We start from the raw sequence: 121,896 nt of genomic DNA on the forward strand, positions 1-121,896 counted from the left end.
ACTATCAATTACTTGCAGAACTGCATATGCAAACACTGCAGTAAAAGAAGCAGTGCACTCTCACTGCATATTTCAGCTTACATGCAGACTTTTATTCGATGCTCTAGGAAAGTTTTTTTTTTTATTGGCGAGAGGGAAAAATAAATAATAAATCTTTAAGCTAAATTTAGTACATTGCTTTAATTCCTTAAATGAAGTCACATTAGTAAACCTACTGCACACCATATCTGTCTATGAATATCTGGAATCTAGGACATAGTTACAGTCGTGCATGTATTTCTGTTAAAAAACAAGATTTTTGGCTTAAATGTTTTTCCTTCTTTGTTCCTCAGTGCTGTGTGCCACGATGCAGAAAAGCTACCAAAGTTGATTAATAGTGTCACATGGTGTTACTGAGAGATACATCTGCACCGTCACTTGACCTATCGATCCATGTTCACTGAAGCTTCGTCAGAAATGGTCTTAGTGGAAGCGTGGCCGTCGACAAAACATTGTTAAGGAAAGGAAACGTCTATATTGCCCAGGCAACCTCTTGCAGTTGTGTGAAATAACAACTCTGTTGTCAGTGTGACGTGTAAAACCCATTTTCAGGTATTTTTTTCAGCTTTTCCTCAACCTGTTGAGTAATTTTGGTGCTTGTTCGGATGTTGTTCCTGCTGGAGTCACGCGCCCAGTTTGGGGCTCAGTGAACTGAGTGCTCTGATTATCACGGGGACCACTTTACCTTCACCGTCTACATCTTCTCGAGCTCCTCTCTCAGCCCTTCTTATTCTCGACCTTCTCGTGTTCCTTCTTCCTGATGTTGCTGCCATTCGGTAGAGCTACTTCTGTCGCTACAGCTGTCCTCTGCTTGTCCACCACTACTATCTCCGGTTGGTTAGTCATCACCAGTTTGTCTCACTTTGTCCATATTTGGAAGTGCCACAGGATCTTAGCTCGGTCATCCTCTACCACCTTAGGGACTGTGTCCCACTTTGTCCCATTTAGCTATTCACTAAGCACACGTGCCCACACAGCTTGTCTCATCCTGGATAGTGGTTCTGACGCTCACCAGTGCTCGGCTTTCTTCCTTCTGTTCAGCACACAGTCTACACTTGGGGTGAAACCCTCCAAGCGTGGTGAGGAGCTTCCTCATTTTGAGGTCGGTGACTTCTATCTCCTCCTTTGGCCAGCTTATTATCCCAGCAGGGTTTCTGATTACTGGCATAGGTGCCCAGATCTTGTTCTTCCAATTCAGCTGACTCCTCAGGACTTACCTTACTTTGCAGGTATTTGCTGGTTGGGGCTTTCCTAGCGGCCTCTTGATGGTTCCCATTTGCTTTTGGTTTGCACAGGGATTCCAGTGTACTTGTAGCTGTCTTCGTTATCTGCAGCGTTGAATTTTTGTGGGTTTTTTGTTTGTTTGTGCAAAAACGGTAATTAGATCACCGTTACTTTCCCGTAGGAACGCTGCGTTACTGCGTTACTAAAACCGTGATTTTTTTGCGAGAATGTCTCATGACAGTGACGTAAGCGAGTGCGACGTTCGTGACAACAGCTGTGTGCAGATCAACAATGGATCATATATCGAGTGCAGAGAGAGTATGAGCGTGCAGCGTTTAAAGCGTGGAAGTACTGACCTTACTTTGAGTTTGATTCCATAAAAAGAGACAAAAACATTAGTGTCCGTTGTGCGTGGGAAGAAAACTTCTTTTTACAGCAAAAAACCCCTAAACTTCCAAACAAGCACCGAGTAGCTACGACGTAATGGGAAACTCACAGAGAAACTCGCGGATTCTTCCACTGACCGCTGCACACCTGCACCAGGGTAAACCTCCGCCTACCCCACTCCTGCTTTACAGGTGAAAATAGAGCAACAGGACCGCTAGTCTTTGACTTTATTTATTTTCTGCTGTGTTTTACTTGCATCTATTTGAAAGACTGAGTGTAAACACACAAAATATTTTATTTTATGTGCTGGAATGTGCAGAAAATAGGTTTAAATATTAAACTAATTTCTTCCAGTCAGAGAATGTTGCAGATAATTAAATGTTTGCTTGATGCATAAAGTTAAAAGATTAAAACTAATAAAACAAGTTTTAAAAAGAGACTTTTCCATTTGATTACATTTTGTATGATGGATTATGTAGAAAAAGTAGAATTGGGCTGAAAGATCTATCACTTTATCACCTATTCAGGTTGTAAATCGTGTTTTTAAAAAGTAACTAAGTAACTAAGTAATTAATTACTTTTGAAAATAAGTAATCAGCAAAGTAACGGGATTACTTTTGGGGGGAAGTAATCAGTAATTAGTTACTGATTACTTTTTTTAAGTAACTTGACCAACACTGCACACCACAGTCTCCTGAGTCACCACCACGGTGACTCATCCCACCACATACCCTCCATGTGAAGAATGCAAACATCTGTATTTCAGTAACAGCAGGATATAAGCCTCCACTGCCATTTAATGAGGTGATAACAGCCGAGTGCTTCTACCAGACAGCTCGATGGGCTGATAACACCTCATAATCGTCATTTAATGGGCTGATGGCATCCAAGCAGGTGGAAATTTTGCAACAATGTTTGCAGTAAAAAAAGAAAAAAATGGATGAAAGTTGATACAAGCTTGCAGCACAGTTTCAACATTAACAGTTTCAACATTAACAGTTTTAACATTGTCTGTCTGTCGAGTTCCTCTAACACGTCTTTAAAGCTTTACCATCTATCGTGTGTGTTATACAAACTGAACACAAAAAAGTATTTTCTTTGTTGCTAATTTTATTATGTTGTCAGTTTTAACTGCTTTTGAACTTTAGTCTGTTATTTTATCCGTGTTCTTCAATGAGGCTTTAAAAAGTCTAAAATAATTACACACAAATAATTGTGGCTTTTATTCATCATGTTAGCAAGTACTTTCAATTAGGGCTCAATGAGTAATAAAGCTCTCCCATGCTCTTTGTTTCTCATGAATGTACAATTGCTTCTAGCAGAGAAAATCTTTTTTTTTTGTTCTGTTTTGTTTTTTTCACATAACAGCACCGAGTAACAATAAGTGATGAAGCTCCAAAAACATCCTTTCCTACACAAGAAGTGCGCTTCTAAGTGTCAGTTAATTTCTTAATGTGACTGGTGTTTTGAAGCTAATCCATCTGTAAATTATAGATGCGCATGATTAAGCCTTAAGATGTGGTACTGCAAATTACTTGGCTCTCCTCTTTAAATTCTAATAATCTAAATGCTATTCTGCTGGTTGTTTAGATGCCTGTTTAGAGAGCGTCACAGCACAGCGTTGTGTATATGCAGGTTTGTGTCACGTTCGTGTCGTCCAAACCGTATGCTTGCTTTTGATGCCGAAACATTGGTTTATTGATACTGTAGCCTATATGTTGCATGTCTGTAAAAGAAAAGGCGTAATGGACAGGAAGAGCTCATCAATTTAATCTGATTCAATTGAATTTTTTTTATATGCCGCCAAATCAAGGTGCTTTATATTTTAAGGCAAAGATACGGTGGCCCTGAGAGGCCAAACGGACTTCAACTTCAGAAAACACCTGCAAAAAGAAAAATGCTGCAAAAAGAAAAACGCTGCAAAAAGAAAAACGTTGCAAAAGAAAAACGCTGCAAGAGAAAAACGCTGCAAAAAGAAAAACGCTGCAAGAGAAAAACGCTGCAAAAGAAAAACGCTGCAAAAAGAAAAACGTTGCAAAAAGAAAAACGCTGCAAGAGAAAAACGCTGCAAAAAGAAAAACGCTGCAAGAGAAAAACGCTGCAAAAGAAAAACGCTGCAAAAAGAAAAACGCTGCAAGAGAAAAACGCTGCAAAAGAAAAACGCTGCAAAAGAAAAACGCTGCAAGAGAAAAACGCTGCAAAAGAAAAACGCTGCAAGAGAAAAACGCTGCAAAAAGAAAAACGTTGCAAAAGAAAAACGCTGCAAGAGAAAAATGCTGCAAAAAGAAAAACGCTGCAAAAAGAAAAACGCTGCAAAAAGAAAAACGCTGCAAAAGAAAAACGCTGCAAAAAGAAAAACGCTGCAAAAAGAAAAACGTTGCAAAAAGAAAAACGCTGCAAGAGAAAAACGCTGCAAAAAGAAAAACGCTGCAAAAAGAAAAACGTTGCAAAAAGAAAAACGCTGCAAGAGAAAAACGCTGCAAAAAGAAAAACGTTGCAAAAAGAAAAACGCTGCAAGAGAAAAATGCTACAAAAAGAAAAACGCCGCAAAAAGAAAAACGCTGCAAAAGAAAAACGCTGCAAAAAGAAAAACGCTGCAAGAGAAAAATGCTGCAAAAAGAAAAACGCTGCAAAAAGAAAAACGTTGCAAAAAGAAAAACGCTGCAAGAGAAAAATGCTGCAAAAAGAAAAACGCTGCAAAAAGAAAAACGTTGCAAAAGAAAAACGCTGCAAGAGAAAAATGCTGCAAAAAGAAAAACGTTGCAAAAAGAAAAACGTTGCAAAAAGAAAAACGCTGCAAAAAGAAAAACGCTGCAAAAAGAAAAACGCTGCAAGAGAAAAACGCTGCAAAAAGAAAAACATTGCAAAAAGAAAAACGCTGCAAGAGAAAAATGCTGCAAAAAGAAAAACGCTGCAAAAAGAAAAACGCTGCAAAAGAAAAACGCTGCAAAAAGAAAAACGCTGCAAAAGCACACAAAACACGACGGAAATAGGAAAAAACACAATGCAAATGTTTCTGGGGAGACAATAACCCGACGGACCAGTTGAAACTGGTCAGCTCAGCTTTATCACTGTAAATCTGGCCATAAACATTCTGGAGATTTCCTGCAATGAGCCAACATTGGCAAACCTGCCCTGACATATTCAAGCGACTTATTTCCCACAAATCTGCTGCAAACACTTTGCTTTAAATGTGTCCACACGGGATACTGTTTGGTTATGAACTGAGAGTATCAGTCTAATTAACTTCTCGGGCACTGTGCTGCTTATCAAATAGGTTTTGATTAGAGTTTTAATGTGTTAAAACTGCAACTGTGACAACAACTGCTAATGAGTTTGACTGTACAGCACTGGGCCCGCTCTCCTCACAGGGAATAACGGGCTCGGACAGAGCACAAGCCCCAGCCAAGGAATGGCGTTACTAATTAATTTATACTGTAACTGCCCACGCTTCTGCGAGCCTTTTGATGGAGAGCATGGTTATTCCTTTTGCACTTTCTCTTCCAGTGGTCTCAGTTGCAGCACCCCTCTATCACTAAACGAATGACATTAAACAATGAATTCACAGAACACCTCTTGATACTGTGACTGGTGCTGTGTCACTTCTTCCATTTGGACGGGAACTCGTTTTGTTGGTTGGAGACACTCAGTAATATGCTCAGTCAGACACATCATAATTGCATTTTTATGATCGTGGCCTGCTGTTTGACAACCAAAACAGAGCAAACAAGAAAGAAAATATAGCAGAAACAAACAAACATACGTGCACACAAACAAACACGCTTTTGTGATTTTGTTTTGTTTGTTTTTCATGTCTCGTTCTGTCTCTCTGGTCAGCCTGAGAGAGGTGGAGTCAGCATGAACATCAGGACTACACTCACCCCGAAAACCTTCCGGTGCACCCCACTACATCCATCTGTTCAGACCTCTGGTGCTGGCCAGGCCCACAAAGTCTCCCCTCAGCCGTTGGAACAGTTGGAAACACACACCTTCCTGTCTGGCTGTGTGGTTGCTATGTCTCTCCTGTTCCCGCTCACACACACACCCACACACACTCATTTAGGGCCATACTATGAATATTTATGGTGCTGTGTTTTAGAAAAGAAGGCTGGATTGACACGTGTGAATGTGGACATATCATGATTAATATGAAGGATGAACACCATCCCATACATTTTTGAAATTATGGAAAGCTGCTCCCATAGAGAGGCCAAGTGTTACAGTGTTATATGATTCGTCCGCAGCAAATGAGCACTGAACCATAATTATTTCGAAATCCATAATACACACCCACACTGTAGCCCATTTATTTGTACATTATAATGGCCAGACGGACTGGAATGACCAGTCTGCTTTTACAAGCCCAAAAACCACCATTCATTCAAGCCAAGAGAAACGCCTGTAATGAGGTATTTTAAAGAAATAGCTCAATTGCAATATAAATACAGTTGTTAAATAAAGTAACACACACACAACCATACACAGTATGACATGGGGGTGAAATGCTTGTAGCTGTGCAATGCCCGACCATTAACCCTTTAAGACCTACCATAGAACCAAGTCCGCCAGAGCTTATATTATATGTTTACATGCTGTGGAGCCATTTTTGGGAGCATTTCAAGTTGCTATACATCAATACAACCATTACAGCCCATATTTTAATAATATGTCTGCATTAAGTGCATAGTGATTACATAAATTGAAAAAAAGTGCAATAAACTACAAAAAAATTGAAAATCGTTTTTGTTTTTTTAACATATATTTCTAGTTAGAGAAATTTAAGAGGCTTATCCCTCAAAACTGTAAATACAAAAAAGTTGCACAAAATAGTTTCCCACCACAGGAAATTTATTTTGAATGTCTTCATAGTTTTATTTTTGAAATACACCAATTTTTATATACTGCAGGAAAAACGAAAATAAATATTATAATGCAAATTTGCAAAAAAGCAGCAAATGCATCAAAATAAACTATTTCCAGCAGTGCAATATGAGTCCTAAGCATCCCAGAAACCACACAGAAAGTCATAAAGTCAAACATAACTTTTAAAAACACCAGTATAGGCTCATGAGGCCCTGATGGTAAAAAAACAAAAAACAAAAAAAAACAAACAAACCTACATTTCCGCGAAAATGACGTCACTTCCGGTTTCGGGCAGGTCATGGCGGACATGCAAAAGTTCGCGCTGACGTCTATTCCAAGTAGGAAGTGTTACAAACAGCTGATCGGATCGGCAAAGCGTGTTTCTGGAATATTATGTTTTTGTTGCTGCAAGTGCTTTTTATGCAGTTTTTGCAAAGCTATATGTGGAAGGAAACTGTGACCGAGGACAAGCTGATGGCATAAGATGTAAGTACAACTCCTCCGGTTTCATATGCAAAAAAAATTATTCCGGCTTTAAAGGGTTAAATGACAGTGGTTTTACAGTATTTACAATTTACAGGTTACTACAAATATTTACAAATTAACTTAGAAATTTACAGTAAAAAATGTGCAAATAGCAGAAAGAGATTATAAATTATAGGAAGTGTGCATAAAGAAAAACCAGAGTGCGTGTGGTGATGTGATGTGTGTGGGAGAGTCCAGTCCTGGTTCAGGGCCCAAATAGCCTCGGGGAAGAAGCTCCTCCTCATTCTCTCTGTTTTGTTTTTAGTTCAATACCAAACTGTACGTGAACTGCATAATCATTGGCAGCAGGTCTGGTATAGTGATGTTTCTTAAGAGAGCTCAGGCTGTGTTGAAGCATAAAGGTGGTCATAACAAATATTGAATTTCAAGTTAATAAAAAATATAAAAATTCTGTTTCTGCCTTTATTCTGTATTTCCATGTGTGTTTGCTTGTTTCAATGCTGCACCTAACCTGGAGAGGTTACACCTCTCAGCTGGCCTTGGAACGTCTTGGGGTTCCCTCGGATAAGCTGAAGGACGTGGCTAGGGAGAGGGAGGTCTGGTCTTCTCTGCTTGTGATCCGGCTCCAGATAAGCAGAAGGAGATGGATGGATGGAATCTAGTAGGGGTAGGGAAAAATGGATACTGTGTAGCATGGTGATATTTTGTTTGCTAATAATGTATGGATACAGGGACAGCAGAAATGGATATTTTGTTACAAAAAGGTTTTTGTGCTCTGACTTCAGAGCATGTTGATCCTTTTTCTGAGCAAGAATCCTGACATTCCTTCACTGTCCAAATGTGTTTCACTTGTTTATGGCAGCAATAAACATGACAGTTTACTTATTTTAATTTAAGACATGTTTTATTTTAATTAAGTTTAAAACTTTTTTATTTAATGTAAAATTATATTTTGTTTTAATTTACTTTCAAATTCTTCAGTTGCTGAAGGGGCTGCATAGTTTTCATAAACTGCATAGTTCAGAATAGCTATAATTGTACCAGATGGTTGATTCAGTTAAGTTGGACTAGACTGTAATACAAACCGTTCAGTTTGTCAACAATAAAACTGAAATGAGAGAAAGACTGAGTGTGAGACTTTGATATTAGAGAAAATGAATATTGATAAAGTTTACCTTTATGTACAGAATCTGAATATCGCAAAATATTTTTAAAAATTGCAATAATATCGTATTGTGGGATGTATGGTGATTCCCACCTCTAGAATCTAGTCTGTTTTCTCCTTAAAGTGTAACACATTTAAGGTGAGCCAAAGTGATGCATCAGAGCTTAAAGACTCACTGTGGTTTTACAAAATAGCCCCCACCCCCACCCCCCCAAAGAGAATCTTGCATAGGCCTCAGAAAAGGCAGAAACGGCCATGTGGACTTTTGTATTATACACTGAACTCTCGGATGCTGCTTGCTCGTATTGCTCGCATTGACTGTTCACAAACTCAAACAACAACAAGTGCAGTTCATTTACCAAAAAACAACACAGAGAACTTTTTATATGAGAAACACCAGCTTACACCAACAAGGCAGCGCTGTCTGAGAAGGCTGATCCAATATAAAACAGCTGGGTGCTGAAGTTGTCTTTGTATGGAAAACGGGATTGACGAGGCAAGAACGAGTGACCTGACCTGAAAGGTTAAAGTGATTCTTCTCTGCAAACGCACTAATTCATATAGATAGTTTTAAACTCCTCAACTTCTCCTAATTGCTTTCCTCCCCACAAGGCACATATAAATTTTGCAGCATTTTAAGAAAACAAAACAGCCTCCAGCCATGTTCGCGATCCTCAGAGGCTGTTTGCTCCTCAACACGACTGCCTTTTGAGCTACTCTCAGGGCAATCAAGTTTACAGTGCTCATTTCATTTTGGAGGATTTGCATCGTAACGTATTTTAATTAGCACTTAAACAATAGTTAAGATATGCTAAAGTAAATGTACTATGGTATTTAGTTATAAATCGAAAGACCAGATGAATTACATTTTTGTGTGATGATGGCAGTGATCAAACAGAAGTTTAAATTCTTGCAGACTGACTGTGATTCCTGCAGTCTTCCTCATTCATCAGTTCCACTTGTTCTTGTGTCTACCGTGATAATATTTCACATGTGAAAATCTTTAGTTTCTTGCAGCACTGACAGAAAATACAGGGGATTGCTAAAATGTGGTGGTTAGGCTCAGGTGTTAGAGCAGGTTGTCGCTGGACTGATCCCCTGCTCCTCCAGTCTGTATGTTAAAGTATCATTGTGTGTGTGTGTGTGTGTGGCAAGGTTTTTCTGTGCAGTGTACCAGGGGCACGGAGAAAAGCTGTCGTACCATATGCACGAGGAGTGAGTGTGTGTGCGTGTGACAAAGTGCTTAGTGACAGATAAAAGTGCTGCATGCATGTGTGTGTCTGGCTGAATGAGACTTATAGCAGAAAGTGCTCAACTTAAGTACAAAGGCGCTATATAATTACCAACCCATTTAGCATAAAGTCCAGATCCATCCTCTGAAACATGAATCTCAGACAGTGGAAATCCAGCTCGTTCTTCAGACATTGCTCTCCGTCTCATTTGCTGCTTCAGACTGTGAAGAGTACATATATTATCAACCAGGAGCTGTAACTATCACCTACTCAGATTATACACAGAACAGGTCCTTGGTACTATTTGTTCTTACTTGATGCCTCTCTTCAGACTTCAAATTTAAAAAACCAGCATCTCAAATATCATCTGAAATTCCTGACGTGTTCTGTAAACAGGGATCAAACTTGATCTTAGATCTGGATCCGTTCCAGAATCCTAATATTTTTCCAATGATCGAATCGAAGAGTTTAAACTCAAATCCAATGAATAGACTTCCTGTTAGCATTGAGACTGAGTCAGGCAGGTGCTCAGACGGTGTTGTGTCTGCAGATGCATCATCATCATCATCACTCTCCAATGGTCCTTGATGACAGATGCACTTTTTATTTAAAGGTTATTTATGAACAGTGTTGGTCAAGTTACTTGAAAAAAGTAATCAGTAACTAATTACTGATTACTTCCCCAAAAAAGTAATCCTGTTACTTTACTGATTACTTATTTTCAAAAGTAATTAATTACTTAGTTACTTAGTTACTTTTTAAAAACACGATTTACAACCTGAATAGGTGATAAAGTGATAGATCTTTCAGCCCAATTCTACTTTTTCTGCATAATCATCATACAAAATGTAATCAAATGGAAAAGTCTCTTTTTAAAACTTGTTTTATTAGTTTTAATCTTTTAACTTTATGCATCAAGCAAACATTAAATTATCTGCAACATTCTCTGACTGGAAGAAATTAGTTTAACATTTAAACCTATTTTCTGCACATTCCAGCACATAAAAGAAAATATATTTTGTGTTTACACTCAGTCTTTCAAATAGATGCAAGTAAAACACAGCAGAAAATAAATAAAGTCAAAGACTAGCGGTCCTGTTGCTCTATTTTCACCTGTAAAGCAGGAGTGGGGTAGGCGGAGGTTTACCCTGGTGCAGGTGTGCAGCGGTCAGTGGAAGAATCCGCGAGTTTCTCTGTGAGTTTCCCATTACGTCGTAGCTACTCGGTGCTTGCTCGGAAGTTTAGGGGTTTTTTTCGCTGTAAAAAGAAGTTTTCTTCCCACGCACAACGGACACTAATGTTTTTGTCACTTTTTATGGAATCAAACTCAAAGTAAGGTCAGTACTTCCACGCTTTAAACGCTGCACGCTCATACTCTCTCTGCACTCGATATATGATCCATTGTTGATCTGCACACAGCTGTTGTCACGAACGTCGCGCTCGCTTACGTCACTGTCATGAGACATTCTCGCAAAAAATCACGCTTTTAGTAACGCAGTAACGCAGCGTTCCTACGGGAAAGTAACAGTAATCTAATTACCGTTTTTGCAATAGTAATCCCTTACTTTACTCGTTACCTGAAAAAGTAATCTGATTACAGTGGGATTACATCTCTGCTGGAAATGCATTGGCTGAACACCATTATGACAGCAGCAGGGAGAATTTTGGCCTGACTCTCTGCAGGATCGTCCTGCTGAATATTTATCCACAAGTCGATGTGGTTTGAGCCTCATGGCCTTAACTAAATAATGTCATCTTTGTCTGATAACATGATTAGAGTGAGACACAGTTTCAAAGAAATACATGGTAAATGGACTGCATTTGTATAGCGCTTTACTCAGTCCCTAAGGACCCCAAAGCGCTTTACACTACATCCAGTCATCCACCCATTCACACACTGGTGATGGCAGCTATGTTGTAGCCACAGCTGCCCTGGGGCGCACTGACAGAGGCGAGGCTCTCCACCGGACCCTCTGACCGCCACCAGTAGGCAAACATGGGGTTAGTATCTTGCCCAAGGATATTTAGCATGCAGCCAGGAGGCAGCCTGGGATCGAACCACCGACCTTCTCATTAGTGGCTGACCTGCTCGGCCACCTGAGCTACAGCCACCCTTTGTATCACATCTTTTAATCTTAATTTGTGTCACGCCTGCAGCACGTATGAGGAACAGGCTACAGACGTCTAATAACAATAGTGTCATCCCATATGAATGCAAATACACAAAAACACTGACTCAGCCAGCTTTAAGTTGAGAGGAAAAATGTTTTCAGGGGATTTTATTTCCTGCAAAGAAAAAAATCGGCTTTTATTCATGCTAACAGTGCTCAGAAGCTCGGACTCTCTTGGAACATTTAAATAAGGCAACATAATTTGTTATTCTATCTAATAAATGATGAAACTGATGAGAAACTGCTATTAGATACAGTAGTGGATTCAGAGCGGGCGTCCCTGGTGCTCATGATGGGCAGTGATTAAGACGTAAACTACAAAATAATAGATCCATCGATCATGCATTCAGAACATTTCTGCTCCAGGACTCGTTTTGCGTCTTGTGTGCAGTTGTATTGCAGCCTTCACCTGTTTGAATACCGTGATACAGATGACTCACACTCCTTCACGCTTGTTTCTAGTTTACAAGCTCAGTTTCTCGCTGCAGCCAGCACGTGCACGACGAAGGACGCGGCAGCCTCATGCAGGTCGTATATATTGTGCAGCCAAGCTCATTAACTCCTAATGTTTGTTTGTTTGAGCTTGTTCCATTTGATCCCCATTAAAGCGCTGCTGTAGTCCAAATGGACCTTTGCGAGCTGCCAATATTAATGCACTGCACCGACTGTTGAGGAAAAAACCCAGAAAGGTTTGATTGTGAGAGGTTTTCATGTCACAAAACGCGATATCACAGGAAGAGTTCTGATACAGAATCTATTTCAGCCTCTTTTTGGTTCCATCCTCTTTTTATGTTTCTTTGATACTTTGCAAAGAAGGCTGATGCTCAACTTCCAATTTTTTTTAAGTGTCCTCAACTGACAAGTGTGGCGACCTTGTCACATTTTTTCACAGCTTTTAGACCACAGGCTGTAATTATTTCATGAGGGTGCCAGTGTACCCTGGCCTGACCCCACCCCACGCTTCTGTCGCACTCCTGCTACACGTGCACTAATATCAAAGCTTGAGTCCTCACTGTTCACGGTCTTTCACGGTGCTTTAACGCCTTGTATGACATACTGACTCCAGTATGGCTGATCCTAAACGGTTCTTTCAGTTTTTCATGCATTTAGTTCTCCCAGTGCAGGCTTATTGGCGAGCTCTCTCCCTGGTTATGTCATCGTTTATAAAGGCTTGCTTTTGTTAAGCTCAGTCCTGCCTCTCGTGGCATGTTGGTCCACACCACTATTTAACTCTGTCTGCAGCGTCAGACTGTGACACCAAGCCCAAACATACTGATGCTTGACACAGTTTACGAGAGCTCCTTCTCTTTGTGACTTGGACAACACACACAAGTCAAAGTTACTAAGCTCAATAGTCTAAAAGCTGCAAAATATGACACGTGAGCATGAAACTCTGCATTTATGTTTGACACACTGAGAGAAGTTGAACCTTTCCAGAGTGTCTCAGGTGCTGATGGCACTCTATTAGTAAATCTGTGAGGATAGATTGTTTTGAGACATGCAACTCAACATGAAATGAAGCACCGAGGAAACCTTGTCAGTCAGCCCTGATCTTATGGTGGCTCCTGTCAGGGAGTGCTTTATGAAAAATGATGAGTTTTTCCATAAACGATCTGCAGCTTATTTGCTAAATATCCAGTTTTTCTTTTTAATTTCCACCTTGAGAGAAAAACAGCTCAGCAGCTCCATAACTGTAAGACCGACAGGTAAGAGGCGCTTAGACAAAACGTGTATCCTCAGCAGAGATTTAAAGAACTCGGCCATTTTTACTTCTGCATAATAAAAACTGTAACTTCATGGCAACGACTGAAGCTCATTCGATATTTCTGTGCTACAAAACCCGATGAAACAGATGAAGCTCAGCGGTGCTACATCCTCGGCACGTTGTAGCGTCATGCCTCTTCTTTAAATGATTCTCGAATCATTAAGCAACACATAAATCACTCATTGAACAAAAACTGTTTGAGTGTCAAGTGAATAAAATCATCTCACACAACAATGGGACCATCTCAATTATGGGAAAAAAGAGGAGTAGTCGTGTCTGTTTATGAAGCATAAAGTAGGATGTCAAAGTGGGGAAAATGGATTTGCAGGTTCTTAACTATCATATTTTACAGCAGATGAGGTCCATTATGCTCAGTGTTAGATGTTAACACCACAATACCTGTGGATTACTCTCTCAGACCCCATTTCAAGAAATTTCAGATGTACTTTGATGATTTCCTGAGTTCTGCACAAACATTTACCCAAGACGCGCACAGACTACACGGAAACTCAGCTTCACTTTCTTCTCCCTGCACAAAGGTTGCATTTCCTGACTGCATCTTCATCTTAAAGAGTTTTGCAGAGCACAGGTGCTGCAAGTAGTTTACTGGTCAGAGGATTGATCAGCAGTTCAGGTCCAGGTCTAAAAGAGACGGTTATGCCGAGCAGTCAATAACTCATTATTACAGAAAAAATGATGGACGCCGGCTACAAACTCACGCACTCTGATCCTGGAAAGATTTGGGGCGTGTGGAGGTTATGATGGGCGCTGCTGCTTTGAGTAAGCATTTAGTGAGACTGCAGTGAATAAGACATTTGTTGAGAATTATCCTGCTTGCTGTGGATTGATGTGTATTCAGTGTTTTAGTCAGAATTTACACCAACTGCGCTTAAAGTGCAGCACCTGTGTCCACTTTTATTGGCAGAAGCTGTCAAAAAGATCTGTTTTGATTTTAAAGAAATTCCTGAAAATAAAAAAAGATAAAGAAAAGCAGCTGATGAACTCAGGAAATAATGTTGGAGCCACACAGTCAGCTGTGAAATCCACTACAAAGTGCTGAGCAACAATTTTAAGATACAGAAAATTAAAAATACAAAGGGCAGTACACAGAAAAAGTACTTAATCTGAACGGAGAATGGTTTCATAAACAGAGATGGGCAGTAACGCGTTACTTGTAATGCGTTACTGTAATCTGATTAGTTTTTCCAAGTAAGTAAGTAAGGGATTACTATTGCAAAAAGGTAATTAGATTACCGTTACTTTCCCGTAGGAACGCTGCGTTACTGCGTTACTAAAACTGTGATTTTTTTGCGAGAATGTCTCATGACAGTGACGTAAGCGAGTGCGACGTTCGTGACAACAGCTGTGTGCAGATCAACAATGGATCATATATCGAGTGCAGAGAGAGTATGAGCGTGCAGCGTTTAAAGCGTGGAAGTACTGACCTTACTTTGAGTTTGATTCCATAAAAAGTGACAAAAACATTAGTGTCCGTTGTGCGTGGGAAGAAAACTTCTTTTTACAGCGAAAAAACCCTAAACTTCCAAACAAGCACCGAGTAGCTACGACGTAATGGGAAACTCACAGAGAAACTCGCGGATTCTTCCACTGACCGCTGCGGCACACCTGCACCAGGGTAACCCTCCGCCTACCCCACTCCTGCTTTACAGGTGAAAATAGAGCAACAGGACCGCTAGTCTTTGACTTTATTTATTTTCTGCTGTGTTTTACTTGCATCTATTTGAAAGACTGAGTGTAAACACAAAAAAATATTTTATTTTATGTGCTGGAATGTGCAGAAAATAGGTTTAAATGTTAAACTAATTTCTTCCAGTCAGAGAATGTTGCAGATAATTTAATGTTTGCTTGATGCATAAAGTTAAAAGATTAAAACTAATAAAACAAGTTTTAAAAAGAGACTTTTCCATTTGATTACATTTTGTATGATGATTATGCAGAAAAAGTAGAATTGGGCTGAAAGATCTATCACTTTATCACCTATTCAGGTTGTAAATCGTGTTTTTAAAAAGTAACTAAGTAATTAATTACTCTTGAAAATAAGTAATCAGTAAAGTAACGGGATTACTTTTTTGGGGAAGTAATCAGTAATTAGTTACTGATTACTTTTATCAAGTAACTTGACCAACACTGATTGCCAGTCTTCCATCTTTTTATCCAGTGGTTCTTTCCTGAAAACATGTTTGAAATAAGAGAGTCATAGCTCCGTCATTTGTCCTTCCTGCGTCGTTGTTGACTTATTTCTTCTTGTTGCTCATCATGGTTGATAAGATGCATCTGCAGCAACACATTTCTTATTGTCCAACTACAGCTGACCATGGGGAACGTTGAACTATGTGTAAGCCTTCGATTGGTTGGCCTAGAAATGTACTTAGATTTGAAGACCTCATCACTGCTTTACCCATTCTCCTTGTCATTTCCACCTGCCCTCGTTATTAATCCCAGCAGATTCTTCACTATTTCATCCCCATCTATGTGAAACATGGTGCCTCTGCATTTTTCACTTTTCAGGATTTTGGTTTTAGACATTTTAAGTAGCAGTCCCGTGTTATGGCTTTCTCGTTTAACAGTCCTCAGCAGGATCTTCATGCCTTTGGAGATTCTTGTTGCCAAAGTGGTGTTGTCAGCAATTTGCTTTAACTGAGTAACTTGGGTCACCATGCTGACCTGGGTGGTGAGGTTTGGTAAACATATTTTCCTTTATTTGTCACTGAAATATTCAAACTATTTTAACACAGTATTGTTTAAAAATGCAGAAAACAGGAACAGGAAAGGTCCGGAAAGGCTTCTGTGATCTCACAATGAAGAATAATTATATTAAGCCTTAATTTGCCTCCTACAGAATAAGCTTGCCTGATTCTACATTTAGGAACTAAGACGTAAGACCAGCTGTTACCTACGTATGTGTGTGCCATAGTGGAAAAAACATACATGAACCCCTTCAGAGGAGATTCCTGATAGTCACAAATAACCAATGATGAACTTAAAATAATTTTTATTCACCAAGAACAATCGGACCCGATTAAAGCATGCCATCTTGTGCTGCCTGTCTGATATTGTTTTATATATACTGAAAGCCTCCTGCAGCTTGCTGCACTCTGCACATCTCCTTTCTGCACTTCTTTCTGGCTGTGGAATTAAAAAATATTATTGCTTCTATAATGATCAGTTACATTTACCACTGGCTAAAAATGATGAAGCATGCTACTTTTAGTAAGAGGAGCAATAAAACGTTATGAAAACATCTCACTGAAAATAAAACTGTGTTATTAGTAAATTCCACATAAAGTATCAAAAGTAAAAGTACTTACACTGCCAAAAATGTTCCCCATCACCATTAGATGGAATAATATTACTGCTGCAGATGTGGGCGGAGGTCGTTTTCAATGCTTTCTATTCTCTGTAATCTACAGCAAAGCATCATGTGAAGTTATATCGTTGTAGTGTCTGTCCTGTGAGGACAACACATTTCTAAACAGCTGTTAATGAGCACAGAAACAAAGGCCTACGTCTCGGTTTTTTTAAAAAGTATAACAAATACAGCACTGAATTTAAAACCAGAAAGCTGAACAGCTGAATTAAAAACCTTGAGTTCTGTGTGACATCGTTCAATCCAATTCAGTTTTATTTATATGCTGCCAAATCACAGCAACAGTTGTGTCGAGGTGCTTTATATTGCAAAACAGGAAAAACAAAGAAAACCCCACCAATCAGCTCATCTCCTAGGATCAAGCGCTTTGGCCACAGTGAGAAGGAAAAACTCCCTTTTAACAGGAAGAAACCTTCGGCGGAGCCAGGCTCAGGGAGCAACGGCCATCTGCCATGACTGGTTGGGGGTGAAGGGAGGGAAACAGGACAAAAGACATGCTGTGGAAGAGAGCCAGAGATTAACAGTGACCAGTGATTAAATGCAGAGAGGCCTATAAACACACAGAGTGATTGAAAAGGTGACTGAAATAAACAAAAAGGGAAAAAAACTTCCCATAGCCATATATGCTTTCTGTATTCTAGGATGCAGCAAGGTACTATAGATGTGCAAAGGTCTGTACGGGCTAGCAACTAGCAATGAAATGAATGTTTTCATTCTGCATGTTCTGAAAGCGGATAAAACCCTGTATTCTATTTAAAGGCCACCAGAGGGCGATAGCTTTGGTTGCAGAAACACCTCCAAGTCTATAGAAGTCTGTGGAACTTTGTGACTTTGCATTTGTAAAGTGCACTGCTGGGTTTTGGGGCTTGGGGATTTGTTTTGCGTCTTATCAAATTAAAGTAGCTGATTCTGAATTTTGACCAATCTGCAGCCTCAGCAGGAAATCAGACATGCAAACATTTTTGGTCTTTAACTGCACATTCAGTATCGCAGTTCCACTCCAGCCACAGACGTCTGGTCTCGTTCCACAGGAGTGGACCCTCTGTGGTTCCTTCTGAATCTGAGCCGATCATACTCCTCACCTCTAACCTCTGTCATCAACAAATTATTACTATTATTATTCATTTATTTTTCTTATTTTAAAGCATTCTAAGAAAAATTGTTCAAAACATTCTCCGCAAGTTAAACAAACAGACAAAGTCAAAATGACTGACATCAAATTTCCCCTATCCTATCCGGTCGTTAAGTCTGACGTCACTAGCCATGTCTGGGCCTAAACTCCGCTGCAGGTCCATATATCAAACGATCACTATGGCATTACTGAGAGTTAAAAAACTGTCTAAAGTCTTTCATCTTTAATAAAATGATCAGCGTTCTGCTCTACCAGGTGTAACAATTGAGTTTAACATCCAGGCATCCATGAAAACGGAATTTATGACATTTAACGGAGTTAGAAGTTAGCAGGAAGTTAGCTCGCTAGCTAGCTAGCTAGCTTCTATCTTAATACAATATAGCATGTCCTGACTGCGGGGTTTTGGAAACAAATTCAAACGTACAGCTCTGTTAGCACTTCCAACATAAATGAAAACAGAAAACTAAACAGTGACGTTTGTAGGGTTACTGAAGTTTGGCTAGCTGGTATATAATGATGTGCTACGTGACCGCTAGCGACACAGCTATGTTAGCATAATATAAACAAGCTAACTTTTTTTCCTCTCGATAAAAGTTAACGTGAGTGTTCTCGGTGGTCAGGAACAAATGTAATCGCATGGCAGGATGCTGTAAAAGGACCAAACTTCAGCCAGGAGAACAACTGAGATAATCCATCCACAATACGAGGTTAGTCATTCATATACTGCTGCATGGGCTGGGCTGTAGCTACATCCTAAGGTTTTAAAAACTGAGCTTAAATAAATAATTAGCGGTAATAAAAGCCGAGGGAGGTCAACAGTGATCACTGACTGTTTTAGGAGCTTTTTGAGATTAAATAGAAAAAAATACAAAACATTAAACATGTTAACAACACAAAAGCCATATTAAACACACACTACTTTAGGTCCGGAAGTAGGATTTATCACGTCATCACTTAACGACCGGATTGTTCGATGTGAATAATGCTTGCTGTGCCAGATGCACAGGTGTCTCTAATTATATCCTCACTCAGTTCTGGCTTTTGGCAGTTGGTTAAAATTCTTCAAGCGGCCACCATCAGTCCAACAACACACAATTAGCTCAGCTACCTCTAAATAAATAAACATAGAAAGCATCAGTTTACACGTGTAGCAACATCAGTAAAAACTGCCGACGTGTACATTTGAGCAATCACCCAAACGTAAAGTGGTTTTATGCTCAAATGATCCTCTGTGAGAATCAGACACGTGTTACTGCAAAGATGTTCAGTAGAAAACAGTTTCACGCCTCATTACAAACAGATTCTTTTAACCAAACTTTTTAAAACTCATAATTCTCTTTTTCTCTCAACAAATTACCAAATTTCCCCTTGTGGGACAATTAAAGGATTATTCTATTCTAACAAATCTGAAGGGAAGCTACAACTTAAAAATCATGCAACTGTGCTACACCAGTGTCAACTTAACAGCTCCTCTCCCCACTGCACGAGCGAAAAGTGTGAATAAAGGCCACGTTAGCATCCATGGCCAGTTTCAATTTGTACCAGATCAATACAGGCTTCACACCAACTATCTCGTTCTGGGTTTTTTCCATTTAATGGCTTTCTTTCTGTCCAGCACAATGCAAGATAAGAAACATCAAATTACATTCCTCCATCCTCTCCAAATCAGTTGTATTATACTGCTCGCTGTGTGTAGGTCTGCTAATCCAATCACAGAGTGTCAAAGCTCCTTTAACCCCCGCTCCAAGATAAAATGTACAAGTCAAATGATTTTATACACGGCGGATTTATGAATGAAGCAATCGTGGAACACTTCCTTATTGTTAGCAAGAAACACTCCCGAGCAACGTTGAGTGCAGTGGACAAGTTGTGAGGGTCTTTTCTATCGTAAGCTGCGACTTGATACCAAAGTGTGCACTTAAATCCAAGGACATGCCTGTAAAAGCAGCTGCTGTGGATACCAAGTGAGATGAAAAATCAATTTTTAATATTTTCTCGGGCTCAGCTCGGGTGCACGGCTTGTCTGCAAACTGAATAAGGTTAGTCGCATATATTGTTCCTTTTCATTCAAAGAAGATCAATCTTCTTTATGAAATAGTTGTTATTGTTCAGCAGCTTCGGCAAAAAGGAGGCTGAACAGCCATTTCCGTTTCACCTCACAGGTGACCGCTTCAAGCTATAAAGAAACAGGAATTAATGCTGCTGAGAGGTGATTGATTAAAGGAGGAACATGGGATTAAAATCAATAGCTGCACTGCAATGCTCAAGTAGATTTTTATTGTTTTGACTATTTTGACTGATTTATCGAGCAGAGTTTTGTGCACCAAAGGCAGATTTTGGAGAAACAGAAGGAAATATACATGAATGTTTAAGTGTTTCGGTGGCTCGGGGAGCAAGTCGCATTCAGAAAACCATTACTCGGAGGCTGGTTTCTAAATCCTGTGCAGATCTTTATGACAGCATTTATTGTGGCAGCTTAGGGTTGTAGATGCGATTCGCCATCCTCAGCAAGACACCGCTTTAATGGCCGACGTGGAAAACATCCATCCGGTTTAAAAGTTCAAATCGAAATGTAGTGTTGAGATGTTTTGGTGTTTTTAACACGAGACAAAAGTGACAGCTTGAAACCGAACAGAAGTTTGCAGTGTAATGCACAGTGACATAAGCAGAAGGCAGAGTATGAAGAAGAGACAGTGAACAAAATCAAAGTGAAAGTTTGACAGGAAGCCGAGGAGAAAATCGACTTCTGATACCACATTTGGAGAACTGGTGCGAAAAGGAGAAAAAAATTACAGCACTGAAATGAATTTCCGTACAAAGAAAATGGAAATGCTGAACCCCAGAGTGTGAGTAATACTGTGTTAAAAATAGGGAAACCATACTTTGAGCTTTTTTTCCTCGTCTCCACAGAGATGAGATCGGCTTTAGAAAGAGTAACTGCTGGCGTGTTTTTTGTTTTGCTCCACACTGACAAGAAGCAATAGACGAGGATAATAAGGTGCGGCAACGCTCCTCCTAATATAATAATTAATCAGTGTACTTTAACAAGAGTACAGTCCCCATTAGCGCCTCCTGAGCGGCACTGCGTCACCAGAGATTAATGTACACGCTTAGGGCGGTAAAGCTGCCTGACACGAGTGCACCGCTACAAAGCTTTTCTGCAGGCGGCTGCTTTGAAGAGCGCTGCTTCAAAAATGTTTTCCACTGTTTCAGAGAGACCGAGATGTCCTCCAGTGGAAGGCGGCGGTGGTGTGGGTGGGTGACAACTGGAAATGCATCCAGGGTCTGTGCTGTACGGCCACTGCAGCTCCTCTAGTGTCTGTTTGCAGACCAGCTGCGTGTCAACCGATAATCTTGACAAAATGCCAACAAATAGCCACGAGTCGCTGATGATAAATTGCCGTATTTAAATCGAGTTGCTTCCTCGCTCGTTTTTTTTTCTGCCTCATCAACAACACGTGTAAGTGTTTTATGTTCGACGCCCTACATGTTGCAATTTATGGAGCACATCATTAGAGCGTATGTCTGTGAGTGGGTTGAATTCTAATGTGTGTGTGTGTGTGTGTGTGTGTGTGTGTCCGTCTGGGCGCTGAATTGTAAACTAAATTCATAAATCCTAAAAACCATTCCTTACAGCTGCTGAATGTGATAAATAACACATCTAATAAAAACTCTTTCTAATAAAAATCGTCTCATAAAATGGAAATTAATGTGTGCAGCAGGCTCATGCACACATTCAGAATAGCCTTTAAACTTGCACAGGTACAGCTCGTGTACAGTTTCTGACAGCAGCGGTGATTTAAAATGAAACTATCCTTTGCCTTTCTTCTACTGCTTTAGTGCCAGACGGAGGGTTTCAGACATATGGATCCATATTCAGAAGTATAGACACATATACAAAACAATCTGGTGTGCATCTTTAATTGACACAGTGTTTCTGTAACTGAGTCCCGTTTCATCAAACAAATGTCGTAAATTATTTACTTCTTCACATGAGTTTGCTGTGAACTATCTTTAGCTCTACGACTGTATGATTCCTCAGGTGCATCGTTTCCCAGCTGCTGACCTGCAAACGACGCACATCCACTGCTCGACTTTCTATTTTTCCTCCTTCTGCAGCATGACGTGTCTGCTGATGTCCTGAAGCTTTGCTCTGAACTTATGCATGCATAAAACCTCTGAAGTACAAAATAAGAACCATCAAATGCAGAAACCTAATGTCACATAGCGGTTAATGCTAATGTTAAATTATTTACCCCCTACTCTTTATGTCCTTTCACGACCAGCCCTGTAGCACATTTGCAAATGACTGTCTGTTAGTTTATGAATGTTGGTAATGTTGTTGTGGTTGTAATTTGTGTTTCAGTATCTATAAAAAGATAAAGACAGCTTGGGTCCTCTACGAGAGGACTGCGCTCTTCAGGACAGACGTCTCAGATGTTGTTCGGGGGTCACTGCACCTGCTCCGATTACTACCTGGACCACCGTTACCTTCACCCTCCACATCTTCTCTAACTCCTCTCTCAGTTCTTGGTATTTCTCGAGCTTCTTGTGTTCTGTCTTCCTGATGTTGCTGTCACTTGGCATAAGTACGTCTATCACTATGTCTTCCTCTGCTTGTCCTATCATGGACTTCCAGGCCATACTCGGCACTGATGTTTCTGTATACTATGGCAGCCACTTGGTTATGGCTCCATTCCTAGTCTGTATCCGTAGCCAGTCTTATCAATGATCTCACTGAGGGAGTCCAGGCCTATCCAGAACAGAAGTGTTGGTAAATCCTGCACTTGATGCTGACTTGTGTTATTGGCTTGAAGTTGACTTCCAGTGTTGAGTTCCTGATGAAGGCTCTTAGGGTCCTGTTGATCTTGTACAGTTCTAGGTACTCGAGGATCCATGTGTGGGCCATCGAGTCATCGGCCTTCTTGTAGTCGATCCAGGCAGTGCACAGGTTGGTCAGTCTGGTCTTGCAATCTGCTCCGAACTGCTCTGTCTGTCAGTAGCTGGTGTTGAGCTTCTCTGGTATTCCTGCCAATTCCTTTCTGTGTCGTGGTTCATGTATTGAGCCATGTACCTGTACATCTTAGCTGCTATGATGCCTGACAGGAGCTTCCATGTGGTACTGAGGCAGGTTATTGGCTGGTAGTTGGATGGGAAGGTCGCTGCTGGGGATCATTAGGAGCCTTCAGTTACATATATATGTGGAAAGCCTAAGGGAGGCAAGTCAGCCTTCAGTTAGCCATTCCAGGTGCGTCTCTACTAGCTGCTGGTTCATATCATATATGGAATAAGTAACCACTGATTACATCCAGCCACATCCCTTTTAAGTCTTTTTTCCTCCTGCCTGCAGACAGCAGTTGGTAATACAACATCACTTCTTCTTTAAGTCTTTTATAGATTTTTCAGCACCTGAAGGATTGTCGGCAATCTTTCAGTCAGTTTATCTTTTCTAAATTGTGGCGCTGTTACAATGTGATGAATCAAAATTTGTGCTTTTCAAGTGTCTTGGCTGTTGCATATAACTTAATGAAGCCTGGACTTCACAATACTTCTGCATTTACATTAATGACCACTTAGCGTACATTTAACCCCTGACACAGAAAATAAGACCATGTGGATCACATTCAACACTGAAACCAAACACTGATGTAGTGTGACCCACGGATGCTAATCCAACAATATAGTAACTTTTTTATTTTATTTATTTTATTTTTATCAAGAATTTAGGCTAGTGGTATTCCAGTAGTGAGGGACAGCTTTTATGGAGCTGAGTAATTTGTTAATAGATGTTTTTTTTTCCTTTCCTTTATATTTTGTTTCTTTGATGGCGTGTACTGAAAGCTCCTCTCATACCTTATATCTGCATATTTTCTCTTTTAGCTCTTTTAGAAGTTATGTAAAGGAATCTGTATGCTATCTGTTAGTGGATACATGCCGTCCTTCTTTAACCACCTTTGAGCTCCAGTACATCTTCGTTCATTCATTTCATTTATTTATTCATTTCAGGCACAACAAAATACATATATTGAACATAAAGTGCACAAAACAAAAAACAAAAATTACCTGAAAAGGAGTGGGACGAAGAAAACTTATTAAATCCCACCCCTATACTCACTCATCAACAAAAAAGCAAGCAAGCATCTCAACGGCAGCTCGCAACAACAATTAGAACCATCATAACTAAATACAGAATATATAATAATTATAAATTGCGTTACCACAGGTAACAGGCAATAATAATTACATAGTGACAAACACACATACATACATATATACCTACACACACATATACATACATACGCACCAACTGTTTGTAGAGGAATTTAAATCTATGAATATTTTTGCATTGTTTCAGTTGTAAACTCAGACTGTTCCAGATTTTCACACCACATACAGACACACAAAAACCTTTACGGGTTGTTCGAGTTCTGGGTAATTTGAATTCCCCGAAGCCTCTCACATTATAAACCCTTTCTCGAATTTCAAATATAATTTGTAAATTTGTAGGTAGAAGTTTATTAAAGGCTTTGTATAAGATTATAGATGTATTGTAATTAACCAGATCCTGGAATTTAAGTAACTTTGCCTGAAGAAAGAGTTTGTGAGTATGATCTAGATAACCAGCCTTGTGAATAATACGCAGTGCTCGTTTCTGTACTGTGACTAATGGATTAGTTGTATTTTTATATGTGTTTCCCCACACTTCCACACAATATGGAAGATATGGAAGAACCAGGGTACAGTACAGAGTACGAAGTGCATCTTTATCAAGGTATGGTTTCACTTTGTTCAAAACTGCGAGGCTTCTGGAAATTTTGGTTTTTATGTGTCTGACGTGTGGTTTCCATGAAATTTTGTTATCAATTACGACTCCCAAAAATTTGTGTTCACTCACATTATCAATTGGTACACCTTCAATGATAATTGGTAATTCTATATTATATTTTAAATTACCGAAAAACATTGCTTTAGTTTTATTTATATTTAATGATAATTTATTTATGTCCATCCATTTTTTTATTAATTTTAGCTCCCTGTTTACGGTCATTACAAGATCAGTATAATCATTGCTACTGAAAAATATGTTGGTGTCATCTGCGAACAGTATGAGTTTAAGTACTTGAGAAACATCAAAAATATCATTTATGTATATATTGAAAAGTTTTGGTCCCAACACTGACCCTTGGGGAACACCACATGTAATACCAAGTTTCTCTGAATGGTAATGCCCTATGCTAACATATTGTTCCCGACCCGTTAGGTAACTTTTTAACCAGTTACCAGCTTTCCCTCGAATACCATATCTTTCCAATTTATCCAATAAAATTGAGTGATTGATTGTGTCGAAGGCCTTTTTGAGATCAACAAAAATACCAACTACATATTTATTTTTATCCAGTGCATTGGTAATTTCTTCTACTGCCTCAATTATCGCCATTGAAGTGGTTCTTTGCGTTCTGAAACCATACTGACCAACATTTATTATTTGATGTTTTTCAAGGAATTTTTCTAATCTGGAATTAAAAAGTTTTTCTAAAATTTTTGAGAATTGAGGCAGTAGAGAAATAGGCCTATAATTGGTAAAACTGTGTTTATCATTACTTTTGTATAGTGGTATTACCTTCGCAATTTTCATTTTTTTTGGAAAACAACCGGACTGAAATGATAAATTACAGACATATGTTAAGGGACTAGCAATATTCAGAATAACCTGTTTAACTACAGACATATTTATGTCATGATAATCCATTGAAGACTTACTTTTACATTTTAATGTGATATTTATTACTTCTTGCTCATTTGTAGCTGAGAGGAACAGTGAAAAGGGATTTGATTTTATATTACTGATATTTTCATTTTTTTGACACGGGATGTCCGCTGCTAGTTCAGGGCCAACATTTATAAAAAATTTATTGAACCCATCTACAATGTTACTCATATTATGATTTTTCTTAAATCTTAAATTTATATAGTTTTAGTTACTCAAAGTACGCCCAAATGAAGGCAATTTAAAAACATCTTGTGTTTAAACAAAATATAAGATGAGCTTTATTTACCACGACACATAATCACAGTGCGTAACAAGAACCGTGGGAGTTCTTTAACAAGACAAGTTGATGAGTCCCTGTCAGACATGATAGCTCATGCTCCAAAATAAATAATACCCAGTAACAGCATCCAAATATCGATATTAGTTCCTTTTAAACTTCATCAAAGGCCAAATTTGTTTGAGAAGAGAAGTCAGGCTCTCATTGGCTCAGTACTTTTCTACAGGATAACGCTCTTCCTCGCTGCACCTCTTAGTAAGCCAGAGTGTGGCGCAATGGTGCCCAAGTCAATTAAATATGAATGGGCACTCATCTCCTTATACACAACAACGATACAATATTTAGCGCACGATGATTTGTGTCAGGAGTACTCTCCTTTCCCTTGCATCTTACATCGAGAGCCTTGAAGAGCAATTAGGACCCTTTTTCACGAAGAGAAGAGACGGCTGGGACTTTAAAGAGCGGTGTTTTAGAAGTAGCAATACTCCAGATCAAAGCCAGCCCGTCAGAGCCTCTTAGAAACCATTTTTGGGCTCCAGCTTGTGTCTTGTCAATGAAACGTAGGCCACTGGTCTGTACTTATGTAGCAGCTGTACATCTCTATATTTGTTGATCTATTAGTGGAAATGAAGGAGCTGCAAAGTTGAGGAACAGAAAGACGCTCTGCTTTATTAGGGTGAAAATTAAAGGGACAAATATGCAGAGCCTTGCGTTCAGTTAAAACAGATTTTGTAAGGCAGAGGGATAGCACTTAAAAAATCCAGGATGGAAATCAGTGAAAGTATTCTGAAACATCGAAGAGAACTAGACTTGATGAATTGCAGAGAGAGCTCTACTGACTGGCTCTTTCCTGGTCCGTAGCCAAACCAGTTGCTGCTGCACTCTGTTTGCACATTAGAGATTTTCAGTGTTTCAACTGCTTGGTGGTGAGCATATGTACGTGTTATTGCAGAAAAACATTAGGTAGATGTGTACATATCATTTTAGTTCGCTTACTGTATCCAACAATTAATACATCATAATTACTATAATGAGCTTCCTCCAAAGGGTGGCTGGCCTCTTTCTTAGAGATAGGGTGAGAAGTCAAAGGAGCTTGCAAAGAAAAGCGTCTGGACTTCTTTAAGTTGCTTGAAGACGTTTCACCTCTCATCCGAGAAGCTTCTTCAGTTCTAAGGTCAAATGGTGGAGAGTCCCAGATTTAAACCCAGTGGGAGTTTCCCCCCACAGAGGGACAAAAGGACCCCCTGATGATCCTCTAATCGCCTGAGCCAAGGTGTGAAACTGGGTGTGGGTCCCAATCAGCCAGAGTTTCGGGTGAGCTCATTGTGAAACCTGGCCCCACCTTATCATGTGAATTCCTGAGGTCAGATGGCCCAGGATGTGAGTGGGCGTTAAGGCGTCTGGGGAGGGAACTCAAAACTGGATTATAGATGGCAGACAGTTGGTGTCGTAAGCCCCGCCTCTGTTCAAAGATGGTCGCTCACAGTGAACATAGATGCTTCTTTCACTCCTCTTTCAAACCATCTGTCCTCTCTGTCCAAAATGTGAACATTGGCATCCTCGAAAGAGTGACCTTTGACCTTAAGATGCAGATGGACATCTTGGACATCTTACTTGAACGTCTTCAAGTAACTTAAAGAAGTCCAGACGCTTTTCTTTGCAAGCTCCTTTGACTACGATGACCTGGATGACTGGTCATGACTGACATCAAAAGGAGTCAGTTGAGTTGGTTCAAGCATCTGACAAGGATGCCTCCTGGGTGTGGTGTTCTAGGCATGTCCCACCAGGAGGAGGCCACGGGGCAGACCCAGGACACGCTCGAGGGATTATATCTCTCGGCTGGCCCGGACAAGCTGGAGAAGAGAGGGAGGCCTGGGCCCCAGATAAGCAGAAGAAGATGATGGATGGATGGATGGATGAATGCATGGATGGATGAATGCATGGAAGGATGGATGGATGAATGCATGGATGGATGGATGGATGAATGCATGGGTGGATGGATGGATTATTACTATAATTACCCAGTCTTCCATCACTGTGGGCAGATGACTAATTGATGCCGATCGTGTTGTGGAGTTCTTGATGTCACTCGCTGGGTTTGGACTCCATTTGTGAAGACTTTTCAATACTATGTTGGATTTTGGAACCAGTAGTAACCGTGCTTGGATGAGACGGTGGAGCTCTAAGTTAACATGTTGCTAGCATGTTCAGCTAGCAACATGGAAGACTGTGGGGACAGACTCACTTCAAGCAACCGTTAGAAGAGCTGCAGGTTTTGTCATTTCAGCAAAGACTTAATTTTTAGCCTCAGCGGGTTAGTCGTTACTCTTAATTGAGTCGTTAATGAAGCCACAGCAACAGAAACTGAATATGCAGAAGTGTTTGGGTTTTTCATGAAGTTAAAAAAATTTTTTATAAACATTATTTTGTGGCAAAGTCACCAAATGTTTTCAACAGTGTTTATGAGACTGGACTGATGACTACAGATGCTGTTTTTATCTTTTTGGTGATCTTTGGAATTAAAAATATGATCTTGTCTCTTATTTCATTGGATAGGGCCACATCATTATTCAGCCTGCCATTGTGTTCATGTTTACCATTTGGATGAGAAAGTACTCACTGTCCCATTAGCATAAGTGTGTTTTTGTCAAACTGTTTAAAAAGGAAAAACTTATTGAATTGCTTTCTGAGGTTTTGGAGAGAAGCCTGAATCTGATGACTCATGTCACCTGTGGACTGAGGGAAGGGGAAGGAGGCCATCTATGGTCACTGTGCACAACCAACATCCCAGGAGAAAACGTCACTATGGGGAACACACCTGGGAAAAAAAATTTTCTGAACAGAGTCACCTAAATGAAGTTTAATTTATTGTAACAACCAAAAAATACAGGTTGATATTACAGACTGTATGACTTTTCTTTTTGCTAAAGGTTTCCAGTTATATCAAAATCTCAAAAAGTGGCCTTTGGATCCTTTACTCCTTTAGTCTTGACAACTGTATTGGCTCAGTCACTGGTTTTTGAACATATTGAGTTTGTTTTGGTAAATCATAGTAATACATTAAGAAAGGAGGATCATCATTCACTCATGACTCATTGACATATGATTAGCCTTAGAGCCTGAGGTGTCCTCTGGTTCTCAGCCAAATCCTCCTCTCGCTGTCTGTGTAGGTTCTCAGTCATCCAGGTCATAGTAAAATGGTAAATGGCCTGTATTTATAAAGCGCTTTACATATCCAGTCATCCACCCATTCACACACACATTTACACACTGGTGATGAAGCTACATTGTAGCCACAGCCACCCTGGGGCGCACTGACAGAGGCGAGGCTGCCGGACACTGGCGCCACTGGGCCTTCTGACCACCACCAGTAGGCAACGGGTGAAGTGTCTTGCCCAAGGACACAACGACCGAGACTGTCCAAGCCGGGGCTCAAACCGGCAACCTTCCGATTACAAGGCGAACTCCCAACTCTTGAGCGACGATCGCCCCAGTCTTAGTAGTCTAAGGAGATTGGACAGAAAGAGACTGGACTCGACCAAATGCTGGACAGTCCCAGGTATTTAAACCCTAGTGGGAGTGTCCCTCAACGAGGGTTGTCGACCCACTGTTGGTCATCTGCCTGATCACATGAGCCAAGGTATGAAAAAGGGATGGGTCATCATCACCAGAGGCTTCAGGTGAAACCATTGTGAGACCTTGTTTTAAACCGTCTTCTCTGTCCAAAATGCGAACACTTGCATCCTCAAAGAGTGACCTTTGACCCTTAGGTGCAGAAGCACACCTGTTCTGTCGAGGTGGCTCTTCTATGCTGTGCCGTGCATTTACGGAGCGGCTGTTTGGTTTCTCAAATGCAGAGGACTGAGCACTCCTTGCTGCATTATGTTGTTTAGCTTGTGTGTTGTGTTGCTTAGTAAGATAGTGAATGCTCCCCTCAGTGGTCACATCCAGTTTCAAAACAAAGACAGCAAAAACGCTTCACGACTGGCCTTCACTGAGTAATGGGTGAGGTCTTTGTGCACACGTCCACCTTTTATACTGTCCATACTTGATGTTATACTCTTCCAGCAGCATTTATAGCTGCTCTAATCTGGTGTCTCTATAGTGAATGCTTTCACAGGAACGTGAAGCCACTAGCAAAGCATAGAAACGGCTATCAGCGAGCAACAATACAACAGGACACAACGCGCAGCAGATGTGTGTAGCAGTCACAGCAGCGCTGGTTATGGAAAAATGTGCTGTCACTGCCATTGCTTGTATTGTTGTGGAGGCAGAAATCTCTGGAGGGGAGGAGGAGAGTGGGGAGGAGCAGGGGGAGGAGCGGGGGTCAAACAAGTGACCCTTCATTAAAAACTGTTATGTGGAACTCTTAGAGCGTTGTGCAGCGCATGCACTGACACAGAATAAGCCCATTTATAGAGGCTTTGCTGGATGATTAAATTCTATAGGTGTTCCACAGCGAGCTGCTGGACAATATGAAATCTGACGCATGGCGTTGTGCGTGAAATAACATGCCAGGTATGTGCTATTGCAGTGCATCGCTTACATCACAGAGCTGCGGGACTCGCGACCTTTACGATGAAACGAGAACGGTCTTCATACGAGTTCAAACCGGAGGAGATAAATAGAAGTGACAGGCTTATATACCTCACACCACTAACTCCAGCAGCCTGCGGAGGGGCTCGTAGCTTATTCAAAACGTCTTCCGGGCCAGTTTCTCCGTGAGCCTCGGCTTTCGCTTCAGGGAGTTCTCCGGCTCTCCGGAGACGGTGACAGGGAATATGTATTGTAGCCAAAACAATTTCCCATGTGACATTTTGATAACTGCTATTTTTCATGCACGATGAGGAGGCTGCCGTTTAATTTAGTAGCGGGATGCGGGCTACCAAGTCTAAAAGTAAGCTAACCGAGCCTGTTATTTCTGTGTCTAACAGAGAAGCAATACCGAGGAGGGAGAGAAGTGACAGAGCGCTCTTTAAAAAGTAAACAGTCAGGAGCAAAAGCAAAGCAGGACAAAAACAAAGCGATCTGAAATATGACAGCTAGATAGATCAACATTAGGGGACAGAGGGGAGGCGGAAAGCGAGAAACAGGAAAACACAAGCGAGCCGTCACGTCGTCAAAAGCAACAGAGACCGGTGAACGTTGCTAAGTGCATACAGTGTCAGAAAGCATGAGCATCCGGGCTGTCACCAGAAATGGGCATTTCGTGTTCTCCCTTTGGTCTCTCTGCAGCGGCTTGTGGCCGTTGACCTCCCCGTCAGATCCTGGGCTCTCATCCATCACCTCAGGCGGACATATTAATGTGGCAGCATGTTTTTAGCCCATCCGTACAACATCACATAGGCTGAATCCTACTTAGGTACGGGCCCAGTCTGCTGGAGTCACTCAGACCATTGATTAATCAGACCTGTGACTCCACGTGCGATATCGGAGCGTTTCCTGCCTTTTTGCGTTTTGAGTAGAAAACGTAACTGAAATATATTTAATGTTTTAATCATTTTTAAGGGTATTTTTTTAATTTTCACTAGTTTCCTCTTAGTTTAGTTGCTAGTGGACATCCAGGCTGCAGGTGCAAAGGTCACCCTGTGAGTCAGCAGCATCCCTCAGTGCCATCGCTCGACCCAAAGTTGAAAAAAGGTTGAAAAAAGGTTGAAAATGCAACCACTAATTATTATTATTAATATTATTATTATTATTATTATTATTATTATTATTATTAATAATAATAATAATAATAATAATAATAATAATAATAATAATAATAATAATTGGCATTCAGTGGTCTTTGGTGCATTGCATCAATTATTTTTCTGCTTTATTATGATTTACATTCACACACTCTCGGGTTATATCTTTGAGGGCGTTTCTGATTTAGTGTTGTGACCTTTAGTTCTTGTTTTGGATCAAAAGTAAATTCACAGGAATTTATTCTTGATCCGTCTTTCAGGCGACTTTCTGCGTTAATTTAAAGGTAAGTAGCTTCATGTGGACTTTTGTCCTCTTCCTTCTTCCTTATTGTGCTGATTGAGTTCACCTGTCTTACTCCTCGCTCTCTGCTGTGTCAGGTCACTGTCTAATCTCTGAGTTTCTGAGTCATTCTTTATGTTTAGCTGGCTCCCTGCTGATGGTTACTTCTCTATTTCTGGACTCTCCCCTTTAATTTGCCTGCATGTGTATAAAAACTTGACACCATTTAAAAACATTAAAATGTTGCCAAATGGATTTAAAGACCTCTTCCATGTTTCTTATGGAGCTACCTCACATACGGTGTGATAGAAGAGATGAAAATGATAAATAATGAACGGAATAACCTCACAGTCGCGTTCCTGCATTACAGTTATGCAACTCTGAACACAAAAATAAACAGCTGGGCTCCCACAATCAGAGTACGACTGGATTTCAGATGAGAGTCGTGTAAACAGAATCTGATGTCCGTGTGAAAACACCCACTGCTTTTTCTGCTCTCACTTAATGATGTATGTTAAACTTGATTTTTGATCTTTTTTGTCAAGGCTCCTCCAGATGATGTCATCGAGGGGCTGATGATGTGACCTTTTCAAGCACTACTGCCACATCTGTCTCCCGAGTATCCTCCCGGTGTGTGTGTGTGTGTGTGTGTGTGTGTGTGTGTGTGTGTGTGTGCTGCACCTCTTCACCTCTATTTCTTCAGTCTGCTGATGTGGGTCTCTGCATGTCCTTCAGCTGCACCTCCATGTGTGCCTGCGTGTCTCTTTCTTTGGACGGTTCTTGTCTTTGTCAGCTTGGAGTTCACTTCTAACGACACCTGCATGGAGGGACAGCGGCGTCACAGGAAGCAGTGGATTACAGATTTTACCCGTGTTCGGGTTGTTGCCCTATTTTCTTTGCCCATTTTCAAGAGGATTTGCTGGAGAAAAACGCGGATCACAACGGTCTGAGAAATGCAATCACCTTTTTTTTTGGTTTCTGTGTATCGCCCCCTCTGCTCACCTCCCCTACCTCCTCCGTATACGCTCCCTCATCTTCCTCATCCTCCCTTTTTAATAAATTACTACCTCGACTTCACAGGAAATGACAACTATCCTGCAGCAGCTTGAGCGAAATCAGGATGCGCATCATGTGCGAGCACATCAAAAGCACACTACGCCGGCATCCTGCTCCGCCGCCACACAGCAGACATTAAGGGCGCTCGGTTGTAGAGCTCTCCGATGGCTGATGTATCCAAATCAAATTTAAGCTAAATGGCAGATTTTCAGGCTCAAGATTAGAAATGATTTCTCATCTCCAAGTAGTGGAATACATGTGTTTGAGGAGATGTTGCTGTGTCGTCTGGCTTCTTTGCATGATGAAATGTGTCCAAGCAGTGCCCCCTTGTGGTCACATGTGACAGCATCGTCCTCTGAGAAATTATTAAAAAGCTTTAGATGTGTTTCTTTTTAAAAGGAGGGGAAAGAAATTCGTTCTCGTACCTTTAAATATCTCTATTTAAAATAGAGGGCAGATTTGCCTTTTATCATTTTGTCTTTTCTAAACTGATTAATACTTTTGAGTGAAAAATGTGAAATCACTGAATGTGGGGGTGTTTTGGAGGGTGAGGGCAGGGGTCACATCTGCTTCAGCTAAGCATGAATCATGCTCTGCGGAGCAGTTATTTTAGAGCTGTCTGCGTTGCAGGTGCAGCGTGTGGATTCAGTCAGGGCTCTGAATGCCAAAGTAAAAGTCTTTCCTTTCACCATCCCATCGCCTCAGGCTCGAGGAGGCTTTTTTCGATTGAGGTGAGTCTAGATTTTCCCAAAGAGAAATAACGCTATCGGCCACCTTTCTAAAAAGGTCAAATATGATTCAGTTCCTGCCTAGCTGAGGGCTAAAGAAGAGGCAGCACCTGAAAAAGCAATACTGGACTCTGAGGACTGCTTAGTTCTTTCTGCTGGCACAACCCCCGTGCACACCGAGGAGCACTTTCAGATGAGAGCTCTGTGTGCATCTTTTATCTGCACAGTGTGAACCCACTATTAGATCTGTTACCCGTGCTCCTCTTTCTCTCGCACACAAACACACACATGTCCACACAAACACATGCAGTCAGAGAGAGTACCGGATGCCCAGGGGAGACACTGCTGCTCAGGTGTGTAAGTGTGTTGGCGGTGGAGAGTTTACCTTCAGGTCATTTCCTGACATTCCAGAGAGTTTGCTCATTGGTCGATGCCAGCCGCATGCTCTGGCGTTCTCATTTGTTGGATTTTTTTGGGGTGGGTGTTAACTCAAGTTCTGTCAGATGTAGGGGAGGGCCGAGGTGCGGTGGAGAAACTAAACAAAACCAGAGGAGGTGTCTAAATGGCAGATTTGTACACCTGGAGAAGCACTGGAGAACGAACAGGGCCAAACAAGACGTGAATTCAATTAGGTTTGTTTAACCGTTCAAGTGCGAGCTCAGCAACGGTCGCTTGCAAAATGTCACTACTTCAAGCTATGGCAAACCACAAATGTCAACAAAAACAATCGACTATGGCAGCCAAAGGATAGAGGCAGCAGCTGAGCGTTTATCACTCTGTAAGCCAGCGACACATCCGATTGGCACGGTGGGTAAACTTGGCTCTGCTGCACCTCGACACAGCCGGGGAGAAGCAATCAGTGGCAAAATGGAGAAGACTGGGCAAGATTGGGAGACAGATGGAGAGCAGCGTATACGTCTGGTCGCAGTCTGATCAGAGTTTTATCTCTGGTTAGCTTAAGGTGCAGCTTCCTGCAGTCATGATTTCACTTTTTATGTCAACATGTTGCCAAAAGAAACATTTCAAAATAAATTAAATGTTTAAAATACATCGTGCTGTCAAAGCATCTGAAATATGACTGCAGTACAAAACCTGTTGACTGCAGGTAGACTGTATATAAAACATGAACACATTTACCATGTTGACACACATTTGTGGGGTACAGTGTACATTTTAGGACATCGTCAGGTCTCAAGAAAAAAGTTGTCAGGTATCAGAACACAAGGTACCAGGTGGGACATGACAACACCGCCACCTGCAGGAAGATTTAACTCTCTGTCTGGTACCTTGTGTTCTGATACCTGACAACATTTTTCCTGACAACTGAGACCTGACAATTTTTTGTCTGATACCTGACAACGTTTTTCCTGACAACTGATACCTGTCAACTTTTTTCTTGACAACTGAGACCTGACATTTTTGTGTCTGATACCTGACAACGTTTTTCCTGACAACTGAGACCTGACAATTTTTTTGTCTGATACCTGTCAACTTTTTTCCTGACAACTGAGACCTGACAATTTTTTTGTCTGATACCTGACAACGTTTTTCCTGACAACTGAGACCTGACAATTTTTTTGTCTGATACCTGACAACTTTTTTCCTGACAACTGAGACCTGACAATTTTTTGTCTGATACCTGACAACTTTTTTCCTGACAACTGAGACCTGACAATTTTTTTGTCTGATACCTGACAACTTTTTTCCTGACACCTGAGACCTGACAATTTTTTGTCTGATACCTGACAACTTTTTTCTTGGGAACTGAGACCTGACATTTTTTTTGTCTGATACCTGACAACTTTTTTCCTGACACCTGAGACCTGACAATTTTTTGTCTGATACCTGACAACTTTTTTCCTGACAACTGAGACCTGACAATTTTTTTGTCTGATACCTGACGACTTTTTTCCTGACACCTGAGACCTGACAATTTTTTGTCTGATACCTGAAAACTTTTTTCTTGAAACCTGACGATGTCCTAAAATGTACACCGTAGTGGAGTCATTGCCATCTTGGTTTTGGAGCCACTGATGACTATTTGTGTTCTATCATCAAGTCATCAACTAATGCTAACGTTTGGTTAGTAACCAGTGCAGTTCATCAGTGGTTACATATAAATACAAAAGCAGAATTTCTCTCACCAAAACTGAAACTGCTCACACAGTAGCAGTTTCTCATCGACAACATGGGCGTGTCCTAAACTATATCCTGCTTTATCCTCTTCTTTGACTCCTAATTGGACCACAGTTCCCAAAAATGAATGTCATGACATATTTACTCAAATTTGAGTGTATCGAGAGAATCCTGGGCTCTTTTCTGTTCTTCTCTCTAACCAGGTGGCCCCCTGCTGGCCGTTAGAAAGCATGGCTTCGGCTTTCTTACCCAGAATGCCCACACATCCTTTTTTTTGTACAGTCTGTGTGCACTTTTAGTTGTTGTGAAGAAGCGAAAGAGCAATGGAGACCAAACCATTTCTTTTTCTTTGCTTTTTTTTGCACCAGCAGGCTGTAAACATGTTTATTTCTGCTCTCGAGTTGGTCCTTTTAAAATGAGAGTCAGCATCAAGCTGAAAGTTTGCAACATGTAGTTTTGGCACGTCGGTGTTGGCTTCGTCTTTCTGACCCGGAGGAGGTCCTGACGTATCCAGGAGCTGCATTTCCAGACACTCGGGACATATGTCTGTTATTCTGTCTCTGGCTCAAGTTATTGTCATTCCTGCCAGAGAACATTGTTCCCAAAAATCCACCGCTGAGATGATGAGTAAAGTGTTATCATGACTGAAGGACGAGCAATGATGCGAACGGTGCAGGCTTCACATTTTAGGGTCATTTAAGGTAAAGTTTGAGATTTCCTGCTTTGGGCTGTAAATGAAATGAATTCAACTTGACTCAGATCCCCATTGAACAACATTATAATAACAGAAAAGTCCCTTTAAAGGAGGATCCTGAGAGTCCAGCTGTGACCTTTTGTGTCTGGCAGAGATCAGCAGCCTGTTTCCCTCCAGAGCAAACTGCCACGTTACTGTGTGCGTAGTGAAATAACCTTCCCTGTGATTGCACGTCAGTGTCACTGTGTTTGTGAGTGCGTGGACACTTGTAAGCTTCTTTGTTCACCTTTAGGTCCATCTCTGTCTGCTCCAGCCTCCTGTAGTCCTCCCCGGCCCTCTCGTGCTTACAACGACCGCCAGCCAGGCCTCCACGCCAACTTTGCAGCTGCCTCACCTCCTTCTCCAGCTGCTCCTTTAACTCGGTGTCTCTGGAGATTGAACAGACATGGAGGTCCAGCAAAAGCTGAATTTGGAAACACTATAATGGGAAAAGATGAAAAGCCAGCGTGCTTCACATCAGCTGTCTGTTATATGCTGTGATGGCCGGTACAGCACCATCCTGCTGGGACTCTTTACCTGACGGCGCTTTCTCTAAAGCAAAGTTTGGTTTATTTGTGCCGGCGTTCAGAAGTTAGTCATGTCCAAAGTAACATTTCCCGTATTGATTTTTGGCTTTTGTTTTGCAGAAAGCCCCGTGGCCCCTTCCTTTTATCTCCTTCCTGGAAAAACACAATGAAAGTGAGGGAAAATGGTTTCGTAGCTAGAGGTGAAAATATGAGCAGAAAATGTGACTGCGTGTCTGATTCACTGTATCTAACATGTAGTTGTGAAGTCAGGCTTCTGCCAGTGCGCTGTGATCATAAAAGGCCCAGAGACGAAAGCTTTGAAGCTTTTTCCTCCACAAACTTGCAGAGTCTGTGAAAATGCACAGCGTAACTCTTATTCTCACCTCGCTCTTTAGGTTTTCTGACTTTTGAATAAAGGGGAACTCTTGCCTCAAGGGATGCGACTCAAGTCGGCGTCAGCTGGTTCTGGGTGTCAAAAATGAGCGACGAAGCAACATTAGCGGCATTAAAGAACACAGAGCCATCCTGGATGTGAAGCAGAGGCAACACTTGATAAAGGCGAGGGGACGGTGACTAAACCAGGTGTGACGTCACGAGTCCAAACATGCATCAGTGCAAATTCATACAATCTCAGCCTCAATAACGTGAAACTGCAGCTGAAGTAGAGCATTAACATCATGGATTATGGAAATATCATTTCATTGATTTATTTTCACACTTGGTACAACAATTCAAACAAACCAACCACACTTTTTATCAAAAAGCACTACAACCATGTGTGAAAAGGCAGGAAGAAGAAAATATTCTTATTAAACCCCGCCCCCTATCTACAATCCAATTTATATTACAAGTGGGCACCAAAAATCAGGACAAACTAACATTAACATTTATCTCTGGTCCTAACCCAAACCAAACAACACATTTACAATCAGAATATACCGCTCCACATAGTAACAAGGAGAAAAATAAAATTAAAGTAAATAAAACAAAAAATTATAATGGATCCTTTTTCATCCATCTTCATCCGCTTTATCCGAGGCCGGGTTGCGGGGGCAGCAGCCTAAGCAGAGAGGCCCAGACCTCCCTCTCCCCAGCCACCTCCTCCCGCTTATCCGGGGGAACACCAAGGCGTTCCCAGGCCAGCCGAGAGATATAATCTCTCCAGCGTGTCCTGGGTCTGCCCCGGCGCCTCCTCCCGGTGGGACATGCCCGGAACACCTCACCCAGGAGGCGCCCAGGAGGCATCCTTATCAGATGCCAGAACCACCTCAGCTGCCTCCTTTCGATGTGGAGCAGCAGCAGCTCTACTCTGAGCCCCTCCCGGATGGCCGAACTTCTCACCCTATCTCTAAGGGAGAGGCCAGCCACCCTTCGGAGGAAGCTCATTTCTGCCGCTTGTATCCGCGATCTCGTTCTTTTGGTCACTACCCACAGCTCATGGCCATAGGTGAGGGTAGGGACGTAGATCGACCGGTAAATTGAGAGCTTCGCTTTTACACTCAGCTCCCTCTTCACCACGACGGACCGGTGCAGCGTCTGCATTACTGCAGCTGCAGCACCAATCCGTCTGTCGATCTCCGGCTCCCTTCTCCCATCACTCGCGAACAAGATCCCGAGATACTTGAACTCCTCCACTTGGGGCAGGAACTCATCCCCGACCCGGAGTGGGCACTCCACCCTTTTCCTGCTGAGAACTATGGCCTCATCCTTTTCCAATGAACTCCAATTTCATTCACATTCTTCATATTGAGTTTTTGTTTTAAGCATGTAACACTTTTTAAAACAATGTAAATTTATACAACTCTTTAAATTATAATGAAGTGAGTTCCACAGTCGCATACCTCTAACCATTGGACTCATTAATCTTTGTGTAGCTAACTGATGCTTAAAATAACATTTCCTTCTGCTATCTTCTCCCCCTGAACACAATAAAAATACTCTTTGTAACTTAAAGGGCAAAATATTATTTTTAGCCTTAAACATAATTAATAGTGTCCGTAGTTTCATTAAATCTCTTAATTGTAATAATTTTGATTTTATAAATAACTTATTTGTATATTCTCTATATTTAACATTATGAATCATTCGTATCACTTTCTTCTGTAATAAGTTTAGAGGTTTTATAGTTTTCTCATATATATTCCCCCAGACTTCAACACAGTAACTAAAATATGAGAAAAACAATAAAAAATATAAAATGCACATTGTTTTATAGTCTAATAAATCTGTTTTTAACCATCTTCTTTCTAATATACTCAATTTTCATCTACTATTACAGATGATCAAAAGCTTTTGTTAAACAGACTTTATTTTAAAAAATCTTAGAAATAAGAACCAGACGTGCAAACATCTCTTTTGTCATCTGGTGCCACTTTATTGCCTTTTTGTAAAGGTTCTCAAGTGTGATGCTAACCTTAGCTAGAGTCAGTGCTAACAGGCTCGGTCAGCATCTGTTAGTGTCACGTTTGAACCTGCTTGGAGTCCTTTTAGCATATTTGTTAGTCCAGTGGATTAGACGAACTTCAAACAGACCATCAGCATGTTCTCTGTTCTCTCATCCAGTCAGAAATCAAACTTTTCCTTCTGAAATCCAACCCCTGATCCTCGCTTCAAGTTTCATTCCCAAAGCAAAATTAGGCCAAAATTAAAAGTCGAACCATCATGAAACCATCCAGTCTTTCGTCCACACCATCTTTCTTCCGCCAGGCTTTCCTATTTACAGGAAACTGTTTAACAGGAACGACATCAAGCTTAAAGCAATGTTTAAACTGAAATCAGAAGCTGTTTTTTAGTATTTAGTCAACTTAAAAATTAAGCGATTGATCCATTTTCCTAACTCTTTATCCAACTCAAGGACGTAGGGCTGCTGGAGTCTGACGGACGCTCCGGTTAACGACTGCGATTCCTCGCTGCTGCTGAATAAGCTGCCCTATCAGACCACAGCACAGAAAACGGCACAGGCTCATAAAATATCCACAGCATGGTGTCACATTCATATAGACCCAGAGCTTCCGCTGAAAAGGAGCTGACCGTGGATCTTCAAGCAGAGTTTTACTGCCCGATGTTTAAATCCCTGTTCGGTTTCCACGGTGTTTCTCCTCGGGTGGAAAGAGAAATATTCAGGATCTGAATCTTCTGAAGGTCACCAAAAAGTCTTGTTTGATTGATTCTTGTTGAGCTGAACGTGGTTCTTTTTACATTCATCCACAACATTGTGCTTCCAGTTAGTAGATAAACAGCTGATCCACAGCGACACACAGTGTGGACGGTAACGTTAAAGCGTGACAGGACGGTCAGCTGGTGCTTTGACGTTGCTCACCGTGATCATCGTCTTCCTCGGCTGAGTGCTGCAGTCCAGTTCTGTAAGATTCAGACTGTTTTTACAACACAATAATTGCAAAAGCAGATGTATTGAGTGATTACAACCATCGTGATTTAGAATGAGCTGCTACTTTTTGTACTTGTGTCAGGGTCTTTTTGGAGGAAGCAGCTGGTGGCTTTGCACTTTTAAGCTGTTTCCACTTTCTCCTCAGCTTCAGGGCGAGGTAGTTGTGCCAGCAGGTGGTTCTTCTTCTTTGCCTGTAATCAACAGGACCAACAAAAGCACCTGTAGTAACAAATACTTTGTGTAAACTGTTATAACAGTAAGGGAGCCTCCATCCTTGTACGGTCAAGTACAGCACTTTTCCTCTCCTCTCAAACAAAACCCTTAAAGGACAACTATTTGGCAAGTTTCAGACTCCGCCAGTAAAAACACCTGCAGAGGCAATTAGACCTGCAGCAACTGTCACCTCCAGGCTCGGTAGAGTAAAAACCTCAACATATTAAAGAGAAGTCAAGTTGATTTATTTATAGAGCACATTTCCAAACAGTCCATGCTGCACAAAGTGCTTAACAATGTAAAATGCAACTAAAATAAATAATGCATAACAATGACGCAGTAAAATATAGAAAAACAAATCAACAATAAGGCTGTTAAAACCAAAATGTTTACATCAATGTGTGTTAAACATGTGTCTCATCGTGAGAGAAGCACGATGGGCAAACACTTAGCAACTGTGGGGAGGAAGAGCTGCCTTTTCAACAGGAAGACGTCTCCGGCAGAACCGGGCTCATGAAGGGGAGACGTCTAATAGGATTTGCTGAGGTTGACGGGAAAGAGAAGAGAAAACAGAAAGACTGAATATTAAACAGAACAAATGTTAACATCATGCAGCAGTCAGGCCTAACTGTAAACTTTGGTAAAGAAGGAAAGTTTCCCTTTCTACTTTTAGAAAGTTCATGAACCACACGCCTGCAGTCTGAGAGCCATCAGACACGATGGAGCCTCATCAACAGAGGTCCAAACGTGCAGCGTTTACTTCAGCAAAAACAGAAATGCAGTCATGTAAAAATACTACAAACTCCTGTTTAGATTTCAGTGAAGATCTTTACATCAGAGGGTCTTTACCTGACAGTATGAGGCACCTCGAGGCAAATGTTTCTGGGGATTTGGCTCTTTGTAAATGAAACTGATGTGATGTGAAGGTGCAGAGCTGCAAAATGTACTTTATGCATATCAGTGTTAACAGCTGACCTGACCTGGTGACCTCCCTGGACAATTATCCTTTCATTTATTTCTTTATTAAGTCATTCCTTTTTTTGCTAATACCCTTCTTGCACTTTTTTAAAAAAGCCACTTTAAAGTTGTGTTGTGCTTGGTGCTGACATACTATTGTACTAGATATGACTGTGCAATGACAATAGAGAGTTATCTTGTTATCTCTCGAATTGAATACTGTAACTCACTATTATTTGGCCTTACACAAAAATCCATCAACAAGCTCCAACGTGTCCAGAATTCTGCTGCCTGTATTATTACTAGGACTTCCTATAAGGCGCATTAAGCGAAACAAAACAGTCAGATAAGTCAAACTTTACTCAACTCCTTCTTCTTGCTTCCTCTACTTCTGTCATTGATTCATTGAATTCTCTGGCAGCTGCTCTGTTCGATGCTCTGGACCTGAAAACAGGGTTTGATCTTTGCCTTCATTCTATAATCCTGGACTTATTTTTCTACGAAGGTTTGAACTTTGAGAGTTTAACACGAGATAAAGTGTGAAAATGTTCGTGCCTGTCTGAGAAAAGTGTATAAAGTGTGTAGTGAGGGGTTTGACAGCCTTAAAACAAATATAATATTTTCAACTCTGTAATATCAATCGCCTCCGCCCTTTCCTCACTCCTCATGCCACTGCCATTCTCGTCCATAATCTTGTTATCTCTCGAATTGATTACTGTAACTCACTATTATTTGGCCTTACACAAAAATCCATCAACAAGCTCCAACGTGTCCAGAATTCTGCTGCCCGTATTATTACTAGGACGTCCTCTACCCACCACATCTCCCCAATCCTGAAGCAGCTACACTGGCTCCCGGTTAAATTTCGCATCCATTTTAAAATAATCCTTTATACATTTAAGGCTGTTCATCCTCTCTCTCCACCACACCTCTCTGATTTAGTACAGATGAACTTCCCATCCCGGTGCCTCAGATCTTCATCTTCTCTTTCTCTCTCTGTTCCTTCCGCTCGTCTTATTACAATGGGGGGCGGGGCTTTTAGCTGCTCCGCCCCTCGACTTTGGAATTCCTTACCCCCTGATCTCAGAAACATTACTTCATTCCCTCTTTTTAAGTCCACCCTCAAAACTCATCTGTTTAAAATTGCTTATGTTTAAACCACTGTATGCTCTTAACTTTTATCTGTTATTTTTATTATTGTGTATATTTCCAGTTTTTGTGTTTTTATCTGTTGTACAGTGTCCTTGGGTGCTTTGAAAGGCGCTATTTTTAAATAAAATGTATTATTATTATTATTATTATTATTACAAATAAAATGCCCCCCCTGATACAATATGATGCATTAATGTTAAAGCAATGCTGCTGTGGCTAACCAGGATGCTGAACTGTAATGTCAGGCAATTCAGGGGGTTCATTTAACATGAAAGTGAAAAAATGTGAAATGTTTGCTTTTGAAACAGTCATTAAAACTAAAGACATTTACAGGAGAAACTTCTCTTTGCTGGACCTGCTAACGACTCAGTAAACTCTAACAAGCAACTGACAACTGCACTGAGCTTTTTTAATGTGCAGGGGTTTACACAATCTGATTTTAAAAAGCTGCAGTGGAGTCAGATTGCATCTGAAATAGAGGAATATTGCACAAAATGGAAAACCTGAGGAGCAGCGTGTTCCCCAAGCAGATGAATATGTACGAAAAACTCTGTGGATAAAAGGAGTTTGCAGTTTTAACTTTAAAAGTTAAAAAAATTGGTAAAGGTCAAATAATTTATCGGAGGGCGGCGCTGGGTGTCAGTCTAATGAATCACTCCGCGTTTCTTTTTACTGTGAAGTTCTTCCACTAATCAGCCGAGCCAAACTGGAATCACTGACTCCCTCTGACCTCGCACTCCCTTGAATTCTTCTCTAATGATAATTAATGACACCGATCGGTTGTTTGATTGGGGCCGAAACACGTGAACTCCTGTTGGGGCTTTGGATCAAATCCGAGGATTGGAGCCTGGAAAGCAAAGCCAGGCTGTCATTGGCTCCTTTTGTTTTTTGCTGTTTGTTGTTGGTTTACACTAGAGGGCAGCTTGATACTGTCCATGCGCCGTAATAAGGCGCTCGCTGTGCACATGTGGTTTGCACTTATTCCATATTTTAGACGGACAGCAGAGGAGACTCTGCTAGGCCCACACACCTGCTCTTTTATTATTTTTCTATCATTTTCTTTCTTTTGTCGTCGCGCAAAATTCCCATTTTTATATAAGAACACTGACAGAATCGTGACAAATCCGGTTTTACTGAGAACCACAGAGCGTGTAGCATTTTAAATGCTTTACATGACAGCTTTTTCTTTTTTTATTAATATTAAAAACAAATAAAATGATCTGAGCACTTGTGGGGGTGGGGGGGGAGTTTGAGCTCGCTGAATAGGATTATTCAGCCGCTGATGACAAGCCAAAAGCTCCATTCAGGATTCAGATCATCTCCTCCTCCTCACCATCATCACCATCATCATCCTCAGCGCTGCCCCGCCGGCTCCACACACCTGTGCGCCTGCCGCCTCTTCCGCTTTGGTCGCCGGTGATGACCGGAGGACGTCGTTTAAACAATAAAACATCGTTTCTGTGCTCAACAAGCTGCCAGCATCAGTCCAACCGGCCGCGGTGAATTCCTGTCATGGGCAACAATGTTTCGGGCATCTCGACGCTGCACAGAGGTCAACAGCAGGGCTTCCACAGACTCCGCAACTCTCAGAAAGGTGAGTTACCTGAACACGCTTCGTAGTTGACGAGTTTACGTCACTGCACTGAAACTGTTGGTGAAGCTGATGGGAGAGTTTCTCCTGCTGCTCCGGGATCAGCTGCGCGGTGGTGCTGAAGAACAGCTCCCGGCTGCAGGAGGCGGGCCTGCTGCCTGTTCGGGTCGCGCTGGTTGATGCCGGGAGGTGCACGTGCACGTTTGTAGGGGCAGACACGTCAGCACTGAAAACATGAAGCTCGAGGAGTTCTTAATACTTCTGTAGCATTGCCCAGCCACGGATGCTCAGTATGCTTGCTGTATGAGAACCACGAGGCCAAGCAAACACTCGGGATGTTCGGATCTCAGCCGCGCGAAAGTCCGAGATTAGGAGTTGTTCCGCGTTTGATCTTAGCATTATGCTCTGGGACATGTTCTGATGTCACCTCTAAATTATAAAAACATCTCGTAAAGAAAAGTAAAGTCGGGATGAATTTATCACTGATGGATCGAGAGGTTACTTCCTCTGTCCTGGTCTGAGAACAGTCCTCGTGCTGCTCTCTGACGCCACAGAAACAGGAACTAAATAAAGAACTGAAACGTTGGCTGCTGTAAATTTCTCAAAGGTGAGAGCACTGTTACCAAAATGCAAACAAAGAAGTCATAGATCATAAATCGTGAGGGTGAATAATTTACAGCAGTCTAAAGGTTTGCAAACATTTAGTGTATTTAAGCTGAAATACAAAAGGCTTCATCTCCTGTACGAGTTTTTATTACTGTGCAATCCTTTAGTGAAGTGAAACCGCACAAACATCAGGATGTTTTTTCTGTTGGTGTCATTTCTTGTCATTTTAGCTATGTAAATGTTATCTATATTATATTTTATAGTATTTAAAGTAACAAAATAAATACTCTGTCATCCAGTTTCAGCTGCAGCATTTTAATTCTACTGTTTCCTAGTTTCATATATTTGGTTTTACAGCTTTACATTAAAATTAAAATATTTTTTGCATGACACTTTAGTAACTTTTTTAGGAAAGTTCACTTAAAGATGTGAGAAAGCTCACCTGTAGTCTGAAGCTAAGGCTTCTGCAGTGAAGGCTGAATATGTACGTAAACATGCAGCTGTACGGTTGCGTGTCTCATTACACTTCAGTGGCTCCATGTCTCTGCTGGTGTCTGGATTCAAACATGGCGAAGACGATACAATTTAGTTTTGGTGTTTTTTATTGGAATGCAAAAGTTATAAATGGATAGCATCTCTTTAGATTTGGTAAAGTATTCCACTCAGCGTCCCATCTCAGCTGAAACTGTCAGCGGTTCTTCTCTGCTTGCAGACCTTGTTAGCCAGCTTGTTAACTTGCAGGTGCGGCTGTTTAGTTTGGGCTGCACGTTGGTGTGCAGACCACAGCTTCAACCAGATTCAACAAAGTTTACTAGAAGCTGAAGCGATGTGTGGCTGGATTACAAGTTCAAAAGGCCCAGATTTGGCTCAGGAGCTTGAATATTGTCACATGCAGACAAGAAGCGTAATTATTTTTCAAGTTATCTTCATAGTTTCCTTTGTTGTGTTGAGTAAAGACAGAAATTGTATTTTTCGGTACATATTGTATGGTAACTGGTTTGCTTTGCATGTTTTATTCACAGTATTTCTAAGAACAGACCACAGGTCTTAATCTAAAGCTAAAGAATAAACTGTGTTTGGTGCAACCAAAATGATATTCCAGGACCCACTGGACTGCGTCCCACGTGTCCAATCATGCAAATTACCAAACGGCCCACCTCCACGTTGCTCGCCCTGATCTCGCTGCTACATCTGGATTGCAGAGGGGGAAGTGGTGGGCCTGGGGGAGCGGTTTAAAATGAAGCTGTCTGCAGGATAATCACCATAAGTACACACTTTGCCCTTCCACGTTCTCCCTCGATCCGCAGCACGCGTTATTTTCACATCACAGGAACGAGTGAGTCAGGCGAGGGGAGGCGAGGCGGCGCATCAGAGAAGAACAGGGACAATTATTCAGCCAGGTTGCCTTGACAACCACCCATAACATGTGCAATAGTTCCCATGGTGATGGATTCCAGAGTGCGTTATCAGCGGGAGTTGATGGCTGATTGGGATAAGAACCAGACGACGTCACCGGCAGCCGCTCGGTGATGAAAGGATGTGTTTGTGCTCTGCGTCCCGCTTTATTAGGCTGCTGCTGGGACGCAGTGATTAGTTGGATGTGGAACAGAGATATTCGCCGATCAGAGTCGGGCTGAGACGGTGTATATGTTGGCTGTTACCCCCCCCCACGTCCGCCGCCGCCCCACAGCCTGCACAACTCAAACACACACTCGCTTCTTCAGCAGAGACGTAAAATCATTGGTTTTAACTGATAAAGAGAGCTCTCAGAGAACTGCTGACTCAGCTTTGGAGCAGTGACCCATTTCTCAAGTACTACAAACACCGAGAGACCACAGAAGTACTTCATATCAAAATATTTGTTTAAATTTAAATTATTTGGCAGTTTTTTTTAGCCTATTTGCAGCCCGACACAAACATACTGTTAGAAAGTAGGAATGGCTGCATATTCACACTCATAGCGCACAAACAGCAAAGAAATCTGCAAACAGATGTAGCTGCAGGAGACAAGCAGTGCGATAATGTGTGCGTCTTTCTAGAAATCTAGTTCTGCTGCACAAAGACAGAGGCCGACGTGGGGAAATCGCATGCGCCAGAACAAGACGAGTTCTTTCTCGTGGTTAAACAACCGTTTAGTTCCTTTCTCTCTTTCTCATCTTTTTTTAGAGCCAAACTTTCAATTCAGTGTTATTTACACAGCGCCAAACCACAGGAACAGTCGCCTCAAGCTTCTTTATATTGCAAGGTAGACCCTACAATTATACATACAGAGAAAAACCCATATGACCCCCTATGAGCACTTTGGTGACAGTGGGAAGGAAAAACTCCCTTTTAACAGGAAGAAACCTCCAGCAGAACCAGGCTCAGGGAGGGTGGGATGACTGGTTGGAGTTCAGTGCAACTAACTGAATTTGCTTTCACAAGAGTGAATTAGTTTGTGTCCTTTTTACTCCGTAAGGACTCGTTATCAGTGAAAGAAGGCAGCAGAGCAAATCCTGCACTTTCAGTGTTATTAATTGGCAGCTACACAGTAAGATGTACAGAGGCCAAACACAGGTAATATGTGACAAAGTTATACTTTGCACTGTGTGTGCAAACAAGATACTGCAGCGTTTGCTGATCTCGGTCATATTAAATAAGACATAATGTTGACTTTGATAACTCGAAGGTATGCACACTGACAAATGAGCAGCTTCACAGTCACATCTCACCTCTCACATCCAGTTTCAAAATGATGATTCCTCATCGTAGGGCTTCGTATGCTTTGGGGTGGCTGTAGCTGAAGAGGTAAGGCAGGTTACCCTGCAGCCTAACACCAAGTGGCTCTCCCGTGCATCAATAGAGCGTGAATATTAGATAGAAAGAAAAAGGTGAACGAGGCCTGTATAAACCACTATAAGTGCTCGAGTAGAGTAGAAACGCTTTATAAAAACCAGTCTCTCATATCAGTGATGATCCTCTACATCAGTTTGACAAAGAAGTTGATGTTTACACCCTCAGGAAGTTGGAGGTCCAAGGAGAAATCATAGATCTACAGAAACAAGTAGTCACAACGACACTTTGAAGGACTGTGAGCAGGCCAGAGGTGCTAAACTTTCATATTTTTATGCACAAAGTCACAAAAATGCATCCTTCTCTCGTGCACACAGATTAGACGTTTGTAAGCTCAGTGTGATGAAATGTGTCCTCTTTATAGATTTTTCTTCTTTGGCTTCTGCAGAACGTTCAGAGTGCTGCAGCTGCTTTTCACTTAGAACTTTGGGGCAACAATAACACAAAATGCGTTTGCAGACAGTTTTATTGGCTGTTGTGTTTATTGGGTTGCGACACGGCCCGTGTAGAGACAGGAGGGAGGAGCTAAACAGTCTGAGCTGTACATCATCACTTTTTCATTAGCACAGGCTGATTTAGTTTCCACCACATGATATTACTGCGAGGGCACCGCAAGGGCATGTTGCTACCTCACACACACACTGACCAACACAAACACACAGATGACTGGTTCACATAGTACTTTTCTGTTGTTATAGTGTGTACTGCTGATAGTGGACGTTGTGGTTATCTCAAACCTAAGCTGAAGTCTGGGCTGATCATTTTTATCTGTGCAGCATTCGACACGTTGCATCCTCGGCTTCTCCGCCTGGTCAGGAGTGGAAACTTATTCATGGGTTAGGGCTGTTTTGGCCATGAAAGGTGGTTATAATGTTATGCCTGATCAGCATCAGTTCAGTTAGGGAGTGTTTCTGTGGAGCTCCATGATGGTTACCAGACCAGGAAGACTGTTTTACCTGAAGTCTTTTGAGCAATATTTATTTTAGCAACAACATGTGCGTCAAGAATCAAGAATTGAGCTACTTGAGTTAAGGGTGGGCGATAGAAACGATATAAATTTGGCCAACGATAGAGATTTTAACTATATCGCTCTATCGCAATAGCGCATGTTGATGATGTCATCAAGCTGCGCCTGTTTTGGTCGAAAGCATCCCAGCGGCTACAACCATTATGGCGGGCGACAGTCATAGCAAAGAGATGAAGCACTTTTAAAATATGGGGAAAGCCAAAAACTGTGTTTCCTCCACTTCCGTAACATTGATTCATTAATGTTAAATTCTCTCGCAGCTGCTGTGTTCCCATGTTGTTGCAGTATATTAATAACTAACCTCGTATTGTGGATGAATGATCTCAGTTGTTCTCCTGACTGAAGTTTGGCCCGTGTATAGCATCCTGCTATGTGATTGCATTTGTCCCTGACCACCAGAATCCCTCACGGTAACTTTTATCGAGTGGAAAAACAGTTGGCGTTCACCCTCCAGCTTCACTGTGCTAATGTTATGCTAACATAGCTGTGCTAGCAATCACGTAGCACAACATTATATACCAGCTAGCCCAACTTCAGTAACCCTGCAAACGCCACTGCTGTTTAGTTTTCTGTCTTCATTTATGTTGGAAGTGGTAGCAGAGCTGTACGTTTTAATTAGCTTCAAAAATCTATCAGTCAGAATATGGTATGAAATGTTTAGGTGGAAGCTAGCGAGCTAACTTCCTGCTAACTTCTAACTCCGTTAAATTTAATAACTTCTGTTTTCATGGATGCATGAATATTAAACTTAATTGTTACACCTGGTAAAGCAGCAACGCTGATGATTTTATTAAAGATGAAAGAATTTAGACCGTTTTTAACTCTTAGTGTTCGTTTGACTTTGGGACCTGAAACTGACGGAGTTTAGGACCCAGATTACTCCGTGAAGCTCCTCACTACGGCAGCCGTAATGCTCTGACGATCCATCAACCAGTGCGGCTTACCAAAGTTGTACTAAAACATTTTTTACAGATTTCTGCAGCCAAAATCGGTTCGAGGTCAGTAAGAACAACCAGAATTCAAACATAAGGCACACTCTCGATTTTTGAGAAAATTAAAGGATTTTAAGTCCTTATAGTGAGGAAAATATGTTATACAGAAGAAAATAATATATCGTGATATATATCATTACCACACATGCTTCAAATTATATCGCGATATGGATTTTAGGCCATATCACCCAGCCCTAACTTGAGTCGTACATTAGTGTTAACATAGTAAAACAGCAAAAACTACACAGAAATGTAGCTAAACTACTACTTTTGCACGTAGGTCACAGCACCTGAAGGGCAAATTCTGTGTTTTTTGTAGCACAAGATCAATAACCGAGTAACCAAAGCAGATGATCCACTAACTTGTTAACAGTTATCCTCCATAATGTTGGCAGGCCTGTTTTGAAATAGAACGAGCAGCAAACTGCCCTCCAGCTGGATTCTTTCATACCCACTGGAGACCATAAAGCATCATCATGTGATGTTTTTATGGCTTTTATAACTGCTCCGGGGTTTTTCTCTTGCTATTATCTGGCTTTAGTTGTTTTGTGCCTGATTGTGGGCTTGATTTTCTGAAAAGGAATGCTTTGTGGTCTGAAGGCTCTCCGGGGAAAAGAAACCCTTTTACTGTCTAAATGAAAGTGCCTGATTAAATAAAATGTATAATTAGCTTTGTGCTAAATACCTTCTGTTTGCTGATATGTGCTACAGGTGCTACAGAAGTAGAACATGTTGTAACTCCTAGTTTGGTGGTATTTTTTTGACATATTGGAAATTAATGAGCTCCAGAGTTTGTGTGTAATAGGAAACTGTTAGTCATCTGAACTTAGGACAAAGCCTAATCAGAATTAAGTGCACTTGGTCTCTCGGGAGTGGTCATTAAATGAAATGATCCTGTGTGAGTTTTGAAATTAGTGAACCATATTTCACACGGGGCACAGTTGAGTGGAGTCATAAGACACTAATAATATAGCCGAGGAAATATTCAGGAAGCAGTTTTCTCCGTTTCTTTTTGCAGCCGTGACCTCTCTGCTGCCTTTTTGGTGATGTTTGACCTTTCTTATGCAACGCGGCGTCTCGCCTGGAGTGTTTCTGAACATCCTTAACACCTGCCTAAATAAGAAGCGCGGCTACGGAGAGGTGATACGGGCGCTTGACTCCTGGGAGGACTGGAGCTCCTCGGGCGCTGTAATGCAGCTTTCACACTTAGTAAACAAAACAACAAAAAATCCGACAGCCAACCCAGACAGTTGGCTGTGCTGGATGAGCTCATCAGGTTAGACCATGTGTCATACTTATATAAGACAAGCAGCTATTTCAAGATAGTTATTAATGCATTTTGTAATGGTGATGCATCGGTTTACTCTTGAAAAATGCAACAATCTGTTATGTTGCAATGCGCCCGTGTCATTGACGGTCACAAATATGAGGTGAAATTGATAAAATGCTCAATTCTTTATTTCTAGCACAGTGAATCTGTGATGAATGTATTCGTCTAATGGCTTTGTGGTTACTTTATTTTGCAAACAGGACCGTCTCTGTTAATCACAGATACCGGAAATGTGTCGAAAGCGTGCAAATGCATCATTTTGTCCCCCGTTATGATGGGAATACTTCCTGCTTGTGAGCACAGTAACAGATTTATGTTTTAATGGATCTTTACGGTGGAGAAGAGCAGCTCGCCGAGCTCCGCAGACTCCAAATGAAATAATTACGCCTGCTTCATCTGTGCTCGTGTACATGTACAGTGTGTTCTCCGAGAGCCTGTTAAATCATGTAGCGCTCAGAATAGTGTGTTTTTCTGATGCAGGAAACAGTATGTTAAATTTAGGTCAGTGATTCATACGTTAGTGTTAGTTAACCCTTTCCAAGCACAAAAGATCCTGCAGCCGGACCAGACTGTGGGCGAGCGCAGCTCACTTAGTGAAGAGCTCATCTGTTTTGTTTAAAACTGATGCAGATTTAATTCTGATGCATCAGAGATGCAGTCGAAAGCGTTCAGAACAGCCTAAATAAACGCCGAGCTACCCAGTTATGTCTGAGGAGCTATTAAAAAAAATTGTTATAAAATAAAATTTATTTTATAAATATTATAAAATATTATTATATATTATTATAATTATTATAAATATTATTAAATATTATTAAATATTATTATAAATATTATTAAATATTATTAAATATTATTATAATTATTATAAATATTATAAATATTATTAAATATTATTATATTAAGTAAGTAAGTAAAATTTATTTATATAGCGCTTTTCACAGATAAAAATCACAAAGTGCTTTACAACACAGGAAATGGGAATATAAAAACAATAAAACAGTAAATAAAACAATGTAAAACAATAAAACTATAAAAACAGCATAAGATATTATTAATATTATTATAATAATTTGTTTTATTTTATTTTATTTGTTTTTATTTATTTTTATAAATAAAATAAAATTTTATTTTATAAATAAAATAAAATTTTATTTATAAAATTTTATTTTATTTTATAAATAAAATAAATTTTTATTTATAAAGTTTTAAAAAATTAAATTTAAATTAAATTTAAAAAAATAAAATCTATTTATTCTTATACATGCAGTTCTGATTGGAGGGAAATATAAACGGATTTCATTTCATATTGTGGCCTGGTCAGGAGGGGAGCGGCACCTTCAGCAGAGTTCTGACAAAAACCAAACCAAGAAGTCACTGCGACGATGTTTACTATAATAATAGTCAGCACTAGCTGGGTAGCCAAATGTATTTCTTAGACTTAGATGTGGAATGCTGTTGTTAATGATAATCACAATTTTCCATCAGTGTAAGAAAAGAAACGATGTAACAAACCTCCTGGGTGACAAGTAGATCTTTGATTAGCATCTTCAGCACTAACAGCCCAGAGACTGTGTATAAACGATGGACAGAACCACCATGACTTTGATTATGGTTTCTGTAATCCATCAGGTTGGTTAGCATTCATAAGACACCTGTCTACTAAAGCAACAGATTTGGATAGCACAGACTTCGACAGTCTGCAGCTCAGAGTGCTCTAAAATGGGCCAACGCTGCAAACCAAAGCGATCCAAGAGGGTTAGCAAACTGAATTAGCAGGGAGCTGCTGCAGCTCATGCACAGCACTGCCAATTTTAAGCCTTGTCCTCCTCCTGTTCCTACAACATTTCAAACGAATGTTCTCAGAAGCCTAAATAATAATTTCCTCCCACACATGAGTGCTTTATTAAGACTTGTGTCTTCCAGCACTAACCTTCGTGTGCCACCTTTCTTCTTGCTTTGTTGTAGCTCCTACATGACATCAACACTTACTGCACTGACTCTCTTTCACGACACATTACAATAGCCAATCAGATGTTTCCCCATAATAAAGTATAAACTGTTTAAACTAGTGCTTTCCTAGCAGCACCCCTGCGTTACTACAAGTAAATGTCTACTTTTTAGTTCCCCATTCAATATTATTGAGTGAAATAAATCACACTGTGATTTTCCCCAGTCAGTCCTGTCACATACAGGATAATGGTCACTTCAAAGTGTCCCTATAATGGTCCATGTGGTGAAATAGATCCAGTGCAGCTTATTTAATGGTATTGATGTTTATCTTTGTGCTCCTGGCATCAATTATAAAACCCTCTGACTCCAGTCCAGCGGTTCTTCCTGCCTGGCTAACATAGTTGGCTTCGTCACTTCCCCATAAGGTCTCATGTGCATCGTGTCCCCGCAGAAAACACAGCTTTCTGCATTTCTGCTTCTAGTTCCACCAGTTTATTGATTTGCATCATAGAAATTTATGATAGCCAGCTTTTCCTTGCACACACGCTTTACCAAAGGTGGCACAACCACCTCCCACCCCACCTTCCCTGTCCCGTCTCATTGCCACAAACCCACTCATGATTAAATTTAAACAGGGTGTTAGCCGTCACTCCTGCATACATATTAGGTCCGATCTCTCCTTTTGACTGTAAATGAACCACTTGAAGTACCGACCAATGACAATCAAGTGTGTTGTGTTCCAGTGTAGGATTAACAATATTATTACTACAATTAACACCTTCTTTGAATTCCCCTCACCTCACCCGTCTGCTAAGAAGGGTCAGGTAGGTAGAAGTCATGGATTTGTATGCTTTCCGTCTTGGACTTGGAATTAGCATTCATGTCTCCTGCTATGAAGGTCACTATCCCTCTTTTCTCTTTCAGCAGCTTAAAGCAGCTTTCATGACACTTGCAGTTGTTTGTCCTTCCCCACACCCCTTTCTCCCGTCCAGCCCTCCAGACAACCTCAGCACAGCCTTGCTGCACTGAATCCTGGCAGACAACATTGTGTTGACCTCCAGAGTTACAGAATTTGTGTTTCCACATTTTCTGTGTTCGTGTCATCCAGCACATCTTGTTCATGTTCTCTTGCCTTTCACGAGTTAGCAGTGTGCACAAATCCCCTGCAACTAAAGCATCTTTGTGGTGAACAGATTTCGTCACAATGAACCTTTTAAATCTCTCAAAAAGGTTATTTTGGAGTTTTCTCCCTCAGCACTGTTTCTGTAGATTTCTTTCTTGGGCCTTTTTGTTATTCCTTTTGCACTCCTGCTGGTTTTCAACCAGCTCCATCATGCTAATGCTAAAGGGCACTCCTGTAATCACCCCTTTACTGCCACTGGGTCTCTGTACTCTAGCTTTTACAGCTCTTCAGATTTTGTCTTTTTACACACTTGTAATATTTCCTGCCTTTTCCACCTGGGTATCTGTGTTACACCCAATCAGCGGGTTTCCATCCCCTAACACACTAGCATGCTTGTGTTGTGAGTCGCTTTCTTTATTCCACCATCACTCTCAAATATCACCACCACGTGAAGGGAATTCATCGTAGACCTCGTTACCTCACCCTCACAGTCTTGCTCCTTTCACCATCTGCTGCCTTTCATTGCGTTTTTGCATCCATCCTCATCAACATCTCTCTCCACCACGTAGCATATTACTACCAGACTGTTCGCCGACACTTCCACGTTAAACTCAATCCAAAGTCTGTTAATCCTTTCAAACAAACTCTCACAAAAATCTCTCTTTTATACTTTACCCTTAGCAGTATGATCATCTTTGTATCAGTTAACATGGGAATCTATGGGGCCTTAGGTGTGAAGCCAGCCCCAAGAGGCCATTAGAGGAACTGCATTTTTTGGCTCTTGACACATGGCTGCAGCTTTGGTACAACATGATCGACAGCTGTGAGCATGACCAAGAAAAAAAATTAAAAAGGAAGGATTAAGTTTTTAATTAAACAAACAAGAATCAGATGGAAACAAAAGTAAATGGCCAATAAAATAAAAGGTAAAGACTCTATTATTGTAGGGGCTTTATCCTACAATATAATTAAGTGGTTTTTGCAATAAAAGTAACATTTTAGGATAATTGTGCATTCTCATGCATCACTGATAATGGTGTGTTGGATCAAATATTGTCATTGAAACAACACAAATTAATTCTGTGATGAGGCTCTGCAGTGTGGAGCCACATGGCCTAATGTGACCTAATGTAAAATGTCAAAAAAAGAATTGTTTTCCTCTCCGAGACCACCAAGCCAATTCCAAATTACTTTCCTCCATGGCAATGGATCAAAAAGAAGCATATTAGCTACACAAATAGTTTTGATTGCACAATTTAAAAAAAGAAGAAGAAGAAGTTGGGATGGAAGTCATAAATGTGGAAGTAAATGCCGGCAAAACGCCAAGTCAATCAGCATGTGAAGTGATGCTTTGCTTTTTCTTGCATGCTAGCAGTGAGAACATTGTGACAGGAAGGTGATTATTTTCAAATTAAAACGGGCGAACAACACCTCATTTAAAATTCATTTCACACATTGTAGCATGCAGGGAAACACCAATATGCATATACAGTCTGATCACTGTAATAAGAAAAATGAGTGCAATTCAGTAAAAATAACATCTGACTCAATGTTTGCAGCCACTTTTTATAGTGTGTATGCAATTAAGATACAATTACCTTGAGGTATTTGTTCACTGCATGAGAAAAGGATCTGGTGCCGGATCACGACATGTTTAACTGAAACGACCTCGTCGTTTTTCTGAGAAGCCGTTGATACGACGTAGTGCACTTTAACTTAGCATCAAAGTCCTGTTAGCATAAATGTGATTAGTCTGTACCATTAAAACTTCATCTAGATAATCACAATCTTAGAAGCTCCAAATACATGTATGCTCACATATTTGTTTGGCTGAGAAATTCACAGGCCTACTTCATAACCCACTTTATAGCTAACAGACTTCCGTAGCTAGTCCCTAGGCTAATGGCTAGCATTCCTGGGTTAAAATCATGCGTCATCAGGCAGGGATGTTGTACTACTCCCCTGTGGGAGAGGGCGGTATCATTTCTTTTCCAACACTAATTATATCTTTATCCACGACAGTCTTTATTAGATGCTGTGAATATGTGGTACGTGTTTGCCGCGTATGTGTGCGCACTGCTAATGCTAGCATGAACAGATGAGTCTTGCTAGCTTGGAGGCTGTAGTGGGTTGAGCTAACTCTCATCCCAACTGTTTATATTTGGTTATAGGAGCTGGAGCGGGCAAGTTATTTACTTATTTATATTATTAACGTCGGAACACAACAGTTACACTTACCAGCCAAAGACTTGGCAGTCACAAGTTTTTACCCAAGCATGCTGTAATCCTCCTTCTGAGGTACACTTCAGACTGACCGCAGTGACTCTCAGACAGACTGACAAAGGTTTGCAAACAACTGCCATTCTAATTTATAAATGCAGGCAGACTGTCAACATTTTAACAACATTATGAGTTTAAATACCTGAAATTAACCATCCAGAGCAGCAAATATTGAAAATGAGGCACGATCTGATATCGTCGTGTTGGTGCTGTTCCAGGATCAACATTGCAAGTGACCAATCAGAATGTTGTGACGTCATACTTTTACGATTTCGGGAAAAACCAAAAAATTGTACTTAAGCTGTGAGAAACCACCTCTGTCCGCCAATCAACGGACCCTGACCCTAACCCTTTAATAAACGCTAAGCAGAATTGATATTGTCCTTGCAACATTGGAATTTCATAAATGCACAAATGGCTTGGCGCGCCAAAGAATAACGTCACAACAATGTGATTGGTCACTTGCAATGTTGACACCAACACGACGATATCAGATCATCCGAAAATGAGAGTGCATGAAGGGTGGGTTGGGTGGAAACGAAGGTTATTTGTGACAGAAGGAGAGCAGCAGGAGTTAGAGGAAATATGAGAGTGAAACCTGCAGTGATGTATGCTTTGGAGACGATAACACTAACAAAAAGATGACCTTTTCACTGGGAGTAACTAAACTGGATAGAATTAGAAACGAGTACATCAGACGAACAGCTCAAAGTCGGAGGGACAAGGCTGAGATGATTTGGACCTGCTGGACATGCTAGACACGGGGTGAGATGGAGGAAGATGATCTGCTGTGGCGAACAAGAAGACAACGCATCAGACTGAGCTGGTCTGTGCCGACAAACACAAGTCTGCGACCCGTCGGTAGGTGACGAAGTTCAGCTTGTGACGAACGGCCGTTCTGGTAACGCGGTCTAGAAATCTTTGGAAAAGGAAAAATGCCCAGGACAATTTGATTTCTTCTTCTTACACTTTTGTGTGCTTACTGTTGGGTCTTTTTTCATTCGTAGGTGTTTAAACTTCAGCTTCAGCTAAACTGCATTTAGAAAAATAACCATTTATCAGTCAATATCAAATTTATTTCTATAGCACATTTAAAAGCACACAGGGAGGTAATAACTTATTCAAAGTTAGGGGCATGACTTCCAAAAACAATAACTTATTTTCGTTATGGTGAGAATATTCAGTGTTAACAGTCTTTAACATCATGTAGACAGTTAAACAGAGGCTGCAGTGAGACAGGGAGATCCAGGTTCAAGGGGAAGTAAATTTGGATGTCATCAGCATAACACTTAAAGGGGATGTTGTATTCCCTGAAAATAGATCCCAAAGGCAGCATGTTCAAGGAGAACAGAGTTGGACCCAAAACAGCCCCCTGTGGAACACAACAGGAAGAGTATTTGTCATTAGGTACAGAAAAAGACCTCTCTGATAAATATGATTTAAACCATGATAAAACTGAGCCTTTAAGACCAACAATGTGTTCAAGTCTCAATGAAAGTATTTTATGATCAACTGTGTCAAAGGCTGCAGTCAAATCTAAAAGGACTAAAACAACCGAACAACCTGAGTCGACCATTGGAAACTCTTAAAAGTGCCGTCTCAGCACAGTGACGAGATTTAAAACCAGACTGGAACTCCTCACAGACGTGTGTCTAAAAAGGTGCTTGAAAGCAACTTTTTCCAAAATGTTAGACATAAACCATTTTTATTGATAAACACGCTTCAAACCTCACATATATTCATATAATAATTGTAACATATTTGGATATTTGTGGCTTTTACTCAGCTTCCCCTTTTATAAACTCTGTGGAGTTGCTGAACACGCACAGTGGGCTGTTTGTTCCCATATCACAGAACGACGCCATTAAAACGCATCTGCTAGTGTGTGTAAAAGCAGGCGATGTTCCTGTATTTATGGAGACGACTCATATTTTGTGCCTGGACAATAGTTACAAGCCATGTGACTATAAACGTAATTGTATCCCGCTTGTAATTCACGTGGGAAAATTCAGGTGTTTTCTTGCTTTCGGTGCCAAAAGGATGTCTGTAAATCTGCTGTAAATAACTGAAATGAATACATCTTTAATGTTATTGCTGTGCGAATGGCGAGATGGGAGCACTTTATTCCACTGATGGTGGCGATATAAGTAAGTACTCATATGTGAATACATTTCATTCAAGTCTGAAGTGGCGCACGTGACTTCATCTGCCGTTCATCGCCTCTTTAACGGCGTGCGCTGCTATTAAAACACGCACACGCAGATGCTGCGTTCCAATCATTTTATATGCGTGCACAAAGAGGGATCTCCCCACGGCCTGCTGCTCTGCAGAGCTGCTCTAGTGTATCTGATGGGATAATCTGCGTGTTGTGCTGCGGCCCATGTGAGGGAGGGATTACATATTTATTTGGGGAGTTTTCATCCCGCCTTTACCATCTGTCACCAGTAGTGTGGCCGTGGGACATTTACCACAGCTTTATAGTGGAATGATAGGATAAGAGTGGGAGAGATTGTGCACGGGTGTGTGACTCAGAGAGAAAGGGAGGAAGTAACCACCTGCACATTCAGAAGCACCAAAATCCCCCGTGTCATCTAAAAAAGGAAAAGTTGGGGGCTTTTCAGTGAAGTCCAGCAGCAGCACTGGGACTTTTTCCCATGCTCTGAAGGGCGGTCTCCTCATAGTTCCTCTTTTAGTCCCAGGGTGATTAAGAGCCAACTCAGTGCTGATGTCATAATCCACGTCCTGTCACATACATTACAGCTGGATGGGTGGTCAGTTCACTTGGCCAGTGTGTGTGTGTTACACCGCGTTTGATTCATGAGATGAGATCCTGAAATAGTCAGCTTATAGTTCAGTAATCAACCTGAGACTGACTTCAGGAGGATGGGCACAGACCTGGCCCCCCCTGCATCAACAGTGACCGTGTGCAGAGGGTCCCAGCCTGCAGACTCCTGAGCACTTTCACCTCTCGTGACCAATCCTGGACTGCAAACACCTCAGTGGTCACCAAGCAGGCGTAGTAGCAGCTTCACTTCCTGGGAGAATAGCCTGGGTCAAAAGCTGCAGGTGCCCTTTTACCGCTCGTCCATAGAGAGCGTGCTGACACATCGTATCACGGTGTGGTGCAGGAGCTGCACTGAAGCAGAGAGGAGGAGGCAGCAGGTCATCGGCACGGCTCAGACCATCGTCGGCTGCTCTCCGGCCTCCCCGCAGGACTCATTCGCCTCACGTTTCCTCAACGTGGCCACAAACACTGACAGGGATGTGCACAAAAAGACTCACAAACACTCGCTCTACCACCTCCTCTTCCTCTGCCTGCACAGCCAAGTGCATGTATTTAGCAGTTTTTATATATAGTACTTTTTAAAAGCTCTGCATACTTTCACATAGGAAATATTTTTCTGACCGTTTCCTTATTTGCATATCTGACGGTACAAAATCAACATTTACTTCAGCTTTTACAACCAAAAACTGCAACTTCTCAAGTATTTTTATTGAAGGTTTGAGTTTTGGTCATTTGTTTGATGTACTTGCCTTTTTCTTATGTTCCTGATGTTCCTGATGTGTGTCTTTGTCTCTGTCTGCTCCATTTTTTGTTTTGCTGTATCTGCAAGAAATTAATTTATCTATAAATCCAAAACAATGAGCTGAAACATAACTGTTTCCCACCTGAGGACATGATGCCTGCAGTTCCTCTCACACAGCATCTCTCTGTACGTGTCACCGCTCATATTCAGTCCTGACCAACAGCTTCCCCTTGGGTCCAATGTGCAGCTTGGTTTCCTGTAAGGACGAGCTGCAGGAAAGCAATAAATAAATAAATACCATAAGACTGCTGGAACAGCCAAAAACCAAGTGCATCGCTCAGGGATCTGCACTGGTGTATCAACACTTTGTCTTAATGAGACAAAAACAACAACAAAGTTCTTCCTGGTTTTCAGAGTTTCTCTGATTTCAGACTTGTGTTTGTATTTCATTAACTGCTCTTTCACATGTTGTGTCTAATTACCTGCTGAATGGTGATTACGTTAATCAGTTGTTGAATATCAGGAAGAAGTCCATTTCATTAATTTTTCTGTTATCACTTTAAAGAAACTGTTTTTTTTCCTGCTACAAGTGTGCAGTGTCTTTGTTCTCCACACTTCTCCTTCTGTTGATATTAAGGAACTTTATGTCTCTGCTGCACATTTTGAAGATGGCTTGAGGCTTGTTTTTGTCTTAAAGAAGGAAATCGTTGGATTCAGGACACAGAAACTTTTTATTTTTAAGATTCAAACTTTCCTTTAACAGAGCTTATCATCAGGGTTGGATCAGGTGACCCTGAAGCATCCTTTAGTTATGCTGCTAAAAGCTCCTCTGGGCCTTCTTCTTCTCTGCTCACCTCTTTTCACTACTTCACTGCTGCATGACGTTAAATTGTATCTCATCTCAGCTTCATAGTCTGAATTTCGTCCTGTCTCCCTGTGCTCTCCTTGCACTCCTCTCTCTCCCCTCACCCCGAGGCCGTCCCTTCCCGAGTCGGCTTCTGCCGAAAGTTTCTTCCTGTTAAAAGAGAGTTCTTTCCTTGTCATGGTCCCTTGGTTTGGGGCCAGGGTTTCTCTAGTTTGGATAAGTCTTTCTATCCTATATTGTTTGTTTGTAGTCTTGCCTTTAGTTCTTAGTTTAGCTCTTTGACTATGTTAGTTGTTAGGTTGTGTATTTTCTGCTTCCTGGTGTTTCTCTGTCTGTTTCACTTTGATAGCCCTTCATCCCGTGTGTGTTTTGTTCAGTTTTGCTTCCCCTGTCTCCTGTCACCTGTGTGCATATATTGTCCGTGTTCATGAGTTCCTGGTTGAGTTCTGTCTATGTGAGTTTTCAGTCCTGCACTTGGGTCGTGACACCTACGCCTTCCTACCATTGCCTGGCTCTTTTAGTCGTCTGCATCGTATGTTACACTAAAAGCCCCTCCAGGTGACTGTTGCTGTGATTTGGTGTAAATCAAAATAAGCTGAACTGATCTGATCTGCATGCTGAACATTGCAGTGGTTTTTCATTTCCACCTTTTATTGTTTTCTGTGACTAAAGATAATTCACAGGTAGAATTATGTAACTGGTTATTTGGTTGTGTAATGATAATAATAATAATTTTTAAATAAATGTCTCTTCTTCTTCCTTGTTTGTAATCACAGAAATGCTCTTTGATTAGGACTGGCATGTAATTTAAGTCACGCTCAGACCTCACCGGCGAGGGCTGGCCCGGTGCGTGACCCCTTGAGAAGAAACAGGCCCCCAGATTGTGTTTTTAATGACTTCAGCTTTAAAACTAAATGCTGTAATAATACCTCTGGTTTGCAGCTGTTACTGAAGCTCGATTTATCCAAATGATAAAAAAAATAAAGTATTCTGGTTTATTTCGAGTATTATGCAGGTAGTTTTGCTTTTGCATACTCGTCTTGCTTGTACTGTGACAACAGGGAAACAGAAAGGCGCTCATAACTCAGCTGTTCTGGGAAAATTTGTATAATAGCAAAGAGAAAGCCGCAGTAACGTTCTTAACCAGCCTGCAGGGTTTCTTTACTCATTTATCTTTATTGTAATGCAGTTGAATGACTCATGAAATTGTTGATATTAAAAACCACACAGTGAAGAATCTTTAAAAGAATTCTGGCTTTCATTTTTGTTATTGCAGAAATTTTCTATAATTATTGGTTTTGTCGCCGGGCTAAAGACTTCCAGCTGCTCAAATTAAACGTCTAGAGGAATATCAAAGCATAAATTCAGTTCTGAGAAATCAAGCGCTGACTCAGTACCCAGGCTGGGCTCAGTCCATGTTTTAGTTTGTTCTCTGTAAAATTCTGTGTATTCGCTGGCCGTAGCATCTCGTTTCATTACCACAGGTCCAAACACAGAGAGTGCGCTGGTATCGTTTGCTCGCAACTTTAACAGCCTGTAAATTCGTCTCATTTGTTTTAAATAATCTTACTTTACATTTGTTTCAAATCATTTTTACAGCAATACTATTAGTGTTATTACTAGCAATAATATGAGCTACTGCTGGTGCTCTTTCAGATTCTTCGTTATGTATCAAACGGTGCATAATGTTATACCTACTCAGTGATTGTAATCATAATTGTTATTAATATTAATACGGTGAATTATTAAGTATTTTTTCAAATGCTGTCATTATTAAATCTTGTTGTAAACCTGTGGTGCTCACACAGGCGGCAGCTGCAATATGCTAACAAATTAGCATGTTAGCATCGATGCTAGCTCTTGGCTTGATTGTTCTGGTGAGGCTGTCAACACTGTGCATAATGCAGAATTATAAAAGGAGAAGTTGAGCATAATTGTAATTAATATTAATACTGTGAATTATTAAATATTTTTTCAAATGCTGTCATTATTAAATCTTGTTGTAAACCTGTGGCGCTCACACAGGCGGCAGCTGCAATATGCTAACAAATTAGCATGTTAGCATCGATGTTAGCTCTTGGCTTGATTGTTCTGGTGAGGCTGTCAACACTGTGCATACTCAGAATTATAAAAGGAGAAGTTGAGCAATGCTTTTATTAAAACAGGAACTCCTTGAAACAAATTATAGCTTTATGCATATTTTTAATAAGTTCACAAATAATCACAGCTATGATTTGCAGCTTATTATCGCTCACACTGCTGCTACATATATACTGCAGCTGTCTTCAGAAACCCACCCAAGCACATTTTAATATGACTAAATTATCAGTGCATAGCTATAACCTCCCTCTCATCTTCAGCATGTATGTTTTCAGCATTGCTTACTTTCTAAAAAGGATTTTTTTTCATGTGCTGGTAATTAAATCTTTTCCGTGAACATTTCCCACTCCCTGTGAATCCTCCACAGGTCATATTTGAAACCTGAGCATGTTTTCCTCAGACTCACTGTAGCATATCCACTTCCGTTTTTCCATGACTTTGAGATTCTTCTCTACCCTCAAGCTTCCAAATCTTGCCTGGATCCTGTGACTCCTCTTTCCATCCAGGCTCAAGCAAAGCATGAGATATCTTCATGCATTTTTCTTTCTTCCTGGAAAGAAAGTGATACTCAGGTCTGAGCTGTGGGAACAAGATGAAAACATGGCCTTAAAAAAAAAGGAGCTCAATCTGCTTATCTGTGTTATGGTCCCACATGAGAAGAGGAACAGATTAGCCCCAGGTAATATCTTTGGTGGCCTCTCCAGTGTCTAATTAAAAGGCTATCGTTTTAGTGAGTACATATAAAGCAGTGATTGAGGTGATTTTCCCTCAGAGCTGTGTCTGCTCTGTGGGACGGTCACAACACTTTCAACAACTCGGTTTTCTTTTGATCTGATTTCTGCTTAGCCCAGCTGCTGGAGGATCTAAAGAGCAGAAGAAAAACCTAGAGAGAGCATACTTACGCAGGTTATAAATGTGGCAAATGAGAGGAATGATAAAGCGGGAGCAACGTAAATGGATAAAAGAAAGCCCCCGTAATCTGTCTCATTGTCAGGAAGTATAATTTTCCAAACATGACATGAGCCAGCGAATGCCAAGGGGGATACACTGTGCTGATTCACAGAGGGTATGGTTTGGGAAACCACAAAACCAGCAGGCGCACTGATTGATGGCGCCGAAAATCCATGCAAACGGATTCATATGTTTCCTTATGCGGCAGCTGCCCCGTATTAATCTAATGTAATTAACAATAAACACCCCGTCATGATCGGAATTGCAATTTAAAAGTCTCGGGGATCTGCTCTGCGAGGAATTACAACCACATGTCCTCCTGCCTGTAAGCAAGCTGCAGGAAACACAGACTCATAAAGTCTTATCATTTTGTTTTTTAGGGGAGGAGCTTTAGCCTTAGTATAGAAATGAGATTAGTGCATCACATGTTGCCTTTCCATTTTTTACTTTCATGCAGAATAATGGCTACTGGGAGAAAGGACAACCCTCACATTGGGAAATTCCAGCTTTCTCTATGTCGCTCAGTCCAGGAAGTCAAATATGAAGCGTGTGATCTGCACAGATGTTCTGAAAGACTCTCAGTTTTAACGCAGGATAAGGAGGCATTCCAGCGTTACCGAGCTTCCTTCAGGCCTTTTTCCTTTAATTTGTCAGATGTCCATAAGTAGTACTGTACAAAACAAGTTATATTGCATTAAATTAAATTACCGGATTATTAATAATTCAGCTCTTTTGAGAGCTTCAGCAATGCCCCACTGAAATCCATCACTCCTCACCAGCACATTCTGGGGCAGCGTTATCAGGCAAAGTATTTTCAGATCCTCGGCACATGAGACAATAAGGCATTTCTCTGCAACCATCCAGCCCAAGGCCGAGCAGCTCTGACAGATATTAAAGCAGAGTGACAGATCTAATTATCACCTCCCCACTTCTTCTGCTCCAACTCTGATGAAAAGTACTACATTACAGCAGACACCCTATGCCCTCAAACTAACTTTCACCTTTGTTAATAACTAAGAGTGTAGTTATCTGGAATACCTGCTGAGGGCATGTCTCAGAATAGAGAGAAAGAGATTTGCAACAAGGCTGAATTTATGAAAGGAAGACTCATTATTCCAGCTCTTGCTGCAGTGACTGTGCAAATGCCCCCTACCCACCATCTCTCACCTTTCCCCCCCGTCTGCTTTCGCATTTCTCATTTTGTCTTTTCACAGAGATTTAGACGGTGTCACAGCTCTGTGAAGTTTCCACTCCTCTCTTTTATCGTATCCTGTTCCTGAACGCTCTAAGGGCTCCGCTGATATCCCATATGAGACTGCGCTGAATGGGAGGTTTTGTTTGCACACACGTGCCGTGCAGCAGACAATGCCGGCTGCAGGAGAGCCACTCTGCTGACCTCTCTGCTTCTTGGCATCTGCTGCCAGATTCCCTTTCAGTCCCGTACAAATCACTTAGAAAGAGGCAGCGAGCTCTGTTTTGCTGGCAGGATGTTATGGTGCACAGCTCGCACCACTAAACTGCTGTTTTGTTTTGTTGTCTCCCCACACCGCTACTGTTGATGGAAACTGTGTCGAGCTGGGCTAATGGGCTGTGGGTGTGTTTGTGTGTGTCCCCGTGCACTTACTTATGCATTCCCGGTAAGAAATACGCAATTCCTTTCGAGTAGTGGTTGCCGTGGAAACCTTGGTCAGGTCTGGTCTCCAGCTGCCATTAAACAGTGAAGCGTGCTGGGACATGTGGCAATGGGGGTTGGTTAATCATCAGCCACTATATCAGATCTGTGGCCACGTTAGTGCTGATGGTTGCACCACGAACACTTAATTAAAAAAAAGAAATACATTTGCTTCAGATGTCAGAATTAAAATGGTGCCCGGTGCCACACACCATCACCTAAATGCTTAACTAAATAAGAAACTATTAATGATTATAACAATGATTTAAAAAACCCTGTTATGAATAGTCAAAATTTACTCCTATAACAAAAAGTTTCTTCTGAAACGGCAGTTTTCAAGTGACCACGTGAGGTCACTGGATAGCTGATGGATGGATGGATGGATGGATGGATGGGAGGATTATGGATGATGGATGGATGGATGGATGGATGGATGATATATGGATAGCTGATGGATGGATGGATGGATGGATGGATGGATGGATGGATGGATGGATGGATGGGAGGATTATGGATGGATGGATGGATGATATATGATGGATGGATGGATGATTGATGGATGGATGATGGATGGATGGATGGATGATGGATGGATGGATGATGGATGGATGGATGGATGGATGATATATGGATAGTTGATGGATGGATGGATGGATGGATGGGAGGATTATGGATGGATGGATGGATGATATATGATGGATGGATGGATGATTGATGGATGGATGATGGATGGATGGATGGATGATGGATGGATGGATGATGGATGGATGGATGGATGGATGGATGGATGGATGGATGATTGATGGATGGAAGGATGGATGATGGATGATTGATGGATGGATGGATGGATGGATGATGGATGGATGGATGATGGATGGATGGATGGATGGATGGATCATGGCTGGATGATGGATGGATGATGGATGGATGGATGATGGATGGATGGATGGATGGATGATTGATGATGGAAGGATGGATGGATGGATGATGGATGGATGGATGATGGCTGGATGATGGATGGATGGATGATGGATGGATGGATGATGGATGGATGGATGGATGGATGGATGGATGGATGATTGATGGATGGATGGATGGAAGGATGGATGGATGGATGATGGATGGATGGATGGCTGGATGGATGATGGATGGATGGATGGATGTTTGATGGATGGATGGATGGATGGATGGATGGATGGATGGATGGATGGATGATGGCTGGATGGATGATTGATGGATGGACGATGGATGGATGGATGGATGATGGATGGATGATTGATGGATGGATGGATGATGGATGGATGGATGGATTTTGGTAAAGGTTAAAGTTAGATCACGCCCTGCTTGGCCTCACTTCTGTAAAAATCAGTCATTAAACTAAAAGGTTTTGTGGTCTTTGTGCCTTTTGGAGCATTTTTAATGAAACTATTGAGAAATAATGTTTGCGCTGCTGCCTCTGCTTCAGGAAACGTTCTGGTATTTTAATAGACTAATAAGTACATTTGTGTGTTTGCATGGTATCCCTACACTTTATGGATCTTTAAAACGGCACCAGTCCCCGGTGCACTTAGTTAATCTAACTACAGCAGGTAGCTTGAGCCAACTATGCTGAAGAACGTGAATACATGCAGAGCTTGTGCATGTATTTGTGCTATCTCAGTTTGACTGCATGATGTTCAGATCAGGGCTGTATTCACAAACATTCAGAGAGCTCTTGGGGAGTTCTCTTAACGTAGCCTAAACATTTATAGAAATGAGTCCTCACTTAAGAGTTATTTAGGAAGCTCTCAGAGTAACTCTGAGCAAGAAGTGAACAAAACCTTTTACCTCAGCGAGGCGATGCGGCTGACCCGATTAACAAGAATACATTTTTGCCAGTTTTCAAGTAATTCAGCCTCGTAATCACATTCATTTCTGGCATCATTGCATTGGATGGGAGATGCAAGCGTATCTTTAATGAGATCGGCTACAAACATTATCCCCGCACCATCTAATCTGCTGTTTCATTAACTCACTGTCATTCAGAGGTATTTCCTCTACCTTTTTGTCTCTCCACTATTTTCTCCTACTTAATAAAGCAAAGGAAACTCTTAAGCCTCTAAAAAGGCACTCCTTCCTACTGATAGCAGTTTTTCCACAATCTAGTATAAACTTCAAATGTTAATTCTTATAAAACATCATAAATCTAAAGCTGCATACACAACGCAAATAATTTGCATTGATGTGGCAACCAGAGACCACGCAAAGTTGATAGCATTCTGCAGTTTCAAGCAACTACACCTGAAATATCCACCAGCAACAGGAAGTGGGCGGGGCCCAAGATAAACTTTTCTCAACTTCCAGGTGAGCGACTGAAGCAGTGACCCATGCGACTGAAAAGTACAAGTGATAGACATTTGACCTGGTAGTAAATACATTAAAAAGTTACCTAGGCCGGACCGGAGCAAACGACCAGTGAATCATTTCCAGTCTGCTTAAGACTTTTTTCCAGATTCTGCCCCAAGCAGCAGCTCTTTGTAATGGGAAGCTTTAAGAATGTGGCCCCAGGGCTCTGAGCGGGCCACACCATCTGTCACAGGACTCCTCGCTCTTTGTAACTCGGGCTGGATGTTTGAATTTGATACAACCTCCAAACAAATGAACACCCACAAACAACGTCTATATGCATGCCAGTCTGTTAATAACAGACACAGCACTACCATCAATGAAGCCCTTTGTTGGGGAGCTATGACCTTTCCACAGCTGTCCTTGAATTTCACATGTGAGGCTTCCACAATGTATTCAATATCATATGTAGATTTTAGGGCGATAGCTGTCAAATAGCTGTCAGCAGGTTATAGTTCTCCCAACTCTTTTTGGCTAGAACTTGGACGTGGGAGTCCTTCCTGTATTTATTGGAAGGAAGTCATTAGTACATTAACCAGAAATCCTTTAATTTCTGGTTAATGTACGCAGAAAAAAGGCGAAAAGCAAGAAACTAGAGAAAGAGACATTAATTCGGGTCCATCCTGCTCTTGATTATCTCAGCAGTGTGTTTCAGTGTAGCTAAAGTCATAATGATGCTGCTCTTTACATATTTTTCTGTTTTTGTTATGAGAGAAACAAACAAAATCAATCGAGGCTATTTTCACTCCATTTAATCCCGTTGAGGTGCAGAGTAAAAAATAACAAACCTTTATTTTATATCTACCATTTCTTCAAAAAACAATAACCAAAAAGCATATTAGTCAGTGTGGACATCTAACATTTAAAATGAGTGATCATCTGAACATTTGAAGCAACAAACATAATGCCATAAAGCAGCTGTTACGCATCCAAAGCTGAAATATGGGCAGCCATAAAACATCTAGGATTATTACCCCAAACCTGATGAGATCTGGATCTGATTTAGAAATGAAGGACGTTGGTTTCTGGTCTTTTATCCTCTAAATGGGACCAGAATTAACCAGTTCAGTATCTCGTTATATTAAATAAAACCTGAAACTAGAAAGAGAGACCATAAACATATGTGATAAGTGTTTACTGAGGCGTCAAATCAAGTGAGAGATTCGGTTGTTTTCTCATGAATTTACATCTAATTGTACTTTTTTTGGCAACCAGAGGAGCTGCCCCCTGCTGGTCATAAGACAGAATGCAGGTTTAAAACGCTTTAATTTTAAACCATCTGTGGTATTAATGTTCATAAACAATGTTGGTGGCTTCTGAAGATGCTGACTCTGCACTTCTAAAAGTGAAAACATCCACCACAGAATCAGGAACACATGAGGACGAGTAATCCATCCAAGTACCCGTTTTCTTGTTAGTTAGAGTTTCACTTTAGAATTATCCTGTTTCTGAGTTATTTAAAAAACAGACCTAAACAGAACAGAAGTGTTAATAAGGCCCGAAGAATTCATGAGGGTCCCATAAAACATGCCTCTCATCAGATAGGCCGTATATATCAGCTGTAGCTGTACGCACACACCCATCTGATGCCGACTAAAGTGCCACATTGTCCAAGTTATGTAATGCACGTTTATGTACAGACTCAAAGATGCACCTCGACCCTGTTGCAGACAGGACTGTGGGCCAAAGGAGACTTTCTTTCTAAAGGTTAAGGCTGACAGAGCAGTGACTGCAGGAAGAAAGAGTTACTGTACAAAGGAAGGATGTTCTAGCGATGCATTCGTGTCAAACAAGGTGAGGAAGTGCACTTTTCTGCAGCCTTTCCTCTGGTGTGTATCTGCGAGGTTACACGAAGCGCTGGTCTGACGGTTCTTCCTGAAACTCATCTGGCCAGCTTCCAGTCCCCGCTCTTTTCACAGCCACGTCCCTTGCGTGACAAATAGCTGTTATACCTTAGCGCGATGATGTCATCCCTTGGGACTTTTAAAACTCAGCAGACTTGTGGGTGTTACTTTTATTGCTGGGTTTGCAGGGATATTTGTAAGATAGAGGAAATGTGTTTTCTCTTAACTTGCTGTCCTGAGCCACAGACACCACTTATCTGAGTGAAATCCAGTAATTTTCTGTCCCCTGATCTGTTTTATAACTATCGATTTAGCTCGGAGATTTTTTTTTCTCTGTTGAAAGAAGTCTTTCTTTAGCTGAGCTCTTCTTTAAAATCCAGATTTTTGCAATTGTCAGCAGAGGTGATACTTGAAACCAAATGTGGTTGGCCTCTCATTGTGCTGCGAATACTCTCCAGCAACTGTCTTTACCTCAAATGTGCACACCATGTGTGCGTCTCCAGCATCTCATTTAGAAAACTAAACCTTGAGGTTGAGGTCCTGATTTTATTTTGATGAACCGCCCAGGCAGGCCTTAGTATTTGTTATGGTTACGTGGTGGTAATCATTAAAAATGATGGGGAAACGAGGACATGTAAATATTATTACCTGCGTGATTTAGAGAGTAATCTTTAAACATAAACAACAACGTACAGCATTTTGCTGACAGTTGTTTTATGCTCAGCGAGCCAAAAGGATCGTCTGTGTCATGTCTTTGCAATTTACTGGGAAAAGTTGGTTTAAACGTTTTTCTTGATAAAATTATATATTTTTCACAAAGAACAGTGTCGAATAAATGCTGCTTACAAACTCCAGCAATGTTTTAACACAGTTCATTTACATATAAACTGCTTATGTATTTAAAAAGTGTTTCTTCTAACTCAGACTGGAAACGAGGTTTCCTCCACTGTCCTTAATTCTGACATTGAGCTCGAGCATTTAAAAGGAGAATAAATCTTCATATTTAATTAAACTCCAAATCCACAATGATAATTGTGACATTAAGCATAGCGAGTGCTTAATGAGTGTATATTTCACTCATTAAGCTATACAACTAGTACCTGAATGCATCACTTAATGTAATTTAATATTTCACAGAGAAATAAAATGTTTTAATTAATGTTTAACATGATGGAAATTCACTGATTCTGTACAGGTATAAAGGAAGTAAATACTCTTCTGGTTCTTTTGATTAATACCAAACTTCACCGTTCTGAGGAAGCTTGTTTCCTCTGAAGAGCAGAGCAACAACTCCCCCAAATCCAGTGGTTCTTAACCTTGTTGGAGGTACCGAACCCCACCAGTTTCATACGCGCATTCACTGAACCCCTCTTCTGTGAAAAATAAAATATGATTTTTTTTAATGGTGCACAAAATGAGCCGTGCATGTCATGGCGGAGGCTCTGCCGAACCCCTGAGACCAACTCACCGAACCCCTAGGGTTCGATTGAACCCAGGTTAAGAACCACTGCCCAAATCAAAGGGGACCAGTTAAGGTATGGGCTTCTGACTAGAGTGCCTCCTGGATATCTGAGTGAGGGGTTTTGGACATGTCACACCCAGGACAGGCTGGAGAGATTACAACTCTCGACTGACCTGCAAACACCTTGTTGTTCCTCCAGAAGAGCAGGTAGAAGAGGCTGGGAGCGGGAAGGTCTAAGCATCTCTCCCTACACTGCCTCCCGTGTGACCCAGGCATAGACATGCAATAGAAAAATGGATGGACAGGCAGCGTGTTTGAGTTAATCAGGGCCAAATTATTTTGATGACGAATACAAACAGCTGATACCGGTGGTCTGTATACTAAAGGTGTTGTTGGAGCTTGGACCGTCGTTATTTCCATCTCAGAACCTTCCTCGATTTCAGTCAGCTCTGCAAATACGAGGCCAACCCGAGCAGCTCTGTGGATCAGAAGGCTGGCTGAAGTTTTCACTGCCGTGCTAAAAATGGCAAATGGTTGTCTTTTAATTACAGATACAGCCGCCTCCGGGGTGGAAAGTGTTAATGAAAAATATCCAAGATACCCTTGAATGATGAATTCCTGGCATTCACCTATTAGACTCCGGTTCATATATCTCATTTCCCTCACCCTGTCCTGCCGTTATCTAAACGCCTGCAGCTTCAGGCCCAGAGTAAACACTGGTGTCTGGGACTGAGGGCTGCGAGGTCACCGTGGATAGGTGATGACAGCTGAAGTCAGAGGACTGACTCTTGAGGGGTCACCCAGTCTGTCTGCCAGGGGCCTGAGGCACATAAGGAAGCATGGAAGGTGAAAGACTGAGTGCTGAGAGTAAAGAATGCGGCCACTTGCTCTGTGAGCCTCTGGACCCAAACTTAGCCTCAGACGTGTATCTCTTTCTTATTTTTAAACTATGAAATGTGGAACGATAGGCCATAGGCTACTCCTCTTATCTAGTTCATTTATTTAATTACTAAACCTGTCAGACAGTACCGTCTTGCAGTGCATGGCCTAATATGGTGAATTAAGGGTGGAGATTATATAATTTAATAGGAAGGCACAGCACACCCTCTTAGAGGTTGGGACTGCAAACTTTATCTCAGATTTAGCCAAAGAACATATGCTGCATAATTCACTACACACCAATCAGGCATAACATTATGACCACCTGCCTAGTATTGTGTTGGCCCCCGTTTTGTTGCCATAACAGTCCTGACCCATCAAAGCTTGGACGAGACCCCTGAAGGTGTGCTGTGGTATCTGCAACAAGATGTTACCAACGGATCCTTCAAGTCCTCTAAATTGTGAGGTGAGGCCAGCACATCCCAGCACATCCCAGCACATCCCAGAACATCCCAGAACATCCCACAGATGCTCGATTGGACTGAACTCATTGCTGTGCTCCTCAAACCATTCCTGAACCATTCCTGCTGAACGAGGCCACAGCCATTAGGGAGTACCATTTCCATGAAGGAGCCTACATGGTCTGGAACAATGCCTAGGCAGATGGTACGTGTCATTGTAACGCCCACATGTGTGGCAGGACCCAGCAGAACATTGCGTAACACAACTTCCCCGATCATCGTTAGAAATCCAGACTTCCTGCATTTCTGCTAAACATTGTTAATCAATGTATGAAGTCTCTCCAGAATTCCTAAACATGAATAGAAACTTCTGTTCTTTAGTCTCACATCAACTCTCTTACTGGTAGCTGAGGACTATCGTGGCACCTGAGCGGAGACTACATTCACCATCTGGGAAGTGACCCAGTCTGATGTGTAGTACCTCCAGGTGTGTGGGTTTGGTGGATCGTGGGTCAAAGAGGGTTAGGATTACTAATATGTTCCTCATACAGCACATGAAGACTTTGTGGCTGATTAGATGTCTGCACACACAAGCAGGAGCAGGTGCTGGACCCAAACAGTCCAAAAACGAGCTTTTCCCAGAGGTGAACACGTGGTCTGACATCATTAACGGTTTATGCAAAATATTACCTGACATTTTTTAACCTTATCACATACACAATAGCTCAGCCTGTGTTTGTCAGGGTCTACTTCCGGTTTAATCCTTGCCCCACCCACACGTTCCTCGTCACACCAATGGGGATGTGTAAATGTCATTATGCGGTTAAGATGGATTTCTTTTCATTATTTGTTTGTTTGTTTTTAAAGGAAACTTTTCTCCTTTATCAGCTGAGGAAATAAACCCTGTGTGGTCACACGGTGCCCTCGCGCCTTACCTCCCACTCACCCCTATTTCCCCACATGTTTTATTCCAGCCTCGTGGCCCATAAATGGCAGCTCTGCGCGGCAGTGACAGCGTTAAAATCGCTCGTGCCCGAGTCTCCACCTTCTATGTAAATGACAGCGTGAGTGAGTGGGACCCGAGGCGGAGAGCTCTTACTGAATGAGGCTGACGGGGGGAGTTGCCTTCACGGACGTGTGTGTGTGCGCTCACAATAATAAGGAGGTGTGGGTCCGCTCTCTGCTGTTTGCATGTACCCGGAGCAGAGCAGCGATAGGCTACCTTTTGGATGCAATCATGTCACGAGCGCTGGGCTGTGCCACGAGAGCATCTGAATAATCCACACCGGCGATACGCGCACGGCAGAAGACTGAAGCGATGGGTGGCCAGATAACGCGAAATGCCTTTTACGGTAAGGAGCAAACATTTGTCATATGTGAGATGTTTCGGCGCCTTTGTTCAGGTTTTGGCTGTGAGCTGCTCTGTTATCAGGTACCAGCCTATTCTTTGCTCACAGTTACGTCACTCCTGTAATTAGAATAGGGGTCTCGAGACGCGCAGCTGTGTCTTCTGATTACGACGTAACAACCAGGATGTCCCCGGCTCCTCGCGCATTGACCTGCGCCCTGTATAGCAGTAAATTGCAGGGAGGTGTTTGCACTGGGAGCAGCTTAGCTGGAGGGGAGGAAAGTTGTGGGGTTTCCCCTCATTACTAAACAGAGCGTGCAGCTGTGCCTCGAGAAATCAATGAATTGATTTTTTTTCTATTGTATTGTCCTGTATGCCATCACTAAGGTCCCACCAGGGGCGTGTCCAAAGGATGGGGCATGGGGTGGCACCAGGCCCCATAGATGGTATTTCTATAGGGGGGCAAATTTGGCAAATATTGTAGCTTGTGCTCCATACTGTCCACTTAAAGCTTTGCTTCTTAGCTTCCAGATTGTAAAACATAATTCTGCATTATTTTGAATTCTGTGTACTGTTACCAGTGCCTTAAGTACTTTAGTAAAAGTACAAACGTATCCAAATACACTCGAAGCAGGTGTGCAAATACTTGTTTTCTGCACACTGTTTGTATCTGATCAGATATTTGGGTGTCTCCACGTGTTACGCTATTCCAAATATCCTGCACAGACCCCCCCCGGGGGCAAAGCATCCATCAGACAGAGCGGTTGCTGGCTATAAGCAAAACGCACAGGCCGGCTGAATTTCAAAGATGTTTTGGTGGTGTAGAGTTCTCTCCACGAGACCCCAGGGATCTTTTGTTCTGTTAATAAACAGTGGAGCTTCTGTATAGGTTCATACTCTGAATGTAGGCCAGCTTCAGTCCTTGTGTGGTGTCAGGCAGAGTTTTTAACAACAATAAGATGACAGTAACCCACCCGTCCACGTCCCCACACCCCCTCCTTTCTACAACAGCAAAAAACAAAACAAAAAATGAGGAAGTGAGCCGAGCCAGCAGTGTGATGAGGAATTTGTTCCTCGTCTTTGCACAATTATTATTAGCATGGTGCGTCGTGTTTGGGTGCATGTGTGTATATATACCTATGTGTTACTATGGGGGTTAAGCTGTGTCCCTGATCCTGCAGCCTCTTCTGGTTTTGACCACCTGATCGTTCTAATTAAAGCCCTGAGATTAATCCAATTACTTAAAGAGGGACAAGCTAAGACAGCAGGAAGAGCTCCTTTTCTCTGGGATCAAGGTCAAACACCTCCGAAAATTAGAACACGGCGTTTTTCTTGTTGTGCGATCAGCATGCAGTCTTACCTGGTAGTGGTGTTAGTCTGTAGCAAGGCCCAACTTATTATAGAGTGAAGTATTTTTACTAACGCAGCCTGTTAAAGGAAAACACGTCATTATATTTGTCCATAAAATTCAGTTTTGTGAATTTTAAATCACTTATTGAAAAGTTTTGTGTATTTCTTCAGTGTGAAGTTTGAATGCAAAATTAAATCTCTCGACATTTTTTACTAATAAATCGGACTCAGAGCATGGCTGCTCTTTTGTGCATTACAACATTGTTCTGTGTGTTGACGGCAACAAAATATACAAAATGGTAATCAACTGTAAATTAGAATATGGGAGAGGTTTGTTTTTGATAGGGTGGCTTTTCTTTGCTTTAGGCTTTATCATGCACCAGGTTTGCATAACATTTTGGTAAAAACCACGTCTAACCCAAATTTACAGATATAGTCGTGGAATTTGGAATCTGAATATAGTTATTATCAAATATGTAAGTCGAATAAATGTTCTGCTGTAAACATAAGGCTGTTTCGTGGGCTAAGTCACGTCTTATAAAGCTCGCAGTGTATCTCTACATGTCTCGTCTTCATGGTTGATGTTAGAAAATTCTTCAACAGAACTTTTCCATAGCAAACGCTTGGACGCATGGAAAGCGTTTATGTGTGATTTCATGTCCCAGGGCTCTGGGACTATTCAGTGTTTGAACTTTACTCAGAACTCGTTTGACATTACGTCTAGTTTTCTTTTGATCAAAGATGCCTGTACAGATCAAAACTGTTCTTAACAATCAATACTGAATTCTCTGATGTTTTAAGAAGGATACTGAGTGATTTTATTCCTGGTAGGAGTTGGCGATATAAACGATATACGATAGAAACGATATAAATTTGGCCAACAATAGAGATTTTGACTATATCGCTCTATCGCGATAGCGCATGTTGATGATGTCATCAAGCTGCGCCTGTTTTGGTCGAAAGCATAGCAGCGGCTAAAACCATTATCATCTGCAAATTATGGCGGGCGACAGTCATAGCAAAGAGATGAAGCACTTTTGAAATATGGGGAAAGCCAAAAACTGCTCTTCCTCCACTTCTGTAACATTGATTCATTAATGTTAAATTCTCTCGCAGCTGCGCTATTCCCATGTTGTTTCAGTATATTAATAACTAACCTCGTATTGTGGATGAATAATCTCAGTTGTTCTCCTGACTGACGTTTGCCCGTGTATAGCATCCTGCTATGCGGTTGCATTTGTCCCTGACCACCAGAATCCGTCACGTTCAAGTTGGCGTTCATCCTCCAGCTTCACTATGCTAATGTTATGCTAACATAGCTGTGTCGCTAGCAATCACGTAGCACAACATTATATACCAGGTAGCCCAACTTCAGTAACCCTGCAAACGTCACTGCTGTTTAGTTTTCTGTCTTCATTTATGTTGGAAGTGTTAGCAGAGCTGTACGTTTGAATTAGTTTCAGAAATCTCTCAGTCAGAACATGGTATATCATGTTTAGGTGGAAGCTAGCGAGCTAACTTCCTGTTAACTTCTAACTCCGTTAAATTTAATAAATTCTGTTTTCATGGATGCCTGGATGTAAAACTTAATTGTTACACCTGGTAAAGCAGCAACGCTGATGATTTTATTAAAGATGAAAGAATTTAGACCGTTTTTAACTCTTAGTGTTCGTTTGACTTTGGGACCTGAAGCAGACGGAGTTTTGGACCCAGATTACTCCGCGAAGCTCCTCACTACAGCAGCCGTAATGCTCTGACGATCCATCAAGCAGTGCGGCTTACCAAAGTTGTACTAAAACATTTTTTAACAGATTTCAGCACGCCCAAATTGGTTAGAGGTCAGTAAGCACAACCAGAATTTATACATAAGGCACAATTTTTGAGAAAATTAAAGGATTTTAAGTGTGCCTTATAGTGTGGAAAATACGTTATACAGAAGAAAAGAATATATCGTGATATATATCGTTACCGCACATGCTTCAAATTATATCGCGATATGGATTTTAGGCCATATCGCCCAGCCCTAATTCCTGGATCTCATCACTTTAAACAAACATGGAGCAGTTCTGACAGTTATGCAGAGTCCTGCACAGAAACTGCTTTCACAGTGCATCTGAAATAATTTAACTGTAATAATGACCAAAGCTGTTCAGTATTTTATGGTCTTACCTTCAACTGCAGACTTTAGTTTTGTCATCTTTTTTCACTGTAACTGCTTTTTCTCGTCTGCAGTCACGCCTGCCTTTGTTTTGCCAACAGCGACGATGTTTGCTGTCCTCGATGTTCCTCATAGTTGAGTTAAAACTGCAAATTGCTTGCTAGTAAGAACCTGCAGGTACAGCAGTGTTTGAGTGAGTACAGAAAGCAAGCGTATGATAACTGGGAGGGATTTACTGTGTGTTCATAACCTCAGCTTTAATCACAGACTGTACAGAAAAAGGTTGCCATCATAGCCACTGCGACATCCTGTTTCAAGACCTCCATTTCAGCTCTTTTGCCACCACCATCTTGGTTTTTGGAGGTAGAAGTCTCCACGTGTGAAGGAGCAGCTAATGCTAGCTTTCATCCACACAAACACAGGTTACACCTTACAAATAACAATAAAAAATTGAGTTTTACTCACCAGAACCACATAGAAAGCCATCATTTTGTCTGATAACTCAGTTAAAATGCTGTAAAATGCACAAACGTGGTCCTGAAGTGCATAGCAGTGAGTTTTTGAAGTGTCTGTGAGGCCCAACAGAGCTCGCAGCTACAGCTGTGTGTGTGTGTCAGCGTTCCTCTGTTGAGAGGGGGGGAAATTAGCTAAAGTTAGAATTTTAATGTGGGAGTCTTTGTGGTGGCTTCATCTTTCAGCCTCAGAGGCCGACACTTAGTCATGACAGGCAAGTTAAGGCCGGTCCAAAGCATTATGGGTACCCCCCCCAATCAAAGTACAACTGTTTCCATGACAACCCACAGCCATTGATAGAAAGTGCTTCTTTCTAAATTTAAAAAAGCAGGCATTAATTTCTGCACCGTTGCAGTGATGTTTTCTTCTGCATGTGAGCCTTTTTGGAAAATGTGCCTGTTTAAAAGAGAAAGTTAAAATCGTCGCTCTGCGTCTCTCGCTGTTCACACGTTTGCACGAGCACAGCGAGAGCTGCTGGGGAACAGATTCTGCTTTCTAAAATTGAATCTCTGCAGGCTGCTGTTCTCAGGTGTGAAGCACCAGAGCACATCCAAACAGCGTTTGCCGAGTCGGTTGCGTAATTGAGTCTGCCGAGTGTGTGGGAGCTCCACTTCTGTGCTCCCGATTGACTGAAAGTGGGCCACTGTCTGCGGCGGATTCGACGCAGCGTCTGGTTGCATTCGAGCTGAATTGGATTCTGTATTTGAATGCAAAGTCGACGGAGAAGCTGTATCGCAAAGTAAAGATTCGTAACTTTGTCGAGTTGGACTGGGGCTCGGTAATGTCACGGGGTATGCCTCAGGTTATTGAACGCACCAGCAGCCTCTGTTTGTAGGAGAGGGAGTATGTGTGTAGTGGCAGGAACGTATGTCTCTGGGTCAAGTGGCGTTGTTGAGAGCGTGCATCAGTGTTGCTTCCTCTAACTTAAAGCATCAGCTCTCGTGACAGGTCACCTTCAAGGCAGCGCCCACACAATGACTTCCAGTCAGTACTGAATAGCATCTCGCATGCTTCAGTCAATACACGCTGCATGTCATTACGCCTCTCCACCAGCCTGCTTTCTTTCTCTCAGAGAGAGGCATCGTGGGACAGCATTGTGCGCAGCCTTGTGATATTATTATTTATTGATTACTGTTGTGTAATCCCTTCCGTGAAGAGAATGTGGTAAGACTAGTGGGCCGTAGTGGATGACGTCAGTCAGACTTCATCGTATCCACGTCTCACCTTTCACTACCAGGTCGTCCCAGTGTGAATTATTTAGGCGTCGCTCTGCAGCAGGTTAAGCTCTGAGCAGGGCTGTTGAGCACATTTCATTTGGTAGTTAGTTATGTTATGATCATTTGACTTTATTCCGTTTAATGTAATTTCAAATTGAATCCGTTTTGTTTCTGTCCAATCTGCCGGCTGGCCATTATAAAGACATGACTGTGGACTCGGTGGGGAATGAATATTTCATATAGTTTTTGTTCGCTCGCTCTTTCTTTTATGAAACCTGTCAATTCAGTTCAGTTTTATTTATACATTTATACAAATCACAAGGGGTCCAGTAGTTGCACTTTCTATTTCCTCCAGTGGAAACCAGTTTGGATGCACATTTTTTTGTTTAAAAACGTCGTTATTTGCTTCACGTTGGCTTTCTAAGTGGACCAGTTGTAAACTGTTTCAGTGGTGGTTGCACATATTAAACATGGGCTAAGTTTCAAATAATGAGATAAGAGTCTGAACTGTAGAAGTAATCCCTGTGGCCCAAGAGCTCAAAACTCTGGTTTCAGGCCTTTTTAAAACCCGTGGTTCTTTATGATGTCAGTAAGAGCATGCGGTCGTCTAAAGCACCGACTGCTGGCTATGAGAGCAGAAGACCTGTCTGTTACTTCTGTTTGCAAGGGGGAGCTAATCTTTCTTTCAAAGGTCTTTTTATTAGACAAAGGTTCCAATTGTATACAATAACACAAAATGCTTCAGAATATTCCAAAATTTCAATCTTGTTCCCATCCTAACCCTTAAAACAACTAATAATTGGCAGCCTGCTGCCCAACTAAACCAAAAAACAAACAGAAAAAAACAGGGGGAGCTAATTAGAAGAAAGTTAGCTTAAAGCCAGGGGGAAGGTCTTCTTTCAGAGAGTGTAACATGTGAAGGGGTCATGGAAAGCTACCTTTGCACAAGGTTGAAAACATGGAGTTCCTCTGTAGCATAAAAATCTGCCAAACTGATACTGAAGCCAAACAGTTAAAAAGGAGAACTGGTGGTGAGTTACATCATTGTATTACAGTTTGTTGAGCCGCTTGGAAAGCAAGTAAGCTGTTAGAAATGTGCTTGGACTTTATGAGTGACCAACATTTTTTGATTGGTGCTATAAAACTCGGGCAATATTTGACAGGATTAGTATTATGGGGCTTTCAGACATAATGCAGCAAGTTCTCAGAAAGGCATTATTTCCAAACTCCTTCGAATGAGGTCTCTCTCCCACTTTGTCCTGAACATTCGTCAGGAACCCTCGGCGTTACTTTTTAACCCTCTGTGCTTCTCTTGGTCGTCGTCAATGTCAAAGGTAGGCTGGTGGACTCAGTGGACGTCCCTCAGAGAAAGACCCTGGGAGCAAAGTCAACGTCATCATCTTTGCAGGAGTTGTTGATGAAAATAAACTTCTAGCATGCGGTTTGTGTCGGGAAAGGGTGTATTTCACCCAAACCTAGATCGTTTTTTCTTGTAATCTAGCAGTGTTTGTGCCTAAACCTTATAAAACATCAGCTTAAAAAAAGAGACGTGGAAAAATAGCAGTCCAGCCTGGTGTGGTGTGTTGTTTTATCAGCTTCTTCTGATACTTGTTTCTTAATTTGATGAGAATCAAGTTGTTATTTGTAGACTTCATTAATATAAAAGTTTTGTTCTCTAACAAAAGTGAAAATACGATTGCCACTGTTGGTAATCATTGCTGAGTGTTTAGCGGTTAGCAGTATAGCTAAAGGAGGAAAAAAAGCCTACCTGAGCTAATCCAGAGTAAATTGTTTTTTGGACGGGATCAGCTGACACTGATCACAGACCAACAGATCTCTCACGATGTTCCTTAACAACATTTCTGATCTTTTGGTCGCCACCAGCGATGCAGTGACTTCCTGGTACCTGCCCTCAGGTAGAGTAGCAGCCACAGCTACCGTAGCAGTCGGTGCCTGTTGAGTAGAGATGGGTATCGTTTAGGTTTTATCCGATACCGGTGCCAAACCGGTACTTTTGAAACGGTGCCGGTGCTTAAACGGTGCTCAAACCGGTGCTTAAAGAATGGAGAACACAAACTTTGTCCAAAAACCTCTCATGTTCAGCTGTTTTTTTGTAAAAAGATAACAATGTTAGCCTTTTCTGCAGCTATGGGGCATATATGGTATCACTCTTGGCTGGAAGCAGCTTAAACAATGGAAAAAACACAAACTTTGTCCAAAAACCTCTCATGTTTAACTGTTTTCCACTTTTTCTTTGGTCATTTTAGCCTTTTTGTCCAGGGTGAAGGGAGTATCTGCCATCAAACAAGAAGACAGCCGCATGTAGCTATGATGGTGTTTGCTAGTTCACCTTACATGCATTAATGTAATAACGTGGTTAGCCTACTCAACGTAAATTACACACGAACAACATTAAGCTACTCACGCAGAGAAGAACGGCTGCTGCTGCATCATCATCCTCATCATTTCTGCTACACTGGCAGGGCTAGGGGCCAGGACTCTCCTCTTCGGGTTTTTGGGGGATGTTGCTAACTCCGGGTCCGATAACAGGCACCACACCCGCAGTAGATGTGCTCGGTGTGAGGTCTCGCAGCAAGCTATCAAATACGGCCCATTTCTCGGCTTTAAAAAAAAAACGCTATGCGTCGCCAGGTGTTTCATCAGATTTGAGGTGTTACCTCCTTTGACAGCATCACAGTATCAGCTTAAAGCACTTGTTGCAGCTGCTGAGTTTGCATCTTTTGCTGTGAAGTACAGCCAGACTTTGACCGCTTCGCCTTGGGCATTTTTAATCTGTAGCTCTGCTCTAAAAGAACATACGTACCTGGACCCGCCTACTATCCTCGGAAACGTAAAATGATTGGCTAGAATCTAAAGTGTATCACAGCTCAGGAAAATAAAGCACCGAAATGTGCGCTGCTTTTCGGTCTGGTTACTACCGTTTATGACAGATACCGGTGCCATCATGGCAAACTGTTGAGTTTTATATGATCTGCCTGCATCTGTCACACATGTGTGCAACTTTGGAGATGAGTAATAAGAGGAAACGTAACACTCTGTAAGAGGCACAGCACGTGAGCTTGTTCTTGTACCTGTACTGTAACGCGTAAAGCCTACTTCTTGCCGAAATGATAATGCATGTGATTAATTGTCGCCGTTATCGTGTGATTCATTTCACTGTTGCAGTTACTTTAGACTGAAATGGCATTTTGTCATGAGTCAGTGGGATTAAATGCATCATCCAGACACTGCTATGTAAACATCATTAAGAAGTTGTTTGTCATTGCCTTCCAGGCTTGTTGGCAGTGTTTTAAATGACACTGTCAGCACATCTACAGAGAGAAACATCTGAAAAAGAAGCAAAGGAGAAACGTTTTCCACTGGTGAAGTTTTGGTAAAGATGGATTTTATTTATCCGCCCTATGTTGGTAATGTTTGCAGTTATCCCGAGAGAACGAGCTGAAGCTAAACAGTCCGCTTTGTGTTTTCTTAACAAATGATCCTGATGAGTGATCCAAAGTACACCAGTGCATTAATGCTCATTTACTTCTAATAGGTGCATAAATAAACTGTGATAAGCTTGAGTGGCAATGTAAACCTGTAAGGATCTGGTGTTTGACGTTACACCCTACACCAGTCTGCATGTTTGTTATTCCCGTGTTCCCACATGATGTGCTGTCGTAAAGTCACAAAAGTAACTCTGTGTGCGAGGTTGTGTTTTCTCTAATGTTTCCCAGGATGAGCTTCAAGCTGGACTTCACATGGCAACAAGTGCAGAGAGTGGGTTGGTATGTGGGCTACCTGTGCTTTGAATGATACAGCCTCATCGTGTTTCCATGGTGCTAAAATTAGGCCTATCAGTGGAGATCTGGGTCAATGACATGTGCAAACACCGGTCAAGGTTTGTTTTAGTCCCCCTTGGAGATGGGTCTGAGGCTTTGGACACAAAGTGTGATTCTGCACACACTGCTAATGCAATATGTTGCAATATGAAGCAGTATAGCCTGGATATTAGTCTTCATCGTTTTATGCAGTGCATGGTTCAAAATCTCTGCACAGCTGAATGAACGGCCGAGGTTCCAGCGAGTGTGGGGGGTTATATAGCACAATACAGGAACATTTCATTTGAAGAACAGCTTTTGCAGGTGTTCCACAGAACAAGGAAGTGATGTACCCACTAGACACGGAGCAAATATTTGAATAGTGTTCTGGACACATAAAATTCGATTAGCATGGGAAACTGCTTGAGTTGAACAAAAAAACCTCTCATCATCCACCTGAATGAAACGATGAGACCGCAGAGATGCTCATTGCAGTATGACGGTATTATCTGTCTGTCACACATGTGCTGTCATTAGTGGGATAAAAAACCCTCTGCACTCCCGGGCAGAGGAATACAAGCGTTTCACCCTGTTTGTTCATACTAAGACATCCTTGACCTTTGGCAAAATGGCTCCTATGAGGCTTTTAAAACAGCCTCTTCACTGATAACAGAAGCATAAAGCTGTGTGCACAAGAACAGGTTTAGCGGAGGCAGCTGTTAGGCTGTAGTCAACAGGAGTCATTTACATTGAGGGGTCACATCTCGGGCTCTGAGGACACGAGCGTACTCCAGGATTTGTGTTCCTGAGGTAATTGGATGACTGAGACGGGCTGCTCGAGGCAGCTTTGTTTTTCTGATAGCTTCAACAAACAGCAAGCCTTAAACAAAGCCCACTAAGTGGGGAAATAGTCGATAGTTGGTCAAAAGTAAATTCAAAGCTTAAGTCTGAGTGCAGTGGCCAATGTTAGGGGGGGCTTCTGCAAAGAAGCTCTCTGAACAGCAGGTAACTGGTATCCAAATCAAGTAGCAGTAGCAGTAAGTTATCATGCATTTCAGCATTTTCAAGTGGAGCTGGTACTTTCTATAGTGAAGGCAATATTTATTGTTGCTGCTGTGTTTAAAGCAGTGCCATCACTGTGATCTAAGAATTGCATTAAAGTACATATCCTGAGTATGTTGACCCACGCACACATCCATCCATGCTTCGTTCATTTCAGGATTACAGGGGGCTGGGAACCTGCTGCCATAGGGCAGGAGGGAGGATATACCCTGGACAGGTTATCAGTGTCTTGCAGGGCTAGCACTCACAGACAGACAACCATTTGCTTTCACATTCACACCTATGGGCAGTTTAGGGTCACCAGTTAACCTTGCTGCACCGACTGCATGTCTTTGGACTGTGGGAGGAAGCCAGAGTACCTGCAGAGAACCCACAAACATGGGTGTGCAAGCTCAGAAATACTGGCCAGGTGCTGGATTTAAACGCAGGACCTTCTTGCTGTGAAGCAACAGTGTTAACCACCGCAACACTTTTCTGCAGCAGCAGGCAGAAGCAGCTTAAATACTGTGGCCTGTATGGGATTTGCCAATTGGATGTATAGACGTTTATCAGCTGATGTGGGCTGGCACTGAGATGAGCTGATCTGCCAGGATTACAGCTGAGCTTGACTTCATGATGCTGCCTAAACGAACGCTGCGCATGTTACTTGGATACCGTGTAGTCTTGATATTCGCTCGAAGTTTGAATTCAGCGTTTCCAAAACGTAACCGTTGACCCACAGATACCTGAAATAAATGCTTTTTTCCTGTGTTCACTAGTACTCCTGTTTGTTTGACTGGAAAAACACAACCAAGCAAGACTATAAATATAACTTTATTGTGTCTCAATAAACAAAAGGCATCTGTTCGCTCACTGATGGCTGCCGAGTGAGCCGATCGAGACCTTTAGATACCACGGGTTGCTAAGGAACATGAATTCACACGTAGCCCCTTCTCTCTGCAGCAGCTGTGCCTCTTTAGAGCCCGCTAATGCATTCAGCTCAAACTGCCCAGGACCACGTGAACCACATTCAACAGCCGCTCTTCTGTAGCGCTGCCTAAGACAAAAGGCCTCAGCCGTCTTCTTAAGTTCGGGGCCAGATAGATTGGTAGACATGCTGCGTACAACTGTAGTGTTATTACAAGATAAACACAGACAAACACAAAGACGGACCACAAAGCGTGCTGTTGTCTTTGACTAAATATGTGGACTTATCAGGACTCTGCAGGACATCTGCTGCTGCCCTTGAGTTGGCTTTCATTGTTTCAGGGTCTGGTCAAATCAGGCAGGACTCTGTAAAACTGACTGTTAATCATATAATTCCAGCAATTTTTGTAATGAAGCACCTGCCACAGTTTCTTTTCATATTCAAACGCTGTAATAGAGGCAGGGTGTTGGCCCTGCGACAGACTGGCGACCTGTCCAGGGTGTACCCTGCCTCTCGCCCTATGACAGCTGGGATAGGCTCCAGCGCCCCCCGCGACCCTGAAAAGGATAAGCGGAAGCGAATGGATGGATGGATGGATGTAATAGAGGCAGAATCACACTGTACATGTAATGTAGTGGACTGATGGGCTACAGTTTCTTTTTCCTGTCAATATGTAGCCAGGCATTGGTGACTGGAGTGTGGTGGGGAAAACTGAAACCTTCAGCGTAAACATCAGGATTTGCTGATGTTTATTGCGATGTATCAATCGCTCAGACCAGAGGAGATGGAATTTCTTTCTAGATGGCAAATCATACCCGGAAAATCTATGAAAGAAGAGACAGCCAGACCAATTTCTCTGCTGACAGTAGCTCGAGGAGTCCATAATGCAACACTGCTATGAAATAAGTAGTGCTTTGAGTCTGCAACAGGACTCGCAATAGATCTCTTATCTTACAATCACAGTTGGTATTGCTTTGAATTATTGCTGTGAGAGGATACAAGTGCAGTCTTTGTAGATACAACTGGTCAGGTGAGGAAAACGCTAATCGCTAACTGATGTAAGCCTGACAAGCCGAGGGAAAGCGGGTACATCAGGAAGATGGATTATACCCCATAACCACAAAATACTGGAATGTTTAAACACAAATACAGAAACTTCTGGAAGGCATTTAGCATCTCAGTAACGTATTGAATATCAGATCAGTCGAATTTCGAGGATTCTCTCCTTCAAAGCTAAAAACTTCCTCTCAGCTCGGCTGCAGAATACTAATTTAGTCGTTCTAACCTGGCGGTTAGTGGCCGTGGAAAATCTGTGAAAATTGCTCAAGTGCATGTTTCTAGTAGCTGCTCAAGTGCTGCGGTCACACTCCTCTCACTCAGACTCCATTCAGGCACTTCTGCTGCCCATGCATTTAATTATCAAGTCAGTCATGCCTTCCTCTGCGAGTCTTCTTCACTGCCGGAAAGCAGCCATCGAATTTAGTCTTATTTAGTCTTGCTAGAAACTTGCAATTGACCTGTTTGGTTGGTTATTGGACTGCAAGAATTATACCTTAACGTCAGTGTTAATTGGGTCGAATAATGTATATGCAATATGTTCAAACAGCATCATACTTCACACGGCTTCTACTGAGAATTTGTGGTCACAGATGTCCAACAGAGCGTCTCACGGCCAACGCGGACCATGTAATACAGCCATTAGATTTCAGAATGGCTGTTTGTCTGGGAACAGTTCGTTTTGTGAGTAACTGAACAGCATCATTTGTCTTGGACATGTGTTTTTGAAAGTTTTCAGCCTGCAGGCCCAGTGTGATTATTGCTGATTAGCTTATTACTCTTCTACTCACAGATAATCAACAAAGAACCAAATCCTAGATGATATTTCCTTATCTGATGCTAACTGCATTGCTGGAACCTAACCTCCTGCTCCTAATTAGGACGTTTTTTTTGGTTTGTTTTCAATAAAATTCATGTTCTGCTCTTTTGTCTCTCGTTGCCTTAGACTCCCTTGGTGGCCCATTCCCGTCCACGTCACATCGATGTCACCACAAACCCAAGAGGTGCCTGCCTATCCACTGCGGCAGTGTCGGTGGGCCTCTCCCCATCAGCCCACTTCTATTCCATCCAAATGCCAAGGGGTCCCAAATTGTCATGGACCTCGCCCAGAAGACAGCAAAGAGGCAGGCCAGCTTCTGCAATGCCATCACCTTCAGCAACCGGCCCATTGCGCTCTATGAGCAAGTCCGCCTCAAGGTACATTTTTCCCAGAGTGGAGCACTTTTCCTCTCGAGTGTCCGAGAGCTTTTAAACTGTCAAAACTGTTGTCTTAGTTTTATCTTAGCTTGACAGTTAAAAGGTTTTGTCCCCCAGTGTAAACTCAAATTCGCTGTGTTTGATAGACGTGATGCAGTTATTGATTTAAAGCCTCGTGTCAAAAAGCGGACGTTTCTATTTATGGCAACATTTTTATAATTTGATATTTTTCACGTACCAACGAGTTTTCTTCTTTGCAGATTACCAAAAAGCAGTGCTGCTGGAGTGGGGCTCTGCGTCTGGGCTTCACCGCTAAAGACCCCTCCAGAATAAACCCAGACAACCTTCCCAAGTACGCTTGTCCTGACCTGGTGTCTCAGAGTGGCTTCTGGGCCAAGGCGCTGCCCGAGGAATTTGCCAACGAGGGCAACGTCATCGCCTTTTGGGTGGACAAGAAAGGGAGAGTCTTCTACCGCATTAACGAGTCCAGTCCCATGCTGTTCTTCAGCGGGGTCCGCACGGCCGAGCCCCTCTGGGCCCTCATCGATGTTTACGGCCTGACCCGCGGTGTGCAGCTGCTAGGTAAGAACATGGTGGAGGGAATGAGGCGATGCCAGCCAACCCAAAGTTACCAGATGATGAGTTAAAATGAAAATGCAGATTAGAGTGTAACAGGGCGTGTGACAAGTTATGTCTAGAGTCACTGGTTTGGTAAAGAAACACTTGTAAAATCTCAACTTTATTTTTTCACACTGCTTATGAAATTGGTTTAATAATACTTACAATCAGGCACATTTTGTTACCTTTGCCCCAATTATTTGTGATGCTAATTAGATGTGTCTCGATGGGCTTGGTGTGCAAGTAAATAACTGTTTATAAAAGGTCAAACTACTTTGCTTAACACCCTGCCATGTAGAAGGGCTCTGTGTCAGAATATTTAAATATAGTTAATAGAATTCAAACATGGCGTTTTTACCTTAGTTCATCTTTATTTAGTCAAGATTTACCAAACTAATTGGAAAATGGTGGGTGTTCAATAAGAGCGCCCAGCTCCCTTTGTCCACCGGTCCCCACAGGCAACTTAATCCAGCCCCAGTGCTGCGTTTCATGAGTAATTAGCTTTTGTCCTTCTAGAATAACCTTGAAGCAAAGTCCTTTCACAGCTGATCACCAGAAATTTTCAATTCAGAGTCTTTAATTTGTACATCTTAGCCCTGCATGCATCAACATCCAAGATAAGGATTGGAGAATGGTACCAATACATATTGCTTTAGATGTCATACACAGTTAGGTGAATGTGTTGGGAGCAATATGGAGACCCACCAACCTTCTGACTGGTGGATGACACACCTGTATCTACTAGGGGTGCAACGATACACAAAATTCACGGTTCGGTTCGATACTTTGGTGTCACGGTTCGATATTTTTTCGATACAAAAAAATGTTCATGCCTTTTTAATTTGTCATTTATTAAAATTATAAATATATATTTTAACTCAAAAGTACAGTTTTTAAATTTAATGTTGCTGAAACAACAAAGTAATAAAAAAAATAACTCTCTCTGATCGAGAAATCACTCATCTTTGGAAAAGAGAGTTTATTACAGAGAAATGGCTCTTTCCAAAATAAAAGCTATACTATACGCTTCTTCTGGGCTATATTCTCAGCAGCATATTAAACATATCAGGTCCCTATAAGGAGAATCATGTGCTAACGGCTGTCTAAATGACTCGGGTAAAGTTTGTAGATGCGTGCTTGTTGTTTTTGTCTGCTTCCACTTGTCTTTGCACTAGGATGATGTCGGAGTAAATGTGCAGTCATATTCGTTGTGTTCCCACTAGTGCTGTCAGCGTTAATCTGAAATGACGTTAACGCCACAACACGGCAAATCTCCGTTAACGAGCTACCGCGGATCGCCCCGTGCGTGGGGCTGGACGGCCAACACGTTAACGAGCTAACTGCGCTAACGAGCTAACTGCGCTAACTGCGCTAACACACTAGTTCCCACCAATGTAATTGAGCATTGCGTGGCACATCCAACATACTGTTTTACTTTAGTCCATGACGCGCTTACCTTCAGGGTCATACGTCACATGAAAACCAAAATAGTTCCAAAGGCCAGATCTGAATGAGGGTGGGGGAGGTTCAATTTGCCATGTTGCAAGGAGAGCTTAGCTTCTGTCTTGCTAGCTTGGCCTGCGCTCAGTGAATCAGCGTTCGACTACTCCGCCTAGGCTGCACTGTCAAACGCAGGTCCACTGAGCGCTCAACACAGACAGCATCGTCAGAAGAAAAGTACCGAACCGAAAGCACTGTATCGAACGGTTCAATATCGATACGAGTATCGTTGCACCCCTAATATCTACCTTAGCCACCGTCACCTATTCTTCTTTTCTTGTCACTTTGAAAAACCTCTAAAGTGAAAAAAGGTGATAGAAAGTCACCAGGTGTAAAGACAACCTTTCATGTTGGTGTTTTTACTTTTAGCATCACTGCTGTTGAAAAAGTGAGTTCTCCTTTTGTTTACTGTAAGTCAGGTTACTCACCCCGCTGCTGTGTGCAGTAAAGCTCTCGGCCAGCCTCAGAAATATTTGGCCCACATGTTTACACCAGAGCAGCGGGGGCAAGAAAAGTCACACTGTTGTGCATTAGCCAGCTATGCTACGTAGCTTAGCATGCATACCCTGCGTACATAGCACAGGGTAGTATGGCCGTGGCTTTGATGTGAGAACTTGTGTGCTCGTTCTTGTTTTCCCCTTCAGAGCTGATGCTGTTGTAAAAATACACCAGGGGTCACATGTCCCATGTTTGATTGTATTTGTGCTGGTTGACAATATCTCCTCCAGGCTGGCGGAGGCGGATGTGTAGTGTCCCGAGCATGAGGGGAATCCATAAATGCTGTAAGTCACACTTAGAGTTCATAATTCAAAGTCTCGTTGCCATTTGCAACATTTTTCCTCCTCAGTCGGTGTTTGCAGGGAGGAAAAATGGTTATTAATGGTCGTTTCATTTTAAAGGAACATTCAAAAAATGGTTCATGCACATCAAATGCACAAGTCCACAAGCTGAGCTTAGCACCCGAAGCTTTAGGGTGATTAAACTCTCTGTCGAACATCTTTCTGACCCTCGAAGACACTGCTTCAAGCATTTTAATCAGAAACTGGTCCTCTCCCCTTAAGCCTTCTGCTTAAGTCATCCTTACTGTCTTTTTACTGTCAGGCCATGTGCAGGGCTGCCTACAGAGTGAGTCTCAGGGGGGCCTACAGACTGACATCTGCCCTCATAAACGGGGGCCTGTTCAGAGGGGGGGGCACTACCAAAGGCTGAGAGAGAGAAATACATCACCCAGACCAGACACCATCTTTGTGATGGTGAAAGGCCAATTGTGTCAGCTCTGTGCATCACGTTTCTGTGCGCTTTTACTGCACAGGCCACATCTGAGAGCAGCTACAGTAGCTGTAGTACTCGCCACTCTAATCGCTGTCTTGGATGAATTTGGTCTGGCAGTTGTGTACATTTTATCTTTAAGCCCCTTTTTATTTTAATTTGTGACGTTCACAGTTGTAACCAAGTCCCCTCTCAGATCAATAACATCTATTTTCTCTCCACGTCCGTCTCTAACAGCACTGAGTGAGATTATTCACTGTGCCTGCTTGGGAAATACTATAATCCTCGCTACATAAAGAATGAATTAAAATTCTGTGGTGGATTAACCGTACAGCTTGTTTATGCAGTGCAACAGTTTCATAACGTACAGCAGCCTGTGGTCGTGTGTTCATTCAGTGGGGACAGTGATAGGAATTCAAACGCCTCCAGTATCTCGCCAAATCACCTTCATAGCACTTTACATGCTTCTTCTTCCAGCTGTTTCATTACGCTGCACAGTTACTGGCACCCAGTTTATTTAATGACTCTGATGCATTTACTGACTGTCAGTTCATATTTGGAGGGCTTTCCTTTATTGAACTCTTACCTTAGGCAGGTGCTTTGCTTTATTGTGACTAATGGTTAAACAAGTGCAAGGCTGGTCTTGTCTCAGGTGCTCCCAGGTTGTTGCTCTGCAGCTCAGTGCTCTCACCTGCCAGTCTTACAGCCCACAGACAATTAATATTAGCTGCTCTGTTTCTGTAAATAAAGACAAACTTAATAAGTGGCCACATGCGTGCATGACATCATCAGGGATCTGGGACAGTATCCCAGATCTGCTCCAGGGCATCACTGGCTCTTGGACAGTCTGAGGTGCTACCTGGTGGTGATGGATGGACTGAAACATAATGTCCCAGAGGAGTTCTGTTGGATTTAGGTCAGGCATGCGTGAGAATCAGTCAATGGTGTCAGTTCCTTCATCCTCCAGGAGCTGCCTGCATACTCTCGACACGTGGGGCTGCGCATTGTGGAGCACCGAGAGAAACCCAGGGCCCCCTGCACCGGCGTAGGGCCTGACCAGGAGTCTAAAAATGTCGTCCCTGCCCGTAGGTTAACATTGTATGCCTCCACAGACCGTGGGCGTGCTGAATGATGTTACAGGCAGGCTTATGCAGACGCTTTCCCGTCGGTCACATGTTCTTAGGGCTCTCAGGGCTGCCAAATCTGGTATTTTATCGTAAATGACAATTCAGGATGCCAGGTGTTGAACACAGCGTCCACGACAGGACTTCGGCCCCTCGGCCGCCTTCGTTAAGTCTTTTTCTGATCGTGTGGTCAGAGCCATTCACACCAGCGGCCTGCTGGAGGTCATTTTGTAGCTCTGGCAGTGCTCATAATGTTCCTCTTTGCACAAAGGAGCAGATGCTGGTCCTGCTGATGGGTTAAGGGCCTGTCTCCATGCTCCTGAGACTCTACTGGGGGGCACAGCAAACCTGCTGCTGATGTGCCATCCCGGAGGAGCTGTAGGGTCCTGGTATCACCACATGGACTCTAGGCAAATGCAAAACTAGTGATAAGAGAGCCAGGAAAGATGAGAAGGGGAGAAGTGCCCATGAAATCCACCTGGAAAATCCTCCTGTGTCGTTGTTGGCCCTCTAGGGAACCTGACTGAATTTCAGCTCAAACTGATTAACAGCCCGTGCTGCTACTTCATAAAATCCCAGATCAATCTTTAATTATTGGAGCAGAGTGTGCGTATCGTCCTGTTTCCTCTGTCACGCAGACACACCCCTTCTCTGTCCTCAGACCGCTGTGCTTCTCTTTGGGAGTGTAAAACTCTGACTTTACGTTCAATCTGGCAAAACACTGCGATGTGAGTTTATTAAAAGCGATTCACATTAAACGAGGTCATCACCACCACGTCCAGGCCAGTGTGTCGAGCACCCTCGGCGGGCTGCGAGTTGTCGTTTGTTCACCACCTCGAGGCTGTTCTGAGGTCGGCTCGGGATCGGATGATGACCTCAGGTGACATTTAGGATGACTTTGATGTAGAACGATTGAAATGGGAACCGTGTCATACGATAGTCTGCACCGCAGTAATCACCACGAGGGAGACACCACACATGAAGAGTCCGGGGGCCGACTTAGTGCTTTCACAATTTTAAGATTTTCACCTGTCACCTTCCATGAAGCTGGGCCATAAAAATGATGGCGACTCCACTACGTGCACACACACGCAGCTTTGTTACACACGTGATTTCTTTTCACGTCAGTCTGCTTTGCAGTTTGGAGCCTTCGCGGCATACAAACATGTCTGTATTTTAGGCTTCTGCTGCAGAGAAAGGTGTCAGATATAGTTACTTCTCCACTTAAAGCCTGGGGTAGCGAGTGATTGACTGCACCTGGCCTCGAACGGGGCAAACACAATATTGTGGAGGTTTGCCAGGATAATCTTTTGGGCAGACCGAAGCCGTCCCCACGGGCTTGAAATCCAACGAGCCACAAAGGCAGTTTAATACACACCGATGTCCCGGTTCCTAGGGTTAGCCGTCACTCTCGTACGTACGCACACACACACAGCAGGACTTGACTTGACATCGGGAAGGAGGTTGAGTATCTGAGTAATTCCAGCTGTTGTGAAGCCAGCAGGACTCAGATTGTATGAGTCAGTCACTGTGGAGCTTTAATCAAGACGGGCCCTCTGTGGGACTTCCCTGAAGGACGAGTCTGATTGCAAAGCCTGGAGGCCGCTAACACCTCTCGACCAGGCTGACTCAGAGTAGGTGTTGGCCAATCTAGCTGTCACCCCAAAGAAGCATAGCAGTTAATTTAGTTCATACAAAACATGGAAGAGAGGAATGGAGGAAAGCTGTAGTTACTCTCCAAAGAGCCTCTGATATCTGCAGTGTTTTCAGCTTTCCTCAAGTGATGGATTGAATTGCATGGTAGCTTTGGACCGGAGAACGAGGTCCCACTGAGCCAACAGGAAGCAAAAACACTTGCTGTCACTCAAAACACTTGCAGTTATGAAGGTGGCGCTGATTTTAAACTCTAAACCATGAAACGTGGTGCAGTGGCGTGCTGGAAGCTGCACGCTCCTCTCGCTTACGTAACCTCGTGTTATTCTGCAGGACGACTCCGCAGAGATCGCGGAGCGTGCTTTTGTACAAAGATGACAGATGTGCACGAGGTGTAAAGAAGTGCAGCGAGAGTAAAACAATGTGTGAAGCGGTGACGGATGAAGGCGCAGCAGGAGCGGCTCTTTGTTTACGTCTTTCACAAGATGTGTCAGAGCTAGCTTATCTCTGACAGCGTGTCGGCGTGCGAGGCGGGGTCGTCCCGTTCTGAACCGTTCGCAACATGACAGCCTTGGTGAGGCTAAAGTGAGCGATGCCGTCTCTGATAGAAGCGGCATCGCTCATGTGCTCGCGGGTAGCTTTGCTGCAGGTTTGCTTTGGAAAGCAGGTGGAAGAGCAGCTGAAAGCAGGTGATGTTAAAAATGTTGGGAATGGTGATAAGGCACAATATTTGTCTTTTTTCTTTGAAGCTGTCAAAATAAAATGCAGCTCGCGTCTGGCAGCGTTTAACGTCCGACACCTGATTAGTCACTGCAAAACACAAACTTCAGACGCTGTCGTCAACTTTACTCAAGACTTCTGAGGAGTAATGCGACATTAAAGAGTTTCCCTGCAAACTTGTGTAATGAACATGCTGGTAGTTTTAGTGTTTCAGTCTATTTGATATCAGTGGGCTAAAAACAGCTTTCACCACTTTTCAGATATCTCGTGTTGTGATCTCTGCTGTTTTTGCTCTATTGCATTGCTCTAATGATATCATCTGACAACATTACCCTGTGCCATCAACTCTCTAATGTTTCATTAACTTGCTGTCACTCAGCAGTAGAAGAATATTTCTTGTTTTTCTTTGGAAACTCTCGAGCCTTTTACCAGAAACCTCCCTGCTCCTCGTCCTGGTCGACTTCTAAGAATTTGGTCCCTAGAAGAAGTTTATGAAAGCGGGGCTAGATTCTTGGCTTTGCATGAGGGTCTGTTTGTCACAGTGGGGTATTATAGGGGTGATCGTGGCTCAAGAGTTGGCAGGTCGCCTTGTAATCGGAAGGTTGCCGGTTCGAGCCCCGGCTCGGACAGTCTCGGTTGTTGTGTCCTTGGGCGAGACACTTCACCCGTTGCCTACTGGTGGTGGTCAGAGGGCCCGGTGGCGCCAGTGTCCGGCAGCCTCGCCTCTGTCAGTGCGCCCCAGGGCGGCTGTGGTTACAATGTAGCTGCCATCACCAGTGTGTGAATGGGTGGATGACTGGATATGTAAAGCGCTTTGGGGTCCTTAGGGACTAGTAAAGCGCTATAGAAATACAGGCCAGTTACCATTTGTCACAGTGGGAAGAATCAACAACACCTGTTGGTCCAACAGCAGTGAGTTCCTGTTCGTTGGACCCGAGAAACTTTTGGTATCTGTGACCAAACCTGGTAAACCGAGTGAGTCTATAAAGAATAGAGGTGGGAATCACCATACATCCCATGATACGATATTATCACAATACTTAACACACGATACGATATTATTGCAATTTTTAAAAATATTTTGCAATATTCAGATTCTGTACATAAAGGTAAACTTTATCAATATTCATTTTCTCTAATATCAAAGTCTCACACTCAGTCTTTCTCTCATTTCAGTTTTATTGTTGACAAACTGAACGGTTTGTATTACAGTCTAGTCCAACTTAACTGAATCAACCATCTGGTACAATCATAGCTATTCTGAACTATGCAGTTTATGAAAACTATGCAGCCCCTTCAGCAACTGAAGAATTTGAAAGTAAATTAAAACAAAATAGAATTTTACATTAAATAAAAAAGTTTTAAACTTAATTAAAATAAAACATGTCTTAAATTAAAATAAGTAAACTGTCATGTTTATTGCTGCCAAAAACAAGTTAAACACATTTGGACAGTGAAGGAATGTCAGGATTCTTGCTCAGAAAAAGGATCAACACGCTCTGAAGTCAGAGCACAAAAACCTTTTTGTAACAAAATATCGATTTCTGCTGTTCCTGTATCGATACATTATTAGCAAACAAAATATCACCATACTACAAAGTATCGATTTTTTCCCCCACCCTAATAAAGAATAGAGAAGAAGACAGTCTGGTTTCTTTTGCCAAAGACACACACACACACACACAGAGTTCTATATATCGAATGACAAGATGAGAACGCCGTGTGATGAGATGTGACAAATCGTAATTATTAAAGTCCAAAAGTGTGTTCAGAGAATAATAAACACTCTGCTGTTGTCTTTTCTTTCGGACACAGTGACAGTCCGATCTCCTCTGTCTTCCTCCGTACTGTACTCCGGCACCGACGCAGGAACTCCGCCAACTTCCGGAGTGACAGAAGTCTATTAGCTGTGTTTGAGTTCTCCGGCCCGGGTTCCCCTACTTCTGGGAGGAACCGACTGCTTTCAGTGAAATGATGATTTGATTGCTGTGAGCACTTGACTGGCGCTGGTGTTTGACTTGGCAGGACTCAGCCTCCCAGTTAATAGCGGCACTTACAAATCCTGACGCTTCACACAGGCCCTCCAATAAAAATACACAAAGCAGAAAAGATGGTGTAAATCTGCTCTTTTTCCCCTTTTTTCTCTTCTCATTTAGGAAATGTAGTGGGTTCAGTGTTGCAAAGACATCAAGACACCAAGCAAAGCAAATTTAGCAACGCTGTGTTTCTTGGCTAAACCGAGCTGCGTGTAATTCATGATGGCTGTTGGTGAGAGAGTTCAAAGGCTACGAAGAGTAAACAGAATTTGTATGATTTGGCGTTTACGATTCGTTTTAAATGAGCGTGCTTTGGCTGAGTCGAGCTTTCTATAAGCGCTGAGCGGGCCAGCAGATAACTTTTAACAGGGGTAAAGTAGCGGTGACTCATCGAGATTCATGTCGACTGATTCTTCTCAACTCTGGTAAAATCGGACCAAAGAGAAACAGAGTTCAGATCGCGATGCTCAGTGGAGACGCTGTCAGAGTCTCAGTCGCCCTCCGAGTCTTTTGGGGAATCGGTATCTTAATCGAGCGTAGTGTTAGTTTGGGCTCGGCTCACTCTTCCACACATCTCACAGTGGGTGTACTGTTTAAGCAGTTATGGCACATCTGCAAGTAGGGCTGCCACAAACTATTATTTTGATAGTCGACTAGTCACCGATTATTTTTACGATTAGTCGACTAATCAGATCATCATCCATTGTACGTAAAACAGCTTATTGCACCAGCAGCATCTGCTCTTATATAACTATCATTAGCTTACAGCTTTAAGTGTTTAAGGTATGTGCTAACTAAAAATAAAGACAAGATGATAGTTTATTAAATTTTAATGAAATTTGAAGGTTGTTTTGGTGAAGTTTAATAAATTCCTTGCTATCTAAAATATAACAGGACACCGGAGTATATTCTCGAGCATCTCACACTTCTGATAATCAGCTGTCTGCTTGGCGTTTATTCAGCTGTGTAAAAACTATAACTTTAATCTCAGCCAAACCGATTTACTCAGGAACAAATAAAACACTGAAAAAAGCCAAACAATAACATTTTTAAGTTATCTAAGTGACTTATATATCATGTTTAACCTGAGTAGCGAAAGACGGCGGTGGGTTTGACAACAATTTGCGGAAGTCCGGTGTTCTCACGGCTCTAGTTAGCCTAGCCCCCGGCTAGCTATCGAGCTAGTGGCTAACAGACGTCTCCGAAACCGTCGGAGCGCTTTTGAAAATATGTGGTGTCTTGATAAACTGAGCAGATATTTGAGGTTTACACAGCTACATTCTCGCCTGAAAATATGTTAAACGTTTATTTTGTGACCCAGAAAGAATAATAAGAGTAATATTAAAACTAACTAGCTGCCGCCATTGTTGACAACTGAGCTGGGCTGCGCTATGAATTCTGGGACACAGCTTCTTCTTCTTCGGGGTTTAACGGCAGCTGGCATCCTTGTACATGCAGTGCTGCCATCTTCTGTTTCAGTCCGTTATTACACTCTTAAATCCTACTACTTATTCCTGCGTCTTTTGTGATCTTACAAAGCTTCAAACGACGCGTCGACTATTAAATCAGTCGTCGACGATTTTGATAGTCGACTAATCGTGGCAGCCCTATCTGCAAGCCACCTTGGAGCCAACCTCCACTCCCCCACTTCCTTTTCCTGCAGCTGCTGTTTAGCTTCTCTTTCACCTCCAGGTTTGGTTTGAAAAGCACGATTTCCAACAGTAAACAGGAGTTTAAACCCTGTGACGATCCCCCAGAGGAGGCTTTAATGCTTGAATGGTAACCCTGTGAGGTAAACTAGGATCGCTTGGATAGTTTTCACACTGTTATGTCAAATTTGTCTCCATTTTAAGTTCACTAACTTCATCGGTGTCACAGGTGTTGTCAGTGATATCTTTTCTTTGCTACTGCTTTTCCACATATTTACATTTAGTTAATTAGCAAAATAACTGATATAAGTCAGTTTTTTCACAGACTGTGTATCTGAGTGCTGATGTTTCTCGTTTTGTTCTCCGTGTTTAGAGATTCCTACATTTCCTTTAATGTTGTCATTGTAACAAAATGAGTCGGAATAATCTATATATATATTTAAAAGTAGGATTTGTGTATTTGGTCTGTGAAAAGGTGTTTTAAGCCCTGACCAAACACTTTGGGTGCCTAAATCTAAATGGAGAGTAAAAATGACAGTAAATTGAAATATAATCCAAAAATAATGGTGACTGAAAATGAACCTTAAACATTTTTAAATATGCATTTTAAAAGGAAAGAGAACACAACAAACTAGCCGACGACAGGAACCCGAGTTTCCTCTCAGAATGGATGCGAACAAATTTAGGACGAAGTGGAAAAATTCAAAGGACAAATATGTCCCAGCATTTAGACAGAGCCTGGACTGTCGGCTGATTTAAAGTGTCAGATTTTTAAACATGCCAAAAGAAGGAAATGCACCAATAAAAAAAAACAGGTCTAAAAATAGACAACCTGTAAATCTTAAGAGCTGTGGACCTCGTCAGGGTTTCACAGAATACAAGAAGCATAAAGTAAACCTTTAAACTCATAGAGGAAGTGACCCCGACAGACATTTATGTTTTGTGTGGCTGGAAACGACGTGTGAACGAGTTGTGAGTCTAAACATTAGCTGAAAGACGCTAAAAGCCGAGCTATGCATGAATCCTGTGAGTCGGCGTGAAAGAAGCACCTTTCACATTAGATGGTTCATTTTCCAACAGTGATGAATGCACCCTCCTCCAAATGTGTGCGAGCAGAGTGCTGGATGTTTGTGGAGGGGCTGTCGGTCTCCTCGCAGTAATAATTAGCCTTTCTCCGTGTGCGAGCACGGGAATAAAACTGGGGGGCTTTATTATAAGAACCTTATGATGGAGGTTATTAGCGCCGAGGTCTTGGCATGCCGATTGGCAGAGACACGGCGGCACATGCTGAATTCTGCCGATGACCTAAGGGACAGGGCTTTTGTGACTTACCGGGCATTTTGCCCGGCTCTTTGTTATGGCCATGTGTTGCCCTGAGAGCATGCTGCTCTTTCGAAAAGCCCCGGGTTCAAAGCCTCCCAGCCCGATTGGGGATTGGGGATTGGGCCAGTGCCAGGGAATAAAGAACTCCCAAACATCTAGCACAAAGACCCCTCTGACTCCATCCCTCCCTTCTACTGTCCCTCTCTTGCTCTTGTGTTATATCCTGCTCCCTCTCTCGCTTGGCCAGTCAGTCTGCGTTGTTTTAATCCCCAGGTCGGTCACCGCCGAGCTCCACGCTGCCTCTTTCTGTGTTGTCTCCCTCACTCCGCTTTATCTATTCATAACAAAAGCTTCCCGGATATCCAGCTATACCGTCCAGCCCTCTTAGCTGATCCCAGCTGGACAGTTCCCTTCACATCTACAGACACCCTCCCCGAGTCCTCTTCTCTCGCTTTCAAATCTCTTCAGGATCCTTCTTTTCATTGTCTTTCCGAGTTCCAGCTCTCCCTCTCAGTCTCTCCATCTCTGCTGACATCAGATGAAACCCTCCACAGACTGTGGATAAAGATAAGCCCTGTGAGATAGACTGTGTGCGTGAGAGAGAGTAAATCCACCTCCAGCCCCCCACACCCTCTCTCCAACGCTGGCTCAAACCCCTGGCACGTTCCTTCTGCTCAGGCTAGCAAAGCCGCTAAGCCAGCCTCTCCCTCTATCCGCCTCCCCATGCGCAGCATTAGCTAACCTGCTTTGTGGCTATTCGCTAATTAAAAACATTTACGGTGCTAGCCTGCGCGGGCCAAAACGGGCATGCTGCCATTCTCCGCTGACCCGCCCACCCCGCCGATTCCTGTCTGATCAGCCCAACAGGTGCTACGTTTGGTTTGCAGCTCACTCAGAAGTGAAGGATCAGGTGATTCTGCTTCATTTCTCCAGCTCCTCCAGGCTCACAGTCAGCAGCTGCAGTGTTAGAGAGACACACACTCACACAAATACACAGTGTTTAATGCAAAGTGAAGAAAATGTGGCCTCGGCCAATAGGAGAGAGCATCTGCGAGTGGCGGCTTTGAAAGGGACCAATAGGACAAAAGGCCTGTATCGACTAAAAACGCAGGTGCACCATGATTAGCGGGCAGCAGCTGGTGAGGTCGCAAACGGACACGGGCACACAAACGCATGCTGGGCGCACACACACACACACACACACACACACACACACACACACACACACACACACACACACACACACACACACACACACACACACACACACACACACAGTAAATGTTCTGCAGTCCTTTCAGAGCTCTCTGTCCTCCCAAGCTAACAACGAGCATTAGGAGCACATGCGGTACGGCGTGGCTCCGTCTCGCCGGCCTTTGATGAATAAAAAAGCAGAGAGAAGAATGCACTGTGCACAATCTGGTATGAGTTTGAAATGACTACTCTTTGAAAAGTGAGGCAGGAAGGGGAAGTAAATGTAAAAGGGAACATAAACCTTGAGAGGAGCTTCACAGAAGAGAAATCAATTTCCCATATATATGGGTTTATGTTCACACATTCTGCATTTGCATCAGCGCGACACTGAAGGTGTGAGAGAGGGAGATGATGTGCGGCTCTTTGGAAGCCTCCATCAATTCCTTTCTACACAAATCCAGCACCGTCACGGGCAGCACCACCCCCTCCTTTGCCGGCTTTGCTCCTCTCGCTGTTATCCTCCCTCGAGGGATGCCATCATCAGCTCCAGTCCCGGAAGTCTTGCAACAAAGTCCGTCCCATCGTAATCCAATTTGCGACAGAGCGATGGGCAGCAGATAACTGCAAGAGGCACGCAATTTGGTTTGGTGATGTCATTCACATCCCCCACTGAGTCAGAGCGACCGGGCGGCATGCCTAAAAGGAGAGGCTTTTCCTCATCATCAGTGAGTGAAATGTAAGACTTCATCAAGGAGTCTTTGCTTCATTAAAGGTCTCCCTTCAGCAAATGAAGCTCCAAGGAAACTGCATAAAATCCAGAAATGGACTACGTGGCTGATTGAGCTGTTCAATTAAAACCCAACATCCATACGTCGTCAGGCCAGAATCTCCTCCAAGCCCTGGTTTTCATGGAGGCTGAGAGTCCATCAGTGTGGGATAGCTGAGAAAGTAGATGACTTTCAAGCTAGTCATCTACAGCTAGCCTCGGGGACTCTGGGGAAACTGCTGCACGCTTCTGAGCAGAGGTGTTTAATGGTTGATTAGCAGTCTTTGGGAGTCGCCCTGTGCACCAAAGGCACCGTCCTCTCCGTTTTATCCCTCGCTGCGAAATCAATTAGCACAATTACAAGGCCTTAGTCCCATTAAACATTAATCACAGGGCGTCACGGTCTGGGTTAGCAGCTAGCTTTAATTGACGACTGACACGACGGTCTCGGCTTTACGGCGCACGAGATCTCATCAGACGGCATTTCAGCGACGATGCAGGAAATCTGACGTGTAACTCTCAGAGGATGGAGCGCTGAGCAGACTGCTGTCATCTCCACTTCACTCCAACATGTCACAGACTGATATTTGATGCCAGTCAGCGTCTCTGTAGATGAGTGAGATGTCCTCTCAGGTGGTCGTTTTATTAAGGTGTGACGGTGGAGCTTGGATCAGGGAATGAGGGAAAACTCAGTGATTATCCAAAACAACAGATTCAAATGAAAGTCAAAGGAGCTAGAAGACGGACGAATTCTGCTTCCACTTTTTTATTTGAACAATATCCACACCAGAGCACGCAATGATGCCGTGATCCAGTCGCCTGAATCTTGGTCGCTGACCTGAAAACTGATCTGAAAATCTCATCTGTGCCAGCAGCAGTAGAGTTTAAAGGTCAGTGGCTGATGGGGATGAGTCGGTTTACTCCAACAGCATCGGCCGTATGAAACAGAGGAGTCAATGCGATGATTTCACCCTGTCAGCAGAAGGCAGGTTTTCTGGGTGTGGAGGCATAAAAATGTTCTCTTACTTCATTCATGACCTCATTAAACGCTTTTCTGATCTCTGCTCGCAGTTGTGAATCTGATGTTTTTAACATTTAGAATGAAATAGACCTTCAAATGGAGCGAGACTTTGGAGGGTAACCTCAATGCTCCAGTTTCCAGTTGGTCCATCTTCCATGTACACTGGGCCTGATCAACCTGAAGGATAGATCTGCTTTTTAGACTTGTTTACATCCAGTTTCCATTTTTATTGGGACAAAATTCCTGTAAAGTGGAGAACAAGGATGAGACCAGCTTTGAGACTGAAAGACAGGTTTTGTGCTGGCACTTTCACGCTGTAGGACGTAAAGGACATAAAGACACCGTTTCTATCCTTGACTGCATGTTGAGTCTCACCCCATCACGCTACCTTAGACTGTTTTTAACTGCCGGTGTTACGCTTCTGTATGAACAGTTGTAAATCTGAAACCTGATTCAATCAGTTAAATTAATTCCACGATTTGAAGCTAATCTCAAATTTACTCCTGATGATGGAGGCTTCCTGCGTCGGGCGGCCCTGTCAATGGGACTGTCCTGCCTCTGTCTCCTTTTTGGCTTGTGTCCCTGTCAGCTGTGGGATCATAAGAAGCTTAGCTGTTCTGTTTTCCCCGCTGCAGCTCACAGTTAGCAGCCCGTCCTGCGGCCCTGGTAATTAGGACTAAGAGGTTTATCTGAAGTCGGAGCTCTCAGGTCCTGGACAGATAGAGCTGACCAGGACTCGAGACTCTCCAGAGACCGTCGGTGGCTGTTTCTCATCCATGGACCGCCTCCACCTCCCCAGCCCACTGTTTTAATAAGTGTGTGCCTCTTGTTTTGACTGAGGGTCTCTCAGTATCATCTAAGAGGAACAGGAGGTCATTTTCTTTTTTTTCCTCTCGGTCTCGTTTGGCGTTCAGCTCTGCAAATACATCTCACACAAACCCAAGTGGCCCAGCCTCACTGTGAGCTTGAGGAGCTGGGCGCTGTCAGCGTGTTGGGCTAATTTTACCCCTACCACCAGGCCAGGAGGGGTGAGGTGGGAGGGAGAGAGAAGGAGGGCACGTTAAGGATGTTATTTTAAGCAGCTGAGTCGGCGCATAGGATGGGAAGCAACCTGAGAGTTTATCAGAGGTGTGCGTTTGTCTGTATGTGGCCACTACTCCTGCTATTAAAGACATGTATTGGTATATATTAATAGTCTGTGGAGTGATACTGTACTATGGAGTGCAAGGAATGCACACACCCCAACACACACACACACACTTGTTTTCATATCTTAGTGAGGACATCTCATTGACATAACCCCTAACCGTAACCCAACCGTAACCCAACCATAACCCAACCATAACCCAACCGTAACTCTGACAATAAAACCACATTTTGAGCCTTAAAAATTTTGGGGGGGATTTTGGTCCCCACATAGATATGTAAACATGCTGACTGACACACACACACACACAGCCTCCTTGCTCTCTGACACTGTGCAGCATTGTACACCTGTGCAGATGCAGGCGCGACCCACTACTGTTTTTAATTCCTTTAAACACACTTCCTGACACTCTGCCTCAGCATCGAGTAATTACACCCACCTTGCGCTGCATGCAGCTCATGCTAGTGAAATGAAATTGCTCTTTTTTTTATCGTTATCATGTTGTCAGACCAGCTGCAGATTCAGCCCTTCTTAGTGCTGTTCAGACTTGGTGAGCTGCAAACTTCATTCCCGCAGACTTTAGGAAAATTGCTAATCAGAGCAAAACTCAGCAGTGCTGATTTAAACCGCTGTCCTCTCCTCCTCCTCTTCCAGACAGCGAGATTGTTCCTGCAGACTGCCTGCGTCCACGCTCCTTCACCACGGTGCGCTCCTCCTCTCTGCGGCGTGAAGCGGACGACTCGCGCCTGTCCGTCAGCCTGTGCGACCTCAACCTGCAGCAGGAGGACGGTGGCCCAGCCCACAGCCGCTCCCACCGCCACACCCTCCACCTGGCCTCCACCTCCTCCTCCTCCAGCTGCCCCATCCCGCAGAACTCCCTCAACTCCCAGCAGTCCTCCCTCCTGCCGTCCACCCTGGAGAGCGACCTCCACTTCCACCAGCTGCGCGGCGCCCACATTAAGACACTGGACGAGCAGACGGTGGCGCGATCCGAGCACGCGCGTGAAGAGCGCACGCTGGTCTTCACGAACCGGCCGCTGCGCATCGGCGAGACTGTGTTCATCAAAGTCACCAAGTCGAGCCCGGCGCGCTCGGGCTCTCTGTCTTACGGCGTGACGTCCTGCGACCCGGCGGTGCTGCGCCCCAGCGACTTACCCTACAACCCCGAGGCCCTGGTGGACAGGAAGGAGTTCTGGGCGGTGTGCCGTGTGCCGACGCCTCTACAGAGCAGTGACATCCTGGGCTTCTTGGTCAACCAGGAGGGGGAGGTCATCCTCAGCCACAACGGCGCCAACGTGGGCATGCAGGTGTGCGTGGACAACTCCCGCCCGCTGTGGATGTTCTTCGGCTTGCACGGTGCAGTGACGCAGCTGAGGATTCTGGGTAGGTTACCATAATAACAAAGGTTAAACTACTTTCAGGCCCCTGGCATTTTGTGTGATTGTAGGTCTTTATCTTATAATATAAAGCAAATGAAAGTCACACATCAGAGGAACAAACTCTAAGACGATGATGCTGAACTGTGAGCCTTTAGTTGCCACCCGGCTTGTGACCACTTTCACTGAAAGAGGCAGAGGCCCAGGTTTGAGCGCCTCGGGCTGATCTCCAAGTCTTGTTCCCCAGATGTTGTCTCCACCCTCTCCTGAATTATTTATCATGCAGGTTTGCTGTCGGTCCTTGTCCTGCTTTCATTGAACAGAGCATTTGTTCAGGTGAGAAATCAAGCTCAGCCACGGTCCCACATCAGCTGATGTCTCAGCTGATTATCCCTCTACACATCCAGTTAGCGAGACTTCAGCTGCCTACATTTGCTTTGTGCTGAAGCCCACCTCATGTGTTCCCTCGTGTTTGTAGCTGCTGCTGCTTCCCCACAAGGCAAATAATATTCTCAGAAATTATTTAAGAGGGTCCAGAACTCTTGGAAAGGCTCCTCAGTTCAGGTCTTGCATAAGGATTGCTTCACAACACTGGTCCCTGCATCTGAAAAAGGTGACCAAGCGTCTGTTTGCTGGTCCTTTTGTTTTTTTCAGACCCTCTAACATGTGAACATACGTGTTTGCTGTGACAGGAAACAGAGTCAGTAAGAAACTACGTCACAGAGCACTAACAGGTAAACTCACTGATCACCTGCCCAAAACACAACAGCGTGCACCGTTAAACAACATCAGTGAAAGGTGTGCTGCCAGCAGAGCAGTCGAACACTGAACACGAATCAACCTTCGGTGTAGGAATCAGTCAAATATATGGAAGCTGCTGTCTGCGTTTCCTCTGCCAAATGAGAGGTTCGGCTGATTGTTGGTACTTTAACTTCCCGACGTCGTAAAATCTCGTTTCACAGGATTACAAATGGCTGTGGAGTGTTTTGGTGTCTGATAACGCTTCAAACTAATCTGCAGTGAAAGTGGATTTTCTGGTCTGGATTTCATTTTCTTACTGGCACCCGTAGCAGAACGCTTTAAAACGAAGCTAATACATTGTGAACGCAGCATCAAGAGCACGTGTATTTAGGACGTGTACACTCCTGATGATCTCACCATGTTCTCTTTGGAGTTTCTTTGAGTTTTTATTATTTAACAGGGGGGCAGTGTTGTTAATGAGGAGATGAGAACGGGCCAGATTTTAGCAACACAACAGACGCGCAACACAACAAAAGAAAAAGTTACAACGCTCCGAGATTTATTCCTCCATTATATGTCAGGATGTCCAAATGTGGCGAGGCACCCCACAGTCCCCCCTAGTGGTGGCCCTGGTGCCAATCGGTCAGTTTTTATTTTTTAATTTATTATTTTAAGACATATCTGCAAGTGTCACTAGTGCTCCGCCTCCTGCATGTGGAGCAACGAGCACCTATTCTCTGTGGAAGAGTAATTGATGGTGAGAATAGCCATCCCTTTAGCTCAGCGATGTGTCCGGAGGTCAAGAACTTACAGATCAATGCATTGATCTTAATTTGTCTCGGCTCCCCACTTCCTCCCTGGGGTCCAAATCTATTTGTGTTAAGTGTTGAACGCTCTGACAGTGAGGCGGCTGAGGAAAACAACTTCTCAGTCACGGTCATGACTCTTTATTCACCAGAGGGTCAAGAGTTAGCGAGAGCGCTCTATTACTCTTGTTTGTCACAATATTTACAGCAGACGTCCCATAAAGCAGGAAGAGTCTAAACACAGTCAGAGGATTAGCGAGAGGAGTAGACTCTCAGAGGAGAGGAAAAACAGGAAGAGAGCGAGCAAAGGTGGAAAAGTGGCCACGAGAGGCTTCGGTGTAATCGAGACGACGTGAGGTCTCAGCAGGCCGGACGCTTCGCCTGTGCGTCAGGGCACCGGAGGTTTGTTTATGTTTGATAATGACAGGAAAGTGTGTGCACTTCACGTTGCCCTGCCAAACATATGCTGCCTGTCCTAAAGGTGTGTGTGTGTGTGAACGCCGTCTGCTATTAATGCAGCGGTTAAGAGGTGTAGCAGCCCAAACAGCTATGACCTTTCAGAGGTGTCACGGGTGTTTGTGTGGAGGAAGAGCATCTATAAATACCTGCTGCTTTTCTTCACCAGCAGCGGAAGAGGAAGCCGAGGTTAAAAGAAGTTAGAGGGGAATAACCTGCACTTTAACCAGCTCGTCATCAAAAGCCTCTTTGAAATCTCAGCTCTGTATGTTCGCTAATGTTGGCCTCTGTTAGCCTGACCCAGAGTAACGGTGACCGCTACGTCGATACGAATCACAGTGAGCTTCAGTGAAGCTCTTTCCTTCCAGCTGATTGGCTGTTAGGCTCTTGTTTTTCGTTCCAAACACATCTAAATGTCTCATTTGTATCGGCTCTTATTACACCAGGAGGTCACCGATTTCACTGTTAAATTACATTTTGACTACGACTGTCTGCAGGCCATCTGGTTGGTCCGTGTGGACTTCCAGTAATCGTTTACTGAAAACGGAAAGCCTTGGCAGCGCATCAAAACAGGAAGCTCAGAACAATGAAAGCGGTCCAAGGCGCATCTCCTTATCGAGGCCCATCTCGGAAGTCCCGCCGAGGTGCGAATCATCTTTACTTTCCAGCTGCTTTGAATTAGGAAATGCCTCTTATCTCAAAGTTGTAACGGCCTGATTTATTGCTCTGTGTTTACTGGAGAGCAATTTAGCTCTCAGTTGAAGCTGAATTCAAACCACGCCTGCTAGAGGGAGAGACGTGTCCCAGCGGGCTCCTCGTCTTCGGGACGGCGGGATCAAACAGTCGTCGCTTCAAACAAAGCGTGAAGTAAAGGACCTTTTGTGAAAGCGACAGCTGTAGTCAAACAGGCACACGAGTATATGTGAGGTGAGCTGAGAGAGCTCAGACAGGGTAATGACACCGAGGGGGAAATCAATACTGAATCAGTTCTGTTAGCCTTAACGACAGGAGGCTTTTAGAAGTTTCTCATTACAGTTTGAAGAACGCCGTGTTTAACTGTATATGTGCATCAGTGTGTGTCTCTCTCTGTCAGAAGATTTCCATATCAGTCTTGATATTTAAAGGTGCTCTGTGGAATTTACTCAGAAACAAGGCTGTGTACATTCAGCGCTATTCACAGAAGCCCACAGTGGACATTCTCATCGTCTTGAATGCACACTTTTCCTCACGGTTCCTCGTGCGTTGAACAGAGGTTGAATCATGCTCGAGGATTTTAAATCATGCATGTGTGCTAGCTAGCAGTTTAGCTAGCTCATGTTTCCTGACATAGATTTAGCCATGTCAGGAAACATGAGCTAGCAGTTTAGCTAGCACACGTTTTGTGACATGGCTAAATCTGAGCCACTTAATGATTCAACCTCTGCTCATGCGTTGACCAGAGGCTGAGTCATCCGCAAGGATTTTAAATCGTGCACGTGTGCTAGCTAGCAGTTTAGCTAGCTCATGTTTCCTGACATAGCTAAATCTATGTCAGAAATCTTTGTTCTATCAAAGGTATATTTGTGCAAATGTGCATGAATCAGTGAGCCACTTAATGAGTCAACCTCTGCTCATGCGTTGACCAGAGGTTGAGTCATCTGCAAGGATTTTAAATCGTGCACATTTGCTAGCTAGCAGTTTAGCTAGCTCATGTTTCCTGACCTAGATTTAGCCATGTCAGGAAACATGAGCTAGCAGTTTAGCTAGCTCATGTTTCGTGACGTGGCTAAATCTATGTCAGAAATCTTTATTCTATCAAAGGTATATTTGTGCAAATGTGCATGAATCAGTGAGCCACTTAATGATTCAACCTCTGCTCATGCGTTGACCAGAGGCTGAGTCATCCGCAAGGATTTTAAATCGTGCACATTTGCTAGCTAGCAGTTTAGCTAGCACACGTTTTGTGACATGGCTAAATCTATGTCAGAAATCTGCCAAAGGTATATGTGTGCAAATGTGCATGAATCAATGAGCCACTTAATGATTCAACCTCTGCTCATGCGTTGACCAGAGGCTGAGTCATCCGCAAGGATTTTAAATCATGCACGTGTGCTAGCTAGCAGTTTAGCTAGCTCATGTTTCCTGACATGGCTAAATCTATGTCAGAAATCTTTATTCTATCAAAGGTATATTTGTGCAAATGTGCATGAATCAGTAAGCCACTTAATGATTCAACCTCTGCTCATGCGTTGACCAGAGGCTGAGTCATCCGCAAGGATTTTAAATGTGCACATTTGCTAGCTAGCAGTTTAGCTAGCACACGTTTCGTGACGTGGCTAAATCTATGTCAGAATTCTGCCAAAGGTATATGTGTGCAAATGTGCATGAATCAGTGAGCCACTTGATGAAACATTTGCTTATAGTCCTGCTAGCGGTCTTTAATAATGTGCCTTCACTCCAGCTTGCTATTTTGAGAACCAAAGTGTCAAGTCTGGGCACATGCAGTGTGTTATAGGTGTCTAAATGGTGTACGGTAGCAAATATTTTTTAACTATTGAAATTTATGCACTACACAAGTATGCTAGTGTCGACATGCTAGTGCCAGCACTGAGACACAATCTTGGAATGCTGAATTAAAACAAAGTTAAGTCGATTTTGTCAGGCTCACAGGCTCAAATTCAATTCAATTTTATTTATATGGCGCCAATTCACAGCAACAGTCACCTCTAGGTCTTTTATATTGAAAGGTAAAGACCATATAGAAAGACAGAGAAAACCCCACAATCAGACCACTGCCCCATGAGCAAGCAGTTGGTGACAGTGGGACAAAAAAACTCCCTTTTAACAGGAAGAAACCTTGGGCAGAACCAGGCTCAGGGTTGGGCTGATGGGAGGCAATGAGTCTCGAGTGTGTGCACACACAAACATGATTGTTGTGTTAGAACAATTTACGTCCACATTAGTATTTCCAGATTGTTCCAGAATCTTCATCCTGTTTTGACTGAACACGAACATCTGACCAAATTATTATTTCACGGTTGAAGTGTCATGAAATAAACACGAGTTCTGTTTAATGACCACAGCTGTGATGTAATTAGATATGAACGCTTATGTGCAGAGTCACGGAAAAACCTATTACCCGCAGTCAGGCGCTGTTTCGGTTCCAGCTAACGGACGAGAAAATGGTTATCACAAATTCATCTTAATCAGTCTCAACATAATTTTGATCCATGCTAGGGTTTAACATTGTTGACCTCAGAGAACTTTACCCGCGCGCAGAACCTGACGCTACCTTATCTGGTTTCCTCATGTTTTGCAAAAACTACTTGGATGATTTAGCCGTGCATCTGATTTTGAAAACCCCGTGTTTGTCATTTTCCGGTGAGAAAAATGTGGTTTTGCTCTGAATCGAGGGCTGACAGGGAGAGAAACGCCTGTCGAGACATTAAACACTAAATCAAAGCAGTTCACTGAGCGATGACCGACCTCTATGTTGGTGCTTTACTCTCTACTTAACCGTCTGGGTTTGCAAAGACACACCATCTGCAGGTTGACTTGATACTCAGTATTTTTCTGTCCAATCACTTATTAGTGTGTTTCCACAAAAAAGAGCTGAAAACTTGAGCAGCTGACAGCTGAGACGGGCGGCGAGGGGACCTTGTGCCTCGTGGCGTGGAAATGGGACACCCATCCAGTGACCCACTTCGCATGTATTATAGATTCCATTAAAATGTCAACGCGCTCGCGCTCAACTGAAGCGTCTCACCGCCCACATCCTCGCAGCTGCCACGCTCCCCTTCTCCTCCTCTTCTCGTCTTCTGTTGGCCCAGCTGCTCCTTCCCTTACTTTCAGATCTTTGTCGCTTCTTCTCCTCACTTTTTAAAGTGGGCAGAGTGTGACACTAACACAGAAAGAGTGATATGCTCTTTATGTTATAGATAAATACTCATTTGTATGTGTCTTTATTAACATAGAGACTTCAAATATAAATGTTCTTTAAAGGAAACCGTGCAGAGGAGTTTCCTGCAGTGGGCTCAGACTCTCCTCAGGCTGCAGGTACGATTACCCGTCAGCCAAAGGTTAAGCAGCTCGTTAGACTCGAATCCTCCCTGTAAAGCACGTTCACTGAGAATGCACATGCATACTTAAGATGAACATTTCTGTCAGCTCCTCTGGATTTTGACAGCTGGACAGTCTGAAGATTGTGTTTACAGAGATTTCAGCGATAAGATGGAGCTATGAGAGGGAGGCGGACAGACTTTTAACAAGATTTGATTTATTTCACACTCCTGGAAAACGGCAGCGGCCGTTCTTCACACCTCGGCGTCTCACATTTGTTCCTAATGTTCTTTGTTTTTATTATTCATTCGTGCTGCTCTGACAGAACTTTTGCAGAGAAATTCAAACTCCAAACCAACCTAATGATCATCTTTAATACCTGGAGTGTTTTCTAAGATTTATTTTAGACCTGCATCTAATCATGCACACAGATACATGCATTCATATATATGCATGGCTGCTCACACCCTCCGCTCTGTGCTTGATGTGGAGATAAACAACTGCAGGATGTACGACTGTGTCGTCCCTCCAAAAGAGCTCCTTTGTCTCTTAAGATAATATCTCCACCACAGATAGAAAGAGACTATTAACATTTCATGCAGCGGGGTAAGCCGTGACCTTAAACTGGTATCTACCGAGCTGCTCTCCTCTCATCTGATCCAAACACTAAAAACCATCTGAGCCTAAGTGAGCATTTCTCTTGATAGCACCTCAGAACAAGAGCTCCTCTGCAATTAAATGAAGGCCCACCCATTTTGAAGTGCTCTGTGAGGACAGCGTTTAGCAGAGGAAACGTTCGTGTAAACTGTTTCTCTCTGCTCCGCTCTTTCTCTTGATTGCTTTTTTCTGTCTATAAACATGCCTGCAGATTTTAACTCGTTCCCTCCCTTCAGAGGGAACTTAAGCCCTAAACATTCGCCCTCCTCTGCAGGCCTCATCCCTCCCCTCGCACGCCCTGCGTGCCTCCCGTGCTTTGACAGCGAGGGGATCTGTCCGCAGATGCTCCGATATGAGCTAAAGATGGACGGTTGATTGATTGGATGTAGACGGCAGCAGAGACGTGGCCACAGAAAGCCGGCCCGCCTCTCGCAGCTGTTCGCGCTGGACGCTTTAATCTAGCGGCGAGCATGCAGGATCAGGGCTGGGCACCGCAGATCCTGCCTCAGCTACCCTGGGTGGGAGTTGCCCGCCTGCCAGAGGGATTAACAGGGAGAGAGGGAGGATTCGGCCTCGCAGAGGAACCGCTCGTGCCGCAGGGTGATCAAATAATCCGATGAAGAACGTGACGAGTGCAGGAGCACCTCGTAGGCCGAGCGCCACTCGCGGCGTGATGGTTTGATTCTGAGGTCTGGACACATTTTACATTCCAGTACGTTATAGCTGCTCATCCTGTTCATGTGAAGGTCAAACAGCGCCCGGCTGCGTGCGTGCACGTCTCATGCTTCTTAAAATGATTTCATCATAACATGCATAACCTTCTCCCCCATGTTGGACCGAGTATAACCAGCTTAGATGAGTATAACAGCCCATGGAGCAGCAGGAAGGCTTGACCTGCATTTTTAAACATTAGAAGAAGCCTTTAATAAAGATTTGTCCCACTGACTAAAGACAGATGAACATTGCTACCTCGAGGTCACCCAGTTTGGCACTGGGCTGTCACCAGTTGTTTTGTTTTTTAAAGAATAGAAGTGACTCAGATGGCGCTGAATGGTGCCAGCTCAGCAACATCCACCCATGCTAACAGTCAGGCTCCTAACGCTTGTTTTATGGCACCATGGTTGTGTTTGCATGCGTATTAGCCTGCACAGGGCGGCTTTCAATCTATGCAAACATCCTGTGCAAACCTCCAAATATCTGATAGTGGGTAGCTCGAATACACACAGGTGAAACGGCTGGAAAACGTAGTGACAAACAAAGTTCACCAGGAACAGAAGAAGCACTAAAAAATCTCAAAAAATATGCTACGGAGAGCTCTGCAGGTGGCTGCAGGGGACACTTTCACTGTTTTCAGCTCTTGGTTTCTAGCAGAGGCTCAGCTGTACCACATACTTTGAACACTGCCTCCATCTGGTGGCACATGCTCCCTGCAGGTGATCGGGCTGTCCACCGCTCCCTACACTCACTACATTTGTCATTTAACAAAAAAAAGGAGTGGACGAGTGTCTCAGGCTGTAAATGTGTTTATTTCTGCTGCACAGTTGGATAGTTTAACTCACTGCTGGAGCCTCCAGTGGCAAAGTTTAGGAACTGCAGTTTTTGGTCCCAGAGAAGTGAAGGAGGAATCTGCACAATGTCTTGTGCAGCTTTTGTTTTGAGCATTCTGCTAAGATAAGGAGTGTGACCACTGCCCGAGGCCTCCCCTTAGAAACAAATGTGTTCACTCAAGCTGCTAAATATGGTCTGCTACAGTATGCACTGTACATACAGTACAAAAACACTCATGCAAATTCCACAGGGCACAGGAGCACCGGGGCAACGGCTGCTATGCAAACAGAAGAGAGTCCTTGTGTAAACCCAACCCTGCCAGAGTCACCTCAGACAGATCGTCCTGCAGACACGTGCAGCACAGTCATTCCTTCTACCTGATGCAGAAGGAACCACGGCTGCAAGAAGATCAAACATATCAAACACCGGGTTTCAGGATGACACATCTCATGATATTTGAGCTAAAAAGCTTTTCTTGTAACTCGTAAAATATTCTTGCTATGAAGGTTAAATTTAGCATGGCTTCATTAAATACGCTAAAATGACTGTACAAAAACAGCTGGTTGTTGGGGGGCGACATTCTGATGATTGGCTCCAAAGTGAAGTAGGTCTGCGTGTGACGGCGTGTCGGGGCATCGGTTGGATTGATCAGGCCGCCGGTGCAGATGGCAGCAGAGCGATGCCCGCTGGGACGTGCGTTAGTGGCGGGCTGTCATCGTGATGTTTGCTCAGCGCTGACGGTGCCACAACAGATGACTCTGGTTTCACTTTTTTCTGTCCAGGAGAACACCGTGAACCGTTCCCCACTGAGACTCACTGCAGTGGAGTGATGCTTAAAACAAAGACGTGCTGAAACGCTGTAGTTACATATCTTTGCACACAGCAGCTGATTTGTGATGCAGTTGTTAGCATGCTATATTCTGACCGTAAGCTTCAGACGAGGTAATTAAAGTAATCTGCATTTACGTTGAAGCAGCAAAGCATTTGATGGGAATTCTTTGAGGGCGATTACTCATTTGCATCATAATCTGCACTCTTTAGTGTCATTGCATTTCTTGTGACGCTGCACTATTAGTTATTTTAAACGACAAAGGAACCCACATGAATTCTCTTCAGTGACAAATGACTCTGTTTCCTGTCCAAGGAAACAGCGCTGCGGTGCTTTGTCTTGTTTTTGAACAGATGCCCAAAGACCCCAAAAGCGTTTCAGTGGTCGTTCTCGGGTCTCTCCAACTTTTTATTAGTTTAGGTTCTTAAAAAGCTCCCAGTGCACTCAGAAAGGAATCAGGTCGACTCAGATCTCAGTTTGGACGTTGAGCTCAGGATCAAGAAAGTAATGCAAACCATACAGCAACATATTAATGACTAACCTTGAGTTGTGGATGAATCATTCCGAACTTTGGTCCGTTTTCAGGATATTCACAGCTTCACATGACCATGAGAAACAAAATCCTCCAGTCTGATGAAATAAAGATTGAACTCTTTATCCTGAATGCCAAGCATCAGGAAACTAAGCACCGCTTATGCTAAAGTGAAGCATGGCGGTGGCAGCATTATGCTGTGGGGATGTTTCTCAGTAGCTGGGACAGCAGTCGGGCGCAAAGGAAAGACGAATGCAGAGACATCCTTGATGATAACCTGCTTCAGGCCTGCTACGACCCTGACGAACAACCCTTAATTTGCCCAGACTTGTACCCGACTGAATATCTGTGCAGGGATCTGAAAACAGCTGCGCAGAAGATGCTCAACATCCAACCTGATGGAGTTGAGAGGTTCTACAATGAAGCCGCCCAAAAATTGGTTAGCCTAGCTCGTAGCATCATGCTCACCTGAGGCTGTCATTTTGGAAAAATGCAGTAACGTGGAAAGAGTGAAGTGCTGTGAATATTTATGAATGCACTGAATTTCCTGCAGAGTAAAATAACGATCAGACCATCAGGCCGCTGTGGCTAAGAGGCTACAGTCCGCTCTCCTTAGCTAGCTGCTAGCATCACATGTGCTCTTTTTTGAATGAAAGTAACGTCTAAAGAGCCAAAATAAGGAGCTAAAATCAGTTTAAAGAGACAGGCCGGTGTCTGGATTTTCTGTGGATGTAAGAGGCTGGGGTCCGCTCTCCTTAGCTAGCTGCTAGCATCACATGTGCTCTTTTTTGAATGAAAGTAACGTCTAAAGAGCCAAAATAAGGAGCTAAAATCAGTTTAAAGAGACAGGCCGGTGTCTGGATTTTCTGTGGATGTAAGAGGCTGGGGTCCGCTCTCCTTAGCTAGCTGCTAGCATCACATGTGCTCGTTTTTTGGATGAAAGTAACGTCTAAAGAGCCAAAATAAGGAGCTAAAATCAGTTTAAAGAGACAGGCTGGTGTCTGGGAGTGGCTTTCTGTAGATGTAGCTTCAAGCACACCTCCAGCACCTCATCTGTCCATCCGTGAGTCACCGGCATTCCGAAATGTGTTCCCTAACCTTGCACCAGGAATTTCCACTTGTTTCCTTCAGCCAGGATGCAGATACAGGAAGATGCCTGCTATTTTTTCAGAACTCATTTTCTCAAGAGGAAACGACGGAGCGTCTCTTTTCTTCGATGATGAAGATGTTTGTACTTTTAAAATGCAAATTGGAGTCGTCTCTCTGTGCGTTCGAGCACTGCCCGTTTAGTGGGAAAGAAGCTCATCCTGCTCCCATTGTCTGTACTCCTGTAGATGAAGATGAAACAAAAGCAAAACACAGAAAGGTAGAAATGAAGCGCAGTCGTGCATGAGAAGATAATTTGATGTGGTGTCTTTGGTTCTTTTATCTCTGGTGCAAAAATCTGCTTTTGTTTTGAGTTATTTGATGTGCAGTGAACTAATCCAGTCTTTCTGACGTCTGGGCTGCTTTTTCTTCCTGTGTTTACATCACTGCTGGTGTCTGACAGCAGCATCGTGTTGAAAAGACAAATTCTAGTATTTTTGCTGTAACTGGCTGCTAAAGTCACTCATCCAACACTCTGGCTGTATTTTCTCCGACCAGGCTCCACGCATCTCGGGGATCCGCGGGCCACGTCGAATCCCAGCTCGCCCTCCTCCTCTCCGCACACCCCCAGCGCCCTGGGAAGTGGCATCTCTGATCCGGTCCTGAACGGAGGTCTGTGCTCAGCCGCTTACTGCAGCTCAGCGGGGGGTACGTATACCCAGACAGGAAACTGCAACTGTAGAAGTAGACAATCAATCACCCCTCAGGGGACTCTGGGGAAGCCATTATAGGGTAGTGAGCAGATGTCATCCTGCAGTAGTTTGGAACAATGGCCAGCACTTCATGCTGCTGCTGCTGCAGCTGGAAGTAGGCAAATGTTTTCGGCACGTGTTCGTATGTCACGTAACTCTGTTTATGTAAATGGGACAGATGCAGTGTGTTCCTGTACCCACGGGGGGGTCGTTTTTAAAAATCTTTTAGCTTCATACTCAAAGTCAGAAGCTGCAAAGGTTTTTATGTAGAGCATCTTTAGGAAGTGATGACTGGCACACCACTGAGGAGGATTTTGAGACGGCAATTTAGCCTCTGAGATCCATAAATCTTAGATCAACCAAAATTCAGCGAGTGTTCTTTTCTTCAGCAAGAAAAGCAAACTTTTTGGAAGTTAAGGTCAAAAGCCAGGAGGTTAAAGCACTAACTAAAGTAAAGCCAGCACACAGCAGTGAATGAGTCTGGCATAAAGACAGAACTGCAAAGTTCACCCCATGTGGATCTGCCCATTAACCCTTTAAAGCCGGTCAGAGCGGGCACGCTCTGTTTTGCGTAACTATTTTTAAATCCCGGTAGCTCTGCAACCACGTGAGCTAGCGCAATAATTTTTTTTGCATATGAAACCGGAGGAGTTGTACTTACATCTTATGCCATCAGCTTGTCCTCGGTCACAGTTTCCTTCCACATATAGCTTTGCAAAAACTGCATAAAAAGCACTTGCAGCAACAAAAACATAATATTCCAGAAACACGCTTTGCTGATCCGATCAGCTGTTTGTAACACTTCCTACGTCCATCAGCACGAACTATCACATGTCCGCCATTACCTGCCCGAAACCGAAAGTGACGTCATTTTTGCAGAAATGTAGTTTTTTACCATCAGGGCCTCATGAGCCTATACTGGTGTTTTTAAAAGTTATCTTTGACTTTATGACTTTCTGTGTGGTTTCTGGGATGCTTAGGACTCATATTGCACTGCTGGAAATAGTTTATTTTGATGCATATGCTGCTTTTTTGCAAATTTGCATTATAATATTTATTTTCGTTTTTCCTGCAACTTTTTTGTATTTACAGTTTTGAGGGATAAGCCTCTTAAATTTCTCTAACTAGAAATATATGTTAAAAAAACAAAAACGATTTTCAATTTATTTGTAGTTTATTGCACTTTTTTGCAATGTATGTAATTACTATGCACTTAATGCAGACATATTATTAAAATTTGGGCTGTAATGGTTGTATTGATGTATATAAACTTGAAATGCTCCCAAAAATGGCTCCACAGCATGTAAACATATAATATAAGCTCTGGCGGACTTGGTTCTATGGTAGGTCTTAAAGGGTTAATTCAGTTCGATTATCGGTTCATATTGTGAGCCAACAATCGTACGACCGCCTGTGAGCAATTGCTTTGGCGCCAGTAGGAAGGAAAACTGAGACAGAACCAGGCTCGGGGAGGGGCGGGGCCATCTCCTGCGACCGGTTGCGGCGAGGGGATGAAGACGGGATAAAAGACATGCTGTGATTGTGTATAAACCTGTATGACATCAGGTTATTTGATGCATTGCGGTATCGAACACCTGTTTAGCATCGTCTTTGTGTCTTTGCAACAGGAACAACTCCGAATTCTCCGGCCAGCCTCCCCAAGTCACCCACGTTCCCGTCCGGCCGCGGGCCGTGGTCCGACGAGTGCTCCATCTGCTACGAGAACACCGTGGACACGGTCATCTATGCCTGTGGCCACATGTGCTTGTGCTACACCTGCGGCCTCAAACTCAAGAAGATGTCCAACGCCTGCTGCCCCATCTGCAGGAGGCAGATCAAAGACATTATCAAGACCTATCGCAGCACGTAAGGGAACAGGGGCGACAGGACGACCTCAGCAAAACCCAGGCTTACAAAAAGAAAGGTTTAGGTTCAGGGAACATGAACTCTGGTACTCTGATTTGGTATTTTCATACAAATATTGGTGGCTGGTTTTCTCACGTGACCTTTTCCAGAGTTAACGCCACTTCACTGGGAAGGTCTCTCTGTCTTTAGAGTCGCAGCCTCCGACAGGAAGTTCGTCCAAACTCTATTCTTGCCAGAAGTGTTTGCTTTCTCCGGGGCTCGTGGAAGACTTTGAAAGAAGAGGGAAAAACCAAACCGGCTTCAAAATTCTTTGATTTGTTGAACCGCGTCGTAAGATTTAGGAACTATCGCCCATTTGCGCCAAAGCAGATGAGTCCCTTTGGGTCTGAATGTCTCATAGATCTTTTCGAGGATGACCGAAGCTCTGAAATATGCCGTCGACGCGATTTACGACTTAAACGGTCTCGGAAAAAGCACAGCCGCTGCAGGTGATCATCTCAGTATGTCACAACTTGTGTCTGTGTGTTACTGAGACCTGGAAGCTCAGTCTGCAGCACGGTGCTGAAGCGATGGACGTCTGTTAGTGTTGTGGTGATTATCAGTGAGTGACGTGTCGAGCGACGCGAGGCGGTGCTGAGTATTTTAAGTAGGATTGTAAGACCTCTTGTACTCGTATAATCTAATGTACCTTTCTGGTAGTTTTACTGCAAACGTTGGTGGTAGCTATATTGTTGTTCTAGCTAGCTGCTTGCTCTGCAATGTGGTTTGTTGCACTGAAATCTGCATCATCCTCTCAGAAAAGCCCCAAAACTCACCGAGAGGACCAAGACACTCATTGGCTGAAACGATCTACAAGCCATAGACTGTATATAAAAGAGGGACGTAGCCAGGTTACTGTGTGAAACTCAGTTTTGAAGCCTCAGCGTTAGCGTTTTCAGCTTTAACTTTAAAAATTGAGCAGAGTACACGCGCTCATTCACTGATGATTTGTCAATCATGAATTGGACCCGCCCTCATTTATAGTATGCTGTTTTGTTTTAGCCCATATGGTGCCTTTTGCACTGACATAAAACTACTGAGAATTCATCAGGGTTTTAATCTGCCGCCCCTGTTGTGCCAGGTTTAAATCGCTTCTGCAGTGGCTTTACTTTAACACCTGCACGCTACATGCATCTTTTTATATACAGTCTATGCTGCCAACCTGCCTCCAGCAGACTCGGCAGCTCTGAATTCTTGAAAGGAAACAGGAAGTGGGAAATAAACAGCAATTTGGATACTCCTCAGGGCCTGCCATCCTCCCAAACTGTACCTATATAACCTTCCTAATACACTGTGAGTGCTCACGACAAATTGACAAGTCCTCACAAACAGCTCCCATAACACCACGTAAAAAAAAAAAAAAAATCAAAGGATTGTTGCCATGGTTTCCTGCCTTATCTCACAGAAGGTTCGTTCGTAGACGGACTGCGTTCTGTGCTTCCCCCAAACCCCCGACGATTTACCAAATAATGCCGTTGTGTGGCGCAGACTGCCACAAAATGTTCACTCAGAGGAGAAAAAGCACTCGAACTATTTTTCTAATAGCACAAACATTTCCAGTATTTGATTATTAAAATGTATACTACGCTTTCTGACACCAGCAGCAGAGACATTCTACAGAAATCTCTTCAGGGGAAAAGAAAAAGCTCAGATTTTAAGTATTTGTATCATTTCTGTCCCCTAACTTGAGTATAAAACGTCTTCAGATTTCACAGATGAGCTTTTTCCTCGCAGGAAGCTGAGAGGCTGTTTTTAGATTTTGTAGATAATCAACAAACGGGGCTCCGACCGATGCTGCTACGGTGACGTTGCACACGTCCTTCCTCCCACGTCCGTTTGATTACGCTACTGCTTGAAGTGTTAATTCACATTTGAATGTTAACTTATGTATTTAGAGATTTTTATTGATGTGCTTGAATTTGGGTTAAAAACCAACAAAAAAAAACTTTTATGTTCTTTTAAAGTTCGTTTGGATCGATAATCACGCGTTTTCTTTTTTCTTCACCTCGTTTATCCAAAACTGCGAGAATCTAAATTTGTGTCGGGTCGTGAGCAGGTCGAGTTAGTCGCACCTCGCAGCAGAGATGTTACGCAATCAAACCGACTGCCGTGAGGTGCGACACGCCAGCTCCCTGATCGTCACGTGTTCTTTTGAGTAATTTCTCTTCCTGTGCGCGCGCCCACGACCCAACAGCCCGTCTGTATCTTTAGCTCGTTCGCGCTGTTTGGTCTCAAAGCCATCGCCGTGGTGATGATGATGATGATGTCACTTTATAAAGCTACTGATTGTAATCTTGTACGTCTGAGATTCGCCGTGGCATTTTTTTCTTTGTGCAGAGACTTTGACCAAATCCAGAAATGATCACTGATCTATTTTTTTAAGATATAAATCTATAGATGCAACCCCCCCCCCCCTCCCCCCCATTAAATTCATTGATTTGTATTTGATTTTTGGACCACATTGATAAACGCCACAAAAGATTTTCTTCTATAAATAGTTTTTTGAGCACCTTTAATTTAATATTTTGTTTTTTTCCACCCCCTTCACCCCCCACAGGATGTCCCTGATCCTCTAATGTATTATTTATTGGTCCAGCACCGACGCGTGGACGTTTCCTGCTTTCTCTCGTGTTTGCTGCCTCCTCTGTGTCCGCGGCGCATTTTCTTTCTGTAAATCTTTTTATCATGCATGAGTTTTCCGTTCACCCAGCGTGAACATCGGGACCAACAGCAGATGAGCATCGGAGTGGAGCGCCGTCGGTGTTCGTGTAGACTGGAACCAGTGGCTAGAAAAACGCTATGGCGCTCAGTTCGGCTGTTACTGTGACGGCAGCTGAAAGTGCAAACCTGTGTTTTCTTTTTTCCTTTTGATTTGAAGCTACAAGTGTTCATTTGTGAGCTCTGTCCAGTGTGAGTCGGACGATTGTGGTTAATAAACTTTCCAGATGTGTTTGAGCAGAAATTCGTCTCATCTTTATTTGCTCCAGAAATCATGTGACGTGATTTTTCCTACACGAAGAGACAAAATCAGAGTGTGTGAGGTCCTTCGACTTAGCATTTTAAGCTCTTTACACACAGCTGAGCAAACCAGTGTTAATAAAGATGCAATGGATAATACGCTTGCAAACAATGACACTTGTAATCGTGAAGCTTTTAAAGCAGGAAAAGTGTTCCTGTTTACAAAGCCAGCAAGAAGCATCAGCTGGTTCTTGGCTGCCAAATGCTTCTCTCAGTACAAGTCAGAATATTGGAAACGATTAATTCTGCATATATATTAAAAATGTTTTGGTGTTGAAGCTGAAATGGTCCTTTATGGAAATGCAATATAAGAAGAACATATTTTTGGAGGTAACTAATAAGTTGTGTACGGAGCCCCGTACACAAAAGTTTTGCGAGATCCCGCAAAAGTTTTAGCCGCATTCTTTCCATTAGCTCGAAGCTAACGGGAGGTCGAGACCTACTACAGCCGGGAGGAACACCGCTTTCCCGGCACATCGTGCCTCGACCTCCCGGTTGGCTTCGAGCCAGCGTCCGAAGAATGCGGCTAAAACGTTAGCGAGATAGCAAAAGTCCGTCTTAATTTTTTTTTCTCCCATGTCCCCTGCGGGGCTCCGTAGTTGTGTGTGTGCTAAAGCTACACCGATCTTTGGCTAACGTGCTAGCAAACAGTCAAACTTGGCCAATTCAATTTTATTGATACAGAGGAAGCATTTTGGCGACAGTGGGAAGGAAAAACTCCCTTTTAATAGGAAGAAACGTCCGGCAGAACCAGGCACAGGGAGGGGCGGGGCCATCTGCTGCGACCGGTGCAGAGAGGTCATAGTTAGTGATGTGCGATACCACTGATTTCCTTTCCGATCCAATACCAAGTAATATTCAGG

At 42.8% G+C, this 121,896-nt stretch overlaps 1 protein-coding gene across 2 annotated transcripts; it reads left to right on the forward strand.

Annotated features, from left to right (window-relative positions):
* The first annotated feature begins 44,049 nt into the window (after positions 1–44,049).
* On the forward strand, positions 44,050–120,970 carry neurl1aa (neuralized E3 ubiquitin protein ligase 1Aa). 2 transcript variants are annotated; one of them, XM_006799599.2, is made up of 6 exons: positions 44,050–44,354; positions 87,019–87,269; positions 87,530–87,851; positions 103,944–104,672; positions 115,917–116,066; positions 117,739–120,970. In XM_006799599.2, exons 1-6 carry the CDS (start codon positions 44,273–44,275, stop codon positions 117,978–117,980), a joined length of 1,776 nt encoding a protein of 591 aa, XP_006799662.1. In that variant the 5' UTR covers positions 44,050–44,272; the 3' UTR covers positions 117,981–120,970. The 2 variants fall into 2 exon arrangements, with proteins under 2 accessions (XP_006799662.1, XP_006799663.1); XM_006799600.2 differs by lacking the exon at positions 44,050–44,354 and adding an exon at positions 73,710–73,992.
* Positions 120,971–121,896: the final 926 nt, after the last annotated feature.

Source organism: Neolamprologus brichardi, chromosome 6, assembly GCF_056152115.1.
Source record: "Neolamprologus brichardi isolate AB-2024 chromosome 6, ASM5615211v1, whole genome shotgun sequence".
In the NCBI taxonomy this organism is placed as follows: domain Eukaryota; kingdom Metazoa; phylum Chordata; class Actinopteri; order Cichliformes; family Cichlidae; genus Neolamprologus; species Neolamprologus brichardi.

What these genes read in the sequence shown, in the direction of transcription:
- neurl1aa (XM_006799599.2), top strand. Translation starts at nt 44,273, where the DNA reads ATGGGCAACAATGTTTCGGGCATCTCGACGCTGCACAGAGGTCAACAG. An exon ending in ATGAGCAAGTCCGCCTCAAG is followed by an intron (nt 87,270 to 87,529) that starts GTACATTTTTCC and finishes TCTTCTTTGCAG; the next exon opens with ATTACCAAAAAGCAGTGCTG. An exon ending in GACGCAGCTGAGGATTCTGG is followed by an intron (nt 104,673 to 115,916) that starts GTAGGTTACCAT and finishes TTCTCCGACCAG; the next exon opens with GCTCCACGCATCTCGGGGAT.